This window comes from Camelus dromedarius, chromosome 8, assembly GCF_036321535.1.
Source record: "Camelus dromedarius isolate mCamDro1 chromosome 8, mCamDro1.pat, whole genome shotgun sequence".
NCBI lineage: Eukaryota > Metazoa > Chordata > Mammalia > Artiodactyla > Camelidae > Camelus > Camelus dromedarius.
Window position 1 is genome coordinate 41,551,649 of NC_087443.1, and position 144,179 is coordinate 41,695,827.

Consider the following 144,179-nt stretch of genomic DNA (forward strand, 5'->3'; position numbering starts at 1 on the left):
CAAACCTCAACAAATTGATAATATGCATTTGAAAGTCATTTGTTTATATAGTCTAAAAATGGGGGGAAGTCAAAGCAAGCAAGGCAAAAACATAACACATTTAAGAAGATATTCAAATATCCATGGAAAAGAATTGCTCAGAAGAACAAAGGGTAGCATAACGTTAAATGCGTCATGATGGTTTTCAAGAGAGTAAAACAGTAAAGATATTTTTGTTAGCTGGTTGTGAAACTCTTAGAACCTTTGACATAAGGGTCTATAGATGGAGGAGGGGCCGTTCCCCTCCTCCTGGGGTCATGTGAGCTCCCGTGTGGGCGTAAGTATATTTTTGTCATGATGTATCCCACCTGCGTCTGTCAGTTCCCCTCCCCTCGCCTCCTCCCGTGACCCACTGGCTCACGTTTCTTCGGGAAGCTCTGCGCCCGTTATTAATAACAGCCCAGTGAGCATCCTAAGCCACGCAGGAGCACATGGTGTTTTTCACAAAAGAGAGATCATTTCCTTGACTTTGGACTTCGCGTGTTGAACCCCTGAACAGTAAGTTTTGCTTTTAAGAAAAAAAAAAAAAAAAAACGAAAGTGGCATTTTAAAATGTTGACATAGGAGGAGAGTTTAGTGTGAGTCTTGCTTGCTTCCAGGAGAGGGAGAGTATGGAAAGCTGAAGGACTCAGCCAACCTCCCCTCTGCGTTTCAGCCTCTCTCTAGTTGTTCTAAGGCTGATAAGATAGATCAGTGACTTACAGTTCTATTCCTTCCATTTCCCGGTGGCTAAATGAAGGCAGAAGGAGAAGCAAGGGATTAGTAACATCTGAGTTGCTTGACCAAGCCTTGTGGCTGTGCTAGGTTTCCACCTCTCCGTGGTCCCTCTCCAGGCAGAGGGTTTCAGTGATTTCACAGAGAAGCGTGGAGAGTGCCTGCCGGGGCATGTTGGACTGGAGGCCTGGGCTTTCTCATTTTAACATGTTTGCAGTTTGGTTCAGAGCGGGTACCTGTCATGTGCCAAGGGTGCACTGCTTTCTCAGTTTTTGAGCCAAGGCTTGTCTTTGCAGCCTTTTAAAACAATGGTTGCTTCTGAGAGTCCTGAAAAGTAGGTCACTGTGTTTTGTCTGGAAAAGGGGAACACTGGATCCTAGAAAAACTCAGTCCTCTGAAACTTGACACTCCAGCCCCTCTTCAGGACAACGGGCTAATACCGTTTTCTGCTTTGGTTACACAGGTTCAATCCTTTTGAACGTGTGTAGCAGGCTTCTAAATAAAACATGTAAGGGAGGCATCACAAGGAACTGGAAGGAGGCAGATGCCAGCTTGGTACTGAGCCCTGCCTTGACCACTAACAAGCTGTGTGACTATAATCAAGTACTCAGCCTCTCTGAGCCTCAGTTCCCTTGTTTGTGAGATGAGAATTATAATCTGTTGGACAGAGTGGTGGGTTTTACTCATAGTGTATAGAAGTGGCCAAGTATGGTAACATTATTTATGACATTCCTCATTTGAATTTTTCCTGAATCTTCTTAATCCTCTGTTTCAAACTTAACCCTAGAGCCTCCAATGTGGTCCTTTTTAAATTTACATACATATATATTTTTTCAAATTCTTTTCCATTACAGCTCATTGCAAGAAATTGAATCTAGTTCCCTGTGCTCTACAGTAGGTCCTTCCAACGTGGTCTTCAATGGGAACCTTTAGTCTAAATTGTAGAGACAATACTTGGCTTTTACTGCTTTTAATAACTTTTCCTCAGGATGGTGTAAGCCACGGGAGTGCTGAGGGTGGAGGCCTTGGAGGGTGGGGCGTGGTTAGCAGTTCAGGGCATCAGGCTGCAGCTAAGATGGGGGAACTTTCAAAGCAATTTCAAAGCATAAGCTACTGTTTTAATAAACTTACCTGGTCTACTATAATCAGCATGCTAAAAGTCCTCTTTTGGTTACGTGCTTCTGTGGCTTCAGAGGTCTGATATCCCCCTTGCTAGCTTCAATTCCGTGTCTGGATGAGACAGAAAGGAGGGTTGCCTCAGCGAATTCCTGCTTCCCAAATTGTTACCCTGTAAACTCAGGAGATAAGATGAGATTTTTGTTTGCTGTTGCAAGTTTTCATTCTGCGAATGCTTCTTGAATTCTGTGTGAAGACACAGTGCCGGGTTAGCAAGGGGTCAGTAAACTCTAACTATAGTAGGAGAAAGAAGTCATTTCATGAGTAACTCTGATGCAAGGCAGAATGCGCTTGTCCTACAGCACGTGGGATGGTCAGACAGGGTGCAACAGGTATTCCACAGGGCCATCATGCCCAAAACTTATTCAGTGCCTGAAAATGGGCATTATTGGTCAGACTTTCCTTTGGAAAGCTGTACATTCTTAGAAAACAATTCCAAATAATGGATAAGAAACCACCACCAGTGAATTTATGCAGAGGAGCGTGTGTAATGGTTTTTGCCAAATGCTTTGAAGAAGTCAAACAGGTCCAGAGATTGTCCACTCTCCTCCACCTGACAAGCCGCAAACCTGGGATGACACTTGTTTGGACATGTGAGTTCTGCAAATAAAAACCCTAAACCCAACAAATAAGCACCTGGACTCGGCCCCTCTACTACCTGGTCACACCGTGGGAGACAGGCATTGAGTGTCCTGCCCTGTTGGGGTTTCCTGAGGAAGCCTTGCAGGGCTGGTCCTCCCAACCCCAAATTGCAAGGGGCTCTGGGCAATCCATTTGACCTTGTAAGAGTGTGTTACAGCTGTGATTCTTGGTAAGGCTTGAGAATTTGGCAGGGAGGAGGTGGAAAACATCTTGATTATTTTGGTTCCAGAATATTTATTCATGTTAAGTGCTTGGAACTGAGTAATGTCTTCTTAGAGGATATGCAGCCTCCCATTTGGGGCAGGATTGGGGTAGCAGATCTCAGCCTTCAAGAATCTTGGTAGTGGATGATTAAGAGGAAATGTTTGTTCATATGGAGAAAAATAGTTCATTTTAGGGCCAGAATATTTATTCAGAACATTCGAGGTGTGGTCGTAGATGCTTGAGAGGGTCCAAACTGGACAGATGTTGACATGGAAAGACAGCGTGAGAAGTACAGTTGAAGAGAAGAAGTGATTCCACACAGGTGTAGGGTCCCCCACCCCCATTCCCCTGAGGGATCAGGTGGTCCCTCATGAGTGTTGCCAGGTAAAGACGTGTCTGTGTATCTGCTTCAGCTTTCCCGGGCTTCTCATCTCTCAAGTCCACTTGTATCCTCTCGTCCATCTGAGTCCCTCGCTCTCCCCTCTTTACTGCGGTTGGGTGACAGGGAAGTGGACAGCCTTCTGATTTCACTGCCCCATCGTACTGACGACTGTTTTATCCAATGCCAGGTGGCACGTGGGGCTCTGGGCTCACCTTGTTACCAGTCCTGAGACCTTGTGGTGGTGAAGGCCTTGGAGCCAATCCCATTTCCATTCAAATCCCTGGTCATCCCTGGTATGTGACCTCAAATAGCTCACTAAAGTCTGGTCTTTAATCCCAGCAATGAAGGAAATAGGAGTATTGGTAACTCACCTCATAAGGTTTTATGAGATGAGAATCAAAGCGTGTGTAGGTCTTTCTTAACTGTACTTATGAATAAAATCCTTTCAATCCCCTGCAAGATGGATATCATCTCTGTCTCCAGATAAGGTAGCAGGTGAGGTGAAATGCCTGGTCCCAGGCTGTAGTGCTCTTACCAGAATCAGACCCAAGGATCTCAAACCAGAACCAGGATCTCAAACCAGTTCCATCTGGCTCCCAAACCTACACTGTCTCCTGGCTCCATCCTGCTGACCCACCATCTACGACAAAGCACGTGGTTTGTTTTCAGGCCAAGTCCACTTTGTTAAGTTTCATGCCTTATGAGTTTGACCTGTCAAGTTTTCCAGTTTTCACTGGTGACTTATTTTATTCTGGACTCTCTGGTCTTACCTTGGCCTGAATCCAAGCGTTTGGGAGGCGATAAAGGTAGAATATCTTTGAATAGCCAAGTCTAGTCAAACATGGAATCCAGTTTATCATAAATGTGTCAAAAACGTGCAGAGGCAATTATGCCAGTAGCTCTGAAGAAAAGTAACTGTGTGACCTCAGACAGCTCGCTGTACTTCTCTGGGTCTCGTTTGTCAAATGAGAAGTTTATGAAATCTGAGATATCTTTTCCAGCACCAACATTTCCATAATATTTCAGATCTTTCACTCCAGTTGTTTTTCTAAGCTGAAGAGAGAAAAATCTCCTTGAAATCGTATCTTACTCCTTGTAAAGCCGTATGCCTTTTATTAATTCTCATTCAAGCTTTCTCTCATACCAGGCTCACACACTGATGAGTTAATTTCTCAGATGTCCCTTTCTCAGCTTTGGGCAGAATCTAATGGAGTCTTAATTAGTTCAGGAAATGCAACTTGAACTCAAATTGTAGAAATTTCCAGAACACACAAAATCCACTTACTATTGAATATGGCCGAGTTTTCAGTTAACCGCTGAATGACTCAAATTTGAGGAGTTTATATCTCCTGTCCTACCACACCATCACCTATTTCTGGAATCTTAAGGGACAGATCTCCATATGCTGCAGAAACAGTAGCCATGCCAATAGGACACGTCTAATCCTAAAATTCTGTAGGCCGGTTCCAAATTTGTGTTGCCTTCCAACAACTTGACTAGATTCCCTAATTACAAGAAAAAACAAACAAACAAACAAACAAACAAAAACAAAGGCAAACACATCACCAAGATAGAATTCCCATATAGTTTCTCAAGTTTCTAAAAGATAGTTTTATTGAACATAAATTTTGTGGGAAAGAGACCTCTTCCACATGGAGACCAAATTGGAAAATACCTGACTTTGGGATTTTATTTTTGAAATATTTGCTGGGAAAAGTAGACTTAATATATGTGTTTTTCTTGCTGTAATTGTCTGTTGAACAAAATGAACTTGTGGTCTTCTGAGAAAGCTTCTACTTGACATGCAGTTATTGAATCAATACTTGTTGAAAACTGATTAGCATCAAATACTATGAGGCCCTGGGACCCAGGATGGGTAAGGCCCCCTCCACTTACTAGGAAGACAGCAACTGCCTATGGGGTGGTGCCTGCAAACAGCCAGAATGTAATGTAGTGAGTTGCAATATGTTGCAATAAATTCTGCCTGAGGATGTCAGGATGGATCACAGAAGAGATAATGTTGGGTTTCAAAAGATGAGTAGGTGTGTGACAGTTTTGAGAGAAACTGAGACTGATTCATTCAAGGTGTACCATCTAGGAGATAATATGACAGAGCATAATTAATAATGATAGTCATCATCACTCATGAAGTGTTTACTCCCTAAGCACAAGTACTATCTCATTTAACTCTCACAGCACCCTAAGGAATGGGTGCTGTTATTATGATTCCCATTTTTTAAAAGTGCTAACTGAGGCACGGAGTTAATGTAACTTGTCCAAGGTCTCATGGTAAATGGCAGATCTGAGTCAAATCCAGTGAGTCTTATTCCAGATTCGTCTCTTAACCACTAAGTCCTAAAAGCATTCTTGTTATTTCTTTGTCCGGCTAAGGTTAATAGGGTCAAGGGAAGAAAGTTGTCAGTCCTTAGTTGATCAGTAGATAGATAACAAACTAATACTAAAAGAAGAATAAAGCTGCAGTGAGTAAAAGCTAATAAAAAATAGATTAAAAAACTGTACTTTCAGCTAACCTGGTTGCTAGACAGTAAACTCATAGTAGTGGTCTGTGAATGACCCGTTTACAAAGTGCAGATTGGTTTGATGTGGCTAAAACTGGCTGTTGTAATAAAGGTTCTGGCAAATTCAGGTTATCAGAGGGATAACTGCATGACTATCCATCCCATTGTTCAACCAGCAGTTGACGTAGACAGAAGGGAACCAGGACCGAAGAGGAGGAGTGGCCATTAATACAGAAGTGTAGACATTTTCATTTCAGCCTCATCAATTTCCATCGTCAATCAGATCTTTTCATTTGAAAACATTAATAAGTCCATGTAAGAGAGTGGCACCTAGGGACTGGAGTCCTGGGTTAGTAGCATCGAGGCTCTGGCATGGGATACTGAGGAGCCTTGGGCAGTTGCTCCATCCCCCAGTAGTGCGTAATCACAGCCTGGCACATACTAGATCCTTAATAGATGGAAATTATTATACTTGCTGAAGTGACCTATTAAGCAAAAACGGACCGATTTCAATTGTGTCTCATTTTTCAACATGTGTCTCTAGGGAACTTCTGTCAGTATTATCTTGACCATTAGATATTGCTGGAAACAAAGAGTCGGATTAGCAAATTCTTATCAAAAAAGAAAATATTTTTGAAATGTGATTCATGTGTTTAAGACTATAATCTTGAATCCAGTGAAAAATGTTTTTCTTTTGATTGAAAAAGAGACTTTGCAAAATATGTTCTGTTCTTTTCTTTGTCTTGACCAAGAACCCACACCTAATAAGGGGAAATAATAGAGGCTGAGAGAGATTGAGAAACGAGTGAAGTCTTAGTGCTACTGTCTTATGTTAATAGAGAGGTTTTTACTTTCTTGTTTTTCATTGTTTTATTTTTTGCCAGAGATCAAAGCCATTTAGCAAATGTACTCCTGTCCCAGGAGTCAGAGTTGACTTGAGAAACCTTGTTTTATATGAAAACAAGATTGTAAAGGTTTGAAAGGCCAGAGACTACAAACTGATGGCAGGGTGAAGAACAGAGAGTGCAGTGATATTCAACTCCCTGAGACCCAAAGTTCCTGTTACTCGCCATTTGTCTAACTTACTATGTGCAATACCACTAGTCAACCACTCAATAAACAGGTCAATTTGAGTTCGACCAAGAGTCCAAAGAAAAAATAAAGACAAGCTCGAAAAACTAGATAAGAGACTATTCATCCTATTTTCAGTATAACGTTCTATAAAATAAATGGATTCTTAGTGCCTTTTGGAAACAGGGAAAAGAAAAGTAGGTTGAGGTATTCAAATGGAAGAGGAAATTATTTACAGTCATCAAAAATTTCAACATGAAATATATTTGGCCCCAAATAATGTGGGATGTCTTATATCAGAAGTTGGGAAAAAAATTTCTTCTGTATAGCACAGGGAACTATGTTCAATATCTTGTAATAACCTTTAATGAAGAAGAATATGAAAATGAATATATGTGTGTATGTATATATCACACACACATGACTGGGACATTATGCTGTACACCAAAAACCAAAAACTGACACACTGTAACTGACTATACTTCAATTAAAAAAAAAAGAAATTGGAAATGGTGTTATTTTAGCTCTGATTTTTAAATACTACCTTCAATATAAAACCATGGTCCTGAGCTATTACACTCAATACATTCAAGCATAATTTTAGACATGTCCTCACTTGTTTGAAATTTATTTATTTGGTGCATGTTGTATCCAATAAAAGCACTATGAATCCAATTTTTTCCTGAAAATTGCTGTTGCTAAATAGCCTTTCCCCCAAAAGAATGTCCCTGCAAAGAAAAAACGTGATGATCAAGCTTCTAGCTAAGGAAGAACTAATTAGGCAAAATGTAAATCAACATACCGTGACACATAATTTTAATCCACGGTAAAATCTGAGTGTGTTAGTAAACTTGTGATAGTACAGATTCACGTCCTTCCAGTGATTTAGATCTAGAAACAGATCTTACATCGGAGAGAAGAACTACACAGGAACCACCCGCCTTCCTGTTTCTCATGAGCATTTTGAATGAGACAAAAACTTGTTCTTTAGCAAAAGAGATTTAACATAAACTCGAGGAAAAGTAAATATATCAGTGAAACATTCAAATGAAAAAAATAATTTATTGGATAAAAGTGTAAGTTACATATTTTCATTAAAATCTATCACTAATAGATGTGATTTTCCCAAGTTTGTATTTGTTAAAATGATCGGTTTTGCAAAAATAAAATCAGTATACATTACTTTTAAATATATGGGAAAGGAAGGGGATGAGCAGTTACAGCCTACTTACTTTAGTTTTCTGAAGTTATATAAGCAACATCCCTTTAAATGAAAATGTGAGAAATGGAAAAAGTAAGGTTTTAAAAAAAATTACATAGAGTCCTTCACCCAAACTCGATCACTATGATTATTATTGACATTTGTATTATTGACATCTGTTTTCTTTTTTTTTTTTTTGTATTTCAATTGTGAAGTATAACATACATACAGAAAAGCATATAAAATTTTTATGTGAAGTTTAGCAAATAGTTAAAAAGTGATTGTCAACGTAACCACCACCCAGGACAAGAAATGAAATATGGCTAGAAGGCCCCCACCCCCGCCTATCCCTTCCCTTCCTCTCACTAACGTTCCCACTATCCTGGTTTTATGAGAGCCAACCCTTTGCTTGTTAAATTTACCACCTACACCATCACCACCCACATATGCACCCCTAAAACATGCACTTTTAACTGTTTCCCTACGTTACATAAATATGCTATGTCCTCTTTTGTGCCTTGCTTTTTAAAAATTCAATATTGTGTTTGTAAAATTCATCACTGTTTTTGTTTGTAGCTATAGCTTAGTATTCATTATTGTTTAATATTCTATTACATGGATTTATCTATCTACAAATAGGCATTTGGGTTGTTTCTAAGTTGAGCATATTACAGATAACATTTGGATATGTGTCTTGGGGTGGGTATCCCTGCTTATCTGTAAGGTATATACCCAGGAGTGTGATGGGTGGTCGTCCGGCATGGGTTTTAATTACATTTAAATATTTTAACATAATTTTTGAAAGAGTCTTTCTATTATTTCATTGTTGTAATAACCATCATTTTCTTGAATAAATAATCTTCCACTTGTGGTTGAATTCTACAACCTGGTCTTCTGTAATAAATTCACTCCTCTACTTTCCAATTTATTTGTAAAACTGATACAAAATCTTGAAATGTAGAATTTATAGCACATATAAAATCTCATGAGTTATGGTCTTTTATGTAGACAGAGAAATTTTGTTTGTTGTATCATGGAAGATACTGAAATAAATATGGTTAAAATAATTTTTGGGAAATTTCTAATTGAATTGTATTTGACATACAACATTGTGTAAGCTTTAGGTGTACAACATACTGACTTCTTTTTCTTACAACATATTGATTTGATATACTTATATTGCTCTATAATCACCATAGTAGTGTTAGCGAACACCTCTGTCAGGTCACATAATTATCATTTCTTCTACTGCTGGAAACAATTAAAGTCCAGTTTCTTAGCAAGTTCAATGCTGATGACACACCTCTATGTCTGTACCTGCTGTATGGTGTATTAGGTCTCCAGGACTCACGCATCCACTAGTGGCAAGTACGTGGCCTTAAACAACATCTCTTCCATTCTCCCACCCCCTGAGAATGGTTGTTTCAAAAGCACGGTACATGCTTGTCCTGCCAGGAAAATCCCACAATTCAGTTTAACCTTTCTGTTAAGGGTTTAGTTTTTAGTTATACAATTCAGTGATAAATTGAAATTAATATGCCTCATTTTCCAAATTCCACTCTTTGACATGTCCTTTCTGGCTTTGAGAGTAGAGTTTCTCCATGCAGACTCCCTGCCCGTCCACTTCATATACCACCTCATCATCCAGTAAAACCTTTTAATGTGCTTTGATACAGGAGGCAAGGTTGCTAAGAGACCACCTGTGCTGAGTGCACTTTGTTCTAGCAAGAGCAGACGAGAGAAAGCAGGAAGCAGCCTTATCTGCCACTACCTGGGATTAAGTCAGGTGAGAAACGGGTTTCTGCTCACTCTTCAGTACCCACCAGTCCTCTGGTCTTGCCCTCCCTTCCTATTTGAGTCTCTCTCTTACTGTTGTTGGAGAAAATCGGAGGTACCCTTCGGAACACAGACTGAAGAAACACACGCTGGAGGCTGAGGCCATAAGGAGGGAAGGAAAATTACTTTGCAAACCCATGTATTATTGTTACCCCTTGTTTTTCAAATATGGGTGCAAGGAATTGCTGAGTATAGGGGAGATTCTAGGTTTTTACTTTGCCAGTGATTGCTATGTAATTTGGGGCATGTCACTCCCTCCCTTAGCAAAGGGGCTCATTATTTCAGAAATTAATCGAGATGGCTAAAAGTGGGAGGAGACACTTGTGTAAATCTCATCTACCTCCCCTCCTCCTTCTCTCTTAAAACTCAACCTGCCTTTTGAGTTTTGGGGTAAAAATAGCAGAAAATATTTTCTTAACCTTATCTTGCCACGTTTTAAAAGTATTGATGCTCATCTTAAGTTGTCTTTATGTAAGGGACTTTAATATTTAAGGCTTTGAAAATTACTCGATTCTTTGACCTTACATTCCTGAAAGAAAGGGATTAAGAATGATTCTAAACTCCCTACCTGACAGGCATTCAGTAAAATGTTCCCACAGTGTTCTAGTGCTAATCAGAACACAAATTAATATCTTTTAAAATTTCATAATACTTTAAAAAAATTCCAGCTATTTTTAAAAAACTGTTTGATTAACACAGAAATGTGGAGGCAATTAAATGTTTAACGTCTCATTAAGTGACCAAAACATGAGAGGATTTTGAGGAAGGATCAAGGAAATGAGAAAGATCTTTTGTTGTTAAAAATTTTATCACCTACCTTTTTCTATGTCTTCAAATTCTCATTTCCTGGTAATATCGACTGACAGGTTAGAAGAACGGCAGTTTCACTGACGCCATAAAAATGGTTGTAAATGACTTTGCAGATAAGACTTCAAAAATAAACATGGATAACATGAAAAGAGAATGATAATTATAGTTCCTTGGGCTGTTTTTTTGTTTTTTTTTTTTTAAGAAAGAAAGGCAAGTTTGGCATATAGAACAATCTGTGATTATGGCATTAAAGTGGCCAAAATGAGCAGGTGACAATATTTTGACTCCTTACGGAGAAGATATTTTAGTTCATTGGTTGGTTACAAATACATACAGAGTCCTGGCTGAAAGACAATTCTTCATCACTATTTCTTTACAGTGCAAATATTAGATTGAGTTTAAGGAATCAGGAGTATAAAATGTGTTCACTTAAGGATATTTTCTCTTTTTTCCCCCTAGGGAGCACGAGCATTTTGGATATGATGTATAAAAATTGGATATTAATTTCTACTACTACCCCCACAAGTCTGGAAGATGAAATTGTGGGAAGACTTCTAAAAATTTTATTTGTAATCTTTGTTGACTTCCTGTCTATTATATATGTTGTTATAACTTCATAGAAGCTGACTTCCCTTACTTTGCATTTGAATTCTGTGTTGAACTCCAGCAAATAAAATTTTGTAATTTAATATGTTGAGTGGTTTTAATTTGGTGACATCTTCCGTTATTCTAGAAGCCAACAGGACATTGCAATAGAAACAATATTGCGTATTTTTTAGTACTTTATGGTTTATAAAAGTCACGTAACTTGAAATGGAATTTCTTTTCCCCCAAATCTACACTGCTGATCCTAAAACTTCTTGATGTTTTACCATGATTGTTAGTCGAGAGATTGACTAAAATCTGTAGGTGTAATTATGAATGAAGTTGTTTTTTTAAGGATGCATACCTATGTGAAATTTAATATAGTTCTATTTTTAACACACGGAGCTTAACATAAGATAGTCTTTCCTTATGATATCCTAATAGTTTATGCTCATTTTCCTACATACACATTTCATCTGTGTGTAGGTAGATTGTTTTCCTTAATCCTCAACAATTTTATGTTTCTACCAACAAAAACTTAAGAGTTAAGACTAAAAATCTTAAAAGAGATTCTTTCAGGAAAACAGAACTTATAAGAGGAGAGAAAACAGGGCGCATCTTGTGTGGATTTTCTACTTGGGACTAAATGCTGACGATGTGTCATTTAGCGTGAGGCTCGCAGTATCCTGGGAGGCAGGAGTGAGTTGTCCCCATTTCACAGATGAAGACACTGAATCCTGGAAGAATTGGGCCAGCTTGAGACCATACCTAGGAAGTGTCAGAAGCAGATCTTGGGCCTTCACAATCCATCCCATCATGTTGCTTTCAAAAAGATAAATAATAATAAAACAAGTGTGATGAAAAACCAACCTGCAGAGCTCAACTTTCTTTTCACAATACTGTTTTATTCAGGACCCTATGGCTATATTTCAGTATTGCCCCGACTTATTTGCTTACTTCACATTTAAAAAAATCTGTTGAAAAGAGAGCCTGTTTTTCTCCTATGCAATTTGACAGTGGATTCTCTTCCCCGGTTTTCTTGATGCCCTCATGTTCTGACAGTGTTAAAATGTAACTGTTGAACTTCGTTTGTTCTTTAAGCCCTTGAAAAACAAAGTTCTCTCTGTCCTTTAGACTTTTTGACTTTTTATATTGGACACACATGCTTCACAAAATCCTGATCTCTTCCATGTGATGGCCACCTTCTCAGTTTTGGCCCAATCATTACTGCAAGGTTTCGTGAGAGACCTAATGAAGTGTGAAAGGAATCTGGGAACTTTGAGACTTATTACTTCACTGACTCTTACTTAACCTTTCGGTGGTGTTATATATTTAACCATAAGCCAAATAGAGGCAAGCCATGTGGGCGTCTGCTGTAACAGAAAATTCTTGCTTTTCCCCTACACTATATTTTTGGACACTATCTTTTGGATCTAATGTGCATGTGATGTGTTTCTCCCTAGTTCTCTCTCTTTGGGATGTGTTTGAGTCATTTATGGGGTTGCTGACAAGGGAGTCAAGTCACTCACAGGTTCTGACAATTGTTTCTTTTCCCCGTGTGCTTCCAGGCAGTCGACTACGTGGTTAGAAGTGCTGACTCTGAAGCTAGACTGTCTTGGGCCAAATCTTGGCCTCACCTCTTAGAGTTTAATAACCTGATGTCTTGGCTTCCTTACCTATAAAATAAGTGCCTGTTTCATAGGTTTGTGGCAAGGATGACATGGGATGACAGGTGCAAAGTGCTTAGCTGAGTCCCTGGCACATGGAAAACGCTAATCCATGGAGGACTGTGGTGTCAGCATCCTCAGGTGGGAGCGGAGGCAGCGTGACCGCCCCTTGCCCTTAGAATGACCTCGCATTAACCCATCCCGTTGGTCCAAGGATGTGATCGTCCCCCATGGGACCCTGGCAGAGTTCTGCAGCAAGTGTAGGTATAAACAAGTTGCCCCTATCCAGCTCTTTTTTGGTGATGTTATTTTGGGGCCCGGCAATTACAACTAGATATCATCATGCCACTCGAGACAACAAAGGATACTTGATGACTATTGTTTTTCAGTAAGAAATCAGAGTCTTAATATGCAGTCACTGTGGCTTTGTAATTGGAAATAGGTTGCTTTTCCTTCATTCTTCAAAACTATTTGGTTCGTTTTTGCCAGGCATGGTGCTGGGTGGCCAGGTCAAAGTAGTGAATCAAGCATTGTTCCTGCTCTCGTGAGGTCACAGGTTAGTGGGGGAAATGAGTGAAGACCCAGATGGTGCCACTGCAGTTGGGGGCAGTATTAGGATGGGCACGCCTGGGGTGTTCTGAAGGGTTTGGGGAAAGATGTTCTGAGGACCACCAGTAGCAGCAACTCCTGGGAGCTTGTGAATCACGCAGGATCCTAGTCCTCCCAGACCTGTTCAATTCCAAGTCTGCGCTGTAACCAGATCCCCAGTGATTCACACGCACACTACGGTTTGAGAAGCACAGATGCGGAGGGAAGCTCACTGGACTAAGTGTTCCTACTGTCTGGCTCCTGAACAGTTATGTGACCTCCGGGCAAGAGAGTTCACCTCCCTGGATCTCATTCTCCTCCTGCATGCAAACAGAACAGAATCAAGGAAAAAACAGAAATGGAATTAATGCCGTCTGCTTTGCAGATCACATGGAAAATCTGTGAATATTATATGAACTGAACTAATACTTAAAGGAAGATGGATAACAGAAAGGAGTCGTATCCGTCTAAGACGTTATAAACATCCAGAAGACAGGAGTAGTTCTGTGAGGTTAGGGACGTGTGACTACCTTCAGTAGGGCTGGAAAAGGATTGTTTTGATAAGTGGTGACAACACCCATGGCCTGTGTGGGTGTATGTGGCCCGGGCTAGGTGGCTAGGTGGCCAGGTAAACACGTCTTTCCTGGGATTGAGTGACCAGCACTCTACAGCGTGTGAAGCATGAGTGATTCTTTTAAGTGTTCACTTGAAAGAAACGACTTAACAACTTAACGAGAAAACTAAGCCAGATTGCCGTTTCGAGTTAGGATGGACCAATTCCTAACTTGGGGCGTGATTGGGATGAACTGCTTCTGTAGAGACCGGGGTCAGGATGCGTGGTGCATGTGCGACCACACCGACGCAGGTGGCTGGGCTGGGGTGCTCTCTGCGTGGCTATTGTTTGCTGTCGTTCCGGTGAGCAGTCCTTCTAACTGAGCAAGCTGAGGGCAAGTTGCCATGTAGGCCACTCTGGGATCAGCAGCGAGCCCAGACTTATTTATAAACCCAAAGGAAAGGCCCCTGAGCTGCTCTGCCACCTGACCTGGGACCACGGTGAGGGAAGATTAGTGCGAGAGCAGTCCTGGGTGGCCAACTGGGTTTTCGGTCTGAGCCGTTTGCCCTTTCAGCCGGGAGGCGGCTACAGACTGTTTTCTGGAAGGTCAATGTCCCTGGCCTCCTGTCTGAGGTGTGATCTCAAGGTACCGAGACTGACCTTTCGGGTGTTGTTTACAGAGTTAATTATGACTTGCACCGTGGAGATCACTTACTCAGTAAATCTCTACTGAGCACTCACTGCCTATCTGGTAGATTTGCAGGCACTGGACAATCCCGTGGTCCCCGTCCTCATGGAGCTTGCCCTCTGTTGGGGGAGGCAGACAATAAACTGATAAACACATGAGGATTTCAGACAGTACCAAGTGCTGTGGGGAAAATACAGCGGGGCAATGAGACAGGGTTTATGTGGGGGAGGGGGAGCATATTGCAGCTAGAAGGAGCTGAGGAATTTTCCTGAGAAAGTGACATTGGAGCAGAGGCTGCCCTGATGAGGGGCCAGCCAGGTGGAGACCTGGGGACAAGTGAGGACTTCATATGGGGAGAACAGCAGGTACAAAGGCCCTGAGGTAAGTAGAGCTCAGCAAAACATGAGGAAGGCCAGTGTGACTATAGCTTAGTGAAGAAATGGAAAGTTAACTTTTTAGGATTGATAAAAGTCAGCTTCTACATAACTTCTCTGACATTTGTCCCACAACCTGGATGGTTTAGGGAAAAATTCTCATAGCAGAATAGAGAGAGAATGTGAGACTCTCTGGTGTTCTGTGTCCTCCATAAGGTATGCATCACAACTTACATTAAACAATGACTTCTCTCTCCGGAGGTTGTGATTTTTCCATGATTATTCCAGGCTGATCATGTCTGGCTCCTAACTTGTCACAATGTTGGGCAGCTCCATCGCTTTCCTAGATGAATTACCAAGCTGTGCTTTTAGGATGTCTTTTTAACAACCATAAGCAGAGCTAGAATTGCATGTGCTGCAGTTTACTTTAATAGCAGTCTTATGGAGATATAATTTATATACCATCCAAATAATCTGTTTAAAGTGTACAATTCAATGATTTTTTTTTTAGTATATTTACAGAGTTGTGCAATTATTACCACAATCAATTTTGGAACAATTTCATCACCCTGGAAAGAAGCCCTGTACCCATTAGTCCCCATTAGCAGTTACTTCCCATTTCCCCTTACCGACCCCTCCCTCAACCCATCCCAACCAGCCCTAGGCAATATTAATCTACTTTATTTCTCTATAAATTCACTGAGTTTGGGCATTTCATGTAGAAAGAATCATACAATATACAGCCTTTTGTGCCCAGCTTCCTTGTGGCTAAATAATATTGCATTGTATGAGTATACTGCACTTTATTTATCCATTCATCTGTTAACGGACATTTGCATTGTTTTTACTTTTGTTGATTATGAATAATGCTGCTATGAACACTCATGTACCAATTTTTGCAAGGACATATGTCTTCATTTCTCTTTGGTTTACACTGATTAGTGGAATTATTGGGTCATGTGGTAACTCTTCCTTCAACCTTTTGAGGAACTGCTGGACTATTATACAAAGCCAACACCCCATGTTCATTTGGAAACTATTTTCTCTTGATCTCTAATGGGAAAAGGACACTTTTGTCACCCTGGTAATCCTCAGGATTTCAAACGTTAAACAGGTAGGTTATGAAATAAAGGCTAAAGATGAAACTATTTTCTCTGATTCTCTTGATCTGAGTTTTACAACCTTCATCTGTTTTCTTTAAATCTCTGTTTTATGCTATCTAACAATCATAGCTCATTATTTGGGCTCCTTATTACTCACATCAGCTCAAGAAGTTAATTACCAAAGAAATTCCTCACATTTCCTTCAAGTACCTTAGGTCAGATAATAAAGATTCAAGATAATGTGAGGTATTTTTTCGTTGATGCAAATAAGATTTATTCAATTAATACTCACTGGATACCTACTCTAAGCCAGGCATATTCGAGGTGCTGGATACTTTCTGTGCTGTATTCTACTCTAGGTGGTTCACTTTATTAGTTGTTGTGGTTGGAGGAATATCTTGTAGTATGAATTATTCTTATAGTTTATTTTCCATAAGCAGACCCTTTGCAAACTGAGTTTTTGGCCTCTAGTATTCATGAACTGCAAACTTCTCCTTATAAAATATACTCCTTGGGCCACACTTAAGTGAATCAAACCTCCTGCAGATCATAGTTATCAGCGTGGCAGGAGTTGCATTCGGTATTTCTTTCCCCACCCACAGCAATGTTCATTTCTTGATTTCTTTGGTGGTATCCTGTAACACTGTTGGCTAAAGAACCTGTCGAAAAATAATCTTGACCAGCCAAAGAAAAGTTGAACTAATAGCCTTTCCAAGAATTACATCTAAGTCAGAATCAATCCCTTTAGTTCATTAAAGCCATGGTTGACAGAGGATGGACCCACATTGTAGAAATATTGGGGTGATGTGGGGTCAGGGTGACACCTGAGGACCGATTCTGGTCTACTTGGTTAAAAGGTTAATTTTCAGGCTTTGTTGGTCACTGGACTTTTGTTGATTTCCTGGGCTGGGTATCATACCTGCCTGTCACTATAGGAAGTCTTTTTTTTTTATTGAAGTATAGTCAGTTTACAATGTTGTGTTAATTTCTGGTGTACAGCAGAGTGATTCAGTTGTATGTAATACGTATGTATGTATATATGTATGTGTGTTTTTGTATATATATACATATATATGTTCTTTTTCATTGGAGATTATTACAAGCTACTGAATATAGTTCCCTGTGCTATACAGTAGGACCTTGTTGTTTATCTATTCTGTGTAAAGTATTTTGTATCTGCTAATCCCAAACTCCCAGTTTATCCCTCCCTCCCTATTTCCCCTTTGGTAACCATAAGTTTGTTTTCTATGTCTGTGAGTCTATTTCTGGTCTGTAAATAAGTTCATCTGTTCATTTTTTTTTTAAGATTCCACATATAAGTGATACCATGATATTTGTCTTTCTCTGATTTACTTCACTTAGTATGATAATCTTTAGGTCTATCCATGTTACTGCAAATGGCATTATTTCACTTTTTATGGCTGAGTAGTATTTCATTACACACACACACACACGTATATATGTATATATGTGTATATATACCATAACTTCAGGTTGCTTACAGGAATGCTTCTGACCACTCTCCCTCCCAGTGCATCTTCCAGCGTGGTTTCTAAGAGTGATGGTTTTGAAACACAAATGCAACTGTGTCATCCCACTGTTTAGAATCCTTCAATGGTTCCTTATTGCTTCCTGGAGAAGCCTTCACAGAAAGGCAAGAACTCACATGATCTAACCCACTGTAGAGGACACTTACTGTGTTTTGGCTAGTTGGTATCCCCATTTGCATTTGGAGAGTCCCCTCAAAGTACCTTGTGTTCCCCTGAGATATCATTTACATTGCCCGAGGCCAGTCACACTCTTTCTTCTGGGACTTTGAATCTTGAACAAAATCCTGCAAGGATGCAGAAAACAGTCAGAGCCCATTTATTTCCTGATGAGGCCATGCAATCCCTGTCAACTAGACCTCCAAGTGGACCTGAGACTGCCCTGGTCCTCCATGTATGCTGTCCTGCCAAGAGGTGGGAACTGTTGCTTGCAATCAGAAGCCCTCTTCCTGTTACCTCCCACATTCCCCAGAAACTCTGACCTTTAACCATTTGTAATTATCCATTGTAGTTCCCTAGCCTGGGAGTCTTTCATGCCATTGAGACTTTGCAAACTTTCTTCCCGTCCTAGAATGCCCCCTCTCAACCCAAGCAGCGTTTCTATCTCTGTGTACCCTTAACATAGCATGAGTACTTTGACTGAGGTACTGAGGACATCCCTTTGATTATTTATCTGTCAATCTTCCCTCTTAGATTGCAGGACCCTTTGTTCTCATTTAATGCCTGGCACAACATAAATGATTAAGAATTATTTGATGAATGAATAAATAAGAATTGACAATATAGCTTGTAGTATCTCCATGCATGGAGATTTATATTGTAGACAGCAAGTGAGGCACATTTCCAGAATTCAAGAAAATGGGTTGCAAGTTGTAGGTCATAGAATGAATGTAAAATAGAAGAGACTCACCAGAATGTAAATTACTGATGAGATTAAGGTAAATTCATCAAAGTAGGGATAATGATGGTCACAGAGTCATGTGACAAATACTGAGCATTTATTTTACAAGCTAAGTTGTTGGTTTCTTCTTTTAAAACTAGGTAAGTAATTTTTGAAGATGTACTTTTTAATACTGCTTGGTTAAATAGTGTAGTGATTAAGAGCACAGAATCGCATCGAACAGCCTGAATTTAAATTGCATACCTCTGTTTTTCTTTTCATCTGTAAAGTGGAAGACAGAGTATCTACCTCACAGGGAGATACACATATATGTAAAGTGCTTAGCACAGTGCCTAATGGTTCCGGTCACTCTCCCTTTGCCCCTCTCCCCAGTCCAGTCCAATGTCTGCCTTCTTTGCCCTGCTCTGTGCCCAAGAGGCTGACCCCTTGTGGGCAGCATTTCCTGGGCTCCCTCGGAGCCTGGCTTCTGCCTGGCTTCTGCCTGGCTTTGGCCAAGGGAGTAGGTGGATGCCACCAAGAGATCTGAGAGTAGAGAGAGAGATGGGGGCATTCTCTCCTCCCTCATTTTGGCTCTTGGTCTCTGGCAATAAAATGATATCTCTTCCTGATTCCAGCCCTCTTTGGTTGGTCCCTCCTTTGCAGGTTCTGCTGTCTCAGGCGCTGGTAACACTAGGTCTTCGCTTTGTTAGTTAAAGCCCAGGAACAGTAACCGCACCCGACTGTCTCGTCTGGGCACCTCTTGTTTATTCTTTTAATGCTGTCCACATCACTATAAATGTGCTTTCCCTTAAGATTCCTTCACTTGGCTCTCTGGGATAAGTTCAGTTTCCTGCCTGGAACTTGACAATACATTGTATATATTAATTGCTAAAAATGTGAGCTGTGATTATATTATATTATTAATATGGAAAATTATTAATAGGAAATATCTAAATTAAGTAGATAATTATTACTATTGAATATCATTATTATATTAAAAGACACATGGCTACTGAGTAGACAGCAGGATTCACATACATCTTTAAAATAAAGCACAGGGTCTCAAAACACATTTCACTTCTACAGCTGGTTGTTTTGCCTGTGGCTTGGAGTAACTCCTGAGCACTTTGATGAGAAAGTTTAAGAAGCTCTACAGTGTGGTGAATGGTAGGGTCAGGGATGAGTGTACCTTCCTATGTGACCACAACCGTGAGAGCGGGGATGGATGGGTGGGGGAATTCATTCATCCTCTTACAGTGAGACCACCTGCATCAATTCCAGTCTATGTTCAAACCCTTACAGAACATGTTTGACTTTACATGTATCCCCTCAGGGTATAGTTTTTCTTTATAATTTCTAGTTTCATGGGTTAGGTACCATCTTCTAAATTGCACCAAACAAACCAAAGTTGCAGCGTATTGAATAGATTTAAGGTAACCATATTTTCCAAATAAAAAAATGTTTACTTGCTGAAACCATGGAAGCAAAGTATTTGGACTGCCCACAAATTTTGGACTGAATGGACCCTGAACATAGAGTAGGTCATGCTTCTTCTCCTATGTCATGTAATGAAGACGAGAAGAAACCTAAAATTTATCATTTTGAAGTGAAATATTGTTTGGAGCTGTCCGAAACTTTGTTATGTAATACACGTAAGTCCGACACTTAGGCAGAGACATATTAAAAAAATTGGCACTGTCTCATAAAAAGATTCAGTTCAATGGTCTTACGATTATTTGAAAATAACAGTCATCAATTGCACCTGTAATTTCACAAGAAGTTGGATCCGTGGGTACATTTGAACTGGACAGTCTACCTTTGGGTATAAACGCTTCTCTGGTAATTTATTATCCAGTGTCATATGATCGATCACAAAGGCTGAATTTGTAAGACACACAATTCCATTAAAATGTGGATAATGGTCTTAACAGACACAAGAGGGCAGTTCCTCCTTCTCGTCAGTACTTTTATGGAGGGTCTACTGTGTGCCAAGCGCTATGCTAGAACCTGGGTTAGAGCTGAGAACAAGTACAGGGAGAGGCCACACGGCCCAGCCTACAAGTGTGGCTGGAGCCTGGAATCACATTGCCTGTGTTTCCGCCTGTCTCTGCTGCCTTGGCGCCCTCACTTTGGGTAGCTCATTTAACCTCAGGGGCCTTATTTTCCCATCTATGAAATGGGTAAAAATTAGTATTTGCCCTATGGGATTAAATGAGACGATTCTTATAATGACATTGAATAGAACAGAGCTTGGCAGAGTAAGGCAACTGAAGTTCAATGATGTGTTGTAGCAAAAATATATATATTATTGACAGTTGGATGGAATGCATTCATTCTATCACTTGTTGGATCATTCATTCCTTTATTCCTTCCTTCCTTCATTCACTGAGCAAAAGCTTGTTAAGCAAAATTCTACTCTTGCTGCCACTATGCTCGAGGAAACAGTAAGGAACAGGACAGGTCTGGTACCTGCTCTCAGGAGTGTATAGTTTGGCTATGCACACAGACCATGAGTACATTACAGATGCTGTCAATCCAACACCTGTCCACACACACACACACACACACACAAAGGACAGGTATATTCTATGTGATTTTACATTTCTGATTTCCACTTTCATGGGAATACAGCAGAGTGGTGGGTTAGAGCATGGTTCTCTGTAATGTGGATGACTGGATTTGAACCCCAACCTACCCTTCATTAACTGTATGGTTGGGGGCAAATTATTTAACTTCTCTCTAGTTCATTTTCATCACTGGCAAAACGTGAATGATAATAAAGCACCACTTTTTAGGTTTAGGGTGAGCCTAAGATGAGTTAGTACAAGTGAGAGTGATTTGTCTAAGGTAGATGGGAAGAGCACAGGCTTAGCAATCAGCCAGACCGGGGCCTGAATCTCAATCCATCACTTACTGATGGAGACACTGAGCAAGTAACTTAACTGCTCTGAATTCCAGTTTCCTTGTCTGTAAATGAAGATAATGATATCTAACCACTTGAGACTGCTTTGAGTAGTAAATGAGATAGCATCATTCTTGGCAATTACCAGGCCCTCAAAGAGTAGCATTTATCCCTCTTCCCCTCTTCCCCTAAGATTAAAAACCATGTGAACCAGATAGCATGATGAAAAAAAAAAAAAAATGAGAAAATACGAAACAATATTCTGGGGAATTGCAAGTAAAAAATGATATAGGTTGTCTTTAAGGTCTTTTTTTTATTTTTATTTTTTATTGAGGTGTAGTCAATTTACCGTGTTAGTTTCAGGTATACAGCAAAGCAATTCAGTTATACATATACATACATACATGTACATTTTTTCAGTTTTCTTTTCCATTACAGATCATTACAAGACAATGAATATAGTTCCCTGTGCTATACAGTAGGTCCTTGCTTCTTACCCATTTCACATACAGCAATGTGTATCCATCAACCTCAAACTCCCAATCTATCCCCTGCCCTTTGCCCTCTGGTAACCACAGTTTGTTTTCTATGTCTGTGAGTCTATTTCTGGTTTGTAAATATTCTTGTGCTTCATGTTGTCCCAGAGCCCTCTTAAACTGTCCTCATTTCTTTTCATTCTTTTTTCATTTTTCTGTTCTGTGGTAGTGATTTCTACTACCTTCAAGCTCTTCAACCTCACTGATCTGTTCTTCTGCCTCATTTAGTCTATTTCTGGTTCCTTCTAGTGTGTTATTCATTTCAGTAATTGTATTCTTCAACTCTGTTTGGTTGTTCTTTATGTTTTCTAACTTTCTGATAAAAACTTTGCTCTGTGCATCTATTCTCTTTCCAAGTTCTCTGATCATCTTCACAATCATTACTCTGACCTCTTTCTCAGGTCGATTGCCTATCTTCTCATCACGTATTTCTTCTTCCAGGATTTTATCTTGTGCCTTTGCCTGGAACATATTCCTCTGCCACCTCATTTTGGCTAAATTTCTATTTGTATTTTTATGTAGGTTAGTTACATTTCTTGATCTTGGAGAAGTGGCCTTCTGTATGAGACATCCTATGCGTCCCAGCAGTGCACTCCCCTCTGGTCACCCAAGGGCCAGGGTCCAGCCAGTCCCAGGGTAGAGTCTGGCCTGTGTCTGCAGACTCCTATGGGCTGTGGGATTGTTGTTTTAATTCTGGTGTCTGCCCCCTGGTGGGTGAGGCTCGACTAGAGGCTTGTGCAGGTTTCCTGCTAGGAGGGGTGGGTGCCTGCCCACTCACTGCTGGGTGGAGCTGGGTCCTGGCCCTCTGGTGGGCAGAGCTGTGTCTAGGAGCCTGTCTAGAGGCGGCTGTAGCCTTAGGAGGTCTGCTGGTGGGTGGGGCTGCGTTCCCACCCAGAATGTTGTTTGGCTTGAGGTGTGACAGCACTTAAGCCTACAGGCTGTTGGGTGGTGCTAGGTCTTGGTTCTAAGGACTGAAGGATATCAGCCTCCAGGAAAGCTCATGTAGATGAACATTTCCCAAATGTCCACCAACAGCTTTTATGTCCCCAGGGTGAGCCACAGCCACCCTGTCACCTCCCCAGGAGATCTTCTAAAACCAGCAGGCAGGTCTGGCCCAGATTCCTATGAAATCACTGCCTCTGCCTTTGGTCCCTGGGCATGTGAGATTCTGTGCACTTCCCAAGAGAGTGAAGTCTCTGTTTTCCCCAGTCCTTGGAGCTACTGCAATAAAGCCCCACGGGCCTTCAAAACCAAATGCTCTGGGGGCTCCCCCTCCCAGTGCCGGAGCCCCAGGCTGCGGAGCCTGACGTGGGGCTCAGAACTCTCAGTCCTGTGGGAGGGCCTCTGTGATATAATTTTTCTCCAGCTTGTGGGTCACCCACCCTAGGGGTATGGACCCAGATTATATCATGAGCACACCCCTCCTACCATCCCGCTGTGGTTCCCTCTTTATGTTCCCAGTTGAAGGAGATCTTTGGGGTAAATTCCAATGTTTTTTTAATCGATGGTTGTTTAGCAGTCAGTTGCGGTTTTATTGCGATCATGAGAGGAGGCGAGCTCATGGTCCTACTACTCCGCCATCTTGACTGGAAATCTCCTAACTGACTTAAGGTCATTTTTGACATTTGGAAATTTATCCTTTTCAACAAAACCTCTACAAGCATGAGGGGAAAGGACTTATCAACTTCTTCTATTTTCTGATCTTTTATCTGTTAGAGGGTGAGTGAATGAAATGGAATTAATAGATCTTAAGATCTCTGAGCTAACTGCTATCAAACCCCTAAATTCTATTTTCTTTAGTTTATTTTTATTTCAAAGTGTAGTGTCTATGTAGCTGTGCTGTCATTCATAAACAGGGGAAGGGAGTGGGGTATAGCTCAGTGGTAGAGCGCGTGCTTAGCATGCACAAGGTCCTGGGTTCAATCCCCAGTACCTCCGTTAAAAAAATAATAAAATAATAATAATAATAAATTTAAAAAGAAGGAATATAACATAAATAGGGGAAGAATAAAATGTACAAAAGAGAAGATACCTGCCCTGATGTAATCACCCAGGAGGGCAGTCTGGTCACTCAGGCAGGCACTGGACCAGTACCTCAGAAGCTGTGCAAATGCCCTAACCTGCCTCACCAACTGATGCCTTCCTCCATCCTTCGTGTTTCCAGCTTCCTCGCTGGGAAGAGGACTGCATTTCTCTTGGTTGTTGTCTAAAAGTTAGAGGCAGCTGATAGCCTGAGAAGGAGGGGACAGTAGACTATTTCACAAGTCACACACTTCTTAACAAATGCTCTGTAATAATAACACAAGGCAAAAGACCAATGCCTTCTTTCAGGGTCTTGCCACAAAACCAGACTCTATACCCCGTAAACGGATTGAGACTCAGAGGCAGAGTTTGGGGAAGATTAGAAAAGAAAAGCTTTATTGCTTTGCCAGGCAAAGGGAGTCACTGCAAGCTCATGCCTTAGAAACTGTGTATCCATCTTGGAGTTGGGGTCTTGAAATTTTATAGAAAACCTGTATGGAACAGAAAAGGTGGTAACAATCAGGGTGCTTTACAGGGTGCTGCTACATCCCCCTTAACCTCCATGAATCTTTCTGGCCTCATGAGGGAACTGCAGAGGGTCAGTCCACTCTTCTGAGATTATCCATCCATTACCTTCCTCCTGGAGCACAGCCTCTGGGTTAAAACTACTGTAAAGTATGTAAGGGAGCAGTTTGGGGGTTATTTAGTACAAAAGCAGTGAGGGAGAGAAAGTAAACTGCAGGATTTCTTAGAAAAAATCAGCAAACAGTTTTAGCATCAGGGAAGTTATTTCGTTTCCTACTCATTCAAGGGCACCATCTCTGTATCAATTTTTCTCTAAATGTTTTCCCTTAGGTCTCTTTCTTCCCAAGGGAGGCTCATTTAAATCCAGTTTATTTCATGACCCACCTTTCCCTCTCACTCCACCTTGTTGAAAGTACACCAACTTCTGAGGCTGTGAGAGACCCGAGGGCAGGGACTGCACGGAACTGCAAAGCCTACAATATTGAACTTCTCTGATCCTCTCCTTATAAGCAGATCTGGCATCTTCACATCACTGGGAATGAAAATTCTGGGTGGTAGGAAGGTCGTTTAAGCCTTCAGGGATTGAGGGATTTAGCAAGTGAGAACCTCTCTCAACTCCAGTTTCATCCTTTGTAAATGGAGATAACAATACTTAACCACTTGAGATTGCTTTGAAAAGTCAACCAGACAGCATCATCTCTGCCAAACCTGCTTCCCTGCTCAGTCCTGGGGTGAGGGTTGAGCAGGAACAGTTCCTGGCTCCTCTGGGTTAAATTTCATCCTTTGGTAAAGTGTCAAGGCTGGACTTGATTCCTGAGTTCTCGTGCATGTCTAAGTGCTCTGCTAGGTGTGACGGAACAGTGAACCTACACAAGGAGGTGGGGGCAATTTTCACATGCCAGCCTGGCGATAATTCCCTAAGCTAAGTGGCCAGTTCCCCCAGAGCCAGCTTTCAGTCTCCCTAAATTCTCCAGGCTGCATTCTGCCCACTTTATTCATTACATTATGAGCCTGGACTTCCAGTCATTTGAGTTTTTGACCCCTGGGATTCAGTCCTACACTAAAGTTGGAACCATGCTGTGTATAAAAATGAGTTAATTTTCAGTTCTTAGTTGACAGGCGTAAACTGGCCTGAGCAGACATGGGAATGCTGGTCATAAGTTCTTGTTAAAAGAAATCTGGGAAAACTTGGTAGAGAACAGGGAGGGACATGGCAACTTCAGAAACCAATTGGTGAACGCAGAAATATTTTTCAAGCAGGGTTTCCTTGTCTCCCAAATATAATTTCATATACATTGACTGGTTCAACCTACAATCAAGATGACATTTGCTCTGGTGGTTAGGGATTATTTGAATAAAGAAAAACTTTCTAAAACTATCTTTTATTGAAACATATAGAGAAATGTACATAAATTATCAGTGTACAGGTCAATACATTATTTCAAAGTAAACTACACTTGAGTGACCGCAAACCAGGTCAAAAGTTCAAAAAATAGAAGAGGGTAAAAAGCCCCTATTTTATCTCCTCTCCTCAAAAATACACTTTTGATGGATGGTGTTGACAGCATCACTGCTTCATTTTCCCTTCCAGAAACTATTCCTGGGACCACCTCCCTCTGATTGTTACTGTTACTTAATTTTCCCCCTTAATTTTTCTCCCTCTTAGGAGAAAACAAAAGAATATCAACGAGCACTGGCCATTCTCTTCCCCATAACCCGAATGAAAGTCAGTCAATTGCATGGAAAGCAATGACATGAGGCAAAAAAAGATGAACTGCTGTTTTCCTTTCTGTAAGAAAACCTGCCAGTGTGGCCAGGGTATGCAGGTTTTTTTGACTTCTCATCTCACACAGACTTCTGGATGCAGGCAAGATTAGACACCCAGGCTCAGTAAGCTTATGCAGCTTCATGTGGACTTCAGAAACCAACCCTTTGTAAGATGTAGGGTCTTTGAGGTTCAGTATATAAAGGGAATTCTCCTCCCTGTGATGGATGGTCCCAGCCCTCTTTGAGAAGACAGTATAAGGTATGGTGCCCCTTTCCCAGACTACTTATGTACACAGGAACACAAAAAGTGTCCATCACTTTGGGGGCGTTGCCACACCCAGTAAGCCCCAGGTACCTACCCATGGACTGTCGCCAGTCTGCTGCAGTGACTGTGAGCATCTCAGAGCCCACGCCCATTTCCTTTCAGCCAAAGACAGAAGGAGTGTACTGTGAGTGCAGCCCACCTGCCACACAGACCGAACGTCCGTAGATACAGCCTCTCTCCCTCAGCACACTATGTGCACTGCGGAGAAGCCCTCCTTTTCCATAGAGCTGTCACAAAGCACAGCACTTGGCATTCTCACTCCTCACTGCCCTGAAGTACCGACTCCACAAAGTCCTGGTGCCCTGTGCTCTGGGACTACTGCCAGCTGGGTATGCAGCTTCGGCCAGGAGGGCGCCCAGCGGCCCTGGAGCCTGGGAGACCAGCGAGCACTCGGCGCTCGTCTCTAGACCCGGGCTCCCCTCAAACGCGCATGGTCCTGGGAGGGCGAGGGCGGGCGCGGGCGCGCGGTGGGCGGCAGGGGCGCAGGGGCGTCCGGGGACGCGCGCGTGTGCGCACCCACAGGGCGCCTGGCCGGCGGGGTCCAGCTCTCCCGCGGCCTTGGTGGCTCCGGGCCGGGCCCGGGCCGCGGCCCCCGCAGTGCCCTCCCTCTGCCTGGCCGCCCTGGCCCGGCCCGGAGCCGCGAGAGCAGGAGCAGCGCCCCTACTGCCCGCTTTTCCACCTCCATCTCCTCGGCCGCCGCCTCCTTCCCCCAGCTACCCGCGCAGTCACAACCGGTTTAGACTGGCCAGAGTGCCCCGCAAAGAAGAGTGAGAGTGGGGAAAACACGGGGACTAACTTCCCGAGGAGGAGGAGGAGAACGAGAAGGTGGAGCCCAGAGGAGGGCCGGCTCCCTCCCTCCATGTGGCCACCGCCGCCGCTGCCGCGGGGCTCGGCGGGGGCAGAGGGCGGCGGCTGCCGGGGCAGCGCATAGCGGGACCGATTGCCCAATACTCCGGCAGGGGCCGGGGCCGGGGCTGGGCCCCCAAATAAATAGCCGCCCGGCAGGCCCGGAGCTGCAGGGGAGAGCGGCGGCCACGGTCCTCCCCGCACCACCCACCCGGGGCACTGCGCCCTGTGCTGCGTCCCGGAGAGCCCGTCGAGGCGGGTATCCAGGTAAAGGAGCTCGAGGGAAGGGACCCAGTAGTCGGCGGCCAACCGTCCGCCTCGCCTACCGGAGGCGAGAAGTAACTCCTTCGAGTCCGAGCAGTAGGAGAAGGCAGCGGCCACGCTGTCATCGGCGGCCAAGCAGCTCGGAACCAGTTTCTTGTTGGGATGTGCGCCGGGGACTGAAAGAGTGTCATCGGTGCGCTCGCGCCCACCCCGTGATCTACCCCGCTTTGGTGGGGTGCTTCTCCACTGTGGACCAGTTTTCCCAGGGCTTTCAGGGCGGCATTTTGCATGGAGTTGGGAGAGAAAGAAAGGGGGTCCAGGAGGGAGGACGGCACCCTCGAAGTGGACTCAGGGTAGATCTGCCCTGGGAATCCTGAGACATCTTCTGGGACTGCTGGTGGCAGAGCACGTGGGGTGGAGGGAAGCGACCCAGGTGAGCTCCGGTTTCCCAGAGGGCAGCGAGGCCTCCGAGGGCCCTGGTTGGGAGCTAGTGCACCCCGGTGTCACCGGGAGGGTCGGGATGGGGAGCCCTGGGGGCTCCTGGGCTGGGAGGAAAGCAGCGCGCGTGGCGGGCGGGTTCTGCACCGCGGCGCCAGGTTCAGCACCACCGGGTCAGCTCAGGGCGAGCGCAGGAGTCTGAACGGGAACGTGGGAGGACTTGGTGCTTGAGGCTCGTCTGTAGTGCCCTAAGTAACCTATTCTAGCTTCGGCAGCTCCCGGAGGCTTTGGAAAGAGCTGATAGTCGTTTAAAAACTTGGTCATCAAAAGCAGATCAATGCTTCTCAGGATGCCTTGTCTAATCCGGGCCGGGCAATCCATCCCAGAGGTTTAGATAGGATTTACACTCAATATACGTTACTTACATAGTAAGTTATTTAATGTAATTTTTGGGATCAATTTCCTGGGGCACAGTTAGTTTGGGTGTATTTTTTAAATCTTGAATTACCTGGGTACTAGTTCAGATTGCAGGTGGATTTTTGCAACACTCCCCACCCCCACCCCCAAGACTTCCAGTCGTTCCACCAAATGCTGTTAGTTTGTTTATGTCTTAATGGGTTCTTAGATTTGAGTTAACCTTAGCTGTGAGAAGTTGATCTGGCTGGTTCAGAGCACTGAGGAAGCTACAGAAGATTCCAAAGTGAAAAGATCAATTATTTATTATATGATTACACCTTCTGTTAACATGTGAATACATATAACAGGGTAGGTACCCATATTATTGCCAGAAATAAGTTTTTTTTTTTAAAGGCCCCGGTAAGTGGGAATTACATAATAAAATAGTTTAACCTGACATTTTGCAACAACTCGTACTTTTAGCAGCACTGACTGCTTAAGAACATTCTTCTGTTTCTTCTCTTTTTTGTGTAGGCAAGAGAGGTAACAAGGACCCTTGGTGTCTGTGGGATGAATAGAGGGAAGGACAAAAGAGTTGCAGAGGTAGATCAGAAACACTAGGAAATCTTTTCTGACTTCTGATTGTAACTCTGCAAAGATAATGGTGACGGTGTGCATTGGTTGATGTCTGAATCTGTATCAGGGCAGATCACGGTGCTTTGGGGGTGGATCTGGTCATGAAACTAGAGCTAGAGGGTGACAGACAGATGTGGTCAGACTTTAAATCTTTATTTTCTCACTCCAGTCTTTTGAACCCCTACTTTTTGTTGTCTTTTTCTAAAGTGGGCTATCTCTGGAACTTAATTCATACAATGCAATTGAGTATAGAAAGCCTGTGGGAAAATACAAAAGAAAGAATGTCTTGCTTGTATAGGTATAGCTTTTACAAGACAGTGTCACATAGAGACTTTAATTTTAATTAAAAATTGCAAGAATGTGTATATTTAGCTAGTTGGCCTTTACTTTGGGAGGTTCTTTGCAGACATCAAAGTATTCCCTGAAGATAATGAGACTGAACTATAACTTTGCAGGAAAGAACACATGACCCCTGCTTTCAAAGAGTTTAGTATAGTGGGAAAGATAGACATGTTACAAATATCTGCAATATGAGATAATAAAAATGGAGTCATATGGCAGGGACATCAATAGTGTGCTGTTGATGGCAGAGAAAAAGAGGTCCATTCAAGGTTAGGAACGGAGAAGTCATGTGGTGAGTGTAGCATCTGAGCTGGGACTTGAAGAAGGAAGAGGATTTCCGGGATGGAAAGGAGGCTTGTTGGAACAAGAGAGCAACACTGGTGCATTCAAAGGAAGCAGAGCAGTTTGGAGTGGCTGGAGCCTGGAATTCAACATAGATAAGGCTGGGAGGTAGGATGGGGCTAGATTATGGAGGACATGACAAGATATGCTAGGAAATTAAAATGTGATTGAACATTATTATTGTATTTATACCAACAATGTTAACATCCTTAACGGTAGTTTATACATTGGAGTTCAATTTTGTGAGCTTCCCCCTTAAGAAGTAAGTGATAAAATCTCAGTGATATTTTCTTCCTATAAATGTTTCTGTAATAGAGAAATGTGTTTCAAATAGCCTTTAATGCTTTATTGAAATCCAGCAGTTATTTCCCCCACTGAATCTGCAATCTTACAGTATAACATCTCTTAATTTTATTAAAACTTTAGATAGGAAAACACTTCCACTTTCCTGGGCCATTAAAATCACTTTCTGTTCTCTGTTTCAATTACCAATAATACACCGCTAATAATAATTGTTATTAGTATTATTAATCTTTATTAAACTTATGTCAGATGAGCCACATACCTTATTTTATTTGGGGAGGCATAATTTTTATCTTGGTCTGAGAATTTAATAAGGTCACTCAGCTAAGTAAATGATGGGACCAAGATTTGAATCCAAGAAGACAGCATAACAGGAGCATAATATATGATAACTGTTATGAATAAGTTAGAAATTCTACCTGCTACCTGTAGGAGAAGTGTTTCTCTGTTTTTTCTTTACATCCTTATTTCCATCATTCTGATTTTATTTTATTTTTGTTTGTTTAGTTTTATATATATATTCTTTTTCAGATTCTTTTCCATTATAAGTTATTACAAGATGTTGACTATAGTTCCCTGTGCTATACAGTAGGTCCCTATTGTTTATCTATTTTATCAATAATACTGTGTATCTATTAATCCCAAACTTCCAATTTATTGCTCCTCGACCCTTTCCCCCTTGGTAACCATACATTTATTTTCTATGTCTGTGAGTCTATTTCTGTTTTGTGAATTTGTATCATTCTTTTAGAGTTCACATATGAGCGATATCGTATGATATTTGTCTTTTGCTGTCTGACTTACTTCACTTAATATGATAATGTCTAGGTCCATCCATGTTGCTACAAATGGCATTATTTCATTCTTTTTTATGGCTAAGTAATATTCCATTGTATAAATACACCACAGCTTCTTTATCCAGTCCTCTGTCAATGGATGTTTTGATTGTGTCTGTGTCTTGGCTATTGTAAATAGAACTGCTATGGACATGGGGTGTATGTATCTTTTCAAATCAGAGTTTTCTTTCTTTCTGAATATATGCCAAGGAGTAGGATTGCTGGATCATATAGTAACTATTTTTAGTTTTTTAAGGAACCTCCATACTGTTCTCTGTAATGGATGCACCAATTTATATTCCCACCAACAGTGTAGAAAGGTTCCCTTTTTTCCTCATCCTCTCTAGCATTTGTTATTTGTAGATTTTTTAATGATAGTCACTCTGACCTGTGTGAAGTGGTACCTCATTATAGTTTTGATTTGTATTTTTCTAATAATCAGCAGTGTTGAGCACCTTTTCATGTGCCTTTTGGCCATGTGGATGGCTTCTTTGGAGAAATGGCTATTTAGGTCTTCTGCCCATTTTTTGATTGGGTTTTTTTTTTTTTTGGTTGTTATTGAGCTGCATGAGCTGTTTATATATTTTGGAGATTAAATTTACCACATACAAAAATAAACTCAAAAGGGATTATAGACCTAAATGTAAGACCAGATACCATAAAACTCCTAGCAGAAAACATAGGCAGAATACTCTTTGACATAAATCACAGCAGTATTTTTTAGATCTGTCTTCTAGAGTAATAGAAATAAAAGCAAAACTAAACAAATGAGACCTAATTAAACTTAAAAGCTTTTGCACAGCAAAGGAAACCGTAAACAAAACGAAAGGACAACCTATGGAATGGGAGAAAATATTTGCAAACAATGCAACCAACAAGGGATTATTATTTTTTTTTAATTGAGATACAATTGCCATATTAACATTACTTTTAGGTGTGTAATGATTTGAGATATGTGTGTATTGCAAAATGATCATCACAGCAAGTCTGTTGAACATGCATCGTCACACAGTTACCATTTTTTTGTGTATGTGATAAGAACTTTTAAGATCTACTCTCTTGGCAACTTCCCAATATATAATACAATATGTTAACTGTAATCACCATGCTGTATATTGTACATAATTTTGGCTCATTTTATTTTACAAATTCAACGCTGGGACACACTTAAATGTTTTAACACATCTTTAAACTATTATATGATCTTGAACTTTTATGACCCACTCAAAAGCAACTCCTAAGCTCCTTGAGAAAAGATGGGATATAAGATGAGAAAAACATTAGTGAATGTAGTAACAGCATTAAATACAAAGACCAGAATCGCCGGGTTCTCTGGAAGAGTGTCAACTTCATGTATTCTTTTCACTATTCCTAATAACCACCCCCCAAACACATCAGGTCTTTTTGTATTTCAGCATCTTGTATATATTACCATGGGTCCTGATTTTCTATACTGAAAGTGATATAGCAAACATACTAGTTTGTACATGACATACTGAAGTGTATATTCAGACAACAGATTGGACTCTATATATAGTTATGTGCAAATTATACAAAACATAAACCAAGCAAAAAAACCAAAACAAAACACATGCGTGTAGGTAGCATCATCAGAGATTTCTTTACCAGAACTTCACCAACACTACTTGGACCAAGCCTTGTGGGATGTGGGTTGTGTGGATTAGAGACAAGCTGAAATGAGCCTGACAGCACAGGGAGCGTGAGAAGAGTGTGGGGAAAAAGGGAGATACCCACCTGTGTCTAAGTGTCTGGCCCTCATTTTGCCTGTATTGAGGTCTGTTAAGTCACGAGATCTTTTTATCTTTTCTCAGACTCTGAATGATTTATAGATTCCACTGTTTTCTCTTCTGAGCCTGCGAGCAGGATGGGAAATAGGTGACTGTTCGCTGGATTGGTTAGGAAGGGCTCTGGGATACTGGTCTCTCCCTGAGTGTGACATCTGTAACCCTCAGTTTCCTTGTACGGATGGGGAACTTGCAGTGTTAAGGTCGGTGGCGGCAAGTTGACAAAGTTCAGCAGAGGAGACGGGCATCATACATGAGCAAGGCAGGCCGGGGTGAGAGGGCAGGGAGAGCACAGGTGAAACTCTAAATGCAAGTCAGCCTTGGTCCTGCGTCAGGGAGGCGATAGGGAGTGGGAGGAACTGGAGAGAACATGCCCGTTCAGCGAGGGCCAGCTTGCTCAGTTCTAGCTAGTTCTTATGTAAGAACAAGGGCCCAGTGTTGCCAGATCTTCTGAGGCCTCAAGAGAATCTGGAAACTCAGATTTGTATGTGAAAACATTGGCAACTCATTCAAAATGGCTAAAAATGAAACAAAATAAAAATTGGGCAGGCCAAACCAAACACCTCTAGAGATCTAGAGATCAGATTTGATGTGACGCTGCCAGTTTGCCGGATGATTTGCAAGCTTCCTTCTGGCTTCAGACTGCCATGATCCTAGATCAATCCTTCTGATCTCTAACCCATTTTTTCACCTTTGCTGAAACATATCCCAGTACTCACCATATCTAAATTACAATAGCTTTGGAGGAGCTCTTTGGCAAATGCTGGACTATGATAGATCTACCAGATCTTTAAGGTCAGAGAAAAGTCCTTTTTCAGTGGCTATGCTGTTGACATAATTCAAAAGCCCTGCAGTTAATTACTTGTGTTAATTATCCTTTTCACGGACAATTAGTGGGGTTTAATTCTAGGACCCAGAGCTGTATCTGTAAACATTTTCCTTCATCTCTTCCTTCTCCCCGCAGTGCGAGGTAATAACCAGCTACAAAAAATGATCCAGGTTTCCACTTGGACAAGGTGTATTTCTAGGCTTGTCTTATGGTGCTTAGACAAAGAAATCTTCATCGTCTTTACCCTGGCAAGGTTTCACCTTGTAGTCTGTCTCTCTTCTCAAAACAGAGCTATCTGGGGCTGTCCTTCAGTTGCAACGAGGTGAATAAGTTAAGGTTTGGTTTGTCTTTTATAAATTAATACGGAATTTAGGTGGGGTTTTTTTTTAAGCATATTTATATGGATCCAAAAAATAAAAATGAGAACAAAAGTAATGAATTTGCATGTGATTCCAATCCTAAATTATTTTTAGTTACTCTGGTTTCTAGGAGAACTATGCAGTTAAATTCTTTAATGTAATGCTTTTAAAGCTGAATTTCTTGGATCTGATTAGCTAAGATGTGCTCTTTGCTTTATGCCAATGGCCTGTTTTACAAACAAATGGGCCTGACTCTAGCTGAAAAGTTCAGAGCAGACTTTGACAAAGCGAAGGAAGCATCTGAGTAAATAAAATGGGAATGGCATGTTCAGAGAAACCACATACCTTATTGTGACTGAGCTGACTGAGAGAGGACCAATAGAAGGCTCTGAGTGACAAGTCTGAGCCACAGTTTGCCCTTGTCCTGGTTCCAGTGATGAGTCAGCCCTCCCTTGCACTTCAGAGAGTGGTTTAATCGGCTCTAAATGTTTTTAACATTTGAAACCAAATCTGAAAGAATCAGGTACTTATCTGATCATTAAAGGCATCTGATGTTATATTGGTTAAAATATTTGGATTTAAAAAAATCAACTTCTTTATTTTTACCCATGTATTTAGCTAGGCTTTCAGATTCAATGATGGAAGCTGGCTCTCAGCTCCAGGGAGGCAGGGGCCACATCACCTTCGCTCCACAATACCTTCCAAATGCATTCAACTTGTTTTCTTATAAATATGCAGTACCTTCCAAATGCTATCCACATAACAAACAGAAAAGTAGAAATTCTAACCATTCTTTAGGACCGCATAACACCATTATCAAAATATCCCAGCTTCTACCCCACTACTTTCCCCAGAGTGAGAGGTTATTTTGCTAATTTGAACAAATTAATAAGTGACCTCATTGTCATGTTGACAACTTTATTATAATTGTCACCATTACTGTTAACATTATCCTCATCTTCAGGATCTTCTCAGAGTTTCATCTGCCACCCCCTGCCTGCCCAGTTAAGGACTGCAGAGGGTGGCTGGGGTGTGTGGCTTGGACCCAGAGAGATGGGGCGACTGTCTTAGTAGAGGCTGCCTGGAGAATCTTGGAGCTGCCTCTCCCAGGTCTTTTCTGCTGTGTAGCTGGAGGGTGGCATTATAGGGGGTTGAGTGATGCTCTAGGGGCAGTGCACCCAGGTGGCCATTTAGGACAACAGGAAAGAGACAGGAAAAGACAATGGTGTGTGTTCGCTCTCTCTGGAGCTGCAAGGGTGAAACTGCTCATTCTCTAGCCAGAAACCAGCCAAAAGATAGATTTTGGGGACTTGCCATATCCAAGTGTGGAGTAAATAGCATTACCTCCACCAGTGGGGACAGAGCCAGCTGTCACAAGAGAGGAGGGAGCAGGCAACCATCCATTCCTTTTTTCTCCCTCGGCACTCCAGGGTGCTTAGAAAAATAAAGTCATGCTCTCCTGAGAAGGTCCAATTATTCTGCTCTCCTGTTTTGTAAACTTTTGATTCTTTGGAGAGAGATGCTTACTTTTCTGTAACCTTCTAATACGCTTAGGCATTTTAGCATGTTGGAGGTTGTTTTCTGGGATTGTTTGATGCACTTTCTTACACCACTTTCTCCTGTTTTCATTAAAATTAGCTTTTGCAAATCTGCAGATAAAGTGATGTGATCATCTTTTAAATTTTGTGTCAGAGGCAATGATCCCCTTCTGCATTTTCCCCCCAAACTTTTTGTAGAAAATCAAGAAATTAACTTTTGCTATAGTCCTCATTCCTATAAGAACTTTTGCTTTGCTTTCTACTTGAAATCTTGATCTGGTGATCAGTAGAGATTTTCTAGGTTAAGTGGGCTTTGTCCTTGATGGTATAGATGACAGGGTAGAGCTAAAAGGACAGCCAAAGGCTGGCTGCTGCATTGGGGTGGGTGGGGTCCGGGCAGAGAGTTGCCACTTGCTCATTCAGCCCCTACCCCCAGCTGCTTCATATCTTATTCGCTCCCTCAGTGTGTCCTTCCTCCACTGGGAAGGAAGATGGGACAGTTGGTCAGAAGGTGTTCTATCCTATCAGGCAGTGATTCTCAGCCACAGCTGCACATTAGAATGGCAGGGTCAGGCTCCACTCCCAGAGAAGGCTGGTAGTGGGACTTGGCCTCAGGGTTGTTTAAAAACTTCCTGATGACTCTAGTATAGTCAGGGTTGATAATCACTGTGGTTGGGCAACAGTTTTCAGAGTGTATCTGTGGATGACCTGGGTCAGAAACACAGGGTGACTTAAAAAATGTAAATTCTGGGATTCCTAACGTATTAAAAATGCATAGGCCTTGAACCTGAAACTTGAAAGGAAACCAGATCCTAGTAGTAAACACCAGTTTTGAATCATTCCAAATTGCAGTCTGCCAATGTTTTGATCTTGGTTTAAATGTTCTAAGTATTAATAAATAACTTAAGATCAGAAAGTCTTAGAAGCCCTTGATTTATAAATGATTCAGTAACTAGTTGCTGTAGAATGTTGGTGTGAGTAACTAGTAACTACTTCTTAGAAAATGGCTATCAATTTACTGGAAATCTCGTCATAAAATAAGAATAGCTAATATTTACTAAAGTGTTTTACTATGTGCTAGGCACTGAGCTTTGCACTTTAAATTCGCTATTATCCCATTTACAGATGAGGAAACTCAGGCTCAGAGACATTAAGTAATTGGCTCAAAAACACTGGATTGGAACCCAGATATACTTGTAATAACAAAACTTATGATCTTAACCACTACTCAGTTCCTACCACTGTGGAACCAGATACTAGAAAAAATTTCTCCAATGATCACTGATGTTATTTCAGAAACCCTGAATTTATGTTTAATTTTCATTGCTTAGATTCTTCTTTTATGATGTGTAGTCATCCCTGCATTTGAACAGAAGCTCTGTTAACTCTTGTTTGAGGAGTGACAATAATAACAAAACATAATCTCTTGATTTTATTGCCCTTGTTTAAACCTGTTTCTGGGTTAAAACTCTGGGTGTGTCTGGGGAGGTGTGTGGACATGGGTGGGGAGGAGCTGGCCCGGGGAGGGGCCTTACATTTATAAAAGGCCTTATGCAGATAAGGTTGATTTTTATCTCCAAATCAGGTCATTGTAACTGTCTGTGTGGTTATAGCATTAATTATTTTAAAAATAAAATCAGCTTTATTGAGCTATAATACACATACAATAAAATCCTGAAGGAAGGTCAAGAAACCTAGTATGATTTAGAGTCTTGACACTCCTCACGGATGCTTCAGTTAAGACAAAGTCAACCTGGAATCAACCATTTTTTCCCCAGGGTGTAGTCACATACTCCTAGGCTGTCAATTAAAATAAAGTGACAATTCAACACCAGGTAATTTGGAAGTGATTGAGATTCAAATAGAAATTTCTTATTTTTATCTCCTATAATTCAAGTAAAAATGTGTCTAGGAATCTTCAGTGAGAGATTTAAAGACAACATTTAAAAAGGAGTTGTTAGAAAACAATTGTGGGGGGAACAAAGGCAAGAGGCAAAAGTTAACTGAAGATAAGATCAAACAGTTGTGAATCACTCTGTATTTGGCAAAAAATAGTGTAACATATTTACATACATTTCAGGGATGGAAAGCTTCTACGTCAACATCAAGTGTTCATAAATGTCAAATGTGCAATTCTGACATCCTATATCCGGGAGAATAGAAATTTTCAGCCAGTGTAGAGTTGAGGAAATAACAGAGAATTGGCATCGTTTGAACAGAACTGAATGCAGTCTAAGACGCTGGAGCTTAGAAGTTTACTATGAGTGAAAGGTAGACTTTCATCAGCAATCCTTTTCATTTTCCAAAGGAAATGTCTTAGAGTTTACTTAACTCTCTGTTCCCTTTAACAAAACAAATTCTAGCTTTAGGAGATATACTATCCTTTATACCAATGATAATCTCATTTTGTTGAATAATATTATTATGATTGATTTTATTTCATGCTCTCCTTTCTTCTCCAAGGGAGGTTTATAATATGTGGAATATGTTTAATTTGAAAAAAAATTTGACACTGTTAGGCATTTTATTTAGTTTAGTTTGTAAATTTTTAATACAATTTTAAAGGTTATTTTCCATTTTCAGTTATTACAAAATATTGGCTACATTCCCCTTGTTGCACAGTACATCCTTAAGCCTGTGTTATACCCAGTGCTTTGTACCTCTCACTCCCCTATCCCTGTAACTCCCCTCCCTGTCCTCTCCCCACTGGTCACCACTAGTTTGTTCTCTGTATCTGTGAGTCTGCTTCTTTTTTGTTTATTCACTAGTTCGTTGGGGTTTTTTAGTAGGATGTTAAAGTCCCCTACTATTATTGTGTTACTGTCAATTTCTCCTTTTATGTCTGTCAATATTTGCCTTATGTGTTGAGGAGCTCCTATGTTGGCTGCATATATATTTACAATTGTTGTATCTTCTTCTTGGATTGATCCCTTGATCATTATCTAGTGTCCTTCTTCATCTCTTAGAACAGTCTTTATTTTAAAGTCTATTTTGTCTGATGTGAATATTGCTACTCTGACTTTCTTTTGATTTCCATATTCCCAGCATACCTTTTCCATCCCCTTACTTTCAGTCTGTATGCATCTCTAGATCTGAAGTGAGTCTTGTAGGCGGCAGTATACACAGGCCTTGTTTTTGTATCCATTCAGCTACTCTGTGTCTCTTAATGGAGCATTTAGCCTATTTACATTGAAGGTAATTATCAATTTGTGTGTTCTTATTGCCATCTTGTTAACTGTTTTGGATTTGTTTTTGTAGGTCTTTCCCCCTCCTTTCTTCTTTTGTTTTCTTATGATTTGATGATTATCTTTAGTGTTATGTTTGGATTCCTTTTTCTTTTCTGTGTATTTATCTATTACAGATTTTTGGTTTGCGGTTACCATGAGGTTTTTGTATAGCAGCCTATACATGTGCATGATTGTTTTAAGTTGCTGATCTCCTAATTTCAAGTGCATTTTTAAAACCCTGCATTTGTTCTCTCCTCCCCTCATGATTACTGTTTTTGATATCATATTTTACATCTAATTGTTTTGTGTATCCCTTAACTGCTTATTGTGGATATAGATGATTTTCCTACTCTTGTTTTTTAACCTCCCTACTAGCTTTGTATGCGGATGATTTCCTAAAAAGCTCACTGGAGCTTTTTTCATAATTTTTTTTGTTTCTACTTGCAGCTGTTTCTTTTTCACCGGGAGAAGTTCCTTTAACTTTTGTTGTAAAGCTGGCTTGGTGGTACTGAACTCTTTTAGCTTTTGTTTGTCTGTTTTTTGTTTTTGGTGTGGGAGGTAATTAGGTTTATTTGTCTATTTTTTAACAGAGCTTTTGCTTGTCTGTAAAGCTTTTGATTTCTCATCAAATCTGAACTGGAAACTTGCTGGGTAGAGTATTCTTGGTTGTAGCTTTTTCCCCTTTTATTGTGTTAAATACATTGTGCCACTCCCTTCTGGCCTGCAGATTTTCTGCTGAAAAATCAGGTGATAGCCTTATGGGAGTTCCCTTGTATGTTATTTGTTGCTTTTCCCTTGCTGCTTTTAATATTCTCTCTTTATGTTTAATTTTTGCCGTTTTAATTACACTGTGTCCTGGTGTGCTCCTCTTTGGGTTAATCCTATGTGGACTCTCTGCACTTCCTGGACTTAGGTCCTAGAGCTTGTTTCAGATCATTTTAGGGGGTGGGGGTAGTTTCTGACACAGTAGGGTATAGGGTCCAGGGTATCCTGAAGCTTATGTTGGCCTCCTAGTGGACAAGGCCAGGGCACAGCTGGTCCCAGGGTAGGTCTGGCCAGTTGTGGACAGGCTAGATCCGCAGGCTGCAGGATGGGTGAGGCTGGTCTAGAAGTTAGTGCAGACTTCCTAGAGGGAAGGGCTGGTGCCTGCCTACTGGTGGGTGGAGCTGGATTTTGGCCCTCTAGTGGGCAGGGCCGTGTCTAGAGGTGGCTGTGGGCTCAGGAAGTCTTTAGGCAGTCTCTCTGCTGATGGGTGAGGCTGTGTTCCCACCCAGTTAGTTGTTTGGCCTGAGGCATCCTAGCACTGGTGCTTACAGGCTATTGGGTGGGGCCAGGTCTTGGCTCTAATGAGCTAGAAGGAGGATCCCAGGATAGTGCCTGCCAGCACCAGTACTGGCTTTCAAATATCCAAGGCAGCCTCAAATAGTGTTCATGGTGAGGAATGTTCCCAAATATGTCTGCCACCAGTGTCTGTGTTCCCAGCATGAGCGACAGCCACCTCACACCTCTCCAGGAGACTCTCCAAGACCAGCAGGTAGGTCAGGTCCAGGCTCCTATCAAGTTACTGCTTTTGCTCTAGGTCCTGGTGCAGTGAGATTTTTTGTGTGCCCTTTAAGGATGAAGTCTCTATTTCCCCCAGTTCTGGGGGTCTGCAGACATCAAACCCTGCTGGTCTTCAAAGCCAAATGCTCTGGGGGCTTGTCTCCCTGGTGCAAGACCACTGGGCTAAGGAAGCCAATGTGGGGCTCATAACTCTTATTCCTGTGGGAGAACCTCTGCATTATAATTATTCTCCAGCTTGTGGGCCGCTCACCCGAGGGGTATGGGATTTGATTATATCATTAGTCCACCCCTCCTACCCATCTTGTTGAGGTTCCTTCCTTGTCTTCAGTTGTAGAAAGTCTTTTCTGGTAGATTCTAGTTTTTTTCATCGATGGTTGTTCTGCAGATAGTTTTGATTTTGCTGTGCTCATGAGAGGTGAGCTCAGGGTCTTTCTGCTCTGCCATCTTGGCCCCTCTCCTGAACATATTTAACTTTTAAGTTAAAGATAAGAAATACACTTAAATTATAAGTTCAAGTTAATTTTGTGATATTCTGTCAGACCCTGTAGATTGACAGAACTGCCCTTAAATTGCAGTGCTTTTCAAATGGTCTCTCAAAATGGCTTCTAATTTTGAATTTTGGAGTCTTAGTTTGTTAACACAGGTTAAAAGATTCCCAATTCTCAGAGGGTGTACTGGAATATACTACAATGTATGTGTTTCTTAGAAGCATACTTTTATACAATTATATGAGTAAGAACCCCAAACTTTGAATATACTCATGGAACACTAGTCCAAACAAGACAACATCTTCTGGGACTTATAGATCTTACTATTTTTTAGGGGGAAAAAAATTCTACCACTTGGATATTGTAAATGTTATTAATGCCAGGATTTATCCCATAAAGTGTGAAAATAATCCTACCTTGGGGCAATAGACAGGCTTTTTGAGGCACTTTCTTCTGCAATTTCAGTGGAGAGTGCCATCTTTCTAATCTTGTTTTCCTCTGTGAGCCCTGTAAGATCTGCCCTCTTCACTTCACACCGAATCTATTAGGCCTGTCCCTAATTCCACACCCATGTTTATGTTGATCCTCTTGCCTAAGCCACCCATTGATGAATCTCTGCATTGTTCTTTAGAACCAACCTTCTTTGCAAGGACTTTACTCCTGCTCCTGCCCTGACTGCTTTCACTTCCCTCTGACTCCTAGATGTTTAATATCCACCCATGTCTTTGATACTCAACCATGTGCTCTTTTGTGCCCATATCTTACCTTCCTTAGTGGGTTATAAGCGCCTAGATGGCAAGGGTGATGTCTTACAGTTCTTCTGATTTCCCTTGGTATCTACTGCAATGTAATTTAAATTGAAAATTATCAAAAAACCTTTAGAATAAAGATCCCGCTTTTAGAATGCTGAATTTCTGTAAATATTAGGATAAGTGGGTTTAGCAGAAATTTCAGTTAATTTAGACTTTTTATTTAAAAGAATGCCAGGGGAGATATTTTTATCATATTGCATCATGAAGTATAAAGAAGGAGGATTAATAAGAAGAAATTTTCAGAAACAAAAAGGTATGGCGTATCTATATTTCCTATGTTTTGTTGTCAAAGATTAAACTCCTAAGCTTAACCTTTGGCCCAAATAGGATCAAATGGGGTATGAATAGTTAAAATAATCAACGTGAAATTACAGCATACTCACAATATGTTTATTCTGTCGCACTTAAAAGACATGAATACCAGCTAACTTAACAAAATAATTTACTAGGTTAGCTCATACAATGAGGTGGAAGGGGGAGAAGTTAGGCTTGGGTATCCCTAGGGAGCCAAGATAGTAGGAACTGACAGAGGGTTTCTTTAATGCAGTAACCACTGAGGTCAGTCAACTCCAAATAGCTATCTTTTATTAGAGCATTTCATTCACAATTTAGGATCCTGGGAGAGGGGTCCTACTGGCCTTGCTTGGATCAGGTTCTGCTCCATGGGTCAAGAGCAAGGAACCTTGATTAACTGTCCCACCAACCATCTACCCATAAGGAAGACCAAGTACCTCAAAGAAAGTTGGGTGCCATTACAAAAGGAGGAGGAAATGAAGGCTACTCTATTTGTGAAATCCCCTTACAGAAGAACATAGACTGTGAGAGAAACAGCAGGTGAGACATCTGAGGAATAGCAGAAACTGTAGGAGAAAGGTATCGCCCTGACAGAAAACAAGAAATCACTAAATGGTATTTTTCACCATGTTCTATTGAGACTACGTGTCTCTCAAACTGTGAGACAATGAAAGGTCAGAAGCTGTTAGCCAACTCTTTGTAAAAACTCGTCTTTCTAGTCTGAGTTGATACATATGGGAGCTTTGTATTTCAAAGGTTTGCTTTCCCAAATATTGACTGTGAGAAGAATTTCTCTGGCTCCTGTCCTATGTGTTGAAATGTCACCCAAGGTAGGGCAAGGCTAGGCGAAGGCATTTGGTGTATAAAGGCATTTCTGTCTACTTCAGTCTGAAAACTGGCAAAGGAGATACTCCTCACTCTTTCACTCTCCTCTCCCTGCCCTCCAGGAAATACTGGCTTTATTTATGATTCTGGTGCTTTGCCTGTACCAATGTATACTTTTCCGGGAGTGCTATAATTTGAACATGTAAATGAAGGACAATCTCTTATGCATTTGTTTTTACACAACCTTTTATTCTCATTAGGTGTTTAGCTATTGCTATTACATATTATCTAGTTTAGGGAATTAGAAGACTATCTTTTCTTTTAAAGGGGTTCTAAACAGGAAGTAGTACTAAATTGTCATTAAAGGACCGGAATTATATTATTTACTTTTTGCAATAGCTTAGATACTAGAGAGAGTAAACGGCTGATGAAGGGGCATATCTGATTGCCTCAAAGGATTTCGATATTTAGAAGTTTGGAGGAGTCTGTCTGCTCACACAATCATGTGGTCTGAGAGACTGGCTTTTTTTTTTTTTTTTTTTGCCAATCCACATTTTATTTGTATCTGCCTTTAATGTGTACATAAATTCTCAGAACCGCTTCCCCCATGTGGCGGATGGATGGTAGTTTCTGGAGGGAAGAAGCATCAGACCGAGGACATGAAATTTAACAGAAGGTCCTGCTACCCTGAGCAAGGGGCGTCCCTGTGGGCCGGGACTTGCGCTGTCTTCCCTCCCCTTCCGGCCGTCTGTGAATCACATGGGCCCTCCTATTGGATACTAGCTCAGCGTCCTCCTCCCCTTGGACTGGCCATGGGCAGGAAACCCAACCTCCTGTCTTCAACGTTTTAGCTTCTTGTCCTGCTTTTCTCATCCCTAAAATTCTACTCCTGGGGTGGGAGAACACCAAAACCCATAACATGTCTCTCCCAAGCCTACTCCTAACTCAGGGTGGTCAACACAGACTCCTGAGATGGAAACTTCAGCCACTGGGGCCCTCATGGCTGGCTGGATCTGAGGGCAGAGCTGGCAGTGCCGCTGTGGCAGGATGTGGGGAGGCGCAGAAAGCCCCAGGAAGCCAAGGGCATGAGCTTATTCACTGTAGAAGTCAACGTGGGCTCCAGGCTTGAACTTGGCCTTCTGCAGCATGCTCAGCAGTTTCTGGGCTGATACCCTGCAGTCCACAAGCTTCCCCTTTGTCTTCATCTCCTGCAGCTTTTCTCACAGGTCTGGGTGCATGGAGGTCTCCTGGGCTAACTGCTGCATGTCTGTGTCCAGGGGACCTGGGGCTCAGCCCCCTCACACTCGGGTCCTCTGTGGCCAGGACCTGAAACATCACATCATGTTACCTGCAGCCTTCCCTGCAAATACAGTGCCCAGCCCTTGAAGGGTTGCAGGGCACAGATGGATGAGATGTTAACCTGCTGAGGCCAGGACTGTCCGGAAAGGCCTTCAGATTGCTGGAAGTCGGGCAGAGTGTGAAGGTCAAGTTCAAAGCCCAATAGTTGTTCACTTCAGCTGAGTCAGCCAGGCCCACCAAGCCTTTGGACACATCCCCAAGAGTGCCCGCGTTGTTGACGAGCAGCATTCACTGCATGCCCTCGGCCCTGGGGAGCTCGCACAGCGGCGGCGAGCAGCTGCTGCAAGCCCACCTTGGCGCTCAGGTCGGCGGGCACCCTCACCAGGCGCAGGCCGGGCCTCCGGGAGCCCAGCTCGGCCTCCAGCTGCCGCAGCCCCTCGTCGTTGCGGCCGCTTAGGACCAGCACGGAGCCAGGAGGCAGCAGCAGGGCCAGGAACTGGGCCAGCGTCTGGCGGAAGCCGCAAGAGGCCCCAGTCAGCATGCACACGGCGCGCCCTCCTTGCCAACACCCCGCTCCGTGCCTCCGACCTTGGCGAACTGGCGAGACTGGCTTTTAGACTCTACAGTTTTGTTCACAAATTGTAACATCTTTTCAGTTTTCAGTTATGAAATATTGAAAGTTAATTTGTACAAAAGCCTGCGGCAGATGGTGACGTGATTTTTGCCCAGTGCTTTGAATGTCAAACTGAAGAAATTCGCTGAAGCCCAGGTAAATTGATGGGTGTAATTATGATTTTCTTAAGACAGCCAAATGCCTCACCATCTAATTAGGGATGCGCATGAATGGATGAATGATACTCCTACTGTTTTTACCTGTTATCTGATGAAACCAGAGCCAAGGGGATAGTTTGGCAAAATCTGTGGGCAAAGCAGACTCCCTTGAACCTGACTGTAAACCTGGCATGGCGAAGAGATGTAGGCGTGGACGACTAAGTGGGAGGCCCCTTAGGGGCAGGAAGTTCAGGCCTTGGGCCTCCAAATCCATGGGTATGTAGACTGTTTCAGAACTTAGAAAGAACGAAGATTTTCAAATTTTTAAAAAATATCATTTTGATACCAAAACCTCGTCAAAATTAAAAACAAAAATAGATTTATTTCACTTATGAATTTAAACCCCACCCCCCTGAAGTAGACTTACATAAAAAAATAGTGCATGAACCAAGGAAGATTTACCCCACTAACTCAAGGATGGTTTAATAGTAGAAAATACAGATTTTATTACATTGAAAATTAAAAGAAAAAAAATCATCTCTATGATTATGTATTGGAAATGCATTTGAGAAAATGCAATAAACATTCTTTATAATAGCACTCAAAAGTAGAAACTTTTTTTCTTAACTGTGAAATTTATCTAAGCCTCAGAGACAGCACCATGGCACCTTAAGGCATTTCCACTAAAGTTAGAAACTAGGCAAAGATGTGTACTCTTGTTATTTAACATTGTTATGGGTGCCTTGTTCCATGCAAAGGCAAAAGGAAGAAATTAGAAGCACAAAAATTCGAAGTAAGAGGGTAAAACTATCACTGTTTATAGATGGTCATATAACTGTATTGTATTATATATTGTATGTACCCAAGAGAATCATCCCCAAATCTACTGCAAACAAGAGATTTTGCAGTAAGGTAGTGGAATCCAAAATTAACATACAGATGTTAATAGCTTTTTCACAAATAAAAGAATTAAGCCCAATTAAAATGTTAGCAAAAAGGATATAATATCTAAAGATAAAATAAAAAGAGATGTTGGGGAAATATTTAAACACTGTGAACACCAAAGTAGATGTGAACAAATGGAAAGATAAGAAGTGAAAGATAGACAGACTCAGCATCATAAAAGGAGTGTTTTTCCTTAAATCAATGTATGAGTTTAACTCGGCCCTAGTGAAAACACCATCAAATTTCTTTTAAAACCAGAAAGACTGATTCTGAAGGTCATATAAAAAAGTAACCAAGAAGAGCCAAGAAAATATTGAAAAGTGTGCAGTGATGGAGAAGGAGAGAAAGAACTATTCCCACTGGAATGTAAACTATATTTTTAAAAACTTAAAAAAAAAGAGAAAGACAGTATTTTAACTCATGTGGTAATTGTGAGTCAATAGACAGATCAAAGGAACAGAAAAGAAAGTCCAGAAACGCCTGTATACACCCAAGAATTAGACAGGAATTACAAATGGTTTTTCACCTATGAAACAACACACATCATTCAGAGAATGCTGAGGAATGCAGGTTAAAACTATAATGAAATACTTAAAGCCAGCAAATTGGCAAAAATCCAAAAGTTGCACAACACACTGAAAGCTGCTGAGGATAATAGAAGTTGGTTTAATACCTTGAAGTCAGTTTGCTAATACTAATAACAGAAAGATACATTTGTAATCAACTCAGCAATTCCTGTCAGATATGCATATATGCAGAAAGATACGTGTGTTGGTAAGGTTATTCATTGCAGCATTGTTTTTCATTGGAAGCCACTGGGAACTGGTTAAACAGTTAGGAATGACTGGAACACAGTGTAGCTGAAAGAAGGAATGAGGAAGGTTACTATGCATTGATGTGAAAGATCAAGGTATTTTGTCAAGTGAAAAAACAGCAAGAACCATACCAGTGTATATAACATGCTATTTTTTGTGTGTAAAAAATCAGAGAAAATCTGTAGTTGAGTTAGCTTATGTATTCATAAATTAATTCTAGGAGGATATAAAAGAAACAAGAAATGTTGGTTTCCTGTGGAGGATATGGAAGTTAGGTGGGAAATGAATGAAGACTGTATACTTTTTGTCATTTTTTTTTTCATTTTTGAATTATGGTTTGCCTAATCAATAAGGAAAACAGACAAACCTTTATATAGCTGTGGGTGTTTGTTTGAAAAAAAAAAAAGACTAAAAATGCTCTCTATGTGTTGATAGGAAGCATTTCCAAGGATATTAAGTGCATAAACCAAGGTACGGAATAGAATGTACAGGATCCACTTTTTTTTGAAAAAAGGAAAGCTAAGACTGTTTGCTCAGTCTTGCTTGTATATTCATAAAGACACCGTGGAAGATTACTCCAGTCAGTGAACCTTGTGCTGTGCTGCCAGTTCTCCTCCAGACACCCTTTAGGAATGAAAGATTTCTTGCCTCAGTAGCTGAAGGTGATGACAGATGGCCTTCAGATGACAGCCCCCATGGCTAATGATTGCCTTTGAAGAGTCCCCTCACCTAAGGTCACGCCCCCTTGCCGGGTGGCCTGCATTCAGTGAATGATCAACATGATGGTGTGAAGGGCCAGCTCCTCACCCCCAACTCAGGGCAGCTCTGAAGGTTCAGCCCAGCTCTATGTGTGGATGTATTATTTATTCAAATCATAAAGATTTTGAAGTTAATTTGATCTGCCAGTGATATTTTATCCTTTTCCTTGTATATTTTTAAAGAACATTTTTTGATGTTTTAATTTAGGAGGAGTTGTTTTTGATCCAGAATATCATGCCTTACTACACTCTTGACCATGCTTTTCTTTTCTTTTTCTTTTTGCTTAGGACCTACAGAGAAACACCTCCTTGATCTCACATGACAATGGAATTCAAAAGGTCCCCTGATGGTGGATGGGGCTGGGTGATTGTACTCGTCTCCTTCGTCACTCAGTTTTTGTGTTACGGGTCCCCGTTAGCTGTTGGCGTCTTGTATATAGAATGGCTGGACGCGTTTGGTGAAGGGAAAGGGAAAACAGCCTGGATCGGATCCCTTGCAAGTGGAGTTGGTTTGCTGGCAAGTAAGTGGCTTAATTTATGTGTCTCTTCACTCTCACTCATTAATCATCTAATTACGTTTGCCGCATCATTAACACTGTGTGAGGCAGAGGAGGCTTTTTTTTTTTTTAAGTACAACACATAGTTTCCTGTCTTCATGAAGAGGATAAACCACTCTCTCACTGTAATAAATCTGTGTGAAAATACAGGAATTCCATGAGATATTCAACCATTCATTTATTTCATTATTCATTTATCTGCTACTGTGTGCCAGGCAGTGTGCCTGATTGTGGATATGATAGGCTGAACAGCAAACACATCGTTTCTAGCCTGAAGAGACTTAGTCTACAGTCTACGTACTTCCATGAATAAGAATGATACAGGGATATGAGGGCAGGGAGCCAGGTATAGCCAATGAATGCTGATGACCAAAGGACCAAATGATGTTCACCAGTCCTGGGAACAGTTCCTCTGTGATTCATAGTGACTCCTCTCTGATTCAGATATACTGGGATCAAATTGCATGTCCTACATTTGTGTCACCTTCATAAGAAAAATTCGACATATCACAATGATGGTGTCATTAAGGATTTAAATATAGTATCATATATAATGACATGTGGATTTTACGTAACTTTCATATAAAGTATTCAAAAGAAGTATTCTTGATAAACACTTATCAAGTATGATATAATAGTGATTCTTACCATCTTCAAAGAGGACAGTAAAGGCGTCTTTATTTTTATTTTTTTGAAGGATTAAAATCATACACTTCAATTTCCGGAGTCATGGTTTGAACTCTGCAGTAATATTTAATGATCATCAGTCTGATTTAATTGAAACTGGTTGAGAACAGATGCTCTGAGACATAGCCCTGGAGTCTTCCTCTGTGCTATGAACTTGACATGATTCATTGAGCAAATCACAATCTCTGTTTTTATGGGGAAAATAAGAACATTGAATGTGTGATCTATAAGGTATTTTTTAGCTCTAGGATGATTTCCAAACAAATGCATTGGCCATTCCTTCTTTTAAATATGTCGCCTTTCCTGATCATGAAAGGAGATTTATCAAAACAAAACAAAACAAAACAAAACAAAAACTGTTGCTTCCAAATGGCATATTACCTTGTTAATTTAAAAACAAGACTCAAAAAACAATGCTGGATCATCTGGCCACGTCAGATAAGATAACTAAACATAACTAAACAAATGAAAATAACAATCATTATGAGCTTAAGAAAAACAGGAAACGTTTGCCAAGATTTGTTTGAAAAAGTTTTTCAAAATGTGGATTGTTTGTAAAGCTGTCAAAATACAAGTGGATGATGATTGATATGTTTGAAGGTATAATTTTTAGAAAATGATCTGGTGAGAAGAGAAGAGAATTTTAAATGTTCTCCGGTTAGTCATAATTTCTATTAGCAAATACAAAGTTAAACAGAAATGCAATTACCTTGCCTTCTAGCAAGGGTCTAAGGGTAACTGAGAAGCTGTTTCCATTAGCACATACCTGGAGAACAAAGCTTGTTTTCACGCAGCCTTTGGAGGTAGGACTTGAGGGTTCAGGGAAGTGGAGATCTTTGTAAGGATGGGTGGGTTATTGGTCAGAACTGAGGCTCAGACTCTGAAAACTGAACTGTGAATCTCCACTTTCTCCAAGTTCCTAGGTGGATGACCAGTGTCTCAGGGCCACCAGCAGCCCCCTTCACTTGTAGGCAGGACCAGCTATATAAGGGGTAGGTGCAAAATGAAAATGCAGGACCTCCTGTTGAAAAAATGAAGAATGTCAATACAGCAACAGCAGAATAGTAAACCGAGTGCACAGCCCTGCTCAGATCTGAGCCCTCTGCAACTGCATTGGTCACGTGCCCACGAGGCCAGCCCCGCTCGGTGGGCTGGAGAGAGTGCGCATCCCACCGGAGTTCCAGGGAGTGAACAAATACTAGGGCAGTGTTAGTGCTCATTCAAGTCCTGGCTCTATCACTCTGTAGCTGAGGGACCTCGTGCAGGTAGATGAGGAGACACTAAGACCAGCTAATCAAGGGGCTTGAAGATAAGCATAGAATACGGAGACCAAAGGGTTCCAGAATGAGGAAGCGGTGAGAAAAAACGACGGCTGGAGACCTGCCACTCATGGGCATGTGCGTGTGTACTTTAGCTGGTGTCCACTGAACACACGTGATGTTGGCCTCCCTTGGCTCCTCATAGCATGAATGAAGGGACAAATACTGAAAACTCTGGTGACACAGGTTTAGCAGGAGGTGTCAAGCACTGTGTGAGCCACATTCATCTTCTGCTTTGTTGACAACTGTGTTCTACACAGAAACAAACAGATCAGTACTACCTTGGAAGTAAAAAAAGCACTTCTCATGATGGTTATCAGTAGTTCTCAACCAAGGAGATAATTAGAATCATTTACAGAAAAACTTTGAGCATATAAATGCCTGGATTTGACCCTCTGACATTCTAATTCAGTCAGTCTTTGATGGGGCTCATGTATGCGAATTTCTTTAAAGCCCCCAAAATGATTTTCAGTTGGGAATTACCACTGGCTTATGCCCTTTTTGCTTAGATTTCAACCTTACACTTTTTGATAATTCTCCCATGTTCAGCTGGCTTTGACTTATTTATAAAGGGAACTCCTGTAGATTTCTGCTTCATTGTGTCACTGTTTATGCCATGTAAATTATGACAAACAAATTGTACCCAGTGACCCCAGTCCTGGTGAAAAAACACCTTTTTGGTAAAAATTAATTTATATATTTTTTTTGATTAAAATTGGGCTCATGTATATATATATATATATACAGTTGCTCTTAAATTCAGGAGTATTTATGAATTACCTGAGCTTGTCTAAAAAGTCACTTTCCTGCTCATCAGAGCCATGTGGTGGGGATGGAGAGTGGTTCTGGGAATCTTCATTTTAACTAACTGCCCAGATGATTCTGATGTAAGCAAGCCATGTCATAACTGAGAAATGTGAGTTTACCCCGTTTTGTCCGGAGATGACCTGGTAGGTGTCATCTTTGGCCAGTTCTGTGATCCGACCTCTGGAGAGTTCTCATTGAGCAAGTGCAGCAGAATAAATGCATCTGCCAAGCAACATAAAAATTCTTCTTTTCACGTACTTGTCCTATTAGTTGGAAGAGTGTCCCTTGTGTGCCTGGCTCAGTACCAGCCACCTTCACTTACTTGATCTTAGCTGATTCTTATAATAGCACGCTGAAGTAGGCGTGAGTGTCCTTAAGGTTCAGTGACCTAAGATGACGCACATTCTCTAAGAGGAAGAGTGACACCCAGGCTCTGGTTTTCCTGACCTGTTAAGTCTGTTTCTTCATCTTTAAATTGGAGATCATAAAAGTACCTACCGTATATGGCTGTTACATAGAATAGTTGAGATGGTGCTTGGCATATGGTAGGTACTCAACAAATATTAGTTATTAGAGAATAAAAGTCACCCATAAATAAAATTACTTTCCCAAGCAGTGCCAACCAAACTGTAGACTCTGTGAAAGAAAGGGACCCTTCAGCTTGGAGACGAAGTCATTTCTAGGGGGCCGGGTGGGAGGGAGAGCTGGAACTTAGTCAAGATTGTACCTGAGCATCTGGATCTACAGGCCCACCCCTTGTCCCTGCCAAACCTAGATTTGGACGGAGTAGCATATTGAAACTGTGCAAAGACACACAAGTTTTAACTTTACACTCCTGATAATCTTCTTTGTCTTTGAAACTTGAGTAACTGAGGAGCAAATACTTGTTCCTCTTATCTGAATTATTTGTCCAGGTGATCCTTGGGGTGATTAAAGCTGAGTATCAAGAATTCTGCCTCCCTGAGTTACGCCCGGTGAACAAGCCCACCCTCATTACTTATATGCAGAGAGTCTCCTCTTCTCTGTGCGAGGGAGCTCAAGATGGAAGACATCATCTGTGCTATAAGGGATCTGAGGTCTCAGGGAAGAGACAGGAAGAAAGAAGGGTAGCGACGCTTTGAGACTTCACCCCAAATACCAAGAATAGCAAGAACAAAATCTCTGGAGTTTTATGTAGATAGGCTGAGGAGTGGGAGGAGGGACTGTGCAGGGGGGACGGGTGGGAGAGAGCTGTCCATGCAGAGTCCCCACGTGCACTGCAGGTGACGCGTTCTGATGGAGCACATTTGGCTGGAGGAGGAGGGATGGTGATGCTCTGGGCTGGGCTCCATTCCTGAGTTGTTCAAACACTGATGTAGGTGTTGTTCTGAAGGCATTCTATAGATGTGCTCAAAGTCCATCATCAGTTGACTTTGAGTAAGCGAGATGATCCTAAGTAATCTAGATGGATCTGGTTCCATCTGTTGAAAGGTTTTAAGAGCAGAAATGAGCTTTTCTGGAGGAAGAAATTCCACCCGTGGATGTAGGTTCAGCCTGTGCCAGAGACTTCCAGCCTGTCCTTCCCCATGGCCTGCCCTTCCCCATGGTCTGCCCTTCCCCACAGCCTGTCCTGGGGATGTTGTACTTGCCCAGCAGGGCCCCTCCACCGCCAAAGCCAGTTCCTTGCAGTCAGTCTCTTAATATATGTCTTCTTTGGGTTCTGTTTCTCTGGTTGATCCCTGAAGGATACAGTAGGAATGGGAAGTACCTGAACTAGAGGGCGATCATGGCCTTGTGTTGTTTTAAGATGAGAGAAAGCACTCTTCGCTGAGATGTCACTCTTCAAGTTCAAGGAGAAGGGTGGGGCTGTTTTTCAGACAACAGAGTTGCTGATACAGCAGGGAGATCTGTAGTTTTTATTTTAACAAGTAAAGTCTTTTTTTTTTTTTTAATGTAGTAATCATCTATTATCACCGCCATTTCCTTAAAGAAGAAGGCGGCGTATTTTAAGAGTTTTTTTTCTGAGCTTTGTTCTGTGGTTTTGTACTCAGAGAAGATTTAACAGTGTCCTTCCCCCCTCCTCCTTTTTTTTGTCATTAATTCCTCCAAAGGCTTTCAAATTGCCAATGAGTCAGTACACCTATCCCCAGATTAATCTAGTGAGTCATTGTAGCCAACAGGCTTGCTGCATGTTGTGAGTACTGGCAGATCTGGGTTTGAGCACCTCTGTTCAGTTTTACCCCCAGGCGTTGTGAACTCCTTCACATAGGACTTCTCACTAGTTCCTCCTTCTTCTCTAATGAAATGGTAATAGGTGGCTGTTACATTAAAAATGACGTTACTTGTTAAAATAAAAACTTGGCAATTAGATGATAAAGCTCTCCTCCCTTTATAAAAAAATTTTTACAGGTCCCAACGGTTGGAGCCACTGGTTCATATTGTGAGTTAGCTGACTTTTGTTCCAGAGGTCCCATCTGCAGAGTAAAAGACCTGAAGCCTCATAAGAAATCTCCCTTGAGAGCAGTCCTTTGATTTAATTAATCTCTTGAATTGAAACTTGTGCTGAGGAGCAATCGTCTTGGAGAACTTGCCTGTTAACAGAAAGAGCTAAACATTAACGTATCAGGTTTGAGTGGGTGTGACTTAATGGTCTCTTCCAGTTATTGGAAGCGGTCGCTTTTCCCCACTTGTTATTGGTGAAACATGGCACTATTGTGGTTTAAAGCTGTGTAAATCGAGTCTAGGAATACCCTGGCTTTGAAGGTAGGAATGAAATAATTTGCTCTCAACTTTTCAACACCAAAATAAGCGTGAATGCTGTGTTTTCATCTGCCATAAATTCATAAAACTATTTAATCTCTGAGATATTAATAAAGGTACATGGGTGCTTTTTAACTGATATTTTGATTTCTAGAAAAAATACTCAGGTGCCAGTGGAAATACTTCTGAGTTGGGAAGAATGCTGAGCTGGCTTTGGCTGTACCCCTGTCATTGATTAGCTATGGATTCTTGTTCAAATCACATGAGCCTTCTAAACTCCAGTTTCATCATTTTTTCAGTGAGGTCTTTGGACCCTCTCCAAGGCCTCTTTCAGCTCTGTAAAATTCTTTGTCTTTGACCTCTGACATCAAGATTTTTTTCTCTAAGTAAGCAGGAGATGGCAGTATGAAATAGACATTTTTTTCTTCTAGTTTTATTGCTATATAATTGACATACAGCACTGTATACATTTAAGGTGTACAGCATAATGATTTGTCTTACCTGCATCCTGAAACAATGACCGCAGTAAGTTGAATGAACATTCACCATAGATACATTAAAGAGATAGAAAAAAAATTTTCTTTCCTTGTGATGAGAACACTTAGGATTTACTCCCATAACAACTTTCATTTATAACATACAGCAGTGTTAGTTATATTTATCAAGTTGTGTATTACCTCCCTAGTATTTATCTTATAACTGGAAGTTTGTACCTTTTGACCGTCTCTATCTAATTCTTCCTCCTTACTCCTCCTGCCAGACTCTGGTGACCACCAATTTGATCTCTTTTTCTTTGAGCTTGTTTGTTGGCTTGTTTGTTTGTTTTTGAGATATAACTGATTCACAACACTATGTTAGTTCCAGGACACAATGTAGTGATTTTATGCTTCTATACATTTTTAAATGATCATCACAATAAGATACTACATAATTATTGACTATATTTCCCACATGGTACATTTCATACCTGTGACTCATTTATTTTGTAACTGGAAGTTTGTACCTGTTAATTTACCTTATCTATTTCTCTCCTCCCTCCCTTCCCCCTCTCCTCTGGCAGCCATCTCTTTGTTCTATGTATCTATGACTCTTTTTGTGTTTAGATATGTTTGCTCATTTGTTTTGCTTTTTAGATTCCACATATACATGAAATCGTGCAGTATCTGTCTTTCTCTGTCTGACTTATTTCACTTAGCACCATACCCTCTAGGTCCATCTTTGCTGTTGTAAATGACAAGATTTCATTATTTTCTATGACTGAGTAATATTCCATTGCATGGATATACCACATCTTCTTCATCCATTCATCTATTGATGGGTACTTAGATTGATTTCATATCTTGGCTATTATAAATGATGCTGCAATGAACATAGGAATTCATGTATCTTTTTGAGTTCATGTTTTCATTTTCTTTGGATAAATACCCAGGAGTGGAATTGCTGGATCATATGGTAGTTCTATTTTTAAGTTTTTGAGAAATCTCCATATTGTTTTCCATAGTGGCTGCACCAATGTACATTCCCACTAACAGCACATGAGGGCCCCCTTTTCTCTGCTTCCTCACTCACCAACATTTGTTATTTGTCATCTTTTCGATAATAGCCATTCTGACAGGTGTGAGGTGAGAATTTTTTAAAAACCGTTTTCAATTTGCTGTTTACATGTGTCAAAGAATTTCTGCTCATTTCTCCCTTCAGCTTAATTTTTTTCAAAGAATCATGTATTAGGCAAAAATGATTTCTCAATTTAAATTGATAATAATACTGTATTTTTACAAAGTCCTGGTTTTGGTTTTACATGGTATGAAAATTGTTACTTTCATCCCACCACTAGCTCTGGGTTTCCTTGCAGAGTTAACATGCAGTAAGGAGCGTAAATTTAAAGTCCTACTTTGAGGATGAAACTTGAAACTTTTCAAACATGCCAGTAGTAATCTCTATTTCAATTCCATGTGCCTGTTAAATTTGTAAATACCGACTCTCAATGTCAATACAATTTGGTAAACAACAGAGAAGGGTTATGCCTTTATAATGTCAAACATCCATTTATGAAATACTACTCTTAAAATCATGTCTATTTTTGAAGTAACCAAGTGTTTCTCATTGGGTATAGAGACAACTCAACTATTGGGTGATAATTTTGGTTTTTCAGATGGATTTTCCTCCTAATACACTGGCACAGAATATTCCCCTCTCTTTGTCATATAAATATATCAGTCATCTCTTCTGTAGTGGCTCACACTAGGAGACCTGAAATGACAGGGGCCAGTTCATGACCAGGGAGAAATGTGGGAAGGCCATAGGCACTGAAAGCAGGTGGTGTCTCAGTGGTCATAACCTGCTCTTAAATATGTGCTTAAGAGACTCTGGTATCCGTAAGACTGTTGGTCTTGGCATCATCGGGTCCTGGCTCTACCACTTACTAACAATGAGACTGTGAGCAGATAACACCATCTCTCCATTTCAGGTTACTTAAAACATTTTTTATCAAAGTAAAAGATATATACAGAAAAGCATACATCTCATGAGAGTAGAGCTCAGTGAATTTTTTACAAAGCAGACACACCCATGTAATGAGCACAGTCATATCCAGAAGCAGGACATTAGCAGTACCTGGAAGCAGGGCTATGTTCCTTCTGGTTAGAGCTCCCTACCCCCACCAGAGATCACCACTATCCTGACTTCTGACTGTGGATGAATTTTGCCTGTTTTTGTACTTCTTATGATTGGAATTACACCATGTGTACATTTTTCGTGTTGTGTCTTTCACTCCACATGTTTGTGAGATCCATCCACATAGCCATGTGTAGCTGCAGCTCATTTATTCTCATGGCCATTTGATAGCCCATTGTCAGAACACACCACAGTCTGCTTGTACCTTCTACTGCTGATGAGCATCCAGGTTTGTGGGTGCTGGCCACTCTGAGTAGTTCTGCTCTGACTGTTTGTGTACACGACTTTCGGTGTAGAGACACACGGAAGTGGAACTTCCGGGCGGGACAGTGTTACGTTGCGCTTCAGGAGACCTTACCAGCAGTTGATGAGAGTTCAGATTGCTCCACATCCTTGTTAACACTGTGTCTGTATTTAGCCATCCTGGTGAGTGTGCTTTTCAAACATTGGGGATCATCATTTGTACCTTGAAAGGTTGTTGTGAACTCAATGAAGATGTTTCTCATTGCTTTCAAATGTTGGGCTCTTTCTTCTACTGCGGCCTTGGACAACTTCTCTGAGCTTCAGTTTCCTTTATTAAAGAATTTCACTATCACGTACATCCTATTACATGAGCAGTTGCCCACTTCTGCGAAGAACCGGTCCAGGTAATGGGCACTTCTACCTGTCAGTCAACAGTACACTTCCTTCCCAAATTCCATGTTACATGTGATATGTGGGACAGTGGTTCTGATAAACTCCTGCCTGGGCAGGTAGGGTGGAGGTATGGGTCCCATCTGCCAGAATATTCTCGAGGAAGGGAGTAACCACTTCACCCCCCACTTCATTCCCCTGTAAGGTTGCTATTGATTGCATTTAGTCAATCACCAGGTTTATTTTTGTCATCACTTATATGACTGGCCTTATGCTGGATAGGAGCTCGGGGCAGAAAAGATACATGGCATATCTGGGAGACAAAATCCTCAGAAGAATGTGATGGTTAAGGTGGCGGGCTCAGGAGTCAGACTGCCAGGGGTTTCACTTTGTTGCTGTTTTGATGGTGGCTGCTGCTGTTCCTCTGTTGCTAAAGAACCGTCACTGGTCAGCGCTGTGTCTGTGATCACTTGTCCTCGCAGTAACACCATGCAGTGGGTTCTATTATTATTACAGTTTTCACATGAAGAAACTAAGGCACAGAGAGATCAAATCGGTTGCCTGAGCTCAAACAGGCTAGCAAATAGCTGAGCTTGAATTTGAATGAGGTCTGATCCCAGAGCCCTGTTTTCTTAACTCTGTGACCTCACTCCGTTGAAACTTTAATTTCCTCATTAAAAAAAAAAATGAGGCTGTCAAAAGCATCTACCTGCCAGGAGTGCAGTGAGATTACAGTGAAGTGAGATTGTTTATGTGAAGTATCTCACAGGGTGTCCAACACATAAGAAATACACAGTAGTTTTATTATTGTTGTTATTTTATGATGGAAAGAGTTATTTTAAACATATGATGGGATGGATAATAGGATTCTGGAAAGAAGATGACTGTTAAATAAGTGAAGGTTTCCTATGTTACTTTAGGTCCTGTCTGCAGCCTGTGTGTCTCATCGTTTGGAGCAAGACCTGTGACAATCTTCAGTGGCTTCATGGTGGCGGGAGGCCTCATGTTGAGCAGTTTTGCCCCCAATATCTACTTTCTATTTTTTTCCTATGGCATTGTAGTAGGTAAGAAACCTGGTCACCGTAACTTTTCTAAGCTTCAAGAGTTAAATGTCATTTTGCCAGGATTAAAGTTTATTATTCAGTTGAAATGCTCAGGAATAATTCACTTTCAATGACCACTTCCCCCAAAATTGTTACTTTCATAAAATGTCCACCCAGTGAATCAAAACATTTTAAAGGATAAATGTGTGTTAACAATGCACATTATGTTTTCTTGCAGCGCAGGGAAGGTTTTTCATCTCACCACTTGTCTCTCTAGGACAAAAAAGGAAAAGTGGAGGGGGCATGAAACTTAGATATCAGTCACTGACACCTGTCACTTGTCACTGATTTGGGAAGTGGTCCCTTTTCTGGTGGGCAGTTAAGCAGGGCTCTGTTGAACTGTTTGTGTTCTAAATATCCCGCTGTACCACAGCATCTGTCCCACAGCATCTGTCCCCAGGGCCCCAATCACAAAGTCATAGCAGAGGTAAAAGGTAGATTTTTATAGCACATAACAATAACAATAATAATAATAATTTTTAAATGATAAGGCATAAGTGAAGAAAACTGAGCAGTGGGGATGATGGTGATGATCTTGGCTATAGGAGAGGAAAGAGTAGAGGTTCCGGGGCCCAAGAGCACTGATGGTTTATGGGGGATGCTTTTGTGACGTATTGTACTCATTGTATTCAGTGTTAAACATCAGCAGACTCAGTATTCCTAGGAGCTGTTGGTAGGGAGTCTTTAAAAGATTCCGGCTTTCAAGGTTTCTTCTTAATGTCTGCAAGACCTTAATTTTGTTGACTACCAATATTCCTCTTTTTCACATGGTTATATTTCCCCAATTATAATAACAGAAATAATAGCCACTTATATTTGAGGACTTGCTGTGTACGAGGTTCTGTGCCGTATGTGATCTCAGTTAGTCTTCACATGAACCCATTTTACAAAGAAAGTGAAGCTTAGTGAAGTGGAATTACTAACTAAAGCCGCAGAGCTGGAGACTTAAGGATGAATCCCTTCAGTTTGATACCAGATCCTGACCTCTTTGCCATGTTTGTAATTAATTTTAGTGCTTTTAGAACTCTTAAAGTTCATTTCTAAATTTAACTATGTACCCAAATACTACTCAGATAGTAATCTAAATAAATAGGTCACTTGTTAGTTCTTTGAGAACAGGTTGTATGTTTGGTATTTTGTATAACCTAGTCCCTGTAGTGCTTAATATAGTTTAAACCTGTGCATGTAAATATATTAATCTCTGGTGTAAAATTTGAAAGTAACATTGAATAATAATCTTGCATTCTTCTCTAAAATCATAAAAATACAAATGTAGATATCTATGTTTGTGCATGAACATCAGATTATTCCTTTTAGGACAAACCCCTTTTTACATAGAAAACTGAGTCATCATGCCATTGCTATGACTTGGGCATTTTCCCCAAAGTTTTGGGCTAAGCATTTAAAATGTCATGGGGCTTTACTCCTTCCTCACGTGGCTTCAGGGTTAAGGTATAGCCTTTGTGAATACACATCCACAGTTGACACTGACTTAAGAATTGACAAAAAGTGAGTGCTACCATAGCATTTGCATTGCCTATGGATAAAAACGAATTTTTAAAAAGAACAAAATTAGTGTATATTGTCTAAAATTTTAGACACATATGATTGTTTTGAAAGAATATCTAAATTGACACAACATTGTAAACTGACTATACTTCAATTAAAAAAGATGTAAAAAATTAAATTAAATTTTAAAAAAGAATATCTAAAGCTATATAGAAAGAAAATGACAAAATTAACTAACCCCCATAACTAAATTTCAAAGTTTCCATAGCAATGGGGAGAGTTTTACCAACCTGTGGAACTGACTTTTACTTGGCTTATGTTGTTGGAACCTTTCAGTAGCTAAGCCTGTTCCCTGTCCCCCAGGAACTTCGGTCAATTAGACAGGATTTGATGTTGGTCCTGATTTACTCTTTTGGCTGGTGGTGGTGGTGGTGGGCTTACAGCACTTCCACTAGACTTTCCCCACTAAGGTAGCTTTTACTCCACTGGCCAAGGAACAATACAGAAGGTTATACCACCTACCATGCACTTGTGCTCCAAGTGAATATCAGCACGGGGGAGATGGCTGTTAGGTGGGCCCATGGACTCAGTGGACCACTCTGGGCCAGACCTGGGCCATGATCCCATATAGTACCTGGGCCCCATAGGACCCCACTTTAAGGGGAGGCCGCTTGTAAATGCTTCAGGCCCCTAGTTAACAAGCCAGTTCATTCCCCATGTCCTACAGTGTTCAAAAGGCACCCCACTTTCCCTGGTGCGTGACACCTAAATAAGTGACTGTAGCTGTTTCCGGGGAAGGATTCGGGGTATTATTATCTATATATCTGTCGCAGTGTCTGTTGCAATGTCCTTCCTTCTGGAATCTTGGCCTCTCCTTCAATTCATGAATTCTGGGTCAGAAAACAGGCCCAGGTCTGAAGACTATACGACCCTGATTTGGCAACAGTTTCTGAATTCCTGTGACAAGTAGGAGATTGTCAGCTCATGCAGAGAGCCCTGGGCTTCCGGTAAGGAGACATAGGGCCTGTGAGCTGGAGCAAGGGCCTGGACCTCCATGAATGACTGTCCCCTCGTCTGTGAAGGCAGGCCAAGAAACCTGCCTTACTTAGGTCCTGCAAGGACTGAGTGAAGGCAAACAAAATAAAAATAAAAATAAAAATAAATAAAAGAGTTGAGTTGGATTTCAATAATAAAAAGTCAATTTAATTTTAATTCCAGTAATAGTTTTAAATTCTCCAATAACTTAAAATTTTAAAAACTATTTTAAGTTTTAATTTCAATAATTAAAAGAATCGCTCACTGTAGTAATAATTGGGCCCCTGTGAGCAACTCCTTGCCAGCAGATTATTACTAACACGATATGGTTGATTTCTTTATGATTTTATTTCATCAGTTGTCTCATAGTTTAGGGCTCATGGAATATTTGTGGGATAAATAATGAACAATGACATTTCCATTCTGTCATCATTTGAAGTAGAGTATCCAATTGAAAAGAAAGTGACAGGAAGTTACTACATAGTCTAAACTCATTCTCCTTTCTGTTTTATGAGTTCCTTAGAAAAAACAAGAAAGATTCAGTCTAAAAAGAATTTGAAATGAATATATGTATGTATACGCATGACTGAGAAATTGTGCTGTACGCCAGAGACTAACATATTGTAACTGAGTGAACGTCAATAAAACAAACACAAACCAAAACAAGAAAGATTCATTTCTACCGATAACATATATTGAGCACCAATTCTGTGCAGTATTCTAAGCATTTTCATTTGTCTGGAATGAACTAGATGGCCTCTTAAGATAGACAGTATGGCGTAGGAAGGGACCAGCGCTAACAGGCCAGCTCCAGGGTTGCACTGTGTGGATTAATCCTATCTTCCCCGCCTGCCAGCCAGCCGTGGACTGTGGACAAGCTACTTACCTTCTGTTTTCTCATTTTTTAAACTGAGCATAATAATAGCATCTGCCGTATAGGATTTTGTGGATTGATGAGATAATGCAACAAATATTACCTAGCATAACCATTATTATCAGTTTTGTGACCTTGGAAAATTATTCAACCTCTCTGAGCTTCCATTTTTATTTCTTATAAAATGAGATTCCTATGACTTCACAGAGATACTGTGACTATTCATAAGATAATGTATACGGAGAGGCACACAGGTGTTTAATGCATAGTTGTTTCCTTCCCCTTAAATTCTTTTCTGATCTCTTAGTTCAAGACCACAGCAGCGGTTTTTTGCTACTGAAGAAGTTCTACTGAATCAGAAATATTTGTAGAACAGATGAAACACTATAGAAAAAGAAAGCTTTGTAGTATGTTTAATTATAATATAAAACACAAAAAGAATACTGAAGTATATTAATTGGCATAATTCTATTTTACCATTTTTAAAAAATACCATCTTGAAAATTGACGTTACCTTATTCAATTTTTGTAGCTAAAATAAAATGGCAGGCTTTCAAGAGACTGTAAGTTGTCCTGCCAAACCTGGTGATTCAGGCTCCTATTTTCTCAGTAACTTTACTAAATCAGGAAAAAGAAAGTGTGGTGGGAGCCTGGGGTAGGGTGGGGAGAGGGGGGCACAGGAAATGTGCCTTAATGAATTGCTCAAACTTCTTCCCAATTATTTCTCTTGCTTTTCTGAAAAGCACAACTCAAAAGCAATTTCTTGCATTCTCTTTTCTTCAGATTATATTGTTATTTAGCTACCTGATTACTGTTTTACTAATAGTCTCTTCCTGATTTTAGGAAAATTCAATTTTCTCTTCTTCCATTTTCTCGGCAATATCTGCCTTGTCTGTGGAGCTTGGGGAGGGCGTAACCCATGTTCATAGACAATCTGATTCTACTTGCGTTATGGCAAATTAGATAAAGGTCATTTTCTGGATATTCACTTTAGCAGTTAGAGTTTTATAAGCGCCTTTTTGTTTGTTTTTAATGATTATGCCATTGAAGATAGTCTTTTGTCTCATAGGTGTTCAATTATAATAAGAAGCTATCATTTTCTAACTAGTCTGAGGCTATAGCTACGTAATACCATGATACTCAGGTGAAAAGTAAAAAAACGTATCAGTATAATAGCTATTTTTTGTACTTTATTATATTCCAAGCACAGATACTAAAGTCTTTTACATTTTTAATGTCTCTTAATCTTTACAACTATCTCATGAGATTGTTTTAAAGATAAGGAAACTAAAGTCACATAGCCAATAGGCAGTAGTGCTGGGATTTGAATCTGTGCCTGCTGGGTCCCAGGGCTGTGCTCTTGATCTGTCAATGTCATGCTCAGGGTACTCATGCAAAGGATGTAAAGTCTGTGCTTTTATAAAGCTAGTGTCAAAGCAGTATGCTTTTATAAACCATGTCAATCCAAAAGCTAGCCAGCTGCTTAAACTTTTTAACTTTTTCCATGTAGATGTTAGAAACATAAACATTTGGATACTTTAAACTTACCTTTTTCAGCATCCAAAGTTATAGTCTCACAATTTCACTTCTAGAAGTAGATATTTCTGGAATACTCTGTGCAGTTATCTATCCTGACCTTTGGTCAAGATGATAGATCATACTGGCCCAGCTATTCTAAGAGGTGCTCAAATGCTTGTTTCAGAACACAGGGAAGGGGAATTCTCCTAAATGACCAAGAGGCAGGTCCCCACACAGAGTGACCAACTGTCCTGCTTTGCCCAGGACTAAGGGGTTTTCCTTAGTGGCCAAACCGAGAATGTCCTTGGCATTATCTCTGACCCCCATTTCAGACATACAGTCTGATACTGTAACTCTACCCTCATCGCTTTTTGTTTTGTTTGGTTTTTTTTGGGGGGGGGGGTAGGTAATTAGGTTTATTTATTTATTTTATAAGGGAGGTACTGGGGATTGAACCCAGGACCTCATGCATACTAGGCACACACTCTACCACTGAGCTATACACTTCCTTCCCCCTCATCACTTTTTAAGATTGCCATATTAGAATGCACTAAAATACTTCCTTTTCATAAAATAATACTGCAGGGAGAGATTTTCATATGTAAATGTATTTAGTTGAAGGTAAAAAGTTTAAAAGTTATTGTCTTAACGTTTCTGGCATTGGCATTTAGTAATCAGAAATGTCTTTTTTTCTTGGTCTCTGTTGCCTAACAAACATGACAGGGTCCCTGACAACCAAATCACAGAAAAGTAAATGTATTCTCTTTCCGAAGTCTTTCTGAAACAGACTTTTAGTTTAGGGTGACATTTTTTGGCTTCACAAAATTGATTGTTCAGAAACAGGTCTTATTTCATTAAGGTATCTTATATGTAATAATGATAAATGTCTAAATCAATCCAACCCAGGTCTTAGTTAATAAGATAGTATGTTTTCCCTTAAATCATACAAAAGGGTGCTATATTTTAAAAGGTTTATTTAAAATGCAATTATTTTAATATGTCTCATTTAAGAAGACTTTTTATGCAGGCACAGATGATCATATGAGTCCTGAATTGCCTTAAGTGCTGATTTCCTAAAATATTTATGCCATATGTTTATTAAGCCGACGTGTTCTTTCTAATCATAGTCCGGGTGGCAATTGAAAGTAATAAAAATGATCTTAATAATCCACCTAACGGGTCATGGTTAAAATTTAGTTCCTAGACGATGACTTTTGTGTTGTTTATAAAGTGATCCTCAAGAACAGATGATGTTGCAAAAAAAAGGCAACACTTTAGAAGGAATTTTAGTTGAAATGAAAGGAAGTGAGTTAGTTAGAAAAGTTATGAGTTGGAAGCCAGAGAAAAATTTTATGAAAAACAAACTGGGGTTATTAGGTACTTCATAGGGAGAAAAAGATTAAGCCAACAACCAAAAGCCCTAAATATTGCCCTGAGTTCTGAAGACAGGGATATTTAGTTGTAATGTATTTTTTTAATTGTAAAAGAATTTCAAATTTACAGACAAGTAGAGAATAGTATAGCAAGCAACCATATGGTTACCACTTACATTTAAATATTGTTATTTTATTGTATTTGCTTCCTCTTTTTATTTATTTTTTGTGTGTGTGAAGGTATTTTAAAATAAAGACATGACATTTTATCCTAAATAAAGTAGTTTGCATCTCTAACACATAAAAACTTGCAAATATACATTGTACTATGAAGGGATGATCTGAGAGCCCCAGAAGACCTGCCCAAAGGCCTTTGTTTGGCGCACTGGGGTGTGCAAGGCACAGAGTCTAGCAAAAATCTCTTGGGATGACAAAGGTGATTTTATGAAATTGTTTAGGGGACTTGGAGGAGGAAGAAGATTGAGCTGAGGGAAAGTTCTTGGAAGAGAGACAGATTTATTGGGCAGGTTTGATTAAATTTTACTATTTGGTATGTAATTTAACCATTTTCTCTATCTTCCCATAAGGTCTTATTAAATTTGCACTATTCATTCATGCTCTAGAAATTGGATTATTTTTTGACTTGACTTTGACCTTAAGGTGGGTGTGGAGTGAAAATCGAGGCTGCCCAATGTGTCCATGGGAGGGATCTAGAAGCCCATATGTTGAAGAGTGTAAGACAATCAGAAATAGTGTCCTATTAGAGTTATTTGATGACTCATTTTTTTTTTTTTTTTGCATTGAAGTAATAGAGTCTGTCTTAATTCATGCAATGTCTTCTTATCTTTAGGTCTCGGATGTGGTTTATTATATACTGCAACAGTGACCATCACATGCCAGTATTTTGACAGCCGCCGTGGCCTTGCACTTGGCCTAATTTCAACAGGTACGTTTCCAATATTAAGTATAGCCTTGCCACTATTGAGTCTTTTAATCAAAGTTAAAAATTACCAAGACACAGATATGTTTAACCAACCACTCCCCAGCCAACACTCAGCACTTTTTTTACTCTAGTCCTAGAAGGAAATTTTTATTTTCCACTATAAATATGGATATAGCGTTAAAAAAAAAACAACCCTAAGATATATATATATATATAGAGAGAGAGAGACAGACAGACAGACAGACACACATACACACACACACACACATATGAAAAATCTGGGGCATTAGATGTTCAATATAATATAGAAAAAGGAAGCTTATGAGTCCAGTAAATTGAGAGTCACATGCTGGCAAGAGCCTTGTTAAAAGAAGCAAAGAGCTCTTAAGGAAAGTACCTTGTCCCTGAGAAAGATAGGAGGAATGGAAGGAAAATGAAGACCTTTCAGACAATTGTCAGAAAGAATGATGCTGACACCACATCCACCTCCATTTATTGTGGAACTTACAGTTTTTTTTAAAGTACTGACTTACGAATACATCTCACTGGCCTATGTGCATATCCAAACAATTACTGTTTGCTCTTGTTATTCGTTTAATAATTAAGAGATGATTGCGGGGTGGAGGCAGGGGTGTAAGTATAAAAGCCTTCTGGACTTATGTGATATTTTAAAGTGGTGTTTCACTTTTCAGGTGGATTTTTTTTTTCTAAGCTATTTAGGGAACTTATCAAAATGCCTGTGGCCAGTATTTTATGTTTGCTTAGGAGATAAAGCTGCCAAGCTTACTGAAAGTTGTAAGTTGACATTGCTACTTGTTAATGGGTGCGTATTCCTGGGAGGTCAGACTTTCAGATAAGCTGAATTACTCCAGTAGTATATCTGGCAACAAGATCCAAACTAATGGCCAACCCAATAGCAACAAAGTGATTCCAGATCAAATTAAATCCATCTAGATATTTACCCAACATGGTGTAAGGAAGCACTGCCAGGTAAGAAATGTGAATCATGGTCTAGGAGGAGGCTGGCTGGAGTCTGAGGACATGGCTAAAGTTGAATTGGAGAAGAAGTAGAAAAAACAGAAGATGGAAGATCCAGAGCAGTTGGAAAGCAGTTTAAAGGACCTGACAGCACCTCCCACAAGTGTGGGAGGGAGTGTGAGAGCAGGTATGGCAGCTTAAAGGACAGTAGGTCCTACCTATACTGTATTTTTTTGTAGAGACACTATAACAAGGTGACAAGCCCAGACCCTGGAGCCAGACCATTTGGTTTTGAATCCTGCCCGTGTCACTCACTAGATGTCGGGTGATGGATAATTTACCTAACTGTTCTGTGAAATGAACTGTTAAGCCTCAGTTTTCTGAACTGTAAAATGGGGGAAATAATAGTACCCATCACATCAGGTTACTGGGACTATTAAAGGAGCATATGTGTAAGGCACAAAGCAAGGGCTCTAAAAGTGTTAGCCCTTATAATTATAACCTAGGTTTCCCTTAATGTTCAAATTTATTTGTACTAAAGTTGTGGGAAAAGGTACACTGAGAGAGCTGCCCTTGCTCTCACTCAGTCTAAAGAGGAGGGCACACTGAATCTAAACAGATTGACTGTGGACAGTCAAGATTTGAATTAAGGAGTTTTCAGTTGCAACACATGAGCTTGAAGCTAGGTGAGGCAAAATTAGGGAGAAGCATGAAGCCCCTGTCTTAGTCTATTCAGGCTGCTATAAAGTGCCATAGACTGAGTGGCTGATAAACAACAGAAATTTATTTCTCACAGTTCTGGAGGCTGGAAGTCTGAGAGCAGTGTGTCAAGGACAGCATGATCAGAGTCCAGTGAGAGCAGTCTTTTAGGTTGCCTGCCGTCTTCTCTCTCTGTCTTCATATAGCAGAAGGGGAGAGGAAGCTCTCTGGGGTTCTCTTTCATAAGGGCACTAATCCCATTCATGAGGGCTCCACCCTATGACATAAGCACCTCCCCAAAGGCCACACCTAATACCATCACACTGAGGGGTAAGATTTCAACTTACGAATTTTAGAGAGATATAAACATTCAGTCTATAGCATTCACCTTCAAGTGAAAGAGGTGATGAGAAAAACAACACTCACAGCAGAATTTTTTTTTAAACTGAAAAAAAGAAACTCAAAATCAAAATACTTGAAATATTGTGACCTAGTTGAAAGAAACAAGGGCATGAAAAAAGATTTTGGGGAAACGATCTTACTCCCCGGTAAACAGGGGTTGATAAGCTAATGCCCATGGGCCAAATCTGGTCTACTACCTCATTTTGGACTGCTCATGAACTAAGAATGATTTTTACATTTTTGTATGGTTGAAAAAAATCAAAAGAATTTCATGCACGTGAAAATTATGTGAAATTAAAATTTCAGTGTCCATAAATAAAGCTTTATTGGAACACAACCATACTTCATGATTCTTCTCTGGCTTTTTTCACCCATCAAGAGCAGAGCTGAGCATTTGTGACAGAGATTATGTGGCCCTCTATGCCTTAATTATTTCCTCCATAGCCCTTAATAGAAAAAGTCTGTTGACCCCTGGTCTTAATAAGCTAAGTCAAAGCATGAATATATCTCTTACTGTTTCAGGTTCCCCGAACATCAATTAGTATTTTTCCTTTTTGTGATAACATATACTTTAGACATGCACAGAAGCATAATGAGTGCTTTATTTCACTTTTTCCTTTACATTGATGATTTTTAAATTAGGGTTCTCTTTTTCAAGATTAAAAATTATAGTTTTACAGTTTACACAGTTCTGTAAGAGAGCTCTAATTACTCTGCATTGCCCTGAAATAATTCCTGCATCTTTCTAAGCCGTGACTGCGTTCTCATGGGATATGGGCTGAAGAAACTAGGGTCCAGTGTGGTATTTGATTTTACTGCCCTGTCATATACTTAGCATATCATAGATGTTTGGTAAATAAGTGCTGAATTGCTTTGATTTGTTTCTCTTATAGTTCATGATATTGACAGATAAACTTGGTTGGTGAGCAATGGGGAAATTTTAATTTTCTCAACTTAAGGTCAAAATATAGAACTTTCAAAACACGAAGCCTATTTTTAAGTATCTAATCATATGGCACTTTGTTAGAATTTCTTAAAAGAAATGATGTTTGAGAAGAATATGAATTAGTAGTGAAGGAATGCTAATGCAGTCCGGAAGTATACCAGATGGTCCTGTTTTCAGTTATCTTGGTTTGTTTTCTGAAGTGCTTTTAGCTTTTGAAGTATGTGCCACTTTTACAAAGATAAAGAAGGATTCAATTTGTCTACTTTTATTACTTCTCAATAGTCAGCAAAGAGATACTTTCTTAGTAGCCACAAAAAGATACTATTCTAGCTGCTGTTACATTGATGTGATGATTAACATTTGCAAGTGAAGACTTTTTTTCTTTGGGGATGAAGGAGTTTAAATATGTTAGGAAGGGACAATTATGATACCAAAAAGTTTTCTTACAACTCTAAGAGCCATTTTGTTATTTGTAAGAATTTTTTGATGGATTTTTACCATAAGCTTGGTATCCTGTTGAGTTTATGATGTAATTTGGTACAGACCATTTTAAAAATATGATCAGCCTATTTAGACTGGTTTTTTAAATTACAGATCTATTACTTATTTACTGTTTTTTTCATATGGCACTTGTCAGTGATATTTAAATTTTAAAATAATTTTAAAAAATTGAAATCAGAACCATATAAGAATACTGCAAATTGATTGGGCTGATGTAACCTGCCATTCTATTGGTGTTTAGTGTGATCTATGCTTAAAAAATGGAATATTTAGTGTTGCACAAATGTGCAAACCAGGCATGCTTTGTAGTTTTCATACCCTATCAAATTCATTTTACCCTTCTCATAGTTTATTAATATCAACCATTCATTCTGGTGATTCAGCAATAGATTTGAGCTATTAAACTACTATAAATATCCCAAACTAAAATATATCCTTCGTCTCAAAAAATAAAAGTAGACAATTTTTTTTTTCCGAAAAGAATCTATATATAGCATGGAGCCTCTAAGTACAAAAAAAAAAAGTAGTTGCATAAGGTATTAGTTAGAAATATGGGCTCCTGGATTCAGACTGATTGAGTGTGAATCCTACTTACGCCATTTGTAGCTTACTGATCTGTGGCAAATTTCTCCACCTTCCCAGCCCTTGGTCACTTCATTTATGGATTGGGAATAATAATAGGACCCATCCAATAGGATCATTATAAGGATGAAACAAGGTCATGCAACGTAAAGTGTTTTAACACAGTGTCTGAACCAAAATGCTAATCTAAAAAATAAATCTGTCAGTATTATTGTTGTTACTATCATTATTTTCAATATTCTTGTTGTGATTTTTGAACGCGCACATCAATGCCAGTGTAAAAAAGAAGTCGAATTCTAATACTAATCATGCTTGTCCTGAGAGCCTCAAGTGATAAGAGATTAAGATTAAACAGTTCTCATTTCCTTTTTAGGTTCAAGTGTTGGACTTTTTATATATGCTGCTCTCCAGAGACTGCTGATTGAGTTCTATGGACTGGATGGATGCCTACTGATTGTGGGTGCTTTAGCTTTAAATATATTAGCCTGTGGCAGTCTGATGAGACCCCTCCGGTCCTCTGATCGCCCCTTGCCTGAAAAAACAGCCCTGGAAAATGTGCCAGATAGATATTCGGTTTACAATGAAAAAGAAAAGAACCTGGAAGAAAATATAAACATTCTTGAAAAGAGCTACCGGGGTGATGAAACATGCAAGAGCACTTTGGCCAATGGTGACTGCAAACAGGAGAGTCTCCTTCATAAAAACCCAACAACAATGGCTCACACAAAAGAAACTGAAACATACAAAAAGAAAGTTGCAGAACGGACTTATTTTTGCAAACAGCTGGCCAAGAGGAAATGGCAATTATATAAAAACTACTGCGAAGAAACTGTGACTCTTTTTAAAAACAAAGTATTTTCAGCACTCTTTATTGCTATCTTTCTTTTTGACATTGGAGGGTTTCCACCTTCGTTACTTATGGAAGATGTAGCAAGGAGTTCAAATGTGAAAGAGGAAGACTTTACTATGCCTCTTATTTCCATTATTGGCATTATGACAGCAGTTGGTAAACTCATTTTAGGGATACTGGCTGACTTCAAGTGGATTAATACCTTGTATCTTTATGTAGCTACCTTAATAATCATGAGCCTGGCCTTGTGTGCAATTCCATTTACCAAAAGTTATGTCACACTGGCAATACTTTCTGGGATCGTAGGGTTTCTTACTGGTAATTGGTCCATCTTTCCATATGTGACCACGAAGACTGTAGGAATTGAAAAATTAGCCCATGCTTATGGGATATTAATGTTCTTTGCTGGACTTGGAAATAGCCTTGGACCACCGATTGTTGGTAAGATATTTATCTTTTTAAAATATGATTTTCTTTTAATTTATTTTTGTGTTTGTTTGTTTGTTTGTTTGTTTGTTTGTTTGTTTATTTATTTATTTATTTATTTATTTATTTATTTATTTATTTATTTATTTATTTATTTTTAATGGAGGTTCTGGGGATTGAACCCAGGACCTTATGCATGTTAAGCACACACTCTACCACTGAGCTTTACCCTACCCTCTACCCAAGATATTTATCTTAAAGTCAGCCCATTTCACTGCTCTTCTTTGTAACATCTCTGGGCATAGGAGTTCAGGTTGTAATAATAGCACAGATTTACACAAAATAAATCTGCATGGAATGTGTCCTGGTCATGATTTATTCAAAATCACTTTGATGGAGTTGGAAAAGCCAATATACTTGCTCAGGAATTTGTGTTCATTCTTTATTTGGGAGAAACCCAAAATTCCTTTTTATCCTTGTCCAACTATTTGAGAAATTCTCCTCTTCCAACTCCTCCCAGTAGTCCACTTTGGGAGTAGACTGGGTAATATATATCCTAATCTGAACTGTATATAAGTTGAGGAAATTAGAGTATTCATATTCATAGTGTGTCTATTAAGCTCACTTTTTTCTTACTCTCTTTTCAGGTTGGTTTTTTGACTGGACCCAGACCTATGACATTGCATTTTATTTTAGTGGCTTCTGTGTCCTGCTGGGAGGTTTCATTCTGCTGCTGGCAGCATTGCCTTCCTGGGATACATGCAACAAGCAAGTCCCCAAGCCAGCTCCAACCACCTTTTTGTACAAAGTTGCCTCTAATTCCTCTAATGTTTAGAGGAATATTAGAAGGCACTAAAGACTGTTTTCTCATAGCAAAATTTCACTGTGGCTGATATGAATGAATTTTTTTTTTTTTACATATCCTATTCTCTATGTACTGTATATGCAGCCTTTATCTCCTTTTTTTTTTCTCCTTTTCCCTTTTTCCAAAAAGTGGGCCTATTCTGTTTTACTATTATTCATTAATTCTTGACATTGTGAAACTTTTGGCCAGCCTCAGAGGGCTTTCTCCATGTAAAGAAATATAATTTCTCTGCAGATTCCATTAGTTCCATTGCAAGGCAGCCAGAAGGGACTCTTCTGCTTTAAAACTGATGCAAGCAGCATGATGAGATATGTGTGAAGGCCACTAGGGACTAAATCACTCTCTTCTCTCTGTTAGACTAGCTAGTAAATAGACTTTGAGCCAGTCAGGAAATGAAAGTGGTTACTAAAAGAATAGCAGTGGAACAAACTGATCATTTTTAAAAATGATATTTTAAATCATAGTCACCAGTTTTCATTATTCTGTTTACTTTTGATGAAGCACCCATATGTTTGGTGCCCACTGAGTATAACATCCTTTCAATTCCTAAGGTGTTTGCTGAGATGCAGGCAATCTCCAGGCAGAGGAGTAGTCACTGTAGCCTTTCTTCATGGTTGGCTGCTATAACCTCACTCATTTTTGTCAGCATCCATTCAGCTGATGTTTCCCAAGAAGTGCTGATGTTACCTGTTTCCAAATTGGAAATGTATATTTAAACCATTCCGTTCTGGCAAATGGGAAACATCCATTTGCTTTGGGCACAGTGGGGATGAATTGCATCTTCACGAAGCATTTGTGTGCTACTATCAGATTTTACCACTGTCAAATTTTAATTCAAGAACAAAACTAAACAGAGTGTGTGTGTGTGTGTGTGTGTGTGTGTGTGTGCGCGCGCGCGCGCGCGCGGGTGCGCGATGCGTGATGCTGAGTCTGTGTGTGATATGGGAAGGGAAAAATGCAATAAGAAGTTGATACCCTGATTCAACTTTATTTAAGCTTAAGAAAAATGTTCTAAGAAGAAAAATCAACATTTATTAAATGGACATGTTTCTAAAGAAATGTTTTTTAAACTTTGGTATGCATCAGAATCTTCTATAGATCCTTTAAAAAAATGTGGTTGCCTGAGTACCACTAGTAGAGATTTTAATTTTGTAGTCTAGACTGTGGGCTAGGCGTCTCTATTTTTTAATGATCCCTTTAGGTGGTTCTGAGAGTACAATCTGAGTTGAGAATGACTATTTTAAGACTGGCAATAGAGAACCATTTCTTGTCTTAAATAAAAAACAACTACCCCCCCCCCCCCCGCCAATAAACCATGGAGGTGAGGGGTTTTTAATGAATAGACAAGTTTGGTTCTTTAAATAGGAGGCACTCTTCCCATTGTGCCAAAATTGTCTTTTCATTTCTTTTGAAATATGTTAAGATTATTTTATATTCCTATGCTGCCTTTCTTTGAAGGCTCCTGAAGCACTTTATAAGCATGAATCCCCACCACACCTCAGTGAGGTAGGTCAATAGTGCTTTTCTATGCAGTAAACCTGGAGTATGGGGAATTTCATAACTGAGTGAATCCTACTCAGTACCGCAATAATGGGACTCCAAAGCGCCTTGACTTCTGCTCCACACTCAGATGTCTGGAAAGTTTTCTGTACCTCATTCTTTAGTCACTGTCAAGGTTAGTAAGTAAAATATAAGTGACATTCAAAAAAAAATTAAACTAAATGTTTTTGTATTAAAAGTTCTTTTTTGCCAGTATCACGTTCAGGAAATCCAGTAACCTTTTCTTAACTTTTATGATGTCCCACTTTCATCAATGCTGATAACTGTCCAAGTGCACCTTCACCATGTCTATGAATGTCATCCAGTGTGTGCATTATCTGTTGTCTAGGGAATGAGTTTCAGTTCACAATAAAAGATTTTTTGTTTGTTTTGCATCGGTTTGGTTGCTTTTTCTTTTCCTAGCCAGTCCCCCTTCCCCCAAATTACACTGACACTTCACTTGAATGTAAAAAGCTAAATTATTTGATTTCACTTCAGATTCAGAATCTGGTGATTGGACATTAGCATATTCAAAAGTCAGTTTGCTAAGCTATTTTGTCCATTGCCTTCCAAAAAGATAAAATGTTAGTCCAACAGAATCCTTCTGAGGAAATGGGGACAGATTCCCCTTTGAGATTCTTAATACTGATCTTGCTAATCATTAATGGAATTCTTGGTATGTCCCAAGCACATTGTATTATTCATCCCTCATAACAGCCCTGTAAAGTGAGGATTATGATCCTCATAGTATGGTATAGGACATGATTGTCATGATATGGACCACATAGACAAGTAATTAACTGAGGCAAAAGGAGAAAGTTTCTGGCAAACTCTGATTTCTAACATAGCTAGGAAATGGGGCCTAGCTGAGATGATTGCTGGAGAGCCAATCCTTTAGTGAAAAGAGAAGTCATGTTTATATAAATAATTACTCATGACTTGCTTACTTCCTAGGCATGTAAAAAATCCATTTAATAATGAGATGTTATTGATTAGAATATAATCTTTCTTTTGTGACTCAGAAGATACTTCTTGGCATTCCAAGTGCCTGGGGCTGAGCTGGGGAAATGTATGAAATAAGAAAATTTGTTAGGGACCCTCTTCTCTGACTTTAACCCTCCTCCCTTTCTGCCTCCTGCCCCCTCACCCTCCCCACCCCACCATCCCTCTCTCTGATGAGCCTCCTTGGAGCCAGTTGGTGATCTGATTTTCTCTAGGGTGACTATGGCTTCAAGGGAGAAGGTTCAGGCATAAACTTTTAAAGGCCCCATGAGGAACAATTCCCAAGAATCAGGAGTTCCTTCACTGGGAGGTTATGACCGAGTCTTGTGTCTATGGTCTTGTGCTGGCCGGAAAGTCCCGTGACTTCAGATAACTTCAGCTTCTAGCCATCATTCTAGGATTATCTCAACTCAGGACGTTACAGGAAAAGAAGAGCTCTGTTTTGAATAAAATAAAAGAAGGTCTCCTTTTTTCTTTCACTTAGAAGGACTATTATATTGAACACATAAAATACACCATTTACATTAGCAGCCCCTTACAATTTCTGCTTCATTAGTAGCAATCTTGGGACCTTTCACTCTCCAGTCAATTGTGTCTGAAGAATGCCAGTAAGGAGTTTAAGCACAATCAGTTACAATGATCAAAGATCTAGGAATACATGGACAATATAAGGAAAGATAGTGGACATACTTATTAAGGTTGTGATTACTGGCTTCAAATCCTAGCCCGGTTCCTGTGGTTGACAGATTGTCAGCAAATTATTTAGCATCTCAAAGCCTGTTTCCTCATTTGTCATACACATCATAGGGCGATTGTGGGAGTTAAATAAGATAACCCACGTATATACCTGGCACACGTTCAGTCTATATCTGCTATTATTATTTTTGTTGTCATCATTCTTTAGCGAGTACCCGGGGGAAGTATCAAGTGTTCTCCGGGCACAGGTGTGGGGTAAATGTTTGCATCTGAGGGCCTCATTTAGAAGGAGAGTAATGAGCCTCTGTTATCTCTACCTTGTACAGCTGTCACAGCTCCTGCCCCTCAAGCATGTTCTTGTCAAAAATCTTTTCTCCTTAGGGGTTCATGACTCAGTACATTTTTCTGAAATTGCCATTCAGAAGCTCTGACACAAAACCCAACAAAATCCATGCTGTTCCTCCACAAATCAAATAGAATCAACTTTGTAAATTGGTTTGCTCTGGGAATTTCAACTTTTATTTTTTTTCCTTAAGAACTCGTCACCCAAGCTGCTTGGAAGGTGGGAGTGAAATGGGGCAAAGCAAATGCTCCCGTTTGTTTATGGAGCACTAATTGGCTTCAGCTCAGGGCCCTTACCTCACTGCCTCCCCAACATGCCTTTGAGATGTGCCCTTGATGCAGTGTTAATTCCTTGCCAGGTCTTCTGGGATTCTATTTCCAGCAGGTCTCAGTCACCTTGGTTGTTTTTTTACTATATGCATTCCTTGTCCTAAAGCGTTATTTATTTTCTCTCCCTTCAAAAACAAAAAGGTATACGTTTTTAAAAATGTCATCAGTTTTTTCTAAGTGCCAGTCGAAAGCCTTTGGTAAACAGCATGTTTTCGAAAAAGAATAACTGTGGTTAGCGTGCTGAGCTGTGGTAGGTCACCTTAAAACTCCATAGCCATAGAGATATGCCTGTTTTTCCTTCCCGGAAATGTTCCCAGTGTGATAGGGCGAGTTGTTATTCCTCCAACTTAGTTCTGAAAAAACTCCCAAATAGCTACAGCTGTAATAGGGCATTTCTAAAACTAGCCCAGTTGACTCTAGCATCCTAAGAACAAAGGAGACCAGGTAGGACTGTATCAACCTCCAAGGAATGATGGACCAGGGTCAGCAGCTCATTTGCATACAGTCGCTAAGGCTGCTGGGAGGGTGTTATTTGGGAAAGTCCTGAGACAAGATCCCCTCCTGAGGGAAGTGCATCTCCCTAAAGGTCATGTGTGAACAAGGGCCAGGTGGAGGAATCATCTGAGGCCAATGACAGTGCCATGGTGCACACAGAGGAGGGATGAGCTCCGGTTCCTGGACAGAAATGTAGACTGTACATTTGTTTGATGAAATGGGACCTTCCTCTGCTCAAGATTGAAAATGACTATAATTTCCAAGGGGCATTTTAGCAGTCACTAGCTGAGAGTCACAGGCAGGGGCAAGAACCCCATGCCTTGTTCTCAAAGCCCTGGAAGGTGGTGTGAATCAAGGAAAGGTGACAACAGAAGCGTCAAGGAGCCCCAGCAGCCTCCTCTGACGGGACTAGGAACAGATGTCCCAAGGATACATGAGAGAAAGTGTGTGTGTGAGAGAGAGAGGGAGAGCGAGAGGGAGAGGGAGAGGGAGAGGGAGAGGGAGAGAGAGATTGGGGGCGGGATGTGTCTTCGTTATCTCAGCACACAGCCCACGGAAGCAGCTGCTATGAAACATCACAGGAAGACTTTGTTTCAAGAAATGGGGCAGCCCAGTCTTTTCAGAAAGACCTGCATTTAGGCAAGAGGAAGATTCCTTTCCGCTGGGCTTCTTCAGGGAGTTGGCGGCAGCCGTCCTTTGCGGGTTATTAGCATTGCCTGAGAGGGATTCGCCTAACCCCGCCCTCCTCAGGGAACGTCGGGAAGGGGGCGGGCTCTCGGCAGAGAGGCGGCGCCAGCTGAGAGCCCGTGAGCTGTGGGGGCGGCCCTGTGAGCAGGCGCGCGCCCCCAGGAAATCCGGCGCGACGCGGAGGGCGGCCGTCACTCCCTGGGGCCTGGTAAGTTGGACGGCAAGGACAAGTGGAGACGAGAACATAGTGTGGCATGGCAGGGCGGCGAGGGGAAGAGTGGGATGTGGGGTCCCACAAAGCCGGCTTTGACCGCCTAGCTCCCCAGTTACTGTCTCACCAGATGGGTCATCTTGGGTTCGTTAAACTCCATGAGCTCAGTTTTTGTTAGTGGTGAACTGAATTGTCGGAAGGTTTATGAATATAGACAGCACTGAGTTCCCAAGAAGGCGAGTCTTTCACGTGGGAGCCTTGGAGCACGGTTCTTCAGAGGAAGTGGGCCTGAAATCTCCGGAGTTCCCTCCGTTAGCGCTCAAGTGTTACTCAGCACAGATTCCTCTGATGGGCAGTACTGTTACTACCTTCTGGGAAACAACTCCTGTCGGGAAAGCAAGAGGGAGGGGCCCGAGGAACAGGGTGGGGGGTGGGCGGGGCGGCTGCCCCGCACAAGGGAGCGGTTGTCTGGGCCGGGCTCTGCCCTTGGTGGCTGTGTGACCTGGAGCAAGTCATTCTGGCTGGTGCCGCCCTTTCCACCGGCCTTCCCTCGCCTGTATCCTGATACTGAACTTCCCCGCTGAGCTGGGGCTGTTGTGCCAGGAGTGTGAAGGGGCTGCCCGGAAAACACTTCAGAAGAAGAAACACTACTTAATTTTAATATGTGTGAAATGTGCAGTGTGTCGTAGTTTCTAAAAAACTAGAAATTACTCTTATGCTCCCATGAGTGGTATCTTAGTGAACCCCAATATCATAAAAGAAGTATATGGCAAAATAGTAGATACAGAATATATATGGTAGATTGGATTCTTGTCTCACCTGGTTATTTTTGAGCTGTTGTTCTGCAAACAATTGTGTGTGTGTGTGTGTGTGGTGGGGGGAGGGAGGGGTGGATGTTATCAGTACCAGGACCTGTCCTAGATGCTAGAAATACAAGAATAATTAAGAAAGCCTCTTGCCTTGAGGAGTTAATGGTTTAATAGGAGCAACAAATCCAATTAAGTATAAATGCAGAAACCACTATTAAAAACTTACTTGTCAATTTATGTATCCATTCAACAGATTTTTATTTAGTACACACCATGTGCCAGGCACACAGGCATTGAGGTAATGGTGATGAACAGGACGGACATAGTCCTTGTGTTCACAATGATTTCTTAAAGCACAAATTGGATCCCATGGTACTCTAGTATTTGTTTTCAGATCAGTTTTCTCTGTGAGATTGTCCTGGGGGGGGAGAAAAGGTATCTGTGTTTGTTGTTATAGTGGATGGTGGTGTGCATCCAGATATCCCTGCAGGACCCTGGCGCTCACTCCCTCAGGGGCCAAGCAGGATTGGCTGCTGAGGGCTCACAGCTGAGTTGCACTCTGGTCGCTGCCTTCAGCTAAAGAGATGACACCCCCTCCTCATGGGAAGCCAGACTCCAATGACCCTGGTCTCAATGACTGATGAAGGGACTCTTTGATCAATTGGGACAACTCTGAAGTGCCATCGTAGTTGTAGAACTTTCTGTAGGAGCCGAGACCTCTGTTGCAATTACATCACAGCTCAACTTTTCCTACTGCCCACCTGCTTTCCCTGCTCTCTTACTGGTGTTTTTCTGGAAAGTGCTGTCTAATGAACTTCCAGGAAACCTGACTGAAGACTCCTGCGATCCTGATACAGTAGGATAATTCCCTGCATGCAGGCTCATCAGAGCAGAGGGGGAAGGGAGCCATCTTTCTTGAGGGCCTATATGTGCCCAGTATTGTTTCAGACACTTCCCAACCATCTCTTGTCCTAAGTTCCAAAGACTTTGGCAAAGATTGGATGTCATCAGGCAAGACTGGCTGCTTGACTATCAAGATGCCACAAAGATGCCTTTTAACTTGGTCCATTTAAGGTCTGGGTTTCTCTTGGCAGGTCCAGATTCTTCACTTCTTATTCCCCCAACACATACTAACTGAGAACCTACTATGTGTCAGGCACTCTCCCAGGTACCAAGGATGTTACTGTGAGCAAGGTAGACAAGGCTCTGGACCTTTTTGAGCTTGTCAGGGCCCCAGAGCTATGGTTGGAGCAGAAGCCTCAGATCTTATGGGAAGCTCTGCAGCTGGGATGGCCCTTCAGCTTTGTCCCAATTTAGTTAGGTCACCTCTGACTCACATTAAGATGCCCCCCCAAATGGATATAGGGCCAAAATGCCAATGTATTAATTTGTATGAGAACTTCCCAGTTGACTAGCTAGTCATCCTTTCCTGGTAGGTAAGTCCAAGGGGAAGCTAAGTACTAATCTGAAGGTGTCTGAGGTTCCTGAGATCAGGGCCATGGTGGTGCATTGAATGATGTGAGGATTTAATAGCGCTATGAGAAAACAGCCTGGTTCAGCTTTCACCACTCTGAGGCACTGCCTCTGGACCATGCAGAGTTGGGCGTGGACAATTTTTGCCTCCATGGCAATCCTTTTATAAATGCACCATGGCTGACCAACCCCTGTTCTCTCCCCTGATACATTAATCAGATTACAGCAAAGTGCTACTGGTTAGAGACCACTGTGCGAATATCTGCTCAGAGGCATGATGTTTGATTCATATTTTATTGCTCAGAAGGCAGTCTCCTTGGGCAGTGTCACTTATGCTGAAGGAGTCACCATCACCAGGGGACAGATGGGAAACCAAGGAATCAAGTGAATCAAGCCATGTGCTCAAGGTCACCCTGCCAGTGTCTCAGGTCCAGACCCAGCTCCTGTCTGTTTTTGGAGATGGGAAGGTGGAAGCACGTTCAGAAATGACCTGACCCAACCCCCTGACCTCACAGAGGAAAACACTGGGGGCCAGAGAGAGGCAGGGTCCAGAACAGAACTCTCCTTTTTCACTCTTTACATCTAGAAGTTCATGACATCACTCCCTCCCCTTGAAAACAAACAGGCATTTAATATGTAACCTGAACTTTATTACTAGTAAGAACCTTCTTCTGCATTGTTCAGTGTGGTAGCCACCAGAAACACGTAGCTGCTGAGCACTTGAAATAAGACTATCTGAATTGAGATGTATTGTAAGTATAAAATACACACTCGATTCAAAGACTAAGTACACACAAGAAAAGTAAAATACCCACTCATAGTGTGAAATACTGAGTATAGGTTTAATGATTATTTTATAATTAGAGAATATTTTGGTGATATTAGGTTAAATACGTTATTTAAATTAATTTCATTTGTTTCTTTTTACTTTTTTAATGTGGTTACACATAAGGCTCATATTATATATTTATTGGGCAGTGCTGTTCTAGGTATTGTCATCCAAAAGCATATTTTAAAAATCTTACCACACATTATAGTTGATTGATATGAAGCTTAAGTCTCTTTTAATTTAAGATATTTCTTCAATTTATTTGTTAAGGAAATCAGATTATTGGGCTTGTACACTTTCCCACATTCTGGATTTTGCTGGTTGCACCCTCCTGGCATCATTTAATATATTCCTTTGTACCCCGTATTACCTGGAAAATGGGTGTTATAGCTAGAGGATTGGCCAAATTCAGGTTTACTTGGGTAAGAAAAAATTCATTTATGGGTGTGTACTTCCATCAAGATGCATAAATATCTGGTTGCTTCATTTTTTTTGTTGTTAAGAGTGAACAGTGGGTTCGCATGATCATCTATTATGCATTTCTCCATAATACTTTCCTCATGTAATGGCTTTTGTCTATTTATGATCGTTGCTTGTGTGCATTATTTCATTAGAGTTTGCAAAATGGTGGTATTCTATCATTCCTTCATTTATTAGCTGACATATCTCTGTAAAGAGATGATTTTCCTTGTCAACTATCAATTTCCCCAAGGAAAGGAGGGCACAAGAAAAGCAAGATATGCATTTGATTCTTTCTCTTTATTTGTCAGTTTCAGAAAAATAGGTTAGTTTTCTGGCATCCTCCAAATGTCACCAATGAGTTCCCCATGTTGCCACGAGCTCATTATGAACTCATGGATTTAAAATTTGGAGTGGGGTGGTAGGTTTCTAGCAATTGCAGTTTTTTCTTTTTGGATGCTCAGATGTTTCCATCAAGTTGACTCCTGAGTCCTAATGACACAAACTCAATAGTCTTTGCTTATTTCTTTACTTCTTGAGATGACACAGTTTTTTAGGCTCATCCTGTACATTTTATGCCCAGACCTGGAGTCAGCCATTCCTCCTAGGAGCCCTGTGGGGTGTTTTTAGATCACAGTCTAGGCACTAGTGGTATTCATCACTAGTGAGTTGGAGATTGTTTCTATGAAATAGGTATTGTTTTTTCAACAAAAAATGCATTATGAGTTATTGCTGATCATTCCAGTTTAAACTGAGGATCATGTATTTTTACCTAACTTCATTGATTTTACATTTAAACTCTATTCTTTGATGTTGAAAATCCTGATTTTCTAATGACGGTATTTGTTCTATCCTACCATGTGTATAACATTTCAAAATAATGATATTACTACTATTATGAATAACATGATTAGTGAAAACACTTTAAATTTTTTTTGCAGCTCTTTTTGCCCTTAGAGTAACCTATTCAGGATGCAAAATTAGACTGTTATGTTTTAGTCCCTTATAAATTCTGTGTGATTAAATCACGTGGCTTACAGGAATTATCACAACTTGATACTTAGATTTCTTTGTGCAGTACTAATATGCATTTCTCCTCTTTTGAGTGAGATTGAGCATCTTTTCATATGTGTAAGGCACATTTGAATCTCTTTCTTTGTGAACTCTTTCTACAGAATTATTGGCCATTTTATTCTGTTTTTAGAGACTATATATTAGGGATATTTGCCCCTTGTACTGAAAGTTGAAAGTAATTTTTCCAAGTTTGTCATTTTTCTTTTTACTTTGTTTATGATATCTTTTGCTATGTTGAAGCTTTTTAATATTTAGGTTTGACTCTTTTATTGGATATTTTCAAATTGATTTTAAATAAGAATTTGTGTATTTTAGATTTTAGCTATGTACATGTTTTTGCATTTTTATTTACTTATTCCTATAATTATAACATCAAGTTGATGTGTTATGGATTGAATTTTATGAACACTTCCATTTATGCCTTATAAGTTTTGTCATACTTAGGAAGGCCTTTTCAACTTTAAGATGATTTTAATTTTTTTATTTTTATTTGTTTTTTTATTGAAGTATAATCAGTTATAATGTGTCAATTTCTGGTGTACAGCACAATGTTCTAGTCTTACATATACCTACATGTATTCATTTTCATATTCTTTATCATTAAAGGTTTTATAAGATATTGAACCTAGTTCCCTGTGCTATACAGAAGAAACTTTTTTAAAATCTATTTTTATATATAGTGGCTAACATTTGTAAATCTCAAATTCCCAAATTTATCCCTTCCCACCCCCTTTCCCCAGTAATGATAAAATTGTTTACTATGTCTGTTTTGTAGATGAATTCATAGTGTCCTTTTTTTTTTGATTCCACATGTGAGCAATCTCATATGGTATTTTTCTTTCTCTTTCTGGCTTACCCCACATAGAATGATGATCTCTAGGTCCATTCATATTGCTGCAAATGGCATTATTTTATCTTTTTTATGACTGAGTAGTATTCCATTGTATAAATATACCACAATTTCTTTATCCAGTCATTTGTCAATGGACATTTAGGTTGCTTCCATGTCTTGGCTATTGTATATAGTGCTTCTATGAACACTGGGGTGCATGTATAAGATGATTAATGTATTGGACTATCTTTGGGTACAAGCTATAGAATATGGAACTAAAGATTGTGAGTATATTAAGAATATTTATTATTTCACATAGCAAAAAATCTGGAGCTAGGAAAATCCCAGCATGTGTTAATTTTGTAGCCCAACAATGTCATCAAGGACCAGCCTCTTTTGTTTTGTAATCATAAGCATAATAGTTACACTCTTAAACTGAATATTCTCCTGGAATCAGCCACCACTGTTCCAGGTATCATATGCCAACAACTACAGACCTACAAAATAGAGGTATTTCCTCAGATTTCAGGTTTTGAGAGCATGGAAAATCGTTCTCAAGAAGCCCCGCGGCAAGTCAAGTCTGAATTGTGTCTTTTGCTCATTTCCAACATAATCATTGGCATTGGCGATAGAATTGGCAAGAATGGCTGATGAAGATTTAACCCTAGTACTGGAGAAAAGCCTGAAGCAAATGATGATCACATAGCTGAGCAGGATCTGGATTTTGTGAGCAAGGAAGAAGGAAGGAATCACTATTGTGGAGTCATGCTGATTTGTTTCTTACATATAAATCTTTGGTCACCTAAAATATGTGTTTGTGTAAGCATCAAGTTAGGGCTCAAGCTTATTACTTTTTCCAAAACAACTAGTTAAATGTCCTACTTATTAAATAACTTATCTTTTTAATCAGCTATCTTATGACAGTTTCTAAGAGGAAACATTGAGGAAAATCTGCTGATACCATGGGAATTTGGGGTCAAGATTTTTCAGTTCACTACCTCATGTAAAACTCCTTGAGACAGCACTTTCAAATCACATTGCTCACACACACCAAATCAACAGTGTGAGAACCTGATGGATGATGTTCTCTGACCATCTAAAATCTAGACGAATAGTACTGACTGCCACTTAAAAATCATGCCTCCTATGCTGAGATGTCACATGATGTGCTAACTTTTAAAAAAAAAATTGAATGCTTAAGTATACCTGTATCTTATTTATTATAAAAATAACTAAATGCCCACTCTGTGCCAGCCACTTGATGTCGTTAAAATGCTTAGATTTTAGGTAAGAAAGGCAAAAGCAAATAGACTTGTGTGTGTGCATGTGTGTACCATTATATACTTACAATGGAAGAAAAGCAGAGAAAGATGGATGAGAGTGCCAGGGCATGGGAGTGTTTTTAAGTGTGATTTTAGAAGAGGTTCCACTAGGAGCTGACATTTGAATAGGGCATGATGCAAATGAGAGAGCAGGCTCTGCAGCTGTCCAGGGAGGAATCGGGTCTGCAGAGAGGAAGCAGGTGCTGAGGCCCTTAGGCATGAGCGTTCTGAGGACTGGTGGGTGGAGTACAGTGAACTGAAGAGGAGATGAGATCAGAAGTGAAGGAGCTTCTGAGTGTTCACCCAGGGCCTTCCAGGCCTTTGTAAGGATGCTGGCTTTTCCTATAAATAAGGTTGAGACAACTCTAGTGATGGGAAAGTAGGGAGAGAGGGAGGGAGGAAAGAAGAAAGGGACAGATTTGAATCATGTTTTAAGAGGATCATTCTGGTTTCTGTGCCGACAATGGACTATAGGAAGTCCAGGTAGGAAGCAGAGGGATGAGGTAGGGAGCTGTTGGAGAGATTCAGTTGAGAAATGACTTAGAATAGACTAGAGGTGATGAGAAGTAACCAGATGCTGGTTATACTTTGAAAGTATAACAGAGCTAAGAAGATCTGTTGACATGTTTGGTGTTGGGTGTGAGAGAGACAGCAATAAGGATGATTCCAAGGCTTGTGGCTATCAGTGGAAAGGATGGAGTTTCCATTTGCAGAGATGTTTTGCAGGTTGTAAAATGAGAGTTCTGCTGTGGACAGGTCAAGCTTGAGATAGCCACTCTGCATTCATGTGGAGCTGCTGAACAGGCAATTGGATGCACAGGCACAAAGTTTAGGGCCATTGCCTGTACATTTGGAGTTACCAGTCACGTGGAAAGGATTTAAAACCACACATTGCAATGAGATCTCTAGGGAGTGAGTGTAGCTAGAGAAGAAAAGGGGCAAGGACTTGATCTGGGTGTTCTATATTTAGAAATTCTGAAGATGGAACCAACAAAGGAGGCTGAACAGGAGCAAGTCTGTATGATAGGAGAAAAAAGAGAGAATAGTGTCCCTGAACCCAACTGAAGAAAGTGATTCAAGGAAGAGGGAGTGATCAGCTGTGCTAAATGATGCTGACGGGTCAGGCAAGGTGAGCACTGCAGATGCGTTGTTGCCTTGAGCCGCCTGGAGATCCTTTGCTGATCTTGATAAGCCTTTTGGAAGAGCATTCAGCACACTAGGGTCTTATTAGAGTGGATTCAAAAGAGAATGGGGTAAAGTAATGGGAGACCAGGAAGATAAACGACTCTTTAAGGAGGTTTATTCTTGCGTACAATGAAAATATTGTTAACTCTGCTGTCTGACTTGAGAGCAGAATTACTGTTTGTGTCTTTATGTGAGCTTTAAATACAGGGTCAATTAGTTTTGCTTTGTTTCATGGCCAGAAACAAATTCCTGACTTTGATCATGCATGATAATACCTCTGGGGTTGACCTGAGAGAGTGTAGACAAATTGTTACAAACTCATCCACAGTCCTGGAGAAACACCTTGAAAGGTCTGTCTGACTAATGGGTGACTCCTGGCCATCTTTGCTATGAAAGTTGTCTCTACCGTGAAGTAAACTGGGACAAGACATTCCAGTTGGATGGCAGGTGCTCTGGATTAGTGTGGAAAATAACCCCCTTTGATTGTACAGCACTGCCTGGTTTACAAGATGCTTTCTTATCTAGCGTCTCATTTGATCCTCATAATAACCACATGATAGAGGCCACAGGTGATGCTATCACCATTTTACAGAGGAGCAAACTGAAGACTCCAGTGGCCGAGGCACTGCTTCAGGGCACAGGGCTGGGATGAGCACCTGGGACTTCTGACCATCTCTTACTCAGTCAGATTCCACTGGCTACGAGTGGAATGGCACTAAGCTCGAGTGATCAGCATCCTAGATCTGCTTCCCTGTGTGATGTGGTTCTGGTAACAGGAGGGGAAAGAAGGACCACTTTGAGCCCTGACCATGGTACTTGAACAGTGAGGCCTCAGTGTCTGGAAGTCATCAATTCTAAGCTCCGCTCTCTTCTCTTGGGCCCTTCCAGGTTGTCTGTTTTTTCACAGGTTGTGTCTCAAAGGTTGATGGGCTGTGACAAGACTATCAGATTGTGCTGGATGACATCCACTTCAGTTAAAATCAAGTATAGCTCCTTTTAAAACCAAGAGATTAAAGCATTAGATGAAATGACATATTAGATGACAGGTGGCCCTTCATTTTGTGTTCCTAAAATTATATAACTTCTCTTCCATTTCCAAGAATGTTCCAGAACTAATTTTAGAGAGTGTAGTTCACATATCAGTATTCTTAGTCAAAACATGAAATACATCTATATGTTAGGCTTGGATAGGAGGGCATTCAAGGGAAAATTTGGAACTGAGGTGGTGGAATTAATGAAGCTGAATTTTATTTTCTGAAATGGATCCTTCCTCCTTTGAGATGTTATTTAAAAAGGCATCAAGGTGAGATCACTAGTTCCTCAAGCTGCAAACCCATGCAGAGTGTCTGAGAGTCTGCAGAATGTGGGGCACTGATCTGAATACTGATTACACAGTAAGGCGCATTTGCACATGCCAGGTTTCATTATTTTGGTTTTCGGGATAACTTCTGGTTTTCTAGCTCTAGACACTTGATGGAATTACCAAGAGCATCCTGAACTCAGAGAGGAGAGAGAACAGATGGAAATTTCTCCATTAATCACACCTGACACAGTAGCCCTGAGGGCCAAGCTCCTCAGTCTGTATGAAGGAAAGGTAAAAAGACTGTAGGAAAATGGGTGGCAGAGCCGGGCCTGTCAATCAGTGGTCTCCCTCCAGCCCAGCAATAAGCATGTATCCAAATAGGCATGTGGGGTGGGGGTGGAAGAGATGGGTAGGAGGACGCATGCACGTGGGAGACCTCAAATCCAACAGGCTACCTTGAAAGTAGTGAATGCACATTTGGTGAGTAAGTGCTGATAGTCACTATTATACACTTGTGATAATGGATAATGAAGCACACTGTTCACGGACAATTTGGCAATCTCTGTCAGCATTAAAATGTACATACTCTTTGATCCAGCGATTTCACTATGAAGAATTTATCCTTTTCTCGTAGATGTGTGCAAAGATGTGCACAAATGCTCATTGCAGCATTGTTTGCAAGAGCAAAGCTGGAAATAACCTCCATGTCTAAGAAAGGGACCTAATAATTGCATTATATTATTGATACAGTGAATCATAGTGCAGCCATTTGATAATAGACTGAGATGGAATGTGTTTTAAGACATCAAGTGAAAGTGTGTGTGCGTATGTGTGTGTGTGTTGAGGTAGGGGTATGTGTGTATTGTCTATCAATCAGGATCCCATCAGGAAACAAAATTTGCCCCAGATGGTTCAAAGGTTGAGACTTCAATGAATGCACTGTGCACAGAAGTGTGGACAGAAGCACTTAGACCTGAGCACCAGAGGGAAGAAGCCACTACCTCCTTATAGTGGAAACTGAGGTTCTCCACCCAGATCTCCTCTCCATGGGCTGGGAATATCAGCTGTTGTTGGCTCACAGCTGACCTTCCGCTGGGTTGCCATCAGCCACTATAAGAGACAACTTCATTCAGATTACACTTCCTCCTGGGGGTGGTCATGGCCAATGACTCCCTGATGCAGGAACACAAAGGCCCAACCCCCTTTTCTCAATTTGGGACCTTTATGAAAGGCCACCCCAGCTCCAGAGCTCCCTGGAGCATCATCTGAGGCCTCACTGAACTGTGTTTCATGTTAGTTTCTCCTTCCTCCCAGTGCTGCTTTCCTCCTTTCCTTACAGGTGTGTCTCCCAAGAGCTTCCTCAGTAAACCATCTGCATGTACCGCTCCATCTGAGTCTGTTTCCAGGAAACCTAGGTTAAGGTACATCCTTGAAGCGGAAGGGGCTGAAATGCTGGAGCCTGGAGTCGGGGCTGCATGCCAGAGCTTTAGATGTGGAGGTGTGCAGCTGCCAGTAGGGACATGGGGCTAAAGCAGAAGAAGAAATACCCAAACTTCTCTCTCCTCCTGCCCTCCAACCCCCTTCTATGTCTCTCACTGGATAGACCCAGCTGGAAACCAGCCTGCAGGGGAATCTGGGTGATGAGGTACACAGGGGCCACCTCTTGGGGGCAAATAGGAGATAAAATGGATCAAGAATGGGAGTGGCAAATGGAGAAGTAGCACAGTATCTTCCATTTATATAAACAGGAAGAATATATAGATATATACATATATGCAGAAATATACATATTCAATTCATATATATGCATAAAATATGCTTGCTTATGAATAGAACATTTCCAGAATGATCTAGAATAAAATAAAGTGGTTGACTCTGAAGTTTAGGGCAAGTGGGCTACTAGGATATGAAGGAGGCTTGCCCCTTATTCATTCTTTTCTGACCATTTGAAAATCTTTTATATGTGGGCATATGTGTTTAATAGTGTGTTTGAAAAAATTTTTTAGTGAAAGTATTGAGCTTCTTGGTAGGGAATTAAGGAGAGAGATTGGAGCGAATGGTTAGCTCCTTCATTTATGGATGGTTACTAGGTGCCTTATACTAGGTGCCATGAATTCAAAGAGGACTTTACAACTGAGTGCAGTGGAGATGATGACAGTGATGCAGTGGGGCAGGAGGGGGACTGGGGGGTACAGTGGACCAAAGAAGAAAGTGGTTCTAAATCACTCTTGGCAAGTCTTCATCTTAAAAAACTCTTCATCTTAAAGCTGAAATGATGAGTAAGGGTTTCATCATACTTGGCCAGCAGAACTCATTAAGGGTAATGGGAGGATAACGGATAAATCATGGCAAGAGAAGGAAGGAACTTGTATGCAAGAATCAAGAGTTTAGGTGTTATATCTCTCATATGTGGAATCTAAAAAACAAGAGAAAAAAGAAGACACTAATGAACTTATCTACAAAACAAACAAACTCACAGACATAGTAAACAAACTTATGGTTATGGGGTTGGGGGAAAGGGGGTGGGAAGGGATAATTTGGGAGTTTGAGATTTGCAAATATTAACTACTATATATAAAATAGATAAACAGATTTCTTCTGTATAGCACAGGGAACTATATTCAATATCTTGTAGTAACCTATCATGAAAAATACTATGAAAATGAACATGTGTATGTATATGTATGAGTGAAACATTATGCTATACACCAGAAATTGACACAACATTGTGAACTGAGTATACTTAAATAATTTTTTAAAAAGCTTAAGTATTGAGAATCCATGGAAGATAGTTATTGTTTTTTTTTTCATTGAGGTAAAATTAAGTGTACAAGTTGATGAGTTTTACTAAATGTATACACTGTCTAATTTCCATCCCAATCTTCATTTCTCTTTCCCTAGAAATCTTCCTTAGGCTCCCCTCCCCTCAATCCCCATGACCCAGAGACAACCGCTGAATTTCTATCACCAGATATTAATGTTGCCTCTTCATGAACTTCATATAAAAGGAATCACTTAGAATCTGTGCTTTTGTGTCTGACTTCATTTGCTTAACATAATATTTTTGAGATGAAGACGTGTTAAGTTTGTGAAATAAAGTTTAGGATGCCCAGTTGAATTTCAGATAAACAACAATTTTTAGTAAAAGTATGTCCCATGAAATATTTGTATTTTTATCTGATAAATCTAGTAACCCTAACTCATATTGTTTTGTTTTTAGTAGTTTATTTTTTTTTTAAATGCTGAGCAGTACTCTATAGTATGTATGTACCACAATTAGGAAATTTTTCTCCTGTGAATGAATATTTAAGTTGCTTTTGGTTAATATGAATTAAGATGCTGTGACTATTCTTGTACAAGTCTTTAAATGGTATATGTCTTTATTTCCCTTGGGAGAAATACCTAGAAGTAGAATTGCCGGATTGTGAGGTAGAAATATATTTTTTGTTATAACAATCTCCCAGTTTTTCATTTTATACTTCGAGGGAGAATTTTGAGCATAAGAGTGATGTGGTCAAATTGCATTTTAGAAATGTCCCTCTGGTAGCAATCTCAGGCAGGTGTCAGAAGGTAGGGGGCAACAGTGGAGGCAGGCAGGTTGTAGGAGGCTGTTTCAAAAGTCCAGATGAAGATGATGGATACTTGAATTGTGGAGGAAAGGATGAGAGGAGGCGCATTTAGGAGGCTGACTTAATAGGTTCATTGATGCATTATCCATGAGAATTTAAGGGAAAGATAGCAGTCTGAGTGTCTGGCTTTCCTGACGAGTCATTACTGAGAATTGGTAGGGACAATGTCTACTTTATTCACTTAACTATTAAATATGGTGTCTTACCAGAGCAGGCTACAAATCAGTGTTTTCTGTCTGACTCTGATGGCCCATGCCTCTAAGGAGAAAATTCCAATCCCTTAGATGATTGTATTTCCATCAATATTTTTGACTAGTATAAATGTGATAAATCCTATACAACAAGAACTACCATAATACAGAGGAGCGGGAACATGACATTTAATTAACAAGGATTACCTTTTGCCAGACACTGTAATTTCAAATTCTTTTTAGCATCTGAATTCCTCCTAAAGTCACAGGGTCATAAGATTTGAGAAGGTATCTGGGAGAAGCAGCCTGTTACTTTGGAGATTGAGCCCTGGGTTAAATCCTTTCTTTGCTTCTTACCAACTGTGTGACAGTTGTAGTCACTTAGCCTCTCTGAGCCTCGGGTCCCTCCTCTACAGTTGTGAAGGTTGAATTGAAGGGATGTATTTATGTACCTCAGTAAGCCTTCTCTTTCTTCCTCTCTCCTGTAGCTTTCCACAATAGGTGAGCACAGTTGTGTCTTTCACACTCACAATTGACTGACAGTTGTTACGCTCATCAAGCAGCCCGAGACCTTGAATTCAAAGAAGAGTCATCAGGTATTAGCTGTGACCATACACATGCAAGGCAGTACCATTCCCCTCCTTCAGTGCCAGGTCTTGTCCCCTCCTCACTGCTTGTACATAGACAGGCTGGTGACATTTAGCTTTTTGCCAGGCTGTTTGGCACAGTCCTTTCTTGCTTAATCAATATCTCCCATGTATGAGGAATAGCACTTTGTAGTGATTTAGAACATGGACTTTGATTTTAGATAGATCACAGCACCTATTTGCTGTGTGATACCAAGCAAGTTGCTTAACCCCTCTGAGTGTCAGTTTCCTCATTTGTAAAGTAGGGATCAATAATAGTACTTACCTCTTTGGAATGATGATTAAGGTAAGGTTTGGAAACACCTTAGCATGGAGTCTGGGACCTCGTGAGCACTTAGTGAGGGGTAACCGCAAGGCTGGCCATGATTTGGGGGCTCTAATCTTGGAAGGCACCATGTTTCCTTTTACTTAAGGCCACCCTACTTTTGTCACTGTGGGCTCATACCTGCTGCTTCTGCCTCCTCATCTAGTGGAAGCACCGGAGTCTGGGGAACCACTCCAAGTGCTATGCATTTAGATGGGCCAGCCGTTTCCTCCACACCGTCTGTCAGCTCCACAGCAGTTGTGACTTGAGAGCTGAGAGAAAGCCCTGGAGCAGAGTTCTTACTCTCTACAGTAATGAAAGCCTTGCTGTGCTTGCCAGGTGTGAGGCCACAGGGCTGATTCCTTTAGATGTGCAGACATGTTCCATCTCCCCCAGGGCACACAATAATCCAATGCCTTGTCCTTTCAGGCTGACAAGGGATTCATCACTGAGCCAGGGCAGCAATATCAGCTCTTTTCCAAAGATCTAAATGAAAATGGCTTCATTTCCAAGGCCTGTTTTTGCAAGGATTATATAAGAGCTGCAGTCTGAGAAGTGAAAACTTAACTATCCTGTATCCTGGAATTTTTGAGTCCAATGAGAGCTTGGAGATGTTACTGACCTGGTCTTGAGTTGGCTCATCCGATGCGTAGCAAAGCCAATCTACTGACACCAGGCTGTGGTGAAGGGAAGTACAGTATTTGTTGCAGGGCACCAAGTAAGGGAGTGGGAGATGAGCCTCTGATCCACTCCACTTGTTCTTTTTAGGGAGGGATGTTTTAAAAGGGAGGAACAAAGAAGCTGAGATTCACCATCATCTTGTGACATTTCTGTGACTGTAGTTTCAGGAGTCAGGATGTCTCTGGTTTATGATTTTCTGGCCAGGTGGTCCATGGCTTGGAGGTCTGCTAGTTCATCTTGCCCTGGAGAAACAACCTGAGTTTGTAGGTTAATGATGTTATCTATAATAGCCAATTTTAGTACATAATGATGTTACTGCCATCAGCAATTTCAGTCACCTGAATCTGGTTGATTAGTGTTCAGTTAGCACAGGAAACTGAGGTCAGAGGGGACAAGAAAGGGAATAAAGTTTTGGAGAGAGAGATTAATCATAAACTCAGTAAGAGAACTCAGTTTTAGGGGGACTTGGTTTCAGATAGACAAAGACATCTATAAATGAGAAACAGAATGAATGGGATTTGAAGAATCAAATCAGACTGAGACTGTGAAGCAGAGAGTGAAAGTGACTTGGTCATTTTATGCCATGAGGATTTCTGACTAAAGAGTTAAACTCTAGATTCTAGCTTTCTTCACTGTGTAAATCCTTCAGACATTGCCTGCTCCTTGTTTTTCCCAAGTAGCTTAACCCTAAGGGGGAAACTGACCTCTGGAATCTCTTTGGGAGAAGTCAGCCTCCTTTCTGAATGTAGATGCTGGTCTGAGGGCTGCTGTGTGGCCTCTTGACCACTCTGGAATCTTTCCATTTCTTACCTTCAACAAACCTATATGCAAACGACATACATGTATACATCTATGCATTTACTCATGGTATTGCAAGCAGAGAATAAAAGACAGGTTAAGATTTGCCCTGCCACCCATAAGCTCATTTTACTTGGAGAGACCAGCATACAAATAGAACACAAATTGATACATGTCATGATAGAGATAAGTGCAGGCTTTGTAGGTGTGGGTGAGACACAAAATATTTGACAAGCAGCATCACTGCAAAGGCTGCATTTCTCACCAGCAACCCTGGTGGTGTGACTAAGTGGGGGCCGGATGAGGATGGGGCATTTGTCTGCAGGGGCCAGCACCACCACCAAGAATGCCAACTCTCCAGTGGCTCCAGGCCCATTCCAGGGGTGCTGGGGTGAACACAAGGGAATGAGGGGCTCACCGTGAGCTGGCTGGGTGGTGGGCACTGCAGGGCTGAGGGACTCAGCGGCCAAGGCTGTGAGGACAACAAAGAAGGGCCCGGGTACTAGGATAGTGTTTCTCATCCCACTGGTATGGAAGTATTGCAGTATTTTACAAAAAATATGGTTGTACCAGTATTGTTGCTCCTAGAGCAGCAACATCCAATAAAAACACACTGTTGAGTCATAGGTAATTAAAAAAAATTTTAGGAACCAAATTAAAAAGCAAAAGAAAACAGGGGAAATTTATTTTATTTTTAATTTATTTTTTATTGAAGTATAGTTGATTTACAATGCTAGCTTATTTTCTGGTGTACAGCAGAGAAATTCAGTTACACATATTCTTTTCTGTAATAGGTTATTACAAGATAATGAATGTAGTTCCCTGGGCTATACAGTAGGACCTTGATATTTATTTTATATATAGTAGTTAGTATCTGCAAATCCTGAACTCCTAATTTATGGAAATTAATTTTTATACTTGATTTTACTCAGTAGATCCAAAATGCTATCATTTCAACATGCAATCAATATACAATGTGATTGGTGAGATAGTTCACATTTTTTGAAACTCAGTGTCTGTTTTTAAAATTATAGCCTGTCTGGGGAAGGGGGGAATAGCTCAATGGTAGAGCGCATGTTTGGTGTGCACAAGGTCCTGAGTTCAATCCCCAGTGCCTCCATTAGGGGGAAAAATTAAACAAAAACACTGAAATTATAATCTATCTCAATTCAGAAAGTACCCAACAGCCACACAACATGGGTACCGTATCGGACAGCGCAGGTCTAGAAAGGTGGTGGGGAAGGCTGTCTTCTCTCTCTCTCTCTGCTTCCTGGGTTGTGGGAGGCGACCTCCCAATTGTCTAGAATTTCCGGGGTTTCCTTCATCGTAGACCACCTGTAAGCGCACAGAGCCCTTAACAGGTGTAGAGTTTACGACAGAGACTTGGTGGCTTTTTCAGCTCTAAGCTCAGTTACATTAATTACTTGCCCCATTGCTTAGTGCTGGCTTCATTAACAAACCAAAGCATGATTTAATTGCTCTTTAAGCTCCTTTGAATTTTCAGACCTAATTTACCTGCAGCCTTAAGTTCCTGAAACCTGTGGATTTACAAGGATAGCTGGGAATTCGCTCAGTGCTGAGGGCTTCCTTGCTAGGCCCTTCCTAGGTTTGCAGCTTCCTTTTTAATTCAGCCACCTGAGATGACATCTCTTTTCTTCCCTATTTTCCTCCCTCCTCGCGGGTGACACCCACCAGCTTCAGAAGCATTTCCTGTGCTTCAGTGCCACCTTGTGGTGTAGGAGAAAAAGTCCAGACGTAGGCTGCGTCCATCTTGGGATCATAGAGCATAATTAACAGCCTTGAAGGGCCATCTGGCTTTTGTTGTCTCCCTCAGTCTGAGAGGAAATGAGATTTGTTTCTGGATATGGAACGTCTCCTACAGGCATACTGCCTGCTGAGAAATCAGGCGGTGTAGTGGGTCCAAATTGAACTAAGCAGAGAATCATGCAGGAACATAAATCCAGGCTGCTACTGTTCTATTATTTAAATTGAATTGTGTCCACATTTCACAGATGACTTGGCTCAGCCAGAGAACTTGGCATCTCCGGCTGCTGTTACAGTAAAATGTTGAGCTAATGTCCTGGGTTGCTCCAAGTTAGGAATTAGCTCCTGGCTGCTGGTGATACACCCTGGAAACTGCATTCACTCAAGAATCTGCAACCCAACCTGCAGCTGAATCTCACTAAGTCGTGTTGGTTTGGCCAGCACTGGTTGAAAATAAATGGTGTTAGGAAACTGATGAATGGGACAGTAGCTTCATGGGTATCCATAACCTCACTACTCCTCTAATGTTTGCCACCTGTATGACTTTGTCCCTTTATCATTTGCTTCTGATAGAAAGCAATGAGTTTCCAGAAAGGTGAGTTTCCAATTTCCTTACTGGTCCAGAGAGGACAGTTGATGATTGCCTGTGGCCACACCATTAGCCACTAGCAGAACCTTATTGAATAACTTAACACTCAACAATTGCTGCTTTTCCTTTCCTTTTTTTTTTTTTTGACTTACAATGTTTTATTAGTTTCTGTTGTACAGCTTCTAGTGATTCAGTTACACAAACACACACACATACATATTTTTCATAATTTTTTTCATTATAGGTTACTACAAGCCATTGAATATAGTTCCCTGTGCTATACAGTAGGACCTTGTTGTTTATTCTGAATGTAGTAATTTGCATCAGCCAATCCCAAACTCTTAGGCTCTTATCTCATCCTTAACATTTTCCCAAGGTGTAGCTGAGAGGAAATTTTAACAGGGATTAAGAGAATTTGTTATCTGGGGGCAAGAACATCACAGTGCAAGAGACTTAGAACTGAGAGTCAAGAGAGGAAAGAATGTTTAAAAAAAATGTGGAGAGTGGTAGTTTCTTCTCATGCACTCCTTTGTATGAGGATGGACACCTGTCTCAGAAGCCCCTTGAAGACTCCTTTATGAGTACCACTGGCCTGGATGGCCCCATGCTCGTGCCCCAGCTGGGACATTTTTGGCCTCTAGTGTGGGAGGCGGACTCTGCCAGCAGAGAGGAATGTGGTTAGATAGACAACTAAGTGTCTGAAACACAGGGCAAGAACCTTCATGTTACTGAATTCACATTTGGCTGCTCACTGCTCAAAAACCAATAATCAAGAGGCAAGTGTCGGTAGAAAGGAAAGTTGCTTTATTCAGAAAAGCTGGCAATCTGGGGAGAAGGTGGACTCCTGTGTCCCAAGACCAACTCTGAAGATTCTGCTGTTAAAAGTCATGACCATTTTTAAAGGGAAAAAGGAAAAATGATCTCAGTTAATCACTAAGATAAGAGGTCAGATTCTTCATCATTTTTCCATTGCGTGCAGACCCGCTGACTTCTACTCTTCCTTTGGGTGCTGTCTTGCCTGTGTAGTTTGCCTGCAGATTTACTAAGAGAAAGCTAAGGGATAGAGAGTCAGTCATTCTCTAACTACTTAATTCTTCTTCCTTACTCCTTCTGATCCAGGAGAGGAATCAACAGGTTAGGCAAGGCATTGTGTGCATTCAGTAAAGTGAAAATCAGGAGTTAGGTTAAATGTTACGTAGTGATTTCATCTTGATGATTAAGGTCTGAGGAAAACAAAGATGAACAAACAAAAAAAGCCAAAGAGCTGCTTACATTAATATCTCTAGTCTCAGTTTCTTCAGTCGTAAGTTGGTGTTTTGGAATTATGTTCTGCTATAGAATGAATATTTGTGTCTCCCCAAAATTCATATGTTGAAATCTTAATGCCCACTGTGATGATGTGTGTGTATGGGGGGAGTTGGAAGGTGATTAGGTCATATGGGCAGAGCTCTCATGAATGGGATTAGTGTGCCCTTACAAAAGAGGCCCCAGAGAGCTGCGTTGCCTCTTCCAGCATGGGAGGACACAGTGAGAAGACTGCTGTCTATAAACTAGAAAGCAGGTCCTCACCAGACACTGAATCTGCTGGCTCCTTGCTCTTGGACTTCCCAGCCCCCAGAACCATGAGAAATAAATTTCTGTTGTTTGTAAGCCACTCAGTCTATGGTTTTCTCTTATAGCAGCCTGAGCTAAGACACGTTGCTAGCAGAATGCTGACACAAGATGAGATCATAAAACTGTGTTCTTTCACTTCCAGCATCCACAGCTCAGGAATTTTAGGGGTGTGTCATCCCAGTGGGCGTGTGTTCTTGGGTCATGAGGCCCAGACAGGAGAAACGATGAGGGCAAGTGAACTTAGGTAGGGTTTGCTACTTCCTACTAGATCTCACAGAAGAGCACAATGGGGCAGTGATGACAAAGAGGGAGTGGGAAAGGGTAAACTCTACAGTAAAGGAAAGAAACCAGTATTTTATTTTTGAATTGAAGTATAGTCAGTTTACAATGTTGTGTCAGTTTCTAGTGTTCAGCATAATGTTTCAGTAATACATGTACATACACATATTTGTTTTCATATTCTTTTTTCATTAAAGGTTATTACAAGATATTGAATATAGTTCCCTGTGCTATACAGTATGACCTTGTTATTTATCTATTTTATATACAGTATTTAGCATGTGCAAATCTTGAACTCCCAATTTATCCCTTCCCACCCTCTTTTCCCCCATGGAACCATAAGTTTTTTCTCTATGTCTGTGAGTCTGTTTCTGTTTTATAAATAAATTTATTGGTGTCAACTTTTTAGATTCCACATAAAAGTGGTATCATACAGTATTTTTCTTTTCTCTTTCTGGCTTACTTCACTTAGTATGACATTCTCCAGGTCCGTCCTTGTTGCTACAAATAGCATTATTTTATTCTGTTCTACGGCTGAGTAGTATCCCATTGTATAAATATATCACAGCTTCTCTAACCAGTCATCTGTAGATGGACATTTAGGTTGCTTTTGTGTCTTCACTGTTTTAAATAGTGCTGCTATGAACATTGGGATGCTTGTATCTTTTCAAATTAGAGCTTCCTCCAGATACATGCTAAGAAGTGGGATTGCTGGATCCTATGGTAAGTCTGTTTTTAGTTTTTTTTAAGGAATCTTCATACTGTTTTCCATAATGGCTGCACCAAACTATGATCCCACCAACAGTGTAGGAGGGTTCCTTTCTCTCCACACCCTCTCCAACATTTATCAAAAAAAAAAAGTTTTGAATACTTCCTATTATTAATATGCACAAGTGCTTCAGAATGTGCCTATTTCCAAGACTTGTTTCATGATCCCGCTTAGGAAGTTGACAACCCCTTCCTAGCTGCCCTACATGGGTGTCATTTCAAATAGTGTGGTAGTAAAACAAAGAGGCATTGGGCATTATTTCATAAAGATGTCACCAGGTTGACTCCCCCATGCCTAACACACAAGGCAGACGTGGATACCTGTGCATTCACATGTGGCCATCCTGGCAGGAAGCTTAAAGGGACCATTGACATAGCTCGAATCCACAAGTGGCCCAGACAGCTGTGATGCTCAAAGGGGCATGGACACTTTATAGGCAAAGAAGGAAAGAAATAGGAAAACATCATTTTGGAAACTGTAATGAAAGTATTGATCTAGATAGGCATGATCAGTTTGTGTAAAAAGTCACTAGATGGAAAGTCAGCGAACAACTGAACATTCCTAGAGTGCCAAAGTAATACCATACAGATGCACACTCAGAGGCAAGGCACAAACTCTACAGTATGATTTGCTATTAGACCATCAGCACACTAATCCAGGGGCCAGGCTTAGCGACACCAGCCGTATGCCGACATATTAGCTATCTTCTGGTGTCATGCACCTTGGATCCATTCAAGCCTTTAGAGTGAACTTCTACTGTACAGGAACAGCTAAACAACACTGTAAGACAGCAGCAAAGACAAATCCAAATCCAGAAGGTGGGGCATTTTCCAGGATATTTGGGGACATCTATTTCATGTCAGAATTAGGTTAAAAGAGGCTGAAGGGAAAAAAATAAAAAGATGCAACACCATCATCATCATCCTGGATTAGATATTGGTTTGAACAAACTGGCTAAAGGACATTTTGGGGTCAACTGACAAAATTTGAATATAGTCTGGATATTAGCTGACATAATAATGTAGAGATCATCCATTGAAAAAATAGATGATAAGATAGTGTATGATCTCATGTCAGTTAAACACGTACATATATATGTACAAAAGGACCCAGGATGACATGCACTAAGATGTTAGCAGGGGTGATCTCTGTGTGGTAAAAGTGTGATGTTTTTATTTTTTTTAGTTTTGCTTGTATTATTTTTCACAATGCCTACATCTTGTTTGTGTAAATAACAGATTATTATAAAAGGTTGTTCTAAAAATTATTATACCAAATACACACAGGGGGAGAGAATGAAAAAGCCCCGCCTGTTTAGTTCTCAAGTTTACTGGAATCTGGCTCGATTGAGGAAAAAAGCTATGAAAACTTAGCTATATCATTTATTCTCACCCCCCCCCCCGCCCCTTTCACTTCAGGAGCAATTGTTGAAGCTGCTGAAAGTGGCCTCCTTAAATCTTTTCTGTGACTGTCACGCAGTTGTAATCAATCTGGCTGCTTTCACCCCGCAAAGGCATTTTCTCAGTAGGGTTCTTAGAACGTATTTTAAAGCTTAAGAACTTCCAGTACAAGGTATAGCGAATGCTTTTGCTTTTTAATAGTTGGAAAGAGCAGCCTCTCCCTATCCCTGCCCAAGAAAAGCTGAGACCCAGAGTTAGGAAGTGATTACTCAAGGACAGATAGCTAGTTGGAGAATAGGACCAAGATCTCCTATGCATGATCCTCATCGTCTTTCTTTTAGTTTATTTATTCATCGTGTATTTATCATCTGTTCTATGTGGTGTGAAGGGTACAGGGAAGCAGGTGCTCTCCCTGCCCATGATCCTGACCCCCGCTTAGAGGAGTGCTTTGTTTTTCAGGAAATGCTCTCCCCTGGGTTCAGCAGACCCTTGTCTTTTGGGTGATGAACTGAAAATCCAAATGTGCTTATCTGAATTTTCATGTGAGGAATGAGAGATTCTTAGTTCAAAATCAAAATTCAGTTACAGCGGCAATGGTGTGCCTTCCCCCTATTTGTTGGGAAAGTCAAGAATCCAAGGATTATATGTGGGAAAATAAAAGAGAAAGAGTTCTCTGTAGAATCAGGGCTTCTGTCTGAACCAGAGTGTATCCGGGGGAAAATCTTCTTTACCGCATTCTCTGATACTCAGACAGAGCTCTTAAGAGATTTAGGGACTTATTCTTCCACTGATGGATCATTTCGCCAGTATTTCTTAAATGAGTATTGCAGGCAGAAGCCACAAGTCAGGTGTGGCTGGAGTGAGAAAGGTTGGGCTCTGCATTTAACTTTTAATTCTGTTTTCCATTGCGGAAGAACCATCCCCAGAGGGATGGAGCCGGACATGGAAACAGATTGTTCCAATAAACAGCATCGATTGTTTCAGCCGCACAGGCAGGGCCTGAATCCTCACTCCTGTTTTCCTCTAGAAGACTCCATTTTAGAGCTCTGTCAAAGTGCATTCTCTTAGAGTCCAAAATGTAAGCTAAATTTCCACGAGGATATGATACGAGGAAATGATTGAATGAATTAAAATATGGGGAGAAGAGGCAAATTTCCCATGCAGAAGGATTCCAAATAATTTATGTAGCTTTCCCCTCCTCAGTGAGGTGAAGCGTAGCGCCCTACTCCTTAACTGTGGCTGTACACAGTGACCTCCTTCCGAAGAGACCAGTATGGAGGAGAGGGGAAGAAAAGTGGAGAACCCCGACAAATACTGCTTTTTCCAGTTGATCAAGGCTACCATCAATAGTTATGTATCATGTTAATACTCTATACCCTTGATATGATGTGAAGAAAATGAAAATTTACCTCTGTGATCCTTCTCCCCCAAGACCCCATAACCCTAAGTCAAATCTTGAGAAAGACATTATACAAATTCCAATAGTGGGACATCCTTCAACATACCTGACCATTACTCCTCAAAACTAAGGTCATCAAAAACAAGAAAATTCTATATAAAATAGATAAACAACAAGGTCCTACTGTATAGCACAGTGAACTATATTCAATGTCTTATAATAGTCTATAATGGAAAAGAATATGTTAAAGAATATATATGTATGTATAGATGAATCATTATGCATTAGGCAAAATATTTCTATAAAGATCAGAGAGTACATATTAGGCTTTGAGGGTCATGTGGTCTTTGTTATATCTACTCAATTCTGTAGCATGAGAGCAGCCATACATAGTACAAATGGACATGGCAGATTTCCAATAAAACTTTATTTTTGCCTTTGTTATTCTTTTTGTTAGTTTTTGTTTTTGTTTTTTAAACAGAACAGGGTTATTGGATTAAACAAGAAAGATTACAAGATTGAAAAAGATACCCGGCATGAAGATCTGGGTATTCAGTGCAGGTGGAGCTTGGGGAAGGAACGAGTACCCAGATCACTAGGGTTGCTTGTGGGATTTAGTTTGAGGAAGTTTGGCTCCCATCAGTCGCTGTAGCTAAGTCCTTCCGTAGCCGGCAGGGCCATGGAGAGCGCTGTTTACTGAATTTTCGCACCGGCTTACCCATAATGGCGATGGCCGTGCCCAGCGCTCACTTTTACATCTTGATCTGAGCCTGTGTTCCAAATGCCCACGGACTGGGCCGCCTGGCCTCTCCTGTGCTCAGTAAGCAAAGAAACAAAACTATTGATTAAAAACAGGTGGCGGGCCACATTTGGCCCCAGGGTGGTAGTTTGCCTGGTCTTGATGGGTATCCAGCTTTGCATGCTATTCTGGACACATTGGCTTCGGTGATTTTAGTGCAGAGGGTGAAGCCTCAGGCAGTGAATGGACTCAGAAGTGGTATGAGAGGTGGGACGGGACACAGGGAATGCCATTCTTACCGAATTGACTGAGGAAACAAACCCAGAGCTGTCCCGCGAGGGGATGTCTTTGTGCTTGGGCTGGCAGGAGCACAAGACCCCAGCACTTACCAAAGACTTGCTCTCCTTTTGGGATCTCTTCTAACTCCCACTGCCTTCACTGTGCGCTCCTTCTCCTTTTTAGAAATAGAGGCCCACCATGGACAATTGACCCTTCCCTTTTTTCTCACAATATCCTCGAGGAACAGCTTGGAAAGTCATAAGAAGACTTTGCTAAAGGTTGGGGGATAGCAAACGGAAACATACCATAGAGAGCACGGTGATACCTGGATGCTTTGCACGTGGAACTGGTGGGGTTTCTGCAGTTAGACTGTGGGGGGTCCAAAAAAAGAGAGAAATCAGGAAACCATTTTCTTTTACTTCTTCACCCAGTTCCTCCCTCATTTTTATTTGTTTCTGAGTCGTTATTTTGACATAATGGTAGGGGGAGTGGTGGCTGCAGTGATGAGAGAAAGATAAGGCAAGAATCACCAGAAATGTCTATATACACCAAAATCTTCCCCGTTAACACCATCACCTGTGCCCTTCACCTCATAAAGTCCTAGCTGAGAACCTCAGGGAGCCCATGCCAAGGAAATAACGATCCCAAACAGGCCTTGACTTACTTGGGGGAGGGCGGTTGGTGGCATGGAAACATATGTGAATTAAAAAAAAAAATGTATTTATTGGCGGGAGTGGGTGGGTGGGTGGGGTGGGTGGTAAGGTAATTAGGTTTATTTAATTTTGGAGGAGGTACTGGGATTGAATCCAGGACCTTGTGTATGCTAAACATGCACCCTGCCACTTGAGCTATACCCTTCCCGCCTACGTGAATTTATTTGCTTGTTTTTAGTGGCAAATAACTGTTTAATGGCGATAAATATTTACTACTTATTGTTTGACAGAGATCCATTAGTTTCTGAAGAAACTTCTTTTTCTTTGTACTGGCTGGTTCAAAATTTTATACCCAGTGCCCACCAATGCATCAAAAAAAAAAAAAAAAAAAGAATGAAAGAAAGAAAGAAAGAAAGAAAGAAAGAAAGAAAGAAAGAAAGAAAGAAAGAAAGAAAGAAAAAGATAATAAAAAAATTAGACCTTTAGACCCTATATAGTGACTTAAAGGTTTGATTCCTTTTATGATGGTAGCTTTAAATGTTGCCTATTTATATGGTCCTGTAAATCTTTGTTGTTTTGATCTTCAGAATTTTAAAGATCATTTTGTATCTATGACCTCTTATGAGTTTCAAATGTATTTGCCAAAATTCAAAGCTTTTCTAACCTTAAAGAGTATTTACTACAAACTATTTTCATCAAAACCTTCTCTTTCAACGTTAATCTAAAGGAATTTCTGTCAGATTCTCTTTCCATTGCCTGTATTTACTGGAGATGGCCATCCCTTTTTCCAAAGTTCCTTCAAAGCCTGCCTGATTAAATTCATAAACAGGGTAAGTATTGGGGATAGGAGTCCCCACATTACAACATGTCCCCTCAGCTTTCCAATGTTTTGACTCAACATTCAAGAGGGGAAAAAAACCAGAATCAGTCAGATAGGTACTAAAACATGAACATAGTAACATTAATTGCAAGACAAAGTCATGGTTTGGCATTTTTAAAGCTTAGAACCTTTGTTTTTTAGATATAAGCCAAAGATTAAGAAAAACCCTGAGACCGTGTCAGCATGTCTCTCCTCTTCTTTATAGATCATGCTGTATTTTTGTTGAAAGTAGAGTTAGATCAATGCACCCAGTTAGTAAATGTTCCTCTAATGACAGTCATTTGGAATGAGTTCAAGTTTTATTTTGGCTGAAGATAGAGTGAGTTAGTGGGAAAAGCCTGCTCTTCTAGGATATCAGCATTGTGAATTTATTAGAATGAAGTCTGTTAAGAGACCTGAGAAGTTCTGACTTGGGGACATCTTGCTATTTAAACAGATGTCTAAAAGTTTAGAAATATGATTGAGGTTCTCCACCCATTTGTTTAAAAAAAGATTAGATTATGGCATATGAATTCGTTGGGAGAAATACGAGGAAAATTTTTCTTGCCTGCTATAAGTTAAATAAGATACTTTAAGAATATCCAGACACCTGCACCCCAATGTTCATAGCAGCACTATTCACAATAGCCAAGACATGGAAACAGCCTAAATGTCCATTGACAGATGACTGGATAAAGAAGTTGTGGTATATTTATACAATGGAATACTATTCAGCCATAAAAAATGATCACATAATGCCATTTGCAGCAACATGGATGCCCCTGGAGAATGTCATTCTAAGTGAAGTAAGCCAGAAAGAGAAAGAAAAATACCATATGAGATCGCTCATACGTGGAATCTAAAAAAAAAAAAAAGAACATAAATACAAAAAAAAAACAAACAAAAAAAACCAAACAGACTCATAGACATAGAATACAAACTTGTGGTTGCCAGAGGGGAGGGGGGTGGGAAGGGACAGACTGGAAGTTCGAAATTTGTAGATACTTACAGGTATATATAGAATAGATAAACAAGATTATACTGTATAGCACAGGGAAATATATACAAGATCTTGTGGTAGCTCATGGTGAAAAAGAATGTGACAAAGAATGTATGTATGTTCACATATGACTGAAAAATTTTGCTTTACACTGGAAATTGACACAACATTGTAAACTGACTATAATTCAATAAAATAAAATTTTAAAAAATATAAGCCAAAAAAAAAAAAAAAGAATATCCAGCAAGGAGGGACATTCTAAATACTGTCATTTTAAAGAAAGTTATATTTGTGTTATGTTATTACTAGAGGTCAGATCTGACCTGGGCTAGAAAGAGGCAAAACTAGACTTAGAGCAGAGAGCTTCCAACCACCATGAAAGGTCATATGCACCATGCTCTGAGAACACAAGAACTAAGAGTTTCATGTGGACATAAAAAACTAAAAGTTCTTGTTGGAGATCCAAATATGCTTTAATTTACTGCTGGATCTCATGGCTTTATTTACTAAAAAAAAAAAAAAATGTGATCAACTTTGGCATCAAAATGTAAATAAGTTCCCCAGTCATCATTTTGTGAAGGTAAAATTACATTTTAATCAATATAAGCAAACATGAAACTTGCTATATTACATGATCCAATTCCACTGTATTAAATTTTTTTAAACTTTTTATTTTAAGATAATTGTAGATTCACATGTGTTTGTGAAAAATATTACAGAGAGATTTTATATACCCTTCACTCAGCTTCTCCCAATGGTGACATCCTGCATAATTTATAGTACAGTATCACAACCAGGAAGTTAACATTGGTATAATCCATTGACCTTATTCAGATTTCAACAGTTTTAACATGCACTCGTGTGCAATGTGTGTGTGTTTAGTTGGATACAGTTTTACCACATGTGTAGACTTACCAGCACATTCAAGATATAGAGCAGTTCGATCACAAGGAACACTTGTGCTACTCTTACAACCACAGCCACTTCCCTCCCTGCCCCACTCCCTAACCCATGGCAACTACTAAATCTGTTCTTAATCTTTATAATTTTATCATTTCAAGAATGCTATATAAATAGACTCATACAGTGTATAAACTTTGGGGTTCTTTTTTTTTTTTCACTTAGCATAATTCCCTTGAGATCCATTTAGGTTGTTACATGTACAGATAATTCATTCCTTTTGATTGCTGAGTAATATTCCATCACATGGATGTAGTGCTGCTTGCTTAACCATTTAGTGGTTGAAAAGGTATTTGGATTGCTTCCAATTTTTGCATATTATGAGTAAAGCTGCTGTGGACATTTGTTAACAGATTTTTGTGGGAATATAGTTATCATTACTCTGGGATAAATGCCTGAGAATATTTGCTGGATCACACGGTAAGCACACGCTTATTTTTGTGAGTAACTGCCATTCTCTTTTCTAGAGTGGCTGTACTATTTCACATGCCCACCAGCAACGTATGAGTGGTCCACTTTCTCCACATTCTTGTCATTTTTTTAATCACTATTTTTTATTTAAGCCCCCTTGATAGGTGTGTAATGTTAGCTCATTGGAGTTTTAATTTGCATTTCCCTAGTGGTTAATGGGGTTGAACATTGTTTCATGTGCTTATTTGCCATCTGTTTATCCTCTTCAGTGAAATGCCTATTCATGTCATTTGCCCGTTTTCTAGATATTTATTTCTAATTGCTTTGTTTTTTAAACTGTTGAGTTTTGAGTATTCTTTATGTATTTTAGATATGAGTCCTTTGTTGAATATATGGTTTGTAAATGTAATCTTATAGTCTGTGACTTATTTTTTTTCATGCTCTTCAGGGGATATTTCACAGCAAAAAAAAAATTTTTTTTGCTTTTGATGTAGTCTATTTTCAATTTTTTATCAATTTTTCCTCTTATGGATCCTGATTTTAGTGTCATACTTTATTTTTAGCCTTATTTTCCTGAGGTGTGCATATTTGCAACTAAAAGGAAAACTGAGTAGAGCACTCTGGTGCATTCCTATGTTTTCATACTTTCAGTACTTTATTCACATTGGGTGACCTTAGATTACTTGCTTTATAGCCAGCTGAGCAGTGTAGGTGATGGTTGGGGTCCTGGTAAGTACCAACTGCATTTAAGACATTTTCATCCTTTTTCTTAGAATTGACATTATTTCTCAGGCTTTTTAATGGTTCTGGTTTTGGAGATTGCCCTAGTTGGTTTGTGCTCCAAGCTCTAAACCTAGAAGATGTACAAAGGCTGTTTTATTGCAAGGAGTTTCTGTAGCACAAGGGAAAGTGCATGCGTGAAATTCCAAGACAGCCAGGCCCGCGCTTGAATCTTCAAAGCGGTGTGAATGCCCCGTGCTTCCATTTTCTCACCAGTTAAGTGGGGATAACAATCCTAACTACTTCATAAAGTTGCTGTGAGAATAAAAGGAAATAGTAATATATCAAGGCACTTTACAGAGGATCTAGTCTACAGATGTGCAGAATAAATTACCTGTCAAAATCATAACCTTTCCATTCTGCATGCATTCACTTCCAGATTAATTCCACCAAAGGCGAAGAATTTCAAAGTTCCATAACTGCTCCCACCCCCTTATCAAGATCTTTAAGGAGAACATGGAGGTCTAAAGGACAAGGCATAAGCTATACTGAGTCCTCTAGGTGGGGATGAACACAATGGGTTTACACATGGGAAAGGAGCAAATCTTCTTTGCTTATTTACAGAAGAGATGCTATCCAGTAAATACCTCTTCCTTTGCAGTTGTCTAACAGAATATATATCCCTAGCAAGTTGTGTCACCTCAAAAACAAACCTGAGATAAGAATTCAAGTTTATTTGGAATATGATCAAAGAAAACACTGCAGAGGAGTAGGCAAACGGAACAAAGAAGGAAGGGCAGCCAAAACAGAATGTTATCCATATGAACTTACTTACAAGACAGAAACAGACTCACAGACATAGAAAACAAACTCATGGTTACCAAAGGGGGAGGGGAACTGGATTAGGACTTTGGGATTAATAAATACACACTAATATATACAAATAGATAAACAACAAAGTCCTGCTGTATAGCACAGGAAACTATATTCAATATCTTGTAATAACCTATAATGAAAAAGCATATATATATGTATAACTGAATCACTGTGCTGTACACTGGAAAATAATACAGCCTTGTAAATCAACTGTAATTCAATTAAAAAAAAACCCAAACAAAAGGAATGTGCAACAACAAGATATCACTATTGGCAGTAGGAATTAATTCCTCTGAGAAGTCTTGGAGACAGTGTAGAAGATGGGACTCAGAGTTATCTCAATGAGGGAGTGAGGGATCTGGGTATTTGTCTACCAGTTCCCCTTGGCATTGGAGGCTGGGTGCTCCTGGCACTTGCCGTAGCTCCAGGGCAGAGAGAGCCTTCAGGCAGGAGGTTAAGGGTGCTGGCAATTTGAAATTGAATGGAGAAAACGGTAAGTGTCAAGGGGATGCGACAAGGCTTTGATGGTTTCTGCTACAGTTGCTCCTTGCCTCCATACCGCCACTTTTGCCCCCTTTTAACTTTACTATCTCATATGATTTTTTCAAGTTTGAGGCCTGTCAGTTCATGGAAGGGAGTTAATGGAAACTGTTGTGGGTGAGTAGATTCTTGTCCCATTGCAGAAAGAATTCAGGGGTGTGAGACACAGAGGTTAGGAAAGTAAAGTGAGGATTTATTAAGGGATGGATAGTATGCTCTCAAGGGGAGAGTGGACAGGCTCGTGTGAATGACTGCCCTGAGTTCCTATGGCAAGTTGGTTACATAGGGTATAGAAATGAACGGGCGGAATATTGATTGGGGAGGGTTTGGGGTCGTATTCCCTGATTTTCATCCTAACTCCTCCTTCCTGAAGGGAGGAAGGATTTTTGCCTTTATTTAGTCTGGATTGGAAGTGTCATGGCATCGTTGCATGAAGGGCACTTCTAATCTGCAAGGCTAATTTTATTGACATGAGGGCATAATGAGCAAGAGGTTACATTTGGACGCTGGAGATTCCTGCCTTTTCCGATATTTCTTTGTCAGCCTCCAGGCCACTTGTCTTCCCTTCTCCTCAAGGTACAGTTATATGAGTAAATGGCTACAGGTCCTTTTGGGGTAGGATATGGGGAAGTTTCTTGTGTACTTGCTTTGGTATTGCAGGTAAAATGCCTTCACTGACTTCTGTTGGTTGGCTCTGGATCTGAGCACTGATTGGTCTAGAAACTAGGCCTAGAAACTAAGTTGGAGCGTTGATTCATCAGCTCCTGTCAGTCATTGGTGGAAGGCTGTCCTGGAGAGCATGGATTCCCTGGTGTTCCTGGTCTGTCCCACAGGAGCAGAGTGGGTTCCTGTGGTGAGAGAAAGCCCTTATGCAGAGAGTTGAGGTATTGGCAGTGGGAATTTGGACAGACATGCGTAGAAATGGTCAGCACTGATGGACCACTAGGTGTGGGATACCAGCCACTTTGTTGATGTACTAGTTCCTACTAGTTTGGACTAATTTGGGCATAGTATTACTAGGATGCGTAATATCTGAGAGTTCAGTGGATTTCTGCATCAACTAACTCCAGGATTTTTCCCCCTATAATCCCAGTTTATAAATTGCCTGCGGTTAGGATTTATTTTTTTCCCTTCTAAGTTAGAAAAACCACAATTTATTAATAAAAGTCATTAAAAAAGCAACGTATATGATCACTGAGAAATGATCACTTGTGATCATTGAGAATATATTGTAATACAGGCATGGGTAAGAGCCGTGGGAGCACTGCTGAGAAATTTATTATTCTAACGAGCAAGGTAAGGGAAGGAAACAGGCAGAGATTTGGAGTATCTCTGCTGATTCCTTGTCTCCAGCCTCATCTCTTGCAGCATCAGAACATCCCCATGAGATAGATAAGATTTGGAATATCATTCTAACTTATCAAATAGGAAGATGAATAGTAAAAAAATGAACATGTTGAAGGTCACATCGTGAATTTTAGGAATACAACTGTGCCTCTCAATTCCCAGTTTAGTGTTCCGACACTCACTTAACTACTCTTTATTTCACTTCAACTGCTATCTCAGATTATTTTGGTACTCTCGTACTCCGCAATCTGTTTTCTCTGGGGGACTGGAGAATGACAGACTATCTATAATCTATCTTTGCTTTAGAATGAAATGTGACTTTTCTGTAACTACAGTAATATATGTGTGCTATAAAAATGCCTTGCAGTCTGAAAATGCTACAAATAAACTGGGAAATGAAGACTAATGTGCTACTGAAAGGTAATTTTCAACTCTCTTAGCACGAGTCAGACTCCATATGCCAATGCTCCCTTGAAATGGGGTTGACGGTTCTTCAGCATTAAGTTGAAACAATAGAATTCATCTTACATATTATACATGTCTGGTATCCACCACCACAAATGACATGTGGAACTCGGGACCTCTGGTTGCAGGAGTGAACTCAAGAGCCACGTAGCCTGATGGTAGTATCTTCCTGTTAATTTTGTTCGTACACAATTTGTTCTTACTGAAATTTCCCTTTCAGGAGTATTTTACATTGAATGGCCCTGTAAAATACTTCCAGTTATGTTCCCATGTAGGATGCTGGGAGATTTGTGCACTGGAAGTGTCAGACCTTTATGCTCCATATCCACAGTAGTTTAGCAAAAGCTGCCATATATACATTTACATATGGCAGGAAGAAATGTATGTATGAATAAAAGTGAATTTTTCAAGTGCATCATCCATCTGCCCTACTTTACATCTAGGTCAAGAATTGGGGCTGAATGCTCATAATCATTCAACTCCCAGGGAGTTTCAGGTGCTCAGCTGTGACCATTTTACAGATCTTTGTTCCAAATCCTTGCTTTTTGTTTGGACATCAAGTGAACACGCAATACCCTTCCTGTTTACCCTCAAGTACAAAGAAAAAGTTAGTTGAAGAAAAGGAACAGGTTTGATTTCTTCTGTCACCTCCTGGCCCCCTCCCCCAGCCATAGCACCACTGGTGGGTGGCATGAAGTCTTCTATTTATCTTAGGGTGTTTAAACTACTTAGAGCTTGTAGAATCCACTTTCTTCTTTTATTTTGTGAGAATGGGGATTATTGTTAAGCCTTCCTTCTCTCCGATTCCTCAGAGATTACAGCAACAGTTCTGTGATCCCTGCCCTGTTCTTTGTCCAGCTTGAAGCTCATTTAGGCCACCTCAGTCCTCATTTACAACCTCCTTATCCATCTGCGGCTTCCATTCCCTCTTAGCAGTATAAGTTTCCCCTTTCCCAATATGACAGACAATGCTTTTAGACAGCAGATGGAAGGAAAATAGAAGCTGAATGAGCATATTTGTTCTTGTGGTTTGTTAGTATTAAATCTTTGTCCCTACAGTGGATTTAATGCAGCTTCTATCATAACCTAAAACAAAGCAAGCAACAAAAAATTAAAAAATAAAAGCTTTATTGCCAACATTGTCTCCCCACTGATCCCCACACCTCAATTTTTTAAAAAGTCATCATTAGCTAATTTAAATATTCACTTCATTTTGGGTCTTAACTGTTCTATTAGTTACAGCTGTTACTAAGCCATCCTCAAATTACACATTTTTTAGTTTTTCCATTTTACTGTAGAGTATTATACTGTATTTTTAAACATTTTCAAGGCCTGCCACTAACCCATTTATTTTTTAATGATAATGGAGAATTTAAATTGCCAAATGATTAGGACCTTATTATTTCAAGTGTGGGCTTTGGAATGTGAAAGGCTTTATCTTTCCCTTTTAAACACTTGCATGACCTTTAGTAAGTGGAGCTGCATCTCAGAACTTTGGTTTCCTCCTCTGTAAATGAGCTGTTCGGATGGAATGAAATAACATGTGTGAAAATCCTGCCGAGTGTACCTGACAAATGCCAGGAAATCTGTGGTGCTTCACCTTCTTCCTCTGAATAAACTCGGATGGGGTTGAAGCAATCAATTTTGATGCATATGGCAAGTGAATTTTTATAGATCTTTATCTTTAAAAGTAAGGCAACAAAAGTAAGGCAGATTTGTTAATTAGCATGTGGAATATTTTTTAAAAAGTATCAAGACTTCAAGATCTCAAGATGTATTTCCCAATCTTTTCCTAGCAAGAATCATGTTTCAAAGTTTCTAATTTATGATGATTGATTTCAATACTGTACAATTTGTCAGAGAGCCTTTTAATCAATATGCACTCTTTCTCATAACCAATTCACATATCAAAGACTCGGATAATTAAGGAAATAGTTTTAATCTCCAGCTCTACACGAACTAGCATACTTCACCCTAAGAAATTTCTTTTGGAATATGCGGAATGGCAATTGGGTCTGATTTCCTGTTATAATAAGTCAGGCATGTGGGGAAATTCCTTCTATTGTCTATTATTTTATTTCTAGTATTGCACAAAAAGTATTTATGAATTTAACACAAAATGAGACCTCTTTTGAAATATAGATCTGAGTGGAAAAACTAAAGTTAAAAATATTTGGATCAATATTTCTAGTTTTCTTTTTTTATTAATATTTTTAGTTTTCTAAAAAATTGTTTGCTGATAAAAACCCAATTCAAACCAGATTAAGTAAAAAACTAAGTACCCCAGATTAAGGATACTGGAGTACTCATAGAAAAAGCAAGCCTTGTGGATGGTAGAGGTGCCATTGGACCTTAGGAAGTGACAGCTGGAAATGGACTGGAACACAATCAGGACTCCTGTCTCCCATCTGATTCTCTGTGTTCTCATTCTTTTCTCTTGTCTTCTCCACAGGGCATAAAACATGAGCTGGTGGCTCTTGAGTTTATATCTTGCTGCTCCAAGCAGCAGAGAAAGAATAACACTACTCCCTGACCTTGAAGACCAGAAATCCTAGGGAAGGAGGTCATTGCTGCAGCTTAGGTCAGTGCTGACTTCTGGACCCATCAACCGTAGAGAGGGAGTGAGGTCTGGTGAACACATGGCAGGTCCTATAAAAGTCATTTAGGTAGCATGGGGAGCAGGCTGGTGGTTACTGGGTAGAAAAAAGCAATAGGTGTCTTTATGATTGGGCTCTGCTGTTTTTCCAGAGCCATGTCCCATGTCTGTCTTACACGTTAACCACTGGGAATGTTGCACCAGTGTCTTTCATCCATGGGCTTTTGCTCATTTTGATCTTTCCACCTAAAATAATATTCTTCCTTTCTCCTAGTAACTCCTTCTCCTTTTATTTGCCACTTAAATATACTGACCACAAGAAAGCCTTCCCTGACCCTCAAGTCCAGGTTCCAACCTAATCTGAGCCAGGGGATCAAATTATAGCCTACATTTCTCACACCAAGGCAAACAGCATGTTATATTGTTTCCAACCCTAAGTCTCCCATAAGATAGTAAGGATGGAGAACTCATCAATCTTTTTTATGGCTGTGTCTTCAGCACTTGGCCCAACATCTGGCACAAATAACTGTTCAATAAACAAATATTGAGTAAATGAAGGCATAAACAGAGGAACAGGGAATGAGCACAGTTTAAGAGCTGTAGTGGCCTGGAGGAGGCAGCAGTAATGGTAAACTACACACAGAGTTTGAAGGTTTCTTGGATAGTCCTTTTAGCCAATTTAGAACACTGTACCCAAAACTTAACACATTCTTTTACTTAATCTCTAAAGGTTGGTTTTAGAATTCTCATTTTACATTTGAGGGAGTTTAATGTGACAGTGGTTCCACTCAAAGTACACAGAGTAGCTGGGTTTAAAACTCAATGTCTGATTCCAGTTCTTTTGTTCTTAACAACAACCCTGCCTTGATTCCTTTGTTGGCAGTTCCCAGATGAGAGAATGGACTCCCAGATATTCCAGCCCTTTAAGTCTATATGACACTCATTTTTTCAAGAAAGAAGGATATCTTCCTGATACCATTAATACATTGATCTATAGGTTCTTTGGCAACTGAACAAGTTGTGAAATTCTTATTCTTACTGGTAGTCAATAAACATGTCAAAAATAAAATTAGCAATCATAGTTTAACCATGAGGGAGAGAAAGAAAAGTTATGAACTGATTAGTCATTGGCCGAAGCTTGTGGAGATTCAATAGATATAAATTATGTAGAATAAGAAATCTGCCGAGTTCAATAATTATTTTCATTCTCTGGTTTTATTAGGGGCGTAAGTAAGACTTCCTAGAATCTAATGAATTGTCAGTATGGAATGATTCTTAATTTAGAAACCATCCCATAATTACCTGAATTTTAAAATTTGCTCTGTTCTCAGAGTTCATGTTTACATACAGCAAGCCTGCAGATGACTCCTAATGATCAGAAATTCTTCCAGTTCTATCTTTGTTTCATTCTGATGGCAAATTTGCCTTGGGTAGTTTCCCTAGAAGGCACGTTTCTTTTATTTCCCTCTGTTCTGTCTATATTACAGAATTCAAAACATATGTGTGATAAGTGAAACTTTAGCCCATCATTCAGGTGGCCTTTTCCTTTTTGGTGGTGGATAAATCCACCTCTAGAATAAAATAGACTGATGGGCCTGTCATTCAGAGTGACATGCCATTATATAACCATGAAAGATAAAGATGGGCATGGGAATTGATTTCCCTCTATCCATTAATATTTTTAACTGTGATCATTTCCTGATCTTGTGATTATAAACCACTGAGTTGGATTTTTTTAGTGTAATTTGCTAGAGCTGTGATTCTTGATGAAATTACGATAAGCACATCAGCATCTTGATTAATCAGAGTGTGTGTTCTTGTCAATGCTCAAGTTGCATTTATATATATCTTTGTTTTTGTCCTGTCTCACCTGTAAGTTCATAAACTTCAGGAGAAAAAGATTCATCCCTCCCATTTGTTTTACACCATATTTCACTGTCCCCCCTGCAGTGATTGAGCACCTAAAGGACACTTGATAACAGTGAGTAACTGACTCCTCTCTTTGGGGTGTAGCTGTCTTTAGAGAAGTAATTTGGGAGTTTCAGTGTTGTGTTCTAGTGTAAAGCTAATCCAGAAGCTGCTGGTGGCTTAGGATAGATTCCACATGACTTGATGATAATTTCCTTCATTTCTCTTTGTTTTTCACCTGCCACAACCAGTCCATTAGTAAGTCTCATTGGCTCTGCCTTTAACACAGATTCCAACTCTTTGCACTTCTCTCCATCTCTACTGTTATTAACCGGGACCAAGCCATGTTTTTAGGTTTATGTATGAGCCTTTTTGACTGCATTCCACGCTTCTACTACTGCCTCCCTCCACCCACCCATCCCAGCAGTCCCAACCCGTTTCATTTTTCACACAGCAGAAGGAGAATGTAAATCAGATCATATGAGCTCACTGAGCATCAAACGCTTCAAGTTTATTCCACTGTAGAGCCTTTGCATTTATTCCTTCTTCCTGGAAAATTTGGAAAATTTTCCTCAGTCTATCGCTGGCTCATACTGTCATTTATGTCCAGCTCAAAAGTCATTTCTTGGAGAGGTCCTGAAATTTTCTTTTTTGTCTTTCAACTCTTCTCCCATCTTTGCCTATTTATAAATAGTCATATTTCATACAGAGCATAGTGACTTTCCAGAGGAACTCATCTTTCAGTACTTTAGAACTCAAAGGCAACTTAAATTTTTTTATTTGTAAAATTAGTCCATGTTTATTAAGGAAATTTGAAAAACAGAAAATTGAAGGAAAATAATTAAAGTCATCATAACTTTACCTTCCGGAGGTAACTATTATTATTATTAAGTTGAAATATAGTTGATTTGCAAAGTTGTGTTGGTTTCTGGTGTATAGCAAAGTAATTCAGTTGTACATATGTATATTCTTTTTCATATTTTCCATTATGGTTTATTACAGGATATTGACTATAGTTCCCTGGGCTACATAATAGGTCCTTGTTGGTTATCTATTTCATATACAGTGGTTCATATCTTCTAATCCCAAACTCCTAATTTATCCCTCCCTCCCCTTTCCCCTTTGGTAACCATAAGTTTGTTTTCTATGTCTATGAGTCTCCTTCCCTTTAATAAATAAATTCCTTTGTATCATATTTCAGATTCCACATAGAAGTGATATCACATGGTATTTATTTTTCTCTTTCTGACTTACTTCACTTAGTATGATAATCTATAGGTCCATCTGTGCTGCTGCAAATGATGTTATTTCATTTTTTATGGCAGAGTAATATTCCGTTGTATGTATGTACCACAACTTCTTTATCTATTCATCTGTCGATGGACTTTTAGGTTGTTTCCATGTCTTGGCTATTGTACATAGTGCTTCTGTGAACATTGGGGTGCATGTGTCTTTTCAAATTAGTTTTTTTCAAATATATGCCTAGGAGTGGGATTGCTAGATGATAAGACAACTCTATTTTTAGTTTTTTAAGGAACCTCTGTACTGTTTTTCATACTGGCTGCACCAATTTACATTCCCAGTAATAGGAGAGTTCCCTTTTCTCCATACCCTTTCCAACATTTTTAATTTAAAAGACTTTTTAATGATGGTCATTCTGACTGGTGTGAGGTAATACCTCATTGTAGTTTTGATTTGCATTTCTCTAATAATTACAGATGTTGAGCATCTTTTCATGTGCCTATTGGCCATCTGTATGTCTTTGGAGAAATGTCTACTTAGGTCTTCTGCCCATTTTTTGACTGTTTGTTTTTTTGTTACTGAGTTGTATGGGCTGCTCATGTATTTTGGAAATTAAACCCTTGTTGGTCACATCATTTGCAAATATTTTCTCCCAGTCCGTAGGTTGTCTTTTCGTTTTGTTTATGGTTTCCTTTGCTGTGCAAAACCTTACAGGTTTAATTAGGTCCCATTTGTTCATTTTTGCTTTTATTTCTATTGCCTTGGGAGACCAACATAAGATAATATTGCTATGATTTATGCCAGATAATGTTTTGCCTATGTTCTCTTCTATTAGTTTTATGGTGTCTTGTCTTATATTTAAATCGTTAAGCCATTTTGAGTTGATTTTTGTGTATGGTGTGAAGGAGCATTCTAGTTTCATTGTTTTACATGCAGTGGTCCAGCTTTCCCAACACCACTTGCTGAAGAGACTGTCTTTTCTCCGTTGTATATTCCTGCCTCCTTTGTTGAAGATAAATAGACCATAAGTGAATGGGTTAATTTCTGGGCTTTCTATTCTGTTCCATTGATCCATATGTTTGTTTTTGTGCCAATGTCACACGATTTTGGTTACTGTAGCTCTGTAGTATTATCTGAAGTCTGGGAGAGTTATGTCTCCAGCTTTGTTCTTCTCCTTCAGAATTTCTTTGGCAATTCTGGGTCTTTTATGGTTCCATATAAATTTTAGAATTATTTGTTATAGTTCTGTGAAAAGTGTCCTGGGTAATTTGATAGAGATAACATTAAATCTGTTGATTGCTTTGGATAGTATTCCCATCTTAACACTATTCTTCCAATCCAAGAGCATGGGATATCTTTCCATTTCTTTTAATCATCTTCAGTTTCCTTTATCAATGTTTGATAGTTCTCAGCATATAAATCTTTCACAGAGGTAACTATTATTAACATTTTGCCAGTTTCTCTCTCCTTTTGTGTGTTATATGTATCACACACTATTCCTTCTGTGTAGGTTGCCTATCTTGTGATAATCTTCCCTGATAACATAGACAGTATTTATCTCAGTATATCTCATTAGAGCTTTGTCTTAAACTCAGCCAGTTCCAACTGTGTGTTAGTGTGAACTTTCCACCACATTCTGGACACGTTCTTTCCCCTCTGCTCCCCATATCATACATAGTCCCATCCTGTGACTTTTGTTTAGGCTGGGACCCTCCCTGCAAATCTTCATCCTCTTTTCCATTAACCTGAATCATAGATTCACTCTTTATTAATTTGTTTATATAAATATATAAACACAGCAGTGAATATAACAAAATCCCTACTCTCATGGATTTATAATCTATGGAAAAATTTATCAAAATCTTAGATAGTGAAACCTAGGTGAACGGCTAAGAGTCATGGTGTTGAGTGACGTGTTATATTAAATGGTGTTGTCAGGGAGATTTAAGCAAAGACCTGAAAGAGATGAAAGCGTGAGCTGTGGGGATATCTGCAGGAATCTCTCTGGCAGAAGGAACAGCAACTTTAAAGACTCTGAGCCTGGAGTATGCTTGGGAGAGCAAAGGAATTACAGGTCAGGGTGGTTAGAGCTCATCCAGTGTGAGGAATAGGAGGCAGGTCAGTGAGATCAGGTGGCGTCGTGGTAGTAAGGACTTGGGGTGTTCCCCTATTCTGCATAAGATGAAGCACCAGTGGGGGCTTCTGAACAGAAGAGTTCAGTGACCCCATGGATATTTAATGAGCTCCCCTGGTTGCTGCGTGGAGAAGGGGCTGGAGGGAGCCAAGAGTGGGAATGGATGGCTTGTCAGGAAGTTACAGAAGAAACTCTGGCAGGAGGTTATTGTGTCAGTGAGAAGCTCTGTAGCTGTGGATATATGGATCTGCTTGATCTATAGCTCAAGGAGCCAACAACTCCTGCTTTTGAAAGTGGGGACAGAGAGAAGAGGAGGAGTCAAAGGTGACAAGCAACTTAGAGAATGTATTTACCAACATAGGGAAGATTGAGAAGGGTCAGGTTAGCAGTGGTAGCAGGTGCTGGGGTGTATTAAGAATTCAGTTTTGAATGAACTCTACATGGAAGTAACACGTATGTAGCTGGATATATGAGCCTGAATTTCTAGAGAGAATTGAAGCCTGGAAATAAAAATGTGGAATTGCTGAGTTATGGATGGTGTTCAAAGTCATACGGCTAGATGAGCTTACCAGGGAGTGATTGTAGACAGAATAGAGATGAGAAAAAGAAGAACTAGAAGAGGGGGGAAGTGGCCCATGGACTTAAATCCTTAATAACTCAGATTAAGTCTCATTTCCTTTTCAAAACTTCCCTCATTATCTGGGCTATATTTATCTTTCTATTTCTTGGTCCTTCTAAACCACTTGAAACTGTATGATGGAATTTGATATTCAGTTATATCAGTATTATTATAGGACTATTCATTGCAATACAGGAGTATTCACTATTTATGTGCCGGGGCAGTGCTAGGTGCTGGCAAGACATTGGTGAACCAGACAGATATGAAGCTTTCCCCGGGGAGTTCTCACCCCAGTGAAGTAACTACGTACAGAGACAATATATACTCTGTACACAGAGTACATAGTGATATGGGATATAGTCTGTACACAGAGTATTTAGTGATATGTTTTTGCACATAGTGACTACTAAATATGAAGTCCGTATTCCCTTCCTTTTTTTGATATTTCCTCAGTGGCTAAAGAATGGGAAAGAGCTAAACATTGATAAATATATCGTTCCTTTGATTACTCAAATTAATATTTTAAAAAATATGAATAAATATGATTTAAAATTTGATCTGAACATTGCATATATAATCAATGCGCAACATGTTTTGTTGTAAGGATAAGTAGGATCTGTTAAAAATGGTTCTCTGTAATGCCATTCCAACTTGGCTAATTCTTAATGGTTTTCCAGCATATTTCTCTGCTCAAATAGTGCTGCCCTTCACTAGGGGAAGAGCTGACTCGGTTATGCCACCCAACCAAAAAGCAGCCCATCCTTGATTTCTTGTGCCTCACCTGACTTTCAGATGACATTCCCATGTTTTCAAAACACAACTCATTCATAACTTGGGGATGTCCAACCCAAATGGGTTTGGCTTTGCCATTGTTTAGGGGAGTCAGTCAGCCCTCAGAGGTCATGGTTATTCCAATAGTAATTAAAAAAATAAAGCCGCAGGCAGCAAACCAACCCCAGCTGCCTGTGGTTGCTTTTACAGTAGCCAGCATCTTTCTTTAGAGGAGTCCTAAAAACTCGATTGATACTGTCAACTTAATAAACAACCTTCACAAAGTCTCTTTGGGGAATATGTGTTACTAAAATGGGATTGTTTAAAACAAAGCCTCATTTCAAATAGGGTAAAATGTAAAAAATTAAATAAAATACACTAAGGAAGAAAAGCAAAGTCAGAGTAAAAAATAAACTATTTCAGCATAATTTCTCTGCTTTACTGTCATGGGTAGAATGATCAGTGGGAAACTACAGATAATTTTAGAGGCATACAGGGGGAATTGTGGGTTTCTTATTTCTTTTTGTTGCCATGTATAGTGGTCCTTTGTTTTATATTCCTACAGGCCAACCCTAGAGGCTGTATCTGCCTTGCTTAACCAGGGACCATTTCCCCAGACTCTCTCTATCCTTGTACTGCACGAGCCTGCTGGAGGTCTTCCTGAGTGCACTCAGTATAAATCACTCTCCCGCTCCAGAATCTTACATTAAGGGCATCCTCCCTGAATTCTGACCTTGTACCTTTGCCAGTGCTGCCTCCTCTTTCTGGCTTTCCTTCACCATCCCAGCCTATCTCCTGTAACTCCATTTATCTTGAGTGAATTCTAATATATGTTGTTATTTTTCCTCTCTATTGAAGCTCCTTCTGAGCAGGAAGAGGGCCTCAGGCTTCTTTGTATTCCCAGCATCTAGTGTCCTAGATGCTCAATAAACATTTGTTGATGGTGATGATAATGATGTTGACCAAAAATTGGATGGATTCTCAGGCTCTTCTTGTGAATAAATTCTGAATTAATTTCAGGTCTCTTACAGCAATGAATAAAACCTGAATTGCTCCCTACTTGGGACAGTGGGGCTGTGATCAGGAAGAGTAACTTCTAAAGAAGTTCTAAGTAAGTTCCTCCCTTTCCCTGATGCTAGTTTGTACGAGAATTTTTAGAAAAGGCATGGGCAGTACCTGGAAATTGCCTCAAGAAGGTTTTTGTTTATTTGTTTTTGTTTTTTTACTGTTTACTACCATGTGCTTCCAGCAGATGGTTAAACACTAGGTATATTTTAAAAATTCTCCTAAGACTTCCAAATTCCTTTCTCTCCCTCAGCTGCAGTAGGACACCAGGTTTAATTTGCCATTTTCCCCCGGTTGTTTCCTGATTCACAAGGGTAAATTGAAAAAGGGAGCTGGCAGAGACTGATTTGTACAAGTCATCAAAGTCATATTATTAAAAGTTAATGTATTTCCCTAGCCAGGTTGGGGACTAATGTAGCAATAAATTGAATGAAGATGGCTCAGACTGTTTATATAATGAGAAACCAGCTAATGTGGAACTAGAGAACCTTTTGTTTTTTCTAGGGGGAAGGGCAGGAGCTGATTAATGTCCAACATTTGTTTACAAAGCATCCACAGTAGCACAAGAATCCAAGAGATGAGGGAACATTGCCTTTGTAGTCAAGGTATCCCAAATTCAATCTCTCTGCCTAAAGTTTGGGGCCAGGAAACTTGATCAAGTCCTTTGTGAATATTTCAACTATGTAGGCAAATTCTCAATATTCACATCACTAAATAAAACCTGATTCTTCTTAAAAAATTTTTTTTCTGGTTTTGGGGCCAGCATGGTCATGCTACAGCTGCCATCCCTGGGCATCTCTAGAAGTTTGTGGTGAAGGGAGAGAAAGTCCCTGGTTCCTGTCATGTCAGGGTGCAGAATGCAGGCGTCCGGTCAGGGTTTGAATCTCAGTCCTCTCACTTGCCGACTCTGGTATGCTGTTCAACCACTAGGTCTCACTTTCCTCCTTATGGGGCTGATAATCGTACCCCATTAGAATTGTCAGGATGAAATAAGGTCATAGTGTAACCAAGCAAGGTCCTGTGTGCCTGCGGCACAGAAAGCCAAACTCTGCAGCGGGTGTTTGCAGCAAGGTAAGGGTTTATTTGCAGGGCGCCAAGCAGGGGTATGGGTGACAAGTCTCAGGTCCACTCCAACTTGGTCTTTGACTTAGGGCATTTTTAAAGGGGAAGAATAAAGAAGCTGAGGTTATTCATTGTCATGTGACATGTCTGCGACATTTCTTAATTGTGGTTTCAGAAGTCAGGAGGTTTTTGGTTTAACTAAGTTCTCTGGCCACAATGTCCATGTCTCGGGGATCTGTTAGCTCATTTTGCCCTGGAAAAACAACCCGAGTCTGTATATTAATGATGATATCTGTAATTGTGATTTTAGCACATTAACAGTGTTATCAACAGCAGCAATTTCAGTCATCAGACTCTGATTAGTGTTCAGTTAGCACAGGACTGAGGTCGGAGGGTACAAGAAAGGGAATAAAGTTTTGGAGAGAGAGATTAATCATAAACTCAGTAAGGGCTTTGTGGGGGCTTGGTTTCAAGAGGTGAAGAAGGCCTAAGAGTGCCTAATGTATAGGATACTCACAGTAAACGGTAGCTACTTTTACTAGTATTATTGAAGAATTTTAATCTACTCCTTCTGAATTAGTGAAAAGTGATTCAAGATTCTTTATGTATATTCTCCTTCCTTCTTTTCATCTTTCTGTTTCTCCCTCTTCTACTTTATTTATCTCCTCTTTAAGCCTTTATAATTCTAGTAGGCTTCCTGGAGACACAGAACATGTTGAGGGTTTTTTTGGTTGTTGAATATAATAATAAATAAATGATAATAATGTTACAGGGTATAATAAGATGGCTAAAATTCCATTTCAGGAGACCTAGGGCAACTGTTACACAGGTCTTCTGACCACGAGAGTAAAGGAAATGGACTTCCCCTTTACAGACCTAAAGTGCCCCCTGTAAAATGAAAGAGGGGACTAGAAAACAAGCATGAACACAGAAGGGCATCACCCAGTTACACAGGGTTAAGTCACAACCCACTGCAGCTGGCCACTGACAATGCACCCTGAGAGCTATTCAGGATGAAAAGCAAGATGAGGCACTGTGTGCTTTGGATATATGGGCCTCTAGAGAGTTAGATGTGTACCTTAGGAAGAATTTCAATGACCCCAAATTCTTACATCTTCCCATACATAGAAAAGGACTAAATTGTGCTGAACACTGGAATTTGACACAACATTGTAAAATGATTATAAATCAATAAAAAATGTTAAAAAAAAAAAAGAAAAGGACTAAAATCATTAACTTGAGATACCTGTCCTTTGTTATTAGCAGTAATCTTTTAGTAAAATGTATTTTTTTTGGTGGGGGAAGCTAATTAGGTTTATTTATTTTCATTTTATTTATTCTTTTAATGGAGGTACTGGGGATTGAGCCCAGGACCTCATGCATGCTAAGCATGTGCTATACTTAACACTGAGCTATACCCTCCCCACTACCAAGAAGTATTCTTGACTGCATTTATTTCCTAGCCAAAAACATCAAGTGTATACTGGCCCCTCCCCTACCTCTTCGAAGTAGTTCCGCAGTATTAACTGAGTGGCTGTCTCTAGGCACTCAGTAGTGCTCAGTAAGACCCTGTACAAAACTTAAATTCACAACTCTTACATTGTGTTTTTCCCTAAGTTAACACATGTGACAGGGCTTTAAACATGTCAGTGTTTTCCCCTCATCAGGAATGAGTCAGATGTAGTGATAAATTGTACTGAGCTAGCTCTGTCTCTCTTAATAAGAAACACCTTTAGGAGCATCCTGGGATCTAAAAGGGGCTGGGAAGAGGCACGCTTATTCCCAGCGAGTTTTCAAGTGAGGCTGGATCTTGACCCGCAGAGAAGCAGATGTGACCAATGATCAGTGGGTTGTTGGCTGCCGTGGAGCATGCTGAGGAGCAGCAGACCAGTCGGCTACGCGGCAGCCTGATGATCGCAGGTTCTGAAAGCCTGGGGCCTGACCCACGTGGACAGATGGGATGCATTGAGGCAGTTGAGGAGCTGAGAGCAGGAGCCAGGGAGTTCATGGAACGCTGCTGGGTAACAACTCTGTAGAGTAAGCTGTGGTGTCAAGCCAGTTGGATACTGAGAGCTGAATGATCCCTGCGATCCCCTGGGAGAGGCAGCATGGTAAGAGGAGTAGGGATTATCTTTTTAAAAAATGTTTATTTATTAAAACATTTTTTGTATATACTTTTTTGATGTATAGTCAGTTTACAATGTTTCAATTTCTGGTGTACAGCATAGTGATTCAGTCATACATGAACATATATATATTCATTTTCATATTCTTTTTCACCATAAGTTACTAGAAGATACTGAATATAGTTCCCTGTGCTATATAGTATAAACTTGTTTATCTTTTTTGTATATATTAGTATCTACAAATCTTGAACTCCCAATTTATCCCTTCCCACACCCTACCCCACCTTAACCATAAGTTTGTTTTCTGTGTCTGTGAGTCCGTTTCTGTTTTGTAAATAAGTTTTTTTTTTTTTTAAGATTCCACATATAAGTGATATCATATGGTATTTTTCTTTCTTTTTCTGGCTTACTTCACTTAGAATGACAATCTCCAAATTATCTTTTAGTGAAGCAGGGAAGGTCTGCCTCCCGGCTTGACTTCTTAATAACTTAGCAAATGGGGAAGCCACTTTACTGCTTTGGCCTTAGTTTCTTGATTTGTAAATTGGGACTCTGAAAACCAGCCTCTCTGAAAGCGATGATGAGTAACTCCCTCATCTTTTCAGGTAAGAAAACCAATACTAAGGAAGGGACACAATGGAGCTATTAGTTTGTGAGCTACACTGCCGTGTCTCCGATCGTAAAGTGCACAAAAATCACCTGGAGAGCTTGTTAAAAATGCAGAAGCTGGCTTAATAGGTCTGGGTGGGGCCCAAGACTGCTGCTCTAACAAGCTTCCTGGTGAGGCTCAGGCCACCTGTCCTCGGACCAAAGTTTGGGTAGCAGTGACCTCAACAACCCAACCTGCGATAGTTGAGGTGAGTTTTAAGCATAGCGTAGATAAAGTGCTTGGCAAATAGCCTTTGTAGGTCAGCCTCCAATAAATTTGTTGGAGGAGCTGTGTGCATTTAAGTCTGAGCAGGGCAGGGAGGAAGGTTCTGCCAAGTAGAAGGAAATTGGTGGAGACCCTGACAGGTAGGGTCCGCAGGTGGTTTCTAGCTTTTAGTTGTCTGGGGGAAGGGTTATTTAATGGGGAGATCTTTAGCAGCTAGGGCACAGGCCAGGTGTGGGCATCCAGAGCTGCTGGAGAATCTTTCCCAAGAGACCAAGGAAGAGGAGGGCCTGCCAAAGGAAAGACAGGCCCTTCTTACTGGCACTGCATGTAGACAAGTTTACAGCCCAGAAAAGTGCAGACTGTTCTTTGTGGGCCCAGTAAGCCCGGATTTTCAAGTTTTGTGAGGACATTCCAGCACTTACAGTGATACTGAAATTGAATGCCTGTGCTTTGCTCAGTGCACAGTGTTCTTTTAGAACCAGAACTAGATAGTGCCCGCTTCTCTGACACCGGCTTTCCTGGCACCCTGTATTAAGCTCTTCCTGCCCTGAGCTGTCACTGGCCATACACAGCAGACACTCGTTTGATATCTTGGTCATGTGACTTAGTGTGGCCTTTACTCCCTGCAGGTGTGTCAGAGCCCTAGGAAGTTCCTTTCAAGGGCCAGCTTATGGGATAATTTTCTGTCATCAGTCTTCTGTGCCAGTATCTTAATGGGATTCTTACTGTGCTGGTCTCCCTTCCTGTTAGTATCACAGCAGGATTAAGGAAAGATTCTGTATGTATTTCACATTAATAAGATCAAGTACCAAGGAAATCTGTGACATAAATAGGAGAAACTCATTGCTTTTCCAGGCAAATGACAGCTTTTAGGCAAAGGCACTGATTATACAAAAATAGATTAATCCCTGACCCAAATCCAAGGCAAAATTTAAAGTCAGTGAAACTCAGGCTCTGTGCTTTTGTGCTCCTATCTTCAGAAAAACCAACCTTAAGAATTCAGTTCTCTTACATTTATCAGAATATCCTAACTAGTTCCATATTTCTCAGAGAGTGGTCTGTGGACCCCCTAAGTCAGAATCACCTGGATAGTTTATATACAATGGGCATCACTTGGCACCACCCCTAAGCCATCTAAACCAGAAATTGTGGAAGTAGAGACCTCCAGATCTACATTTTCCACAAATTCACATGGTTTGAGAACCACTGGTTTATTTTAAGGGAAGTAGCTGGGGTGATTGAGACAGTGGGAGTGGGTTTCTAGCTGTAATTTATCTCTTGGAGTCGACATAAAATTCTGTTTGTAGAAAATGTTGCCATGACTAAAAGAAGACTTAGAAAATCTCCGGTGTAGTGTGTAGAGACTGTGTTTCCTTAGGTTCAGATCCTGACAGCCGATTGTTTGCCGTGTGACTTTAGGCCAGGTGTTGGCAAATGACTGCTGACTGCCAAGGGCCATCCAGCCTATTTTGGTAAATGAAGTTTTACTGAAACACAGCCCTGACCATTTATTTACAGTTGTCTGTTTTCAGCTACAGTGCCTGAACTGAGCAGTGGTGACAGAGATTATGTGGCCAGCCAACCTCAAATGTTTACTAACTGGCCTTTTAAGGAAAAGTTTAGCAGTCATTGACTTAAATGAATTAAAGTCTCTCTCTCTCTTAGCCTCAGATTTTCTCATTGATAATATGGGATTAATAGCACTTATATGGTCGTTGAAATAATTAAATTATATAATTAATGCAAACTTCTGAGGCTGGCTTCTAATAATAATATTGGCGAATATTTATTGATTGCTTGCTTTGTGCTAGGCACTGATTTAAACACTTTACAATGATTTTTCCCTTTATTCTTTATTACAATTCTGTGAAGTTTTAATATTATTCCCATTTTTCAGATGAGGAAATGGAGGCAGAGAGACTGTCCAAGGTGGTAACAGACTACAGTTGGCTGAGTCAGGATGGGATCCCAGAGCCTGTGTTCATCACCACTGTGCTGAATTTCTTCAAATAAGGTTAATTTCCTACCTTCCTCCCGCTCCTGAAGTTGGTACTGCTTGTACCTCTGTTCACAAATCTTAAAAGAAGCCCCCTGAACATGAGGGGTTTCTGAAGTGGGAAATGGATTGCAGAGTTTACCCAATAAAACTCATCACTTTAAAGTTGAGGAAACTAAGACCTTGCGTCCAAAGCCCTGTAGTCGTGTATGTGCAAAGCCAGGACTCCTACCCAGGGGAGCCCTCACTCACCAGTCCGTGGACAGCACTGAATGATGGACTAGTTCCCCCCTGTGTAGGAAAGCATCAATTGTTCTTTGGGGAGTTGAATAAGAATGAAACACTTAAGTTCTTACTGCCCTCATGGTTCATAACACTTTCAAATCTATACATAGATATTGGACAGGCTGTGCTTTAAATGCCTGTTAAACCCAGACCACCTTCTTTTTTTTTAAATTTAATTTTTTATTGAAGTGAGTTGATTTCCAATGTTAGTTTCAGGTGTACAGCAAAGCGGCTCAGTTATACATATACATACATATGTTTATACATATATTTTCAGATTCTTTTCCGTTATAGCTTATTACAAGAAATTGAATATAGTTCCCTGTGCTATGTAATAGGGCCTTGTTTTTTATCTATTTTATATATAGCAGTGTGATTCTGTTAATCCCAGACACCTTCTAAGGTGACCATATGGAATATAGCATGTCTCCCTGCCCCCAGAGGTTTTGAGTTTTCATCAGTGTAGTGAAATGGGTTACTAAAACATTGAAAATTTTCTGAATCTATGCGAAATCATGGCTTTCCTGAGCCTGCTTAGTGCCCTTCAATTGATCTGTCTTTACCCTCTCTCTTCTCAATGCCCCACAATCCGGCAGTTAAAGAGGTAAGCCCTGGCAGGCTAAGGAGTTTTGAGGACTCTGCTGCAGGCCTCTTTGATTGCTCAGTGCCAGTGCAGAGCTAATTGCTAAATTCAGTCATTTGAAGGTCACCCCAGCCTGGCGTTGGCTCCTTTGGTTCAATGGGATGAGATGAGCCAGTCTTATTCTCTCTCTCAAGAATTTGTACTTAGAAGGTGGGCCAGTGGGACCTTTGAGTGGGAGTCAGAACATCAAGAGGATTGTGAAGAGGGTTGTGGCCAGGGTGGGCTCTGGGCAAGACCGAGTTGTGAGGAAGCCCAACTCAGTGAGCTGGAGAGGTTGGAGGCCGAGCATAGAGACGGTGACAGCATGAGAGAGAGCAGATGGCCCAGGAGCGGGGCAGAGGGAGCACCTGGTTTCAAGATCCACTTCAATTGCTGAATATGTTCTAGTTCCATTAAGTCTCCCCATAGGTGCCCAAACCACACCCCTTCTTCAGGGATGAATCTGTGCTTGACAAATCAGTATGGTTTCAAGCCACTAGTCATTCATTCCATCTAAATTAAACCATAACAAGAGACTCATTTAAATTACAAAATCTTTTGCAAGCAGCATTATACCATGGATATCATGAAAAATTTTTACAATGTCAATTACAATGTGTCAATTTCTGGTGTACAGCACAATGTCCCAGTCATGCATATACATACATATATTTGTTTTCATTAAAGGTTATTACAAAATATTGAATGTAGTTCCCTGTGCTATACAGAAGAAACATTTTTAAAATCTATTTTTTTATGTAGTAGCTAACATTTGCAAATCTCAAACCCCCAAATTTATCCCTTCCCACCCCCTTGGTCCAGTAACCATAAGATTGTTTACTATGTCTGTGAGTCTGTTTCTGTTTTGTAGATTAGTTCATAGTATCCTTTTTTTTTCTTTTTTTTCTTTAAGATTCCACATGTGAGTGATATCATATGGTATTTTTCTCCTTCTGGCTTACTTCATTTAGAATGATGATCTCTAGGTCCATCCATGTTGCTGCAAATGGCATTATTTTATTCTTTTTTATGGCTAAGTAGTATTCCATTGTATAAATATACCACAACTTCTTTATCCATTCATCTGTCGATGGACATTTAGGTTGTTTCCATGTCTTGGCTATTGTAAATAGTGATACTGTGAACATTGGGGTGCATGTATCTTTTCAAATTAGAGCTTCCTCCAGATATATGCCCAGGAGTGGGATTTCTGGATCATATGATAAGTCTATTTTTAGTTTTTTGAGGAATCTCCATACTGTTTTCCATAATGGCTGCACCAAACTACATTCCCACCAGCAATGTAGGAGGGTTCCCTTTTCTCCACACCTTCTCCAGCATTTATGGTTCATGGACTTTTGAAAGATGGCCATTCTGACTGGTGTGAGGTGATGCCTCATTGTAGTTTTGATTTGCATTTCTCTGATAATTGAGCATTTTTTCATGTGCTTATTGGCCATTTGTATGTCTTCATTGGAGACTTGGTTTTTTAGGTCGTCTGGCCATTTTTGGATTGGGTTGTTTGTTTTTTTGTTATTAAGTTGTATGAGCTGTTTATATATTTTGGAAATTAAGCCTTTGCCAGTCACATCATTTGCAAATATTTTCTCCCATTCAGTTGTTGTTTTGTTTGCTTATGATTTCCTTTGCTGTGCAAAAGTTTAAAAGTTTAATTAAGTCCAATTTGTTTATTTTTTGCTCTTATTTCTATTGCCTCAGTAGACTGCCCTAGGAGAACATTGCTGAGATTTATGTCAGAATGTTTTGCCTATTTTTCTTCTAGGAGGTTTATCGTGTCTTGTCTTATATTTAATTCTTTAAGCCATTTTGAGTTTATTTTTGTGTATGGAGTGAGGGAGTATTTTAACTTCATTGATTTACATGCTGCTACAACATGGATATCTTTTATAGCATCTGCCTGACTGGCCTGGGCGCTGAGAAGATAGACCCTGACTATGACAAGATTAGAGGACATTAGCAGCTGAAGCCTAGAAGCCTGAAGAATGCTCTCCTCTCTCAAACTGGCCTGGATTCCAGGCTGCTGCCCATGAGCATGAATTATCACTTATAATAACCAAATGGACATTGAAATGGTAATGAGAATATTATGGTTTTCCAAATGAAAAGCCTCAATCAAATACATTTTCCTTTGAGGACACTAATTTGAAAATAAAATCACAGTTAATTTAGGCTGAGTTAATTACAAGGAACAATGGAAAATAACCAGCCAGTGCCATTTGTACCACTGCTTTCATACGGGTGCCCATGTACCTTCAGGGTCTGTCTATAATTTCTTACTCCCTGGGAAACTGATGACAGTTGGCGAGAGTTCTGTCACAAATGAATCTTTTTAAATAATTAGGAAATATACCAGAAGTGCCAAAGAGTAAAAGGGATGAGAAGATTTTAAGTAGGAGTATGGATCATAGGCAAAAGGATTCCATGGGTTAGGCCAGAAATGGAGTATGGAGGTGGGGCTACAGTCAGGAGAGAAAAAAACCCTTTAGCCTGATGCTCAAAGCCCCATATTCTTTTCCACACCCTATGGGCCTCCATCTCATGCATGGTCCTGGGGTTCATCTGTCTCCCTACCTCTGCTTGTCCTTTCCCTTATGCTTGGAAAGCTGAAATCTCTGATGGAAATTCTTTCAAACCTACACCTTCACACTTTCCCAATTCCTTTTCTGACTCTAAACGTTTATTGCATTTTGCATGGCCTCCTGCCCCATGACCTTTAAAACATATTATCTTGTTTTCCAGTGTTTGAGGGCCATGTTCTGCTTTTACTATCAGCTACCTTGAGCTTTTGCACAGTTTTGCCCGGTATACCTGAAATATATGTCCTATATATGTCCTCCCTCCCCTGCACCCCCCCCCCCCGGCATTTCTAATTACTCTGACTCACCTCTAGGTGACTATTCAAAAGGTGCTTTTCTAGGGTGCCTTCCTGGACTACTCAGACTATGTAAGTGACCACAAAGCTTCTTGTTCTTTTTTGGTTGTGGCACTAGATATTTACATGATTATCTAGTGAGTGTCTGTCTCCCTCTCTGGACCAGCTGGGGCGATATGAAACATACAGATTCCCAGGCCCTGGAGATTAGGATTCCGGGGATCCGGGATAGGCCCCAGGGGGAGGATGCTGGGAATTTCTACATCTAGCAAGGATGCAGTTATTGCATGTCATCAAGAAAACCTGACAGATGCTGCTGTAGGTCCCCAGAGCTCACGCTCAGTCTGGAGCAAGGCCTTTGCAGAGTGGGAGAAGAGACAATTTCCTACGTCCAGGTTCTGTTTTAGTTTCATGTTGTTTTATAGGAAGTCTTGCCCTTTTTTCATAGTATGTGGCTTTCATGATCCAAATTGATGAGAATATCTAGCTTCTGGGTGAGAAGGAGACTCAGAGCAGTGACCTTGTCTCATTAAGGGCCTGGATCACAGCTCTTCTACCCAGTCTTCCCTTCCTGTCCCTGCACATATGCTGGTAGGCATCCTCTTCATTTGTAGAATCAGTTATGGGTGAGATCACCCACAGTCCCCTCCATACTGTACACCCAAGCAGCCCTGGGGTAACCAATCAGACAGGGCTTTTGGTCAAAAGAACTTGGAGAGAGTTGATTGGCCATAGACTATCTCCCAAGAAATGGACACCAAGCAATAGGCTGGGCTACATCAGATACAGAGAGATGGCTTTCAGAGTCATTTAAAAAGCTTATGCAATTACTTTCCAAATCTGCTGTTTCCTTCCCCCTCTTTAACACTCAGGTAAGTGAATACATTTGAGTGACTGATGAAGGATGGACAAGCTGAGACAGGCTTGTAGCCTTCAGTGTTTGCCTTAGGAGCACCGGACCCCATCTTCTCCTTTAGAGCCCTTATACTTTCTGCCCTTCAGCATCTCCTCCTAAATACTGAACCCAGAAATGAGTTTCAACATTACGTATGAGAAACCAAATTACAAAACCCTCTTTTAAATGCTTTGGTAAAAAAATGTATTATTTCCATTTTGAGAACCTTATTGAGAATCCTTGGAATTTGCTTTTGTTTTTCAGAAAAAAAATTCAGAATACCTTAAATTTATGATTATTAACCTTAACCATATACACAAATAGTTGGAAATTTATGTGCATGATGACCTTGTAAGACACTTACTAGACAACAAATATTCTCTCATGAATCACTATCTTTTAATTGACATTTATTACAGATACAGGAATTAACATATTTGTTTCTTCCAAGCATCTTTAAAGCGGAGCAGGTTCGTCTTAAACATGGCATTTCTTTTTCAGCAGAACCTTGACTCTCATCTCTGCAGGGATGTTAAGTGTTGTTTAGGTTTCATTCCACTTGGGGTCAGTATTGTGCTCCTGATCGTTGCTGCTGTCTTGTTTTTTGTAACCTAAAAACGTTAACTTGGGAATTTCAGTGGAAATATCCACATAGTAACAAAACTGAACTATGCCAGGGCAACTCCAGCCACCCCTTGATTATCAGCTGCAGACTAGCTTTGTAACAAACTTGGTGGCTAATTCATTTTAATTCCTTTGTCCCGACATCTTATTTTAATATTAACACCCTCTGAACCTTTTCATCCCTATGAACACTTTAGAGACCTGACCTGCAGTGACAGTTTATTATCACACAATAGTGACAAAGGCTTAGCAACAAGGGGGCTGAGAAGGCAATATCTTACCTCCAGGTGTTTTTCCTCGTTGCTATTAGAAAATCCATTGGATTTTTCCTTAAAAGAGAGATTACAGATACTTGTTTGAGGTAGAATTAGACATCAAAACAGTGGTTCTCATCCTTGGCTGCACATTATGGTCACTTGGGGAGATTAAGAAAAATCCTGGTGCCCAAGCCATAACAGAGATGGAAATCTCAGGGGGAGAAAGGAATTTGGGGATTAGCACTTTTTTTTAAAGCTGTCCAAATAACTTCAATGTGTAGCCAGATGGAGAACTACTGACCCAAAGGAGAACATGGAGTGCTGAGAGCTAACTGTAAATACAGAAGAATTCCAAAGTTGAAACAGGCTAAAATTGAGCCAGAAATCAGAAAATCTGGGTTCTAGTTCATTCTGTTTTGTGGTTATTGATATGACTTTGGACAAGTCACATCATCGGGTGTAACTTGAGTTCTTCTGTAAGTGGTATAAAGATAAAGGTCATGAGATGTGACAATCATTTGAAAACAGACTGTGCTTCATAGATTGTTATGGCCATTTTTAGAACCATATGATTCAGTTTTGCTGTTTTATGGAGCTTAAACAATGTCCTCCACTCTCTGTCTGGATTTGACTCCTCCAGTGTGTTCTGGGTTTCACACTGATGTAATAGAAGCAGAATTTCCTAGTTGGATGTTGGACAAGAATCTTCTTCTTTTTTTTTTTTAAAGCAAAAACAAAAAACAATAACAAAAAACCCAAATTCTAGGACTCGGAGTTCCAGACAGATGAAGTAAATGCATTTATCTCTAGCCCTCCCCTTAAGTGCAGCTGAAAACTCTGGGTATTACATAGAAAACAAACATAAGGATTCTCTGAAAGGTGGAGAGAAGAGGGTGGACTGGTTAGGGACCCCAGGATTCAAGGAATGATATGATGAATGAGTTCTCTGGTTTTTCTTTTCACCTCTTACATATCGCAGACTTCTTGCTGGAGAAGCCGGCAACTCAGGCACTTCAGTGGGCACAAAGTCCCAAGAAAAGCCTGCTCTCTCTTGTCAAAAGACTGGGAAAGGTGCAGCCTAGCTGGACAGAAACTGTTTGACAATAGATGCCCTACTCCAGGAAAACATCAGGGAAGAAACCATGTCACACACTGACGTTGTCAGAAAGGTAGAGAAATCTGGGTGGAGGACCTAGACTTCTGCTTTGGACCAGAGGTAGGGGTGATTTCCCCACTCCATGCTGAGGTGGTGTACAAGGAAGCCAGGTAGGGAGCCTGGATTTCCACCCTGTCCTGTACTGATGAGACAACCTTCCCTTTACCCCCATCCCACTGTTCATTGGAGGCCACTCAGGGAGCTTGAATTTCCACCTACATCTGGTGGTAATGGGTGGGAGCATCTGGACTTTCAGCTCCTCCTAGTAATAAAGAGGAAAAGATGTTAGTGTATTCCTACCACCATCAGCCCAGTTTCAGTACAGGTCAGGTAAAGAAGAAATTCAGTAAGATCTAGAGCCTTAAAGCATAACACCCAAAATGTCCAGAATATAATTTAAAAAAAAAATCACTCATTCTGCCAAGAACCAGGAAAATCTCATCTTGACCAAGAGAAGAAAATCAGTAGACGTCAACATGGAGATGGCACATATGTTGGGGTTATTTGATAAGTATTTGAAAGCAGATAACTTAAAAATGCTTCAGTGAGCATTTATGAACATGCCTGAAACAAACAAAAGCCAACTGCTCAGATGATTTTTGTGCGCCAGTGGATGGAGATCATCAGTTCAGGGAGTTTAGGCTTCTTTGAGGACATGAGGAGGGCGGCTGGCCAACCAGGTCTCTGTTTCTAAACATTCCTGTGAGGGCCTACCCTACTTAATCTTAAATATCTCCTGAATGCTTCCAACTTATTTCTTGGCAGTATCATGTAAACCTAAGTAGGCTGAATAGTGGCAAATGTAATATTCAACCTCACTAGTCTTTATGGCTAAAGGTTTAAAGAACCAAGACTTGACATCCCTTTGTAGGCCTAAATCCAATGATGCAGTCCCTGACTAGCTCCTACCTAACTTAAGTTACATATCTTATTAGGGGAAGGACCACCACTTCATTTTTTTTTTTTCCATGTTGGCTGTAGCCACCCTACCCCCTGCTCGCTCTGCTTACTGCTTCTCCCCAGCATCAGTTTAGGGGAGTTTGGTGGGTGATTCAGTGGCAGCTATTTCTGTGGCACTTGGTAAATGGGGGAAGAATGAGGGGGAGATTGGGCATATCCACTGCTGCCACTTTTAATGGGAGCTCTAACATAGTACTCTTCAGCATCTTCCCTGTTTCACTTTATTTTTTTTAATAGAAGTATGGTCAGTTACAATGTGTCAGTTTCTGGTGTACAGCATAATGTCCCAGTCATGCATATACATACATACATTCCTTTTCATATTCTTTTTCATTATAGGTTACTACAAGATATTGAATATAGTTCCCTGTGCTATATGGAAGAAACTCGTTTATCTATTTTATATGTAGTAGTTAATATTTGCAAATCTCGAACTCCCAGTTTATCCCTTCCTACCCGCTTTCCCTCCCATAACCATAAGTTTGTTTACTATGCCTCTGAGTCTCTTTCTGTTTTGTAGATGAGTTCATTAATGTATTTTTTCTTTTTTTAGATTCCACCTATGAGTGATATCATATGGTATTTTTCTTTCTTTTTCTGGCTTACTTAGAATGATATTCTCTAGGTCCATCCATGTTGCTGCAAGTGGCATTATTTTATTCTTTTTTATGGCTGAGTAGTATTCCATTGTATAAGTATACCGCAGCTTCTTTATCTAGTCCTCTGTTGATGGACATTTAGATTGTTTTCATGTCTTGGCTATTGTATATGTTGCTGCTATGAACATTAGGGTGCATACGTCTTTTCAAATTAGTGTTCCCTCTGGATATATACCCAGGAGAGGAATTGCTGGATCATAGGGCAAATCTTTTTTTTTAGTTTTTTGAGGAATCTCCATACTGTTTTCCATAATGGCTGCACCCCTGCCTCACTTTTGTCAAAATCTTCTACCCACCCTCGGTTCCCATCCAGCTCCTTTCCAAAGGTCCCAAACTCCTTCAATAAAATGCCCAAGAAAGCTTGTAGTTAGGTTTTCTTTCAAAATACAGATCAGTATTATTAACCCATGTAAGCATGGGTCCCATTAACAAACATCTGTCACCTGGCCTCCTTCCTCTTTAGGATCCCCTAAGGAAAGAAAGAAGAGGGTGAGTTCTACTTTCGTTTCCCAGCCTTGACAGCACTGAAATTGAGGTTTAGAAAAACCTGTCACAGTGCCTTCTATTCTCCCCCTCTCCAATTAGGACCCATGTCACTGTTCTGTTGTCTTCTCAGGAACCCGTAGTACCTGGGAATGAAGAGGTTTCTTCCTGCCGTTCTCAGGGGGAAGTGGGAAGTCACCAAGAAGCACTAATGTTTGCTGATGTACTGGGGCAAATTGTTACCCAGACATCTCATATTCTCAGTCTTCTCAATTTCCTGCCTCATCAGAGTCATGTGTCCCCTGGGGATGGGGTGGGAGCTTGTTCAGTTTCAGGTTGTAAAATGTTTCTCAGACAAAATCAGAATTGTTCTTAGTCTTGTCAAGCCCTGTGGTGATTCCAAAGGCCACTGTTCTGTTGTCCATAATTTTCTGGACAATCAGCTATTCTCTAAAAGACAGAGTGATCTTCCAGAGAGGAAGTTGGGGGTCAGGTCACTCCCATACTGATAATGTTCCTCTACCTGACTCTACCTGGTAAGTTAAGTGCAGCTAGTTGGATTGCTGGCTGTTTATTCATATAGATGCCATTTTGGGCAAAAGCCTATTTTTAATCTCCTAACAGGAACAGGTAGAGTTTAGGAATGAAAAGAGTAAGCAGTGGAATCAAGGCTTTGGCGTCTGACTTTTCCTGGTCTGTCTGTGTTTGCTAATGCAGGGTGGAATGACTATGGCAGTTTTTCTCCTTCTTTCTTAACAAAGGGCTTTGTTGAGCCACTGGCAGCAGTAGCTTTGGATTCCCAGCTCAATGTCTGTTCCTTACACCATCAAGTGGATCTTCAAAAAAAAAAATCAATATCCTGGAGGAGCTTCGTGGTGGGATTTTAAAATATCAGCTGAAGCTTCAAAAGTGGGGTAGTAATGAATTAGGGACTGTCATGATCAGACTTAATGGGAGATGAGATCACCACTGAGAGAAGTAAGGACATGGTTAATGTGAGCACACAGGAGATGAGGACATGGATGATGAGCCACGTGAATAAAACATGGCTTTCATGCAGTGAGAGATTGTTTCAGGAAAAAAAAAATCTAAGGCCTCTGTAGTAGAGAGTTTGGAGGTACATTCTAGACAGGTGAATGTGAATGCTGAGGGCATGTCTTCTTATTTTGTAGGATGTAACAGCATCCCCAGAAAATGTGGCTGAAGTCTCCAGAGTCCCCGCCATCTTTTATCCTGACCCCAATAACTGGTGGGAAAGTACCACCGTAGTCAGCCAGTCCGCTTCACATGCCCACTCCGCCCACAGCCCAGGAAATTGTTTATGATCAGGAAATGTGATGTCAACCAACAAATGGATTAGGGTTTAGCCTGAGAGATTTTCCAAGTGAGCATCCTCTAGAGGTTGAGTTGTCTGCCTTGGCAAATACAAATTCTAAATTAAAAAAAAAAAATGTACTGAAGTTGAATTTCTTGGCTAATATGAAAATATGTGTTATATCATACACTTGTAGTCGACGGCTATAAAAGACATAAGAAGTAGGATCCAGGGACTGGAAGGAAGCATATGAGTCAGGCTGTCCATTCCTCTGTTCTCCACAGAACCATGTGTTTCATGCTTGTAAATGAATTTCTCTCGTGGGCACGCACCCTAGCACATAAAACCATCATTTTAATGCAACTTTTTCTTTGCACTTTACCTTTGTGAAAACTGGTCCATGTTGCATTCAGGGGATAGAGAACAGATGACAGAGAATCATTTCTCTCTGACTAAATAATGCTCCAAGTAGAACATTTGTAGCAAAATAATGCTAAGATTCTGCTTCCCTTTCTCTTCTTCGTCCTTATTTTAATTATCTCTGTTGCTGTTATTTGATTTACTCTAAGATAGAGAAAGCATAAGAACATAGAGATGGAATAAGAAGAGAAATGTGCAGGAAAGAAAAATGACCTTGTGGTTTTTGCATTATACATTTCCAGATATGAGGAGCATCCTGACTCAGTTCTTAGTTGTACTATATAGAATTTTCCTAATTTCTACACATAGTTAATCTGAATTAGTGGTATATTCTGAACTGACCTTTTTTGGAAAATAGCTAAAAATAGCTTTATTATAGTATAATTGACATAATGATTGACTCATTTAAAGTATAACATTTGTTGTGTTAACAAATGTTACACCTGTGAAACTATCAAAACTTCAACATAATGAACATAAGAATTATCTCTGAAAGTTTCCTTTTGCCCCTTGGTAATTCCCCTCTTCTACTCCTCCCTGCCTCTCCCACCCATCATTGATTTATTTTCTGTCCCTGTAGATGGGTATATTTCTCAATTTATTTGCATTGCTTTTAATTTATTTCAGCAATGGTTTGTAGTTTTCAGGATAAGATCTTGAACATCCTTTGTCAGATTTATTTCTAAGTATTGCATGTTTTTTCATGCTGTTATAAATGGTTATTTAAAATTTTTAATTTTGTTTCTCATATATAGAAGTACAATTGGTATTTCTACATTGCCTTGAATCATGGAATCTTATCAGATTCACTCGTTAGTACCAGTACATTTTTTGTAGGTTCCGCCAAATTTTTCTACATAAACAATCATATGTCAGTGACTAAAGAGGATTACATTTCTTTGTTGTTCAATTGTGCTGCTTTGTATTGCTCTTTCTCGCTTTATTGTGCTGGCTGGGATCTCCAGTACAATGCTGAATAGAAGCGGTGAGAATGAACATTCTTGCCTTGTTTTGGATTTTAGTGGGGAAACTTTCAGTCTTTCACTGTTAAGTGTGATGTTAATTGTAGGATTTTCAAAAATGCTCCCTTTTTCAGACTGAGGAAATAATTTTCCATTTCTCGTTTGTTGAAAGTTTTCATGAAGAATGGATGTTGGATTTTCCCAAGTGCTTTTGTGCTTCTTTTGAAGTGACCGTATGTTGTTTTTTTTTTTCTATCTTTTTAGACTTCACGTTATGATTTTCATTGATTTTCAAAGTTTATACTAACTAATCCCACTTAATTATGAGGTATAATACTTTAAATACATTGTTGGATTCAATTTAATAACTTTTTAAAAGAAGTTTTGCAATCTCTGTTCATGAGAAACATTTGTCAGGTCTCACTTTTAGTTCTAGGCCTTTACTCAAGCTGGGATAGGATCACCTACTGATCTGGTGGGTTTGCTTTTTGAATATTTGTCAATGACCTTTAGGTGGGAGGGAAGTTGAGAAATGATAAAGGGCTTCTCTCTAATACAGTGTTTCCTAGTGTGTGTTCTACAAAATCCCAGTGTTTCACAAGATGTTAAAAAGTATTCAGGAAAAATATCCACCACAAAAATACATTTCATGGTCAAATAAGGTAGGGAAATTTAGAAGATTCACAATACACTTGAACTCTGAGAACTTCTGCAGTTAACTTTATGTCAGATAACCAAGGTCTTTTAGATAATTTCTCATTTTTGCTTGAAATAATTTTGGATTTTTTTTTTCTGTTTGCAGACAAGATACCTGACCAATCTAATCAGAACCAAATCCATATATGGATTAAATTTGTGGAAATCAAATTTGTATACAGCCACAAAGTCATTAAACTGATGCTGCTTTTGGTTCAAGTGCTCAGTGAGAAAATTGTAACCTGAACCAGGACAGAAATATTATTCACAAACTGACTGAATTCTCAAAAACAGTCTGTGTTAAAAAAAGCAAGATCTCAAATTTTCCAGGGATCATGAATACATTACCCATCAGTATGCCTTGTGCAGCCTGAGTACATACTAAGCATTCAATAAATACATATTTATTAGTTCATTCACTCCATAAATATTCATGGAATGTCTATCATGTCAGGGCCTGCACTAAGCACTAGATACACAAAATCTAATTAAAATCATCTCTGAATCATAAAGACTTTGCAATCCATGAGAAATGACATTTAAAAAATAATCATTGCCCAATAATCCAAAAGGACCTTTTCATTCTTTCATGCACAGATAGCATTTGAAGATGTACCATTTACCAAGCACTGCTTTAGGATCTGGGAGGTCCAGGGACCAACACATAAGATGAATTCTTTGTCCTAAGGAGCTCACGATTTGATGGTGAAGACAATTTTGAAAGTGATTGCATTTTTAGTAAGCAGAAGAGAAAACCATAACCTGAGTAATAATGAGAAGTTAGCAGGGAGAAAGAAGGTAGGCACCAAGGGTGGATGTGTGCTTATGCAGAAAGACTTACACAGGCATATCTTGAAGGCAGGGAGGAACAAGGCTATTCATGCACCAAAGGACGGTCAGTGTGGCTGGGGTAAAGAGCATATGACAAGTGGCAAAAGCTGGAGGAAGAGATGATCTTTCTCTTGGTAAGATGAAATGACTGACCTGTGTAGCCCCTGACCTGTTCTCTGCAAGGAGATAGCACTAGAATTTCCCTATAGCTTAGTTAAGACAACTCCAGCAGTGATTTGGTTGTGGGTTTACTTTTCAGCAGTTTTGTGACCAGCTGCCCAGCTCTGTGCTTTGACTTTATTCAGGATGGATTTCCTCCTTCTTCTATTGGGATCCGTCACTGCAGTCAGCTGTCCAGTGCCATAGGGAGGACTCAGCTGATGGCACTGAGCATCCAGAGCCTTCAGCACAGAAACTAAGCCTGTCATGTGCTCGTTGAGGGCACCCTTGGACTCCTTGTAGGCATCAGGATCAAAGACAGTGGCTCCTTGCGGCTCCAGGTCACTGGTTACCCCTCCAAAATAGTCCTCTGTGTCTGTGGGGTTGATGCCTTCCTTGTCCTCTTCCCTGCCCTCCTCTTCCTCGTCTTCTTCTTCCTTTCAGTTTGGATCATAGTCCTCTGAACTGCTGTCACACCCCTGGGTATTCATGTTCCTGGACAATTTAGGGACTAGCTAAGCTGCAGATCAGAAAAGTAGTTTCTCCCCCCACTCCTATTTGCCAGTTTCTCAAATGCATTAATCATTGTGTCTTCTGCAGTCCTTGAACATATGTCAGGAGGATGTCACTGTGTCATTTTATGTCTTACGATTTCCAACTGGAGCTTCAGCCCCTTGGATTCTGAGCCCACATGGGCCAGACCAAGGGGTCAGGTGGTCACAGCGGCAGAGGCATCGAACTGACACTGATATGGGCCAGTGCTGCCTCCCCGTGATGCTCTTTTGAGGAAGGACACAAAGCATCATGGCTGATGATTCCTATGTCATCCTCCTCTTGGATAGATTCAGGAAAACTGGAGAGCAGAGATCACGTCCTGCCCTCACTTCTGTTTTCTCATAATTTCTTTTCTAATTATCTTCCTTAGAAAATCCTCAGTAAACATTTATTCCACTGAATAATTATGCTTCTTAAGCACTATAGGATCCTAAATTCTTGTCTGAATCTCATCACGTCAAATTAGGCAGCTGGAAGAAACTTCAGAGACTTAAAAAATTCCCCATGGTTTGGAAAAGGACAAAGTTGAGACCCGGAGCAGTGAAGTGTCATTCCCCAGCTAGCTCTGGGAGCTTAGTCCCTAGGCTCTTGGTTTGGTGCTTCTCACAAAGCTGAGCATTGTAGTTAACAGACTGTTCATTCTGCCAAGTGCCAGCTTCCACAGAAATAGGCTGCAGTGAGGCAGTCCTAACACAAATTTACCAAATGCAATACAGTTAGCCGATTTTTGTATGCTTTCTGGACAGTTGCTGCATAACTCTGCAAAGTAAACTAAAACTTTTCAGGAGACTTGAAAATATGATTGAATGATATTAAGGACTCATCAAAGGGATTTGCCTCGGACATTTTGCATCCATCATTATCCATCACGAGTGTTATCACGATGCTGTTAGAACTCAGTGTGGAGGATTATTCTTACAAGTCTTTGTGTAGGGAAGCTTGGAACAATGAGCAACTGTTAACTAGTTAACAGTATGAATCACACAGTCATCTGGAGAGTATCCTGAAATACTCAGAAAACTTTTTTAGGGACCCAATTGCTGGAAAACCTGTGATTGCAAAGCAGAACGAGGGTGTCTCTTTGTATATTGTGTGAGTGAGAAAGAGAAGCAAGAAAATGGGAGCAACCGTGCGAGAGAGTCACCGTCCCGTGAGTAATGAAGGAGAAAGAATGGAAGTAGAGAAAAAAGCCAAGAACTATCAATGTATCAGCAGAGGACTAGTGGGAGATTCAAATTGGAAAATCAAAGTTCACAGTCATTCTTTCCTTCTCTCTCAAACTAAAAATAAGATATGATAGAAGCAGCTCTGCTCAGAGCTAGAGAAGTGAAACGCCTGGAAAATAAATGACTGAATTTGTTCATTCTCCTTTATCTAAATGTAAACATACGTCAATCCCTGCAGATAACCTGGGATGGTGTCCCTTGTTGGGGAAGTTCAGTCTGGGAAACGTGACATTACAGAAGCACTGTCAGTCTTGATAAGTCTCTGAAGCAACATGCTTCTGCTTTGACATACCTCTGTGCTTATGTAGATGAGACACTCATGCTTATTTTAGCAAGCCCTATTTCTAAAATGTTGGTCTTTGGGATCTTGAGAAAACTTTGTCAGTGGCTAAATGAGATGGCGAAATGGAGCTGGGTTTCGACAAGGGTTGTGAGTTGCGGTCGGGAGGGTCTCAGCCAGGGACGTAGCTGGATCTGAGTTCTCACGAGGCTTCTTACAGTGACGTGTCTTGCATAAGCCATGTGACCTCCCTGTCCTGCCTGTTTTCTGATCATGGCATGGGGTGGAATAGATGACCTGAGAGGTCTTCTCTGGCTCTAACATTCTTCTGTGCCTTTTCTGTGGATTGTGGGACTATCTGATCCACAAATAAAAGCCAGCCTCCTGCTGCCTTGGACCTTTATTTGATTGTTTGGCAATTTAGCTGGTCTTGAAACTCTTTAACCTCACTAAGCCTCTCCTCCAGAAAAGATCTAATCATATAAGCAAATCTCTTTAAATGGATTAGCCAGTTAGTGTGTTACCTTCCTAAATGGGAAAAAATACCTTGTCTAGCATAAGACATATTAATGTTGGAGACTCTGGGCAGTAGTATAGAGGGGTGTGTGTGTGTGTGTGTGTTGCTTCTAAGGGATGACAAAAATACACAAGTCTGGGTAGTCAAATCAAGTGTTACTGTAACACTTGAGTAAAGTCCTTTTTTCTAAGCCAAGGGTGAAGGTTAACTAGCAAGTATTTGTAAGAGTCTTTGGTGGCAGAGACCTACTCAAATTAGCTCATGTAAAATAGGTTTAAGAATTTATGTTGAGGAGTGCTCATAACCACTTCTGGTTTGGCCCTGCCTGATTGGAATCAAATTTTGCTCAAATAAACTCTTACAATTTTTACTATGCCTCAGTTTACCTTCTGTCAGAAAAGGGAAGGGAAGGAGAGACCTGCTGGCTCCTAGGAGCAGTGAGCAACAGGCGTGGGTACCTGTCGAGTCCCTTGAGCGTGATGCTTGCTCTCTGCCTCTGGAGATCGTGGGTAAGTCCCTCTTGGATCCTGGATCCTAGCTCCACAGCTTTTGCATTATGAGCATTCAGCTGATTTGTGCATTTCCTTTTTTGGATTGGATCCAGAAACTAACTGGAATAGTACTGGGTCTGGACTGGACTGGTTCCAACTTAGAAACTGGACTGGGTCCAGGGTCAGACTGCATCTGACTTAAATTGAACTGAGTCCAGTGTGAGGCCTCACGTGAATAAAATTTTGATTTAAGGCAGAACATGTAGATCAATATAAGTGTTCTTAGTATTTTCTTAGGATTTTTTCTTGTATCTCTTGGTATTGTTGTTATTTCTCCTCTTTCATTTCTTACTTTGTTTATTTGGATCTTCTCCCTTTTCTTCTTGGTGAGCCTAGCTAAAGGTTTCTCAATTTTGTTTTATCTTTTCAAACAGCCAGCTCTTGGTTTCATAGATCCTTCCTTCCTTCCTTCCTTCCCTTCCTTCCTTCCTTCCTTCCCTTCCTTCCTTTCTTCCTTCCTTCCTTCCTTCCTCCCTTCCTTCCTTCCTTCCTTCCTTCCTTCCTTCCTTCCTTCCCTTCCTTCCTTTCCTTCCCTTCCTTCCTTCCCTTCCTTCCCTCCCTCCCTCCCTTCCTTTCTTTTCTTTCTTTCTTTCTTTCTTTCTTTCTTTCTTTCTTTCTTTCTTTCTTTCTTTCTTTCTTTCTTTCTTTCTTCCTTCCTTCCTTCCTTCCTTCCTTCCTTCCTTCCTTCCTTTTTTCCTTTCTTTTCCTTTCTTTTCTTTCTTTTCCTTTTTTCTTTTCTTTCTTTCTTTCCTTGTCTCTATTTTATTTATTTCCTCTCTGGTATTTCTTATTTCCTTCCTTCTACTGACTTTGGCTTTGCTTGTTCTTCTTTTTCTAGTTCCCTTAGAATGATAGGTTACAGCGTTCATTTGAGATCTTTCTTATCTCTTAAACTGTTCTCAGTTTTTAAAAATTTGTTTTTCTTTTTGCTGTTTTTATTGGGTGATTTCCATTACTCTGTCCTCCAGATCAGTTTGCTGTATCACCTCGCCTGCTGTTAATTCCTTCTAGTATGTTTAGTATGTTTTTAATTTCAGTTGTTGTATTCTTCACTTCTGATTTTTAAAAAATGTTTTCTAGTTCCTTGTTAAAATTCTCTCTGTGCTTATCTATTATTTTCCTTAACTCAGTTAGCATTCTTATTACTGATGCTTTGAATTCTTTATCTGGTAATTTTTTTATCTCCATTTCTTAGTTTTTTTGTTTGTTTGTTTGTTTGTTTGTTTTTTAGGTTTTTTTTCTTGTCTTTCATTTGAAACAAATGCCTCTATTTTCTCATTTTGCTTAACTTTCTCTTTCTGTCTTTATAAAATTAGGTGAAACAGTTACCTACTCCTGTCTTGAAGGGTTGCACTTGTGTGAGAGTGTCCCTTTGCAGTCTGTGTGTGCCCAGTGGCTTTGATGGGAGAGATGGATCTGAGGTGAGCACAGGTCACGTCTTCCCCCAGGGTGTGCTGGCAGCTATCAGCTTGGTGGGAGGTGGGCTGGAGATGGAGGGGCTAGAGCCAGAGCCAGCTGTGAGTTAGGGCGTCTCCTATGCACAGTGACTGATGCCGACCTACTGGGGATGTGGGAATGTCCCAAGGTGCTGGCGCAGAAGTCCTTACATTTGGGTTCAAGCTGTTTCCATTCCCTCTCAGTGTCTGCTCTCCCTCCTTCCTCAACATTGGCACCTTTGTCCCACTGGGGAGCAGCGCTAGAGGTTGAGGGTCTGGAGTGGGTGTTTGGTGTGGGCTGGGTTACATGCTGGGGTGGTCCCAGCATACCAGTCAGAGTTCCAGTTACAAAGCTCCACAGCTCCATCTGCTGCCAGTGATGGCCACCCTCACCCTTCGCAGTGCCAGTGCCAGGTCGAAGCTGGTTCCATCTCCCGCAATGGTGCACTCTCCCTGGCAATGGCACCCTTGCCCTAGGGGGCAGTTTCAATGTGCTCCCCCCACTTTGTTCCTGAGATTAAGGGAGCATGTGTGCACTCTTCATGAGTGGACTCTGGGTTTCTTAAAACTGTCCTGTTAGTTCCACTGGTTTTCCAAACCAGCTAAGGGCTCTTGTCTTTCTGGTTTAAATCTCCAAACCTAGTATGTTGTTTGAACTGCTCACTCCCCAGGGAGGATCTCCAAGCCCATGTAAACCACTTCCTCTTATGTGTCCTTACCCAAGGACCCAGGTCCCAACCTGATTGCTTCTCTTCCCTTCCTACATGACTCCCTGTGGTTCTTTCTTTACAGCCTTGATGTATAGGAGTCTTCCTGCCAGTCTCCAATTTGTTTTCAGTGAGAATTGCTTCACATGTAGTGCATTCTTGGGAGGAGGTGAACTCAGCATCCTCCTACTCTGCCATCTTGATCTCCATCCCCAATTTTTCCACTTTTAAGGAAATCTTTTTCTTTTCTCTCTTAAGCCATCTATGACCTCTAGGAATTTTTTCAAGTATATCTCTGTAAATAAAATGGAAACATTTATTTTTTCTTCCTACCTGATACCTCCAGAATTCAAAAGCTTATTGAGTATTCTTATTTTCATGGCAATAGAG

The 144,179-nt window shown here is 40.4% G+C and overlaps 2 protein-coding genes and 1 pseudogene across 6 annotated transcripts; 2 read left to right on the forward strand and 1 right to left on the reverse strand.

Moving 5' to 3' along the window:
* The first annotated feature begins 419 nt into the window (after positions 1-419).
* Positions 420-11,281, forward strand: MRLN (myoregulin). Its single transcript, XM_031460777.2, has 3 exons — positions 420-537; positions 9,625-9,734; positions 11,054-11,281. The coding sequence occupies exon 3, from the start codon at positions 11,074-11,076 to the stop codon at positions 11,212-11,214; it is 141 nt and encodes a 46-aa protein (XP_031316637.1). The 5' UTR covers positions 420-537; positions 9,625-9,734; positions 11,054-11,073; the 3' UTR covers positions 11,215-11,281.
* Positions 11,282-14,723: 3,442 nt separating this feature from the next.
* On the forward strand, positions 14,724-73,340 carry SLC16A9 (solute carrier family 16 member 9). 5 transcript variants are annotated; one of them, XM_064488156.1, is made up of 6 exons: positions 14,724-15,056; positions 47,676-47,908; positions 57,723-57,866; positions 65,065-65,160; positions 69,639-70,556; positions 71,189-73,340. In XM_064488156.1, the coding sequence occupies exons 2-6, from the start codon at positions 47,707-47,709 to the stop codon at positions 71,374-71,376; spliced, it is 1,548 nt and encodes a 515-aa protein (XP_064344226.1). In that variant the 5' UTR covers positions 14,724-15,056; positions 47,676-47,706; the 3' UTR covers positions 71,377-73,340. The 5 variants fall into 5 exon arrangements, with proteins under 5 accessions (XP_064344226.1, XP_031317150.2, XP_064344227.1 ...); XM_031461290.2 differs by lacking the exon at positions 14,724-15,056 and adding an exon at positions 27,688-27,769; XM_010985770.3 differs by lacking the exon at positions 14,724-15,056 and adding an exon at positions 27,920-28,199.
* LOC105093895 (sepiapterin reductase-like) lies at positions 43,891-45,143 on the reverse strand (annotated as a pseudogene).
* Positions 73,341-144,179: the final 70,839 nt, after the last annotated feature.

Excerpts from the sequence above, each read along its gene's own strand:
- MRLN (XM_031460777.2), top strand. The coding sequence starts at position 11,074 with ATGATGTATAAAAATTGGATATTAATTTCTACTACTACCCCCACAAGT.
- SLC16A9 (XM_064488156.1), top strand. The coding sequence starts at position 47,707 with ATGACAATGGAATTCAAAAGGTCCCCTGATGGTGGATGGGGCTGGGTG. Across the intron at positions 47,909-57,722 it reads TGGAGTTGGTTTGCTGGCAA|GTCCTGTCTGCAGCCTGTGT; the intron begins GTAAGTGGCTTA and ends ATGTTACTTTAG. Across the intron at positions 57,867-65,064 it reads TTCCTATGGCATTGTAGTAG|GTCTCGGATGTGGTTTATTA; the intron begins GTAAGAAACCTG and ends TCTTATCTTTAG.